Source organism: Paramormyrops kingsleyae, chromosome 18 (genome assembly GCF_048594095.1).
Source record: "Paramormyrops kingsleyae isolate MSU_618 chromosome 18, PKINGS_0.4, whole genome shotgun sequence".
NCBI classification, from domain to species: domain Eukaryota; kingdom Metazoa; phylum Chordata; class Actinopteri; order Osteoglossiformes; family Mormyridae; genus Paramormyrops; species Paramormyrops kingsleyae.
Window position 1 is genome coordinate 27,624,456 of NC_132814.1, and position 144,179 is coordinate 27,768,634.

At 42.8% G+C, this 144,179-nt stretch overlaps 3 protein-coding genes and 1 long non-coding RNA gene across 14 annotated transcripts in view; 3 read left to right on the plus strand and 1 right to left on the minus strand.

Moving 5' to 3' along the window:
* The first annotated feature begins 13,317 nt into the window (after positions 1-13,317).
* Positions 13,318-40,056, plus strand: med12 (mediator complex subunit 12). Of its 4 annotated transcripts, none has more exons than XM_023832301.2 (44): positions 13,319-13,506; positions 14,113-14,217; positions 15,748-15,939; positions 16,355-16,514; positions 16,921-17,096; positions 17,895-18,005; positions 20,014-20,265; positions 20,487-20,633; positions 20,718-20,817; positions 21,065-21,201; positions 21,606-21,737; positions 22,482-22,608; positions 23,381-23,610; positions 23,704-23,763; positions 23,954-24,127; positions 24,240-24,384; positions 24,779-24,897; positions 25,030-25,173; positions 25,503-25,666; positions 25,795-25,926; positions 26,015-26,242; positions 26,371-26,515; positions 26,672-26,792; positions 27,316-27,426; positions 27,795-27,902; positions 28,167-28,330; positions 30,470-30,649; positions 31,156-31,227; positions 31,406-31,575; positions 31,782-31,943; positions 32,588-32,699; positions 32,787-32,876; positions 33,336-33,445; positions 33,900-34,035; positions 34,133-34,282; positions 34,453-34,821; positions 35,041-35,188; positions 36,067-36,296; positions 37,244-37,306; positions 37,391-37,614; positions 38,476-38,725; positions 38,915-39,076; positions 39,354-39,435; positions 39,606-40,056. In XM_023832301.2, the coding sequence occupies exons 1-44, from the start codon at positions 13,408-13,410 to the stop codon at positions 39,641-39,643; spliced, it is 6,531 nt and encodes a 2,176-aa protein (XP_023688069.2). In that variant the 5' UTR covers positions 13,319-13,407; the 3' UTR covers positions 39,644-40,056. The 4 variants fall into 4 exon arrangements, 2 of the variants coding, with proteins under 2 accessions (XP_023688069.2, XP_023688070.2); XM_023832302.2 differs by having other exon boundaries at positions 37,448-37,614; XR_002840667.2 differs by lacking the exons at positions 37,244-37,306; positions 37,391-37,614; positions 38,476-38,725; ... (1 more) ...; positions 39,354-39,435; positions 39,606-40,056 and adding exons at positions 35,282-35,559; positions 35,667-35,833 and having other exon boundaries at positions 13,318-13,506; positions 36,067-36,201.
* A 3,586-nt stretch (positions 40,057-43,642) lies between these two features.
* Positions 43,643-57,523, plus strand: aifm1 (apoptosis inducing factor mitochondrion associated 1). 4 transcript variants are annotated; one of them, XM_023832309.2, is made up of 18 exons: positions 43,643-43,877; positions 44,813-44,943; positions 45,572-45,671; positions 46,731-46,886; positions 47,378-47,443; positions 47,694-47,818; positions 48,193-48,323; positions 48,402-48,492; positions 48,785-48,869; positions 49,598-49,674; positions 49,775-49,883; positions 49,969-50,076; positions 50,195-50,283; positions 53,573-53,713; positions 53,885-54,027; positions 56,323-56,447; positions 56,668-56,858; positions 57,070-57,523. In XM_023832309.2, exons 1-18 carry the CDS (start codon positions 43,790-43,792, stop codon positions 57,139-57,141), a joined length of 2,028 nt encoding a protein of 675 aa, XP_023688077.2. In that variant the 5' UTR covers positions 43,643-43,789; the 3' UTR covers positions 57,142-57,523. The 4 variants fall into 4 exon arrangements, with proteins under 4 accessions (XP_023688077.2, XP_023688079.2, XP_023688078.2 ...); XM_023832310.2 differs by having other exon boundaries at positions 43,804-43,926; XM_023832311.2 differs by lacking the exon at positions 46,731-46,886 and having other exon boundaries at positions 43,644-43,877.
* Positions 57,524-60,712: 3,189 nt separating this feature from the next.
* Positions 60,713-89,560, plus strand: LOC111854397 (ETS-related transcription factor Elf-1-like). Of its 5 annotated transcripts, none has more exons than XM_023832306.2 (9): positions 60,713-60,960; positions 79,403-79,671; positions 81,332-81,503; positions 81,594-81,704; positions 81,988-82,131; positions 83,852-83,935; positions 84,883-85,075; positions 85,173-85,514; positions 86,438-89,560. In XM_023832306.2, the coding sequence occupies exons 2-9, from the start codon at positions 79,600-79,602 to the stop codon at positions 87,255-87,257; spliced, it is 1,938 nt and encodes a 645-aa protein (XP_023688074.2). In that variant the 5' UTR covers positions 60,713-60,960; positions 79,403-79,599; the 3' UTR covers positions 87,258-89,560. The 5 variants fall into 5 exon arrangements, with proteins under 5 accessions (XP_023688074.2, XP_023688072.2, XP_023688075.2 ...); XM_023832304.2 differs by having other exon boundaries at positions 60,713-60,951; XM_023832307.2 differs by lacking the exon at positions 60,713-60,960 and adding an exon at positions 68,081-68,641.
* A 54,162-nt stretch (positions 89,561-143,722) lies between these two features.
* The window catches only part of LOC111854394 (uncharacterized), a 3,722-nt gene continuing 3,265 nt past the window's right edge, over positions 143,723-144,179 (minus strand). Inside the window, exon 3 of the long non-coding RNA XR_002840665.2 lies at positions 143,723-143,906. This is a non-coding gene — a long non-coding RNA (uncharacterized lncRNA). The remainder of the gene's footprint in view (positions 143,907-144,179) is intronic.

Consider the following 144,179-nt stretch of genomic DNA (forward strand, 5'->3'; position numbering starts at 1 on the left):
CTTACTGCTTAGAGTATCTGGCTATGGTTGTATTTCATACTTTGTGGAAGAGGTTCGATGGAGGTGGAGGGCCTGGACCTCGTCTGGAGACAACATCATGATAACGTAATCATCATGCATGTAATCAGTAGCGTAAATAGCACTGTCGCAGTACGCGAGTGTCGTGAATTTCCTGGATTTTGCCAGATTCAGATATTCTTGGGTTTTTTTGTTCTCCATTTTGAATGTGTTTGACAGTTATGACATAACTTTTTTAGTTTTTTTACGTTTATAATAGACAAGACTTGTGGCATATTACAAATAACTGAGGGAATAGCTCATTTTTAAACATTGTCCATCCATAAATAGTATGAGCATAGGAAGGTGTTTGTATATTGAGGAAATGTTTTTCATGGGGAAAGTTCCAAAAGAGTGCTTTGTCTTGATGCTGTCAGCAAGATGAATGTGTCTGTATGACCTACATTGTTTCCCATCAAAATATTAAAACCATTTGTTGTGCAAAGATTATGAGGTATGCAAACTACATGTTTAACTTTATGTAAAGTGTAAGTTTACTTTTTAAGTGCACTAGGGAAAGATGATAGATGGACTAGCAAATTTACAGATCTAATTTATCAACTACTGTATTTTGCTGTGGGTTTTGGAAAAGAAAACATAGGGTAAACACAAAGCATGCTATTATGAGGTACTATTTTAAATAATTATGTGTTAAGAATCAGGTAAGTGCCAGTAATATATTATTTTTTTTGAGAACTTTTAAAAATGTAAGTCTTTTAATGTATAAACCATAATGTATATGGCTTCCACCTGCTTATCTTTGACAGAGTCTGATGGACATTATAATAGGCAGCATGACACACACACACACACAATTACAGCCAATTTTGTGACACCAGTTAGCCTAACCCATGGCGGAGGAGGCAGGAGAGCAGAAGGGCTTCCACCCCCGTGTCACGGCAGGGGGGGCCACCGAAAAATTTACCAAAAAGGATCACCCCCCCTCCCTGACACCAGCTAGAAATTTTTTACAGAGTTCCCTAATGACTGACAGTCATGCAAAAGAGAACCCCCTCCTCCGTGGGTCGGGAAATTTTCCTGAGCCCCCCCTCCAGCCTCTCTTGCTGAGAGACCCCCCCCCTCTGCTCCGGAGCCTGTGTGTCATTGGACTCCAGGACGAAAAGCTCCGGGGCAGAATCGAAGCCCAAGCTCTGGAGGTTTATGGGAAAGCAGCCACTGTGCCGCCCTGATTGCAGTTTAGTGCAGTACAGTATGTATGATGGTCAATAAACAGCAGCAAACACAGGAGAATATGCAAAATGCTAAATACCGACTGTGAAAGGAAATGTTCTGCTACATTAGTTCTGCTAAACTAGCCTTCCTGTGGTAAAGTTATTTAATTAATCATCCTGATTCTTGTGATTCTTGTTACTACCAAAATGTTACCATGCTCTCTCATTGTGACTCATAATACCTGGTTCAAGATAATTAGCATTCAAATTGGAATACTGTCTGCCTCGATTTCATGACGGAAAATCATAATGCACAATTTGATGAAATGCTTCTGGGTATCAGCAGAATTTTTTTATTTCCATTTCCAGAAATTGATTATTTTTTCCCCCAGAAATGTTTCAGAATTGGTGATGCAATAGTTCCATCTGTTGGTTGTACACAAAATCACACCCAATGTATTGAAAACTTGTGAAAAGCAGTATGAATCTCCATTATAGTGACTATTGTGTAATAACTTGTGTCTAGAAGAGATATTTCAAAATGTAATTCAGTTTGAAGTGGCTTATTATTTTTCCCCCTGGAAAGGAAGTCAGGACTCATATTTCAACAAACAACACACAAAGTTAAAATTGCATAAAATGAGTGGTTCTAGTTTTTACCCACAGAAATTTTGAGGCACTTCAGTTCTTGAGTCTGTTTTTATTTAATTGTTCTGGTTATTTGTGCAAAGACATTAGATGGTACAGGCAGTTACACTATATGGACACAATATAGACACCTGGCCATCGCACCTACAGCATCTTTGACATCCGTTCTAAATCCATAGACATCAATACGGAGCTGGTCCCCCCCTTGCAGCTGTAACAGCTGCCCCTCTTCTGGGGAGGCTTTCTGCAAGAGTGTTGTTTTTGGAGTGTGTCTGTGAGAATTCTTGCCCACTCGTCCAGAAGAGCATTTGTGGGGTCAGAAACTGATATTGGACGTGAAGGCCTGGCTTGCAGTCTTCTTTCTAGTTTATCCCAAAGATGTTGGATGGGGATGAGATCAGGGCTCTGTGCCGGCCAGTCAAGTTCTTCCGCACCAAACTCATCTAACCATGTCTTTATGGACCTTGCTTTGTGCATGCTGAAACATGGAAAAAAGGTGGAAGCATAGAATTGTCCAAAATGTCTTGGTATGCGGCAGCATTAAGAGTTCCCTTCACTGGAACTAAGGGGCCTAGCCAACCCCTGAAAACAACCCCATACCATTATCCCTCCTGCACCAAACTCATAGCTGACACAATGCAGTCAGACTGGTAAAGTTCTCTTGGCATCTGCCAAACCCAGACTGATCCATCAGACTGCCAGACAGAGAAGCATCATTCGTCACTCCACAGAACATGGTTCCACTTCTCCTTCCACCACCTGCTGTAGATCACTCTGTCCAGCACTCGGCATTGCGCTTGGTGATGTGAGGCTTGCATGCAGCTGCTCGGCCATGGAAGCCCATTCCATGAAGCTCCCAGCACCCAGTCCTTTGGCTGGTTAATGCCAGAGGGGGTTTGTACCTCTGCAGTTACTGAGTAAACAGAGCGTTGGTGACTTTTACACACTATGTGCCTCAGCATTCAGTGACCCCGCTCTGCTACTTTACATGGTCTGCCACTTCATGGCTGAGTTTCTGTAGTTCCTAAATGCTTTGAGCAGGGAAGAAATTTCATGAACTGATTTATTGTAAAGGTGGCATCCTATGACGGCACCATGCTTGAGTTCACTGAGCTCTTCAGAATGACCCATTCTTTCACACATTTGTAAGCCTGACTGCAAGGCCAGGTCCTTCATTTTATACAGCTGTGACAATGGGTCTGAATGAAACACCTGAATTCAGTGATTAAGAGGTGTGTCCCAATACTTTTGTCCATATAGTGCAGGGGTGGCCAATCTTATCCGCAAAGAGCCGCTATATATGCGGGTTTTCGCTGCAGCTCCCTAATTAGGGGACTGATTGGCAGTCCTCACACCTGGTAATTTCTACCTTATCTTACTGTGTTTTGTTATAATTTACATTACTACCTTCATCATAAAGTGCTCTGTATATATGCAGTTATGTTTTCCAGCATATACCTATTACCAAGTGTGCAATAGATTAAATAAAAAGTGGAATTATGTTGAAATGAAATTAGCTTTATTTGTACAAGCACAAGAAAATTATTTAGTTTTCACTTATCCTGTCTTGCTCTCCATTGAGACATATACAAGTGAACAGTTTGTTCTAGTGCCTGAGAACTATAGTTATCTCAATATCATGTTGGAAAAGAAAACGCAGTTCCTTAAATGAAAAGTAAATACAACACAATATTGTTATACAACCAATCTCATTAATTTGGCATTTACTACAACCTTGCTGTCAATCAAAATCCATTTTTTAAATCTTCAATCACAATTTTTTTCTTTTCTTTTAACAAATTGGTATTAATTTTGCTTATTAATTAGCCTCCTTCATAAGGTTCATTTACTGTTTTATTACACAATATAAGTAACATGAAAGAAAACAACATTAACATCATGGTGAAGAAGGGACATTTTTATTTCAATGGTAAAATCACAGTCATTTTTATGGTGTATGTATAGTGTCCATATCGCTTTGGTAGTGTTCTTCATAGGCTAAACATTCAATCAGCTCGTTTATGTGTGACATTTTCATATTTAAAAAATGTGTCTCTCGTTACAAAGTAATGCATTTAGCTTGTAATGGTCAAACTCCATTATCTTTTATATACATATCCATCCATTTTTTGAAACTACTTGTCTTATTCAGGGCTGTGGGGGGTCCAGAGTCTATCCCAGAGGTTATGGGTACAAGGCAGGGAACACCCCCAGGACAGGGTACCAACCCATCACAGGGCACAAGGCAGGGAACTACCCAGGACGGGGTGCCAACCCATCACAGGGCACAAGGCAGGGAACAACCCAGGACGGGGTGCCAACCCATCACAGGGCACAAGGCAGGGAACAACCCAGGACGGGGTGCCAACCCATCACAGGGCACAAGGCAGGGAACACCCCCAGGACAGGGTACCAACCCATCACAGGGCACAAGGCAGGGAACAACCCAGGACGGGGTGCCAACCCATCACAGGGCACAACCCAGGATGGGGTGCCAACCCATCACAGGGCACAAGGCAGGGAACAACCCAGGACGGGGTGCCAACCCATCACAGGGCACAAGGCAGGGAACAACCCAGGACGGGGTGCCAACCCATCACAGGGCACAAGGCAGGGAACACCCCCAGGACGGGGTGCCAACCCATCACAGGGTACAAGGCAGGGAACACCCCCAGGACGGGGTGCCAACCCATCGCAGGGCACAAGGCAGGGAACAACCCAGGACGGGGTGCCAACCCATCACAGGGTACAAGGCAGGGAACACCCCCAGGACGGGGTGCCAACCCATTGCAGGGCACAAGGCAGGGAACAACCCAGTATGGGGTGCCAACCCATCACAGGGCACACTCACACACCATTTACTCACACTTACGGGCAATTTGATAACTCCAGTTAATCTCAGCATATTTTTGGACTGTACCCAGAGACAACCCCACAATGACGACATGCAAACTCCACACACATGGAGCCATGGCGGAGACTCAAACCCAGGTCCCAGGTCCATGTGTATCCATGGCAGAGACTTGAACCCTGGTCCCGGAGGTGTGAGGGAACAGTGCCACCCCTATTCATATCCTTCCTATGATATAAATGCTTTGAGCAGACATAATAAATGCAAAATGTCTACTTAAATATGTACATATAACATACTAAAAATGTTTATGAATCGTATGAGATATTTTAGTTAATTTTAAAAGCTCCAAAAAAAGTTGTATCCTCTTGCAGTCGTACTGACTGGATGTCAAGAACCCGGAGGGACAATGTGTCACCTTGCTGCAGGTGGAACAGAGCGCCTTGATGGCTGGAGAACAAGGCAAAGTGGTGCCCGCTATGCCAGCACTTAGTCACAGTGGACCTAGACAGTAACACTGGCTTCAGAGAAGATCCCCTTCTCCTGTATAAATGCTGCCCAAACTGCTGGGACTCTCTTTCTTGTTCTGAAGAAAGTATTTGGAAATATACCTGTGAGTAGACAAAGTAAAGACCTTCACGGGGTATAACAATCTCTCCATCGACGTATCCCATCATGCCTTGCTGTATAGCTGGTCCGTTAATATTATCCCAGTTGAGAATTTCTGTTGTCCCCATCATATTCTCTGTCCCACCTATTCAGGAAGAAATAACAATACAATGATCGCTAAGACACTGAACTTAATATATGAATGAGTCAGTTTTCAAAAGCAAAACCGTGTGTATTTTACCGTTTTTTACCCAGCGGGTAGGTTGCCTCAGTTCCTGCTCTGCTCCCATGTGAATGGCAGGTTTGTTGGAATGAAGTAAAGTTACATTGTTGGCTGCAAATGAAGCGTAAATAATTGAATTACAGTATAAGAACATAAGAACATAAGAACATAAGAACTATACAAACGAGAGGAGGCCATTCGGCCCATCGAGCTCGCTTGGGGAGAACTTAACTAATAGCTCAGAGTTGTTAAAATCTTATCTAGCTCTGATTTAAAGGAACCCAAGGATTCAGCTTGCACTACGTTATCAGGAAGACTATTCCATACTCTGACTACACGCTGTGTAAAGAAGTGCTTCCTTAAATCCAGTTTGAAATGTTCTCCCGCTAATTTCCACCTATGGCCACGAGTTCTTGTATTTGAACTAATGCTGAAGTAACTATTCGGTTGAACAGCATCCAAACCTGTTAGAATCTTATAGACCTGGATCATGTCCCCCCTCAGTCTCCTTTGCTTGAGGCTGAACAGATTTAGCTCAAATAACCTTTCCTCGTATGACATTCCTCTAAGACCAGGAATCATTCTTGTGGCCCTACGCTGCACCTTTTCTAAGGCCGCTATGTCCTTTTTAAGATATGGTGACCAAACCTGTACACAATATTCTAGGTGAGGTCTCACCAAGGAATTGTATAATCTTAGCATTACCTCCCTTGACTTAAACTCCACACACCTGGAGATGTACCCCAACATCCTATTGGCCTTTTTTATTGCTTCCCCACACTGGCGAGAATGAGACATGGAAGCATCAACATACACACCAAGGTCTTTCTCATAATCAGCTACCTTTATTTCAGTAGGTCCCATAAAATACCTGTACTTTATATTTCTGCTCCCTACATGGAGTACCTTACATTTGTCTATGTTAAATTTCATCTGCCAGGTGTCAGCCCAGTCACTAATTAAATTAAGATCCCGCTGTAGCTGCTGAGCCGCTAGTTCAGTATCTGCTACACCACCCACCTTGGTGTCATCTGCAAATTTCACCAGTTTACTGTATATATTGGTGTCTATATCATTTATGTAAATTAGGAACAAAAGTGGTCCTAAAATTGAACCCTGCGGTACCCCACTATGAACGCAGGCCCACTGTGACATCGAGCCTCTTATAACTACTCGCTGCTTCCTATCCGTTAACCAGTTATCAATCCAAGTCGCTACAGTTCCTAAAATACCTGTCGCTTTGAGTTTAAGTGAGAGCCTCTTGTGGGGAACAACATCAAAAGCCTTTTGGAAATCTAAATAGATGACATCATAGGCCTTCTTATCATCAACTTCCTGAGTAGCTTCCTCAAAAAACTCCAACAGATTTGTTAAACAGGATCTACCTCTCCTAAATCCATGCTGGCTATCCCTCAAAATGTTATTTGAGTCCAGGTAATCTACCATTTTCTCTTTGATTATAGCCTCCATAACTTTACCAGTTATACAAGTTAGACTGATTGGCCTATAGTTTGACAAATTACTTCTATCCCCTTTTTTGAAAATGGGCGTTATGTTGGCATGCTTCCAATCAGAAGGTACCACACCTTCAGATAAGGATTTTTGAAACAGTAATGTTAAGGGTCGGCAAATAATATCCCTCATCTCTTTTAACACTATAGGTAAGATGCCATCAGGGCCCTGTGATTTATTTAACTGTAAATGCAGCCTTTAGTAAAATAACACTAAATAATAAACATATATGTGCATATGCCTGACTGCATGCATAGGATAACTGTGTTTAAATATAGATAAATTAAATAAAAACGTACCATTTAACTCCAAATACAGGCCATTCCGTATGTCAGATAAAATTTGCTGAAATTGAAGCAGAAGTATATTTTCTAAATCAATATCCTTTCATTGTCGATATCCATCCATCCAACTGTTCCCATTACATAGGGCCATGAGAGGCGGAGCCTATAGCGCCAGGCAGCAGTCACCTGACTCCGCCTCCTTATGTCCAATTCACACCTTGCGCAGCTCCGCCTACTTCAACATTGACTTAGTTTTCTTAATCTCCCATTTTTGTGAAAGATTCAAAGTCAGTGGTTTAATAAAAGGTCGGTTTCGCACTATTTATTTATTATTCATTTCCATTAGTAGCCCTGACCAGGCACACATTTCTCAAGTGGATGAGATATTCCCACAAAATGCTTTGATTTCTGTCCTGTTTCTGTATTTTGACTCACATCCCCCACTTCTCTTACTAGTTAGACTCTGCTTGAAACTTTAATGGGGGGGGGGGGGGCATTACAAATGAATCAGCAAGAAAATTACTTGGTGATAAGCCATTTTGTTGAATTTTTTATGTCATTTACATTTTATGTTCCAATAAAATTCAAGTATGCCTACAATGTAACTACGGAATATGTACAATGCTGACATCTAATAAAAATAACTTTTTTAATCACATTTTTTAGTTTTAGTTTTTAGTTTTAAAGTGGTAAGATAACGTGCAGACAAATGAAGAAACTGCATCTTTCAGACTGTGATCATAAATACCAGGGATGGGATCAAGTCCTGTCTTGGCGAGTCTTAGTCAAGTCTTGAGTCAAAACATTGCAGTCCGAGTTAAATCATTTGCCCTCAAATTCAGGTAGAGTCCAAGTCTTTCCATCATTTTTGCTGTCACGTCATCAAATCTGTGACTCGAGTCCAAGTCGAGTTGTGAGTCATGCAACTTAGAATGACTTTATTGTCTTTGCACATTTTCTTGAACAATGAAATTTGCAGAGCAGCCTCTAGGATATGCATATATCTAGACATTACAACAGGGGTCATCAGGCTTTTTGAAACTGAGAGCTACTTCATGGGTACTGAGCCATACGAAGGGCTACCAGTTTGAAACGGCCTCCTAAACTTATCTAACCTTTTTGTATAATAAACATGTCTGAAATGCTTTTTTTTTAGATATTGTCATTTTCAAATCTATATAAATGCAAATGTGATTAAAGAAGAATAGCAACAGGATAAAATTAAATTTTATATGCTGCTCACTGGTGAGTTGTGCTATTTTTAGAACAGGTCTGCCCGCGACTCATGTGGTCCTTGGGGGCATCCTGGTGCCCACGGGCACCATGTTGGTGACCACTGCATTACAACCTAAAAAGCATAAATTAAGAAAAACATGATATTCATAATGTTGCAGTTATTCCGTATTGCACATTTCATAGTATTACGTAGTTATTGAACTGGGGCATAATGATGCTGGTCCGCGGTGAATTTAATGTGCTTCAGGATCAGTCTTCAGAAGTACTTTGTTATGATGGGAGTGAGTGCCACTGGTCTGCAGTCATTCAGGCTACTGATCTTAGACTGCTTGGGCTCTGCTACGGTGGTGGCCGATTTCAGACAGGTAGGTACCTTAGCCTGTGCCAGGGACAGGCTGAAAATGTCCGTAAACACCTCTGTCAGTTGGTGGGCACAGTCTTCGTGCACTGGGACGTCATCAGGCCCCACATCCTTCTTAATATCCACTGTCCCGAGGAGTCGCCTCACCTCCTTTATCTGTATTTTAAGTGTGTGGTTGTGGAGACTGATGGGAGGGTTAGGGTGCTGTGCGGCTCTTTTATCTCGAAACGACCAAAGTAGCATTTTATCTTCTGTCTAGCCAGGAATGACTGTGGGTCGTTATTGGTCCTGTAATTCATGAGGTGCTGGATGCCCTGTCACACCCGTGCCAGTTCCCCGTTGGTCACGTGATCCTCGATCCCTTTCCTGCGTGCAGCTTTGGCTCTTTTGATACCTCTCTTCAGGTTTCTTCTGACATCGCTGTACTGCTCCTTGTCTCCAGATCTGAAGGCTGTGTTTCGTTCCTTCAGTAGATTTTGGACTTCCTTTGTCATCCATAGTTTTCTACCTATGTCAGTTTTTTTTTTTATCTTTAGTGATTAAAACTCTCTGCAGCAGTTTATATGTCCATGTTTATGCAGGGAATGATGCATCTTTCTAACAAACTATCTATCTCAGGAGACCTTGCATGCAGCCAATTGAAAATGCAGACAGCAGAGAATTAATATACACAGTAATTATAAAATTAACATTGGTAACCAGAGGGGAACTATAACCTCAAGTCTTCTTGAGTCACAGGGTCTAAGTCTGGTCCAGGTCATGAGTATTTGCTATGAAGTCCAAGTCTTTCCATCACTTTTACCAAGTCAAATCACAAGTCATCAAATTTGTGACTTGAGTCTGAGTTAAGTCGCAAGTCAGTGACTTGAGTCCTCACCTCTGATAAATACATATGATAAGTAATAAACTAACATACAGAGCAGCTGATTCCTCTCTGTTTCCTAACTGACAGGGCTCCCCCGCCCCTGCCTGATTCTGATGCAACCACTGGACAGGACGCTAGAACACTAATGTATCACAGGGCACAGACATGCACTATAAACGATTTAGCTGCATGACTTTGGAGTAGTGGGGGAAATGAGTGCGCGTTCCCAGAGAACATGCAGCGTCAGCGCGCACGAACACACGCAGCGGAGGTGCGATTCTAACACCTAAACTGGGAGGTCTGAGGCAGCGATGTCCACCGAGACACCGCGCCGCCTCTATTATCACATTTATTTTAATACATGATTAAATGCTTTACTTTCTAATGCAATTTTCTAATGCTACAAAACAAAACCGAAACCAAAAACAACACAAGGACAATTCTCCATAAACTTTACGATCATTTGTTTATGTATATAACATCTAGTCAATATAAAACTAACTTCTAAGGACGGCTTTTCTGGTCGTTTTACCTTGTGCACGCTATTATCCAGTTCTGCTATCCACACCTCACAGCCTGTATGTTCTCCTGAACTGAGAGATGCATTTTTCTGATATCCAGGATCCACCAGCTGGTGCAAACAATGCAAAGGGTATTCCCCGAGCCTGGCGACTTCTTGAGCCTTTTGGGGGGAAAATAATTAAATTGTAGGCTATTATAGGCAGGTATGTATTGCGCAAAACAACAACAACAAAAGTTGTTACTCTTAATTATCGGATGTTATTCCATGTTTTCAATAAATCTGAATTAGATGTTGGCTAATATATTTGTTTCCATTATGTCTTAAAATTATGATTGTATTTAAAGAATTATAAATAATGTTTATTCTTATATTACAGATTTGAAGCATAAAATCCCATTGGCCTCGCGCTTAATGATACATTCAATAACATACAGGCATCACGTGGAATAATATAGTTTCCCATTAACAGGGAACAAATTCTAAAGATTTTTATATCGTGATTCGAATCCTATGTTCCTAATATTTACCTTACTTATCTCTTTTGACAAGTTGTATACAAGAATTCCAGAAACGATTACTTCCACTCCAAAAACGATACTCAAAAACAAAACAAAAACATAGAGCTTTCCCAACTTTTCGTTTGTCGGCACGGTATTTTCTTTTAACGGACAATAATTATGGATTTCGTTTTCCGAAGTCATACTTTGAGAACTCACTGAAACATTTAAACGTTTAAAAGACAAAGATAATTGTATGTTTTCCGTTGGAAGGTAAACCAGAATTCGTTTCCGTGTCTAGGTCTATCCCTGGAAAGTCCCGACTAACGCCTTCGGGCTTTGACTTCCAGTTTCATGAAGCTGCATGCAATGTCATACGGAGTAATGACGCGTACATGGAGTACAGTATGCAGCATGAGAGAGTACACCTTCTACACAGAAAGATGCATTTGTATACCTAAATAATAATGGTTACAATTCACGGAGAAGTGACATAACAAACAGAACAATAACATAGAAAGATAAGCTGATAATATTTCTAAAACAAGTAAATAGCGTAACACTGCTTAATTAGATCAACTGTTACAAAAATGAGTACAAAAATGTAATATAGCAATACTTAGTATGTCCACCATTATGTTATAGCACTGCACTTTCCCTTCTTGGCGCTGAGTATACTGTACCAGTTCATGAGGGTGTCGCCTCTTCTTGCAGTACCTTAATGTTGAAGGGCCTTTGCTGTCTGCATGACTGCTGTTGCTCCTCTTATTTGCCCATGTCCTTCCCCATACTAGCCTTCTTATTTTTGACCCTTGGCTGTCTTGTTTGTTTCCCTGCTCCAGTTGTCAATGCCAGCCCCTAAGTCCTTTGGTTTTTAAATCACACATCACTTCCATGTGCTTTACTGTGGGAACCATGGTGTTGTCACTGGACTGTTCGCCAGAGTGACAAGATACCTTTCGGACGCCATGAGATTCAAAGTGATTGATTTTGGTCTCTTATTACAGGACACACTCATTCATTCACACATATGGGCAACCTGGTAACTCCAATTAGCCTCAGCATGTTTTTGGACTGTGGGGGAAAACCAGAGAACCCAGAAGAAACCCCATGATGACACAGGGACAGCATGCAAACTCCACACACATGGAGCCATTGCGGAGATTCCTCATCCAAGATGTGTGAAGCAACAGTGCTAACCACTGTGTCACCCCCGTGTCACTCTGTGAGAGAAAAACCACAGAGATAATTTACCATTGTTCTCTTTTGTAGGGTAAAAGTACAGTAGGAAATTTGCAAAACAGTATGACTTGCATCATAAACAGCATATATTTCAGCTCAACCATGCAATTAAGGCATGTGAATGATATTCGTTGTATTTGCTGGCCTCTCCTACTTTTTGCTACAAGAAACAGACAAATTGTTGACTTTGTGGGGTTTATGAAGAAAGTCTGTGTCCAATCTACTCACTTTTTGAATGAAAAAGTGGAATAATAATTAGCCATAATTTTTCTTTATAGCAAACATAATCAGATGTTTATCACAGGCTTATGCTGTATTTCCCATTAATCCTTGTGATATTAGTCCATCTGTTTTCCATGCTAGTCCAGTCTCAGAAGCCCATGCATGGGACAATCTGCTATGCATGTATTACCAGTAGTAGGATTTCTGCAGTCGTTTTAGAATTGATCTTTGCATATATTGTCAAATTTTGTGCTTTACTATTTGCTGTTTACTTATTTATTTCTGTAGAAATAATTTTTCCCAGAACAGTGGCCATGTGCACTACAAACAATTTTTCTTCCTACCTTTGGACTGGAGGAGCAAACTGAAGCAAATCTGCCCCCCCAGAAAAAAAATCAGAAGAAATACCACTGGTTGCATTCCATGACATTTCAGTTATTTACATCAGTTTTGACATTTCACTGCTTTTCTTGTTCAACAGAGGGGAAACATGTTCTGCTGGGGGGGTGGGGGGTGGGACAACACACAGCAGAATCTTGCCTGGGGTGCCAGAGCGCCCAGGGCCTGCAGTACCGAGTAAACCCACAAAATTTGGGGAGGACAGGCAGGGGTAGACCCTGGATCGAATGTCAGTCCATCACAGGATACACACAAACACACACACACACACCTGATGACCTACCATCAGTACATACTATCAGTAGTTTTCCTTCCCCTGCCTTGTGTCCTGCGCTCCCTCAGGCCTTGGTGAGAATCTGATCATTGTACGTGGCAGGAAAATCAATGGGTATAAAGGCGTCATTTCTTTTTTCTTGTTTCTTTTTTATTACTTTTGTATTGTGGACAGGTTGCTGTAAATAATTACAACCCTTTCCCTTTCCCGGACGTCTCCTGCGAACATGATTATCTTGATCCATCAAGTTATTTGAATTCTATCTCGTTGCGAAGCCCTAGTTGGCCTCCAGCGTAATAGGTGGCAGTAGTGAGTCTTTTTTGAAGTAAGCGCAGTGTAATTCAAAACGACAGTAAAACAACGAAGAAGAAGCAGCCGTTTCCTTGATGCTGGATAGTCTGGGGAGCTTTTCGCTGTGATGCCGCTTGAAAGATGGCCGCTTTCGGGATCCTGAGTTACGAGCACCGTCCCCTGAAGCGGCCGCGACTCGGTCCTCCAGACGTTTATCCGCAGGACCCGAAGCAGAAAGAGGTGAAAAAAAGCAGACTGTCAGTTTATCTGAGGCTCGATATTAGACGAGGGTTACAGCAGCAGGATACTGTGGGCATAGTTAGTGGAATAAATTAGTTTCTGTGTCAGGAGAGCCCGAGGATGCATTCCTGGCCTAGCTTTTGATGCTTTCAGCAATTGAGATCGCTAGCTAGCTAACAATAACAATTAACGCAGCTGCTAAAAAAAGCTATTGACGCCGACTGATTAAAAGTAAAACCAGCCCAACCCTCATAGTTGCATTAAATGCGTAGTATAATTTTAATACTGGCTATCTGTCTTTTTTCTTTCTAATATATAACACACTGAATGCCGTTCGTTATATGTATGTGTATAATCTACTTTCTTGGAATAAAAAGCATCGCTCATAAAGTACAATTTATCCGGTTATTAATGTCTTTATAACTGAGATGAAAAACTATATGTGCTAGCAGAAGAGTACTATGCCTTACATAGGTTTTGCCTTGTTTTGCTTTGTGGCAGTCACATATGTATTTACCCTTATTTTAACCAAGTTATTAAAGCTGTCTTCGCGTTTCGGAAATGCGTCTGTAAGAATATGTCGGGAATTTTATGTGTGTTTTGCAGGATGAACTGACGGCACTGAATGTGAAACAGGGATTTAATAATCAGCCGGCAGTGTCAGGGGACGAACATGGCAGTGCTAAAAATGTCAATTTCAATCCTTCCAAGGTAACAAAAAATTGATGAAGTCCAGTTAATAAAATTCTCGGTCTCCTGGAAACTGAGTCACGTTGAGAGGGTGACGGTAATGTTCAGGATCAATTTAGGGTAGCCAGTCTGTATCACGAACTATTAGAAATCAGACCCCACAATTCTCCCGTTGAAATGTAAGCAGCAATGTGTCCTTATCATAGTTTAGCAGATCCACATGTGTGCTGGGTTTGTTTTTATTTCAATTAAATGTAACCCAGAAAAATAATCTACTGGACCCTGTATGCGCATATTGAATACAATGAGCATGAGCTGTCCCAAAAACCAGAGTCAGTTTAACATCAAAAGCTGCACGGATATGTCCTCCCTCATTTCAGCAGCCTATTGTAAGAGGGATTACATGCAAATGTAAGGCTCTCTCTAAGGTAAATGACCTCACCCTTGGGTTTTACACTCATATATTTGATGGCATTCCCATCAGAATCCCTTCAATACATGTGATGAAATTGGGGAAACAAATACAATCAGTTTTTTTTTCTTTTTAGTATTATAAAATGCATTCATTCTGTGTCACTGAAAGCATAATTTAGCATTTTTTGTTAGGCTGTGTGTCTGTGACCTTTTTATTGCCTCATCTTGTATTGTCAAGGAATAATTAGCAGTGAAAATCAATTTGGTTGTTTTTAATATATTGATTTTCAAATATTCTGGCACACAGTCTATGGAGAATTGCATCAAAACTGTTTACTTAAGAAATAGACTGCGGGTTATGACTGTTTCCATGATCACTGTGTCACTGGTTCAGTTCTCATGGCTGGCAGAATGTTTTCACTGTTGGGCTCTTGATCAAGGTCTTTTAACCTCGACTGCTTCAGGGCCTGGATGAACCTGCTTACAGAATGCAGTGCTGCTTTGGATAAAAGTGTCTTCTACATTAATGTAAATGCATTTATAGAGCATTTTAATTGCATTTTGTGTGTCATGATCCAGTTGTTTTGGAAAAGTTTGGTGAGTACACAGATGAGGCTAAAATATTAAAGCCAACTGAAGTATTGTTTCAGGAGTTGTTTTCTTGTAATTCAGATAGAATAGAGGTGTTTGTCCTTGTTTAAAGACTGAGTAACTTTTCATTTTCCCATCACATGCATGTGTAAAGAGGTGAGAGCGTTTTGTGTCAGAGCACAGGGTCAGCCAATGTCCAGCGTTCTTAGAGCAGTCGGGCATAAAGGGCCTATAAATGGCTTATAAAAGGCTTGCCCAGGTGCCCAAATCTGCTGTAATTACTGTTTCGGCTTCTCTTGGGATTTGCAGCTGCAGCCTTTTACAGAGACTCAGATTCCGATTGATCCCAAAAATTTTTTTTCCCCCCCTCAAGATTTTTGGTGATAGTCTTCTAGAACTTTTGAACCAATGTGAAAGATTCCATGTAATGATATGTAAAAATGTGTATTTTATATAATAATGTAGCTTGACTCTTGGAGTTGTTTTTGAAATGATAAATAGTTCCGCTTTGCTCAGAGTGGTTGTTCTTTTTTTCTGGACCTTCAGATTAGCTCCAACTTCAGCAGCATCATCGCAGAGAAGCTGCGATGTAATACATTCCCAGATACCGGAAAGAGGAAGCCACAGGTTAACATGAAGGATAATTTTTGGTTGGTTACTGCAAGATCACAGAGTTCCATCAACAACTGGTTTACTGACCTGGCTGGAACAAAGCCACTTACCCAGCTAGCTAAGAAGGTATCTAAAGTCTCTCTATCATATATCTCTTTTTTTCTTTCTAATTTCATAAGGACAGTTCATGCCAAAATATATTTAAATGTTTCCATCCAGCTCTGAATTAGAATGTTCAGGAAAATATGATCAACCAGGTTTGTTAGCATGGATAAGCTTTATAATAGATTTATTTCCACTGACTTCAGTACAGAAGTGGATAATAATGGTTAAAAACATGGCCTTGTACTCTTAAATCTGTACTTGATTTACAACAGAGAACTTGTACTGAAATTTGCAGTTATATTCATTGGGAACTAATGAAGTACCTCTGAGTGGCAATTCACCAAAGCTAAGCAAAGGAGTTGCTGTTACACTAACTTAAATTTTCAAAGACTTTTCTCTGCACTCATTTGCTGGTATTTTTGTTTGTGGGGTCCAGGTTCCAATTTTCAGTAAGAAGGAGGAAGTTTTCGGCTATCTGGCGAAACACAGTGTGCCGGTGATGCGGGCTGCTTGGATGATCAAGATGACCTGTGCCTATTATGCAGCAATAACAGAGACCAAAGTCAAGAAGCGGCACGTCATCGACCCCTGCATTGGTAAACGCGCCGCTTCCCGTTCGCACTTTGGATAAAGTCAAGTGGCGATTGACCTCAGGCAGGCTTTCTGTTTTAGAGTGACTGAAATTTACCTTAAGGATCTCCTTAAACTCAAATCTAACTTTGTGCATGAGGCAATAATTTATTCATTCTGCTGAAATTGCAGATTGAAATATGCACAGTGTACATCTGGGAAAACATTACTACAGTTAGGGGAAAGGTAAAATTATTTGTAAAACTTAGGGGGGGCGTATGTGAATTGTGCTTCAGATCTGTAACACATTGTTGTACATGTTACTAGTGTATGTAGATTTTTTAAATATTGACTTTTAATGTGGTTTTCTCCAAATTTGGCTGTCAACTTTATTTTTTTTAAATTCTCTTTTTAAATTGTCCCTATGCACAGAATGGACCCAGATCACCACTAAATATCTGTGGGAACAGCTTCAGAAGATTGCAGAGTTCTACCGGTCATCTGGCGGGCAGGGAGGGGCCTCTCCCCTCCCGGCCCCCCCTGCAGAAGTGGAGGCAGCCATGAAGCAGTGGGAGTACAATGAGAAGCTAGCCATGTTCATGTTCCAGGTCAGCGTGGCCAGCGGGATGGGGGGGGGGGCGCTGTCCCTTTGCTGCCGTCTTTATTAAAGCGCCATAGGACGCCTCGCTCTGAAATTAAATGGAGTTTTGCTACTGGGAGTCTTGCCACCACAACAAACTTGAAACATTTATTCCTGATATGACGCCACAACCTGTAATTGGCACGTTTATGTAAGATGTAGGCTTGCCTCCCATTTTGGTTTTCAGCATTAATGTTCTGAGGCGGCAGACAGGACACGGGTAAAGATGGTGGACTTGCTACCCTAAGTTATTGAATTTCTCTCAGGTAAATTGATCTGATTAACCTGTTGTGGGATTGCCCACGTGGCTGTCAGGAATAGCTCCCTGCCACACTGGGAATTCTCAGTGGAGCAGGTTTTTGTTTCCATAGTTGTTCTTTTTCAGAGAGGGATCAGGAAGGGAGGCGGATGTGCTCAGTACAACAAAGGACCATTAGGTTGGAAAGCTGCCATTTTGGTGGGAAGTCAGGGAGAGCAAAGAGGAAGGAAAATAAACACCACTCTGTGCATAAATCGGTTTTGCTACCAAAAGTGCCGACACCAGTATACTAAACTTAGCGAGTATAAGAAAATACCACAAGCGGGGGAGGTTACTCAACCTACTCTCTCCGGACGGGTATTTGCCTTCCCTCCCCTCGCTGCATAAAGGGGCTGCATTTAAAACCAATAATGTCTGTAGTTATAAAAATAGTTTGTTAGGCTGCATCGGAGTGGCTAGTGTACTTACTTGGTATTTCTGTGTGTGTTTGTGTTTGTTTGCTTGTAGGATGGCATGCTGGATAGGCATGAATTCCTGACCTGGGTCTTGGAGTGCTTCGAGAAGATCCGGCCCGGAGAGGACGAGCTCCTGAAGCTTCTGTTGCCACTTATGCTGCAGGTCTGTTGGCGCAGGACGGCTTTGTTTACTACAGTATTAATTCAGTGAATTCCTCAAGGTTGCCATTTGATTTACATTGATCAGCAGATTGGTTAAAATAATGATCTGATGACATTTAAGCTGTAAAGATTTGTTTTTAGTATTAAAGGTTCATTAATTTATAGCAAGGACTATATATATATATTTGAATATTTGCACATGCCACTTGTCAGCGTGCTGTTACAGTCTGCACATTGTTCCTGCGATGTAAATTTCATCATTAGGGTACGGCTGTCCATGTGTGAAACTCGGCTTTTGGATTTAGGGGGCTTTTCGTGCTTCACTGTGCATCGGCTGTGCATGTGCAAGAAATTGATTACTAGGTGCCTGCTGGAATATCCTTGCTGTATGCATGTACCGGCTGTGACTGTCTATACAAGCGTAAATGTAGTATTTATGCAAAAGTCTGTGTGCGTATGCCGTAGCAGTGCAACAAGAGAAGTATGAAGAAGGCTTTACTAGTGAAAATAGTGATATGCCTGAAAAGTCATGGAAGATGTTGCAGTTCAATAGGAAAATAATATAAATTATTTTGTCCTTATTAAATAAGAAAGTTTCACCAAGGCTTCTGCAGCTGAAGCAGTGCTGGTTTTAATGATGAAATTAAAATGGAGTTATGTGTTTGGGGGTGGCATGGTGGTGCAGTGATTAGCACTGTTCCCTCACACTTCTTGGACCTGGGTTTGAGTCTCTGCCATGGCTCCATGTGTGTGAAGTTTGCATGTTCTCCTTGTGTCATTGTGGGGTTTCCTCCTAATGACTGGGGTGTGATTGTGCCCTGTGAGGGGTTGGCACCCCGTCCTGGGTTGTTCCCTGCCTTGTGCCCTGTGATGGGTTGGCACCCCATCCTGGGTTGTTCCCTGCCTTGTGCCCTGTGAGGGGTTGGCACCCCGTCCTGGGTTGTTCCCTGCCTTGTGCCCTGTGAGGGGTTGGCACCCCATCCTGGGTTGTTCCCTGCCTTGTGCCCTGTGAGGGGTTGGCACCCCGTCCTGGGTTGTTCCCTGCCTTGTGCCCTGTGATGGGTTGGCACCCCATCCTGGGTTGTTCCCTGCCTTGTGCCCTGTGAGGGGTTGGCACCCCGTCCTGGGTTGTTCCCTGCCTTGTGCCCTGTGATCGGTTGGCACCCCATCCTGGGTTGTTCCCTGCCTTGTGCCCTGTGATGGGTTGGCACCCCGTCCTGGGTTGTTCCCTGCCTTGTGCCCTGCCTTGTGCCCTGTGATGGGTTGGCACCCCATCCTGGGTTGTTCCCTGCCTTGTACCCTGTGAGGGGTTGGCACCCCGTCCTGGGGGTGTTCCCTGCCTTGTGCCCTGTGAGGGGTTGGCGCCCCATCCTGGGTTGTTCCCTGCCTTGTGCCCTGTGAGGGGTTGGCGCCCCATCCTGGGTTGTTTCCTGCTTTGTTCCTGTATTGTCTGGGATGGGCTCCGGACCCCTCGCAACCCTGAATAGTTCAAGTGGTTTCGGAAGATGAATGGATGGATGTTTGTGGGGGAAAAAATAAAGTTTATTATTCTGGTAAAGGTCTCAACACAAGGATCTTGAGGGCTTCCCATGTGGAAAATATAAGTAATGTAATTTATCGGATTTAAGAATATTTTAGTGTGTGGTATAATACCTGAAGTTTGTACTAAGCTGTGTTCGATTACTGATTTTATATGTGTTCTGTTGAATGGCCAAATGCCATTAGCAGTGATTATGAAATGACACACACACACACACACACACATATAATATATATATAGTTTAATTAGCATATTTAACAAGCATTTTTATAGGAAACCAAAGCCCCCTCAACAGCTTCTTCACCATTAATTTCTCACAGTTAACAGCATCTTGACACCTCTTTAAATGGACAAGAATAGGTAATGCGCTTCCAGTGTAGAAAAACGCCTGCATGTTTTTTTTCCTCCAGAGCCACAGCTGTTTTGATTTGTGTGTGCAATGTCTGACATGGCGTGTTCGTGTTCACAGTACTCAGGGGAATTTGTGCAGTCAGCCTACCTCTCCAGGAGACTGGCTTATTTCTGCACGCGGCGCCTCAACTTGCTGCTCACCGATGGATCCGTGGGGCCTGGCTCGCATTCCACACAGTCGGGGAATGTGATACCTCCAACGCCGGCCTCCCAGCCAGCAGGGGGCAGCCAACCCCAGGCCCCCTTCACTGACTTCTACATCTGCCCCCAGCACCGACCCTTGGTTTTTGGGCTCAGCTGCATGCTTCAGGTAGCGTTGGGCCTTTTTTTCCCCAAGCATGTTTAGCTTATGTAAATTCATTGCAAAACACCTGTATTTTTAAGAATTTTGCTGTCTTGCCAAATTGTAAATTGAATGTGAACATGTGGCTGAAACAGCATTGGATCTTGCTCAAGAGTTGAACCGTGGCCCCTCTTTCGTTTACATGATTGCTTGGTTTCTCTAACCTCTGACTGCTTCTTTGTCTGCAGAGTATTGTGCTGTGTTGTCCGAGTGCTTTGGTGTGGCATTACTCACTCACAGACAGTAGGAACAAGACTGGCTCTCCGCTGGACCTCTTGCCCATCGCGCCCTCCAGCTTACCCATGCCCGGAGGCAGCAACTCCTTCACTCAGCAGGTCGGCCTTAATCTAGATTATCAGAATCGATACATGCTGTAACTGTTTCTTGCTATTGATTTTATTTTTCATTTTATTTTTCAGGTGCGCCTGAAGCTTCGAGAAATTGAGGAGCAGATCAAGGAGCGCGGGCAGGCGGTTGAGTTCCGATGGTCCTTTGACAAATGCCAGGAGACCACTGCCGGTACGAGAGCAGCGCTTCACTCCTGTCGCTGAATAATAATGGAATTCATCTAGATCACAATAAATATGTTTTGCTAAAAGTAAACGTCCATATCTGACACTTCAGTTCAATTAATGAACGGCTATAATATACCTTCTGGTCCTGTGTTGCTTGTCTTTCGACACGTAATTTCACTTTTGAGTGTTTGATGTTACCACTGCATAAGGCTTGTGGCCTTGGTAATGGTATGTCCCTCTTTTGCGACCAGGCTTCACAATTGGTAGGATCCTGCATACCCTGGAGGTGTTGGACAGTCACAGCTTTGAGAAGTCTGACTTCAGCAACTCCCTAGACTCCTTGTATAATCGCATCTTCGGCTCGGGACAAAGCAAGGATGGCCATGAGGTAAGCTCTGCTATCGGTGATGAATGAATGGACTGATTGGTAGGTGGATTCATTAAATTCATTGTAGAAAATGACGCTTGATTCTCGGTTTTGTTAAAATGTCCTTTATCCAAATCCAAATCAGCCGTCCTTATTCAGTCACCAAGGGTATCACCGGTGTACCCTTCAGAGAGGTTAGGTTTAGCTTCAACAAAATGTTCAGGTGGATATTGGTCGTAAAAACGCAAATGTTGGCCAAGTAATAATACCTAGCTTAATTTACTGAACTGATTATTCTTATTGATAATATTATTTGCCCTGTTAATTGGCCAGTTACCAAAAGTAGTCTTCTTGAACCCATCACATGAGACACTGGCAGGCTGAGCAGAATGTAGAGAATGTAAGAGTATTTGCTTGATCCCCAGATGACCCCCGACGATGACGCGGTGGTGACTCTGCTGTGTGAGTGGGCGGTTTGCTGCAAGAGGTCGGGACGGCACCGCGCCATGGTGGTGGCCAAGCTCTTGGAGAAGAGGCAAGCTGAGATTGAGGCAGAGGTGAGCGGGGCTTTGTCTCAGGGTTTGTGAGGCAGAGGTGAGCGGGGCTTTGCCTCGGGGTCTGTGAGGCAGGGGAGAGCGGGGCTTTGCCTCGGGGTCTGTGAGGCAGGGGAGAGCGGGGCTTTTCTTTGGGGTCTGCTCACGGCCTGCTAAGCCTGAGCTGGAAGGTTCCCCTGTGGTACAGATGGGGTAGAAACTCAACGGAGTTGTTGTTAAGGATTTTTCATCATTTATAAATGATGCAGCTGTGTCAGTAGGATGTTATACCTTTTATATGCTTGTCGCTTTGGATGCATCTGCTCAGTGATGGAAACGGCTGCGGGTAGCTGTGAGACCAGCGAGAATGACCTTGAGGTCGCTTAATACTGCATTTTGTGTCATTTGTGAGTGTTACTTTGGGGGGAAAAAGGCAAAGAAATGAGGGAGATGATGTGTTGCGTATGACGGGACCAAGGGGACCAGTGTAGTTTTAATGTAGCATATTGGGCCTAAATAAAGGATGACAAAGGTAATGGCTGCTCCATCACGTAGGAAGGGTCTGATAGGCCGTGGACAGAGGTGGCTCTGGTCTAGAGAGTAAAAATCCAGACCAAGGTGTTGTTTCAGCCAACCAGTTGTGTATAAAGAGTCAGAGTCCTCAGCTGGCTAGCTGAAAGATTGTCTGCTTTGGATTTTTACTCTTCAGACTGAACCACCCACCTCTGGCTTGGGATTAATTTGATTGCCCGCCGCGTGTCTTTGCAGAGGTGCGGGGAGTCGGAGGTGGTGGATGAAAAAGGGTCGGTGTCCTCCGGCTCGCTCTCTGCTGCTACCATGCCTGTCTTCCAGGATGTCCTGCTGCAGTTCCTGGACACTCAGGCACCTATGCTCAGTACGTCGCATCTTCTCTTCTGTCAGTCTCTCTCACCTTAAACAGTTCTGTTTTCTTTTACGATGCATGGTGCTCTTAGGTTTGTGGCTATGATAAATTCTTTAAACCAAAAATTCACTTCTTTATCAATTTCATAAATATTCTGAAGCAGGTGTCTTCAGTCTTTAACTAGGTACTTCCAAATGAAGGTAGTCGAGAGCCAGGGACCCCCTGATCACATGACCCCACAGCTGGGGCGGTGAGCAAGACGGGAGTCCCGTCTGTGGCCTGTGCTGTGAAGCGGGGTTACTGGCTTATCGGGGTAATTTATGGGATTTAAGGTAGTCTGGGCAAAATGTAAGTGAACAGATATGAAGTCTATTTAAACTGTGGTACCTTAAATCAGACAAGTTACCCCAATAAGCCAGTAACCCGCTTCACAGGATAGGCCACTGGTGTGTTTCACATTTAGTGAATGATAACACTGACATTCTCTGATTCTGCACACCCCTATTTCATAACCCCTGCTCTGTGGCACTTTGCTTTACAAAAACTTGTTTGCCTCATCATTAACTTTTAATTGCCTTCCAGCAAATCATCTGTTTCCTAGAAATGCTTTCCTACAAATAATTGTTATTCATCTTCCTATTTACAGCCGTCTCTTTTATCACCTTGTCTCTCTTAAACTATTCATTAGTTTAAATGTTTTGTAATTCTTTTATTTAGATAAGATATTCAGCTTCTAATAAATTAAATAGCATAACATTAAATAGCATGGAACGTCTCTTTACAGCTGAACCTGGCAATGAGAGCGAGCGTGTAGAATTCTCCAACCTGGTCCTCCTGTTCTGTGAGCTGATTCGCCATGACGTCTTCTCCCACAACATCTACATGTGTACCCTCATCTCCCGTGGCGACCTGGCCTCCGACCCCCACTTGCCCCGCCCCCGTTCCCCTGGCGACGAGCCGTCCGACGACATGGAGCGTAAGGAGCAGGAGGCCGGCGGAGTTGTCAAGATGGAGGTGCGCAGTGCTGTTTCGTCACTTTGGTGTCTTACAGCTATATTCCTGTGTGACTATTTTTAAGAATGTTTGACACAATATTTTGCCTTTCAGTATACTAGTCTGTCTGAGTCAATGGAGAATGAACCCAACTCAAGTGCAAATTTTGATGAGGTATGTCCTCTCTTGGTGGAAAAGCATCGATTTTCATATGTGTATATGGTTCTCAGAGTGTAGGAACCTCTGAGCTGGCATAGCAAGACTCATTGTCTGCTTGGTGTTGGTAGTGAACCTCTGATTTGAGGATCACGCTAATAAAATAAAACTTGTGCTAATGCTGCCGTTGGACTCCTGTGGCCCGCAGATGTTTTCCCCACCCATGCACAGTGAGTCAAAGGGTAGCCCTTCCCCGGAGAAGCCTGTCCCCGAGCAGGACGTGAAAGGCGGAGTGAAGGAGAAAGCCGGGGACCCCGCCTTCCCGCTGGTGTACGAGCAGCCGCGCCACATCCAGTATGCCACGCACTTCCCCATCCCTCAGGTGAGCTGCGGCTGCAGCATGCCGTCGGGGAGCTTTCTGTCGGGCAGCGGCCGCTCCCGCCTGTGCCGTGTGCTTTTCCCACCACTCTCTTCCTCGGTGTGTGTCCCGTCAGGAGGAGAGCGCCAGCCACGAGTGCAACCAGCGCCTGGTGGTGCTCTATGGCGTGGGCAAGCAGCGGGACGAGGCCCGGCACACTATCAAGAAAATCACCAAAGACATCCTGAAAGTGCTGAACCGCAAAAGTACCGCGGAGACTGGTAGGAGGCTGGCCCTTGGTGTTCAGCCAGGTTCACATTCCCTGTTCTTCATGACATACTGGCAGAATAGCCTCTATTCTCTCATTGTTTCCTTGATGTCGCCCTGCTCAAACCTGAAAGTGTCTGAAAAAGTGCCTGAGTAGGTCTTTGTAATGATAGTACTTTGAAATGCGCCGCCTCAAGCTTTCACCATTGCCGTTGCCGCTGGGTACCACGCATTTGCTGCGTCACATTTCTGGCTTTTCGTGGAAGGTCTGGCCTTCTTAAATAGCCCGTTCTGAGCTAGTCTGTTCCAGAAAGCAGGATGCCTGTCGGCATTGTGTGGCCATCGACGCTCCCTGGGTCGGTGCAGTAATGCTTATTCTGATGCATGCCATCGTGCTGCTTGCTTCAGGGGGAGAGGAAGGGCAGAAGAGGAAGAGGAGCAAGCCCGAAGCCTTCCCGACGGCAGAAGACATATTCTCTAAATTCCAGCTTCTCTCCCACTTTGACCAGCATCAGGTCACCTCTCAGGTTAGTGTGTTACACGCCAGAGCTACACCAGTGCTGGTGTGATGATGCACCTTTCACTTCTGTTTCACTTCTGTTTCCCTTGTTTTTTGTCATTGGAATTAGCAAAAGGCTTTTGTGTCCTTTAACTGACAGGTGTCTAGGAATGTTCTGGAACAGATCACCAGTTTTGCCTTAGGGATGTCCTACCACCTGCCCCTGGTCCAGCACATCCAATTCATCTTTGACCTCATGGAGTACTCGCTCAACATTAGTGGCCTCATAGACTTTGCCATTCAAGTAAGGAAGCAAACAGATCTGCCCTTAAGTAAATCTGCATGAGCCAAAGGGTTTTTTTCCCCTCTCTCCTTTATTAAGGTACAACAATGTTTGTGTGAATTTAAGAATGTGATTCAGTGCTGGGTTACAGAAGAAAATTTGGTCTTTGGTAGAAACATAATGTAGTACTGAAGTGAGCTGGATTTCCTCAGCTGACCTCAACCCTCCAGCTGTTCATATTGTTTGCACAAACTGTAAAAACACCTGTAAAAGATTGTCTGCAAATAATTCACGTACAATCTGTATATGACATGAAGATCTCCGGAGCTGATGTGCGTTCCTTGTTGCAGCTGTTGAACGAGCTCAGCCTGGTGGAGGCGGAGCTTCTGTTGAAGTCCTCGAGCCTGGCGGGTAGCTACACCACGGGGCTCTGCCTCTGCATCGTCGCCGTGCTCCGGCGCTACCACTCCTGCCTCATCCTCAACCCCGAGCAGACGGCGCAGGTCTTTGACGGGTACGCCCGTCTGCGTTCACCTGTGCATTTAACTGACCTCATGTATGTAGCCAAGTCCTGGGCTGCTGGTGAAGCAGCCGTGATGAATTCCGAAGAGTGTCTGCATGTGACGTGCTGCTGTTCTTCAGATTACGCATCGTGGTGAAGCATGGTGTGAACCCAGCAGACTGCTCCTCGGCTGAACGTTGCATTCTAGCCTACCTGTACGACCTCTACACCTCCTGCAGTCACCTGAAGAGCAAGTTTGGGGAGATATTCAGGTGAGGCACAGAACCCTATCAGTATAAAAGCGTGTGTTACTGATCCTCATGCTTATTTGTGCTATATAAGCTGTTTTGTCCCTCACAGTGATTTTTGCTCAAAAGTGAAGAATTCCATCTACTGCAACATTGACCCTTCTGACTCCAACATGTTGTGGGACCCAGTATTCATGATAGAAACCATAGCCAACCCTTCGGCACCAAACTTTAACCACTCCATGGTGGGAAAAATCCTCAATGACAGCCCTGCCAATCGCTACAGCTTTGTGTGCAATGTGCTCATGGATGTCTGTGTGGACCACCGGGATCCTGAGAGGTACTGCACTCAACTTACAAAACCAAAATGAAAAAGATCTTTCAAAGGCTGACTAGCCTGTTTACCAAGCTAGTATTGGACCTGAAACAGTGATGCTTCTCTCAGTGTAATGTGTGGCTCTCCTGTAGGGTGAATGACATTGGCATTCTGTGTGCTGAGCTGACGGCGTACTGCCGCTCGCTAAGCGCGGAATGGCTGGGAGTCCTCAAAGCACTCTGCTGCTCCTCTAACAATGGCAACTGTGGCTTTAACGACCTCCTGTGCAATGTAGACGTAAGTAACTCCCGCACGACCTGGGCCTTCGGTCTGACCGTCTGAGTATATAACCCGTATTTCAGATAGATCCTGCATATTGAAGGATTTGCTGTAAATATTCTGGGATTCAATTTTGTATCCAGTGATGCTGAAAGTGATACCTTCTTTTTCCAGGTCAGTGACCTGTCCTTCCATGACTCTTTGGCTACGTTCGTTGCCATCCTCATTGCCCGGCAGTGTCTCCTCCTGGAAGATTTGGTACGCTGTGTAGCTATCCCTTCTCTTCTAAATGCTGGTAAGTTTGGCTTCGTCGAAACCTGAAATTCTAGATATGGACATTCCCACTTAAATTTTATACCCGTTTCCTGCTGGGTTTTCATATTGACCTGTATTGTTGCTGACTATGCAGTAAGGTTATTTATTGCCAGACATTAAGTAAATTGTTCACAAAGGAGAAAAACATTGCTTATATCAAAAGGGATTTATTAAGTAGCGGAAGTGTAAAGCATTGTAAGGCCTGTCAGGTCACGCGTCACAAAACCCCGTTTGCTTGGACTCTTTGCATGAGCTATAAGGCATGTGACTGTTTCTATAAGACATGTGAAGCTTTGATTTGACTTCCAAAAGTCTGCGTGACTGTTTCCCATTTGCTAATCATCTCTCAAATCCTTGCAATAAACGCATTGTCATTTTGGTAACTCTGCTTCTTCAGTGTAAATGTATTTTCCCCTGAGTCTGCATTTTAGCCAACACGTCAGCGTGTGACTGCTGAGCGATAAGTGTGCTCCAGTGTGTAGCTCAGAAAGCGCGTCTTTCAGCCTGCAGTGAGCAGGACTCTGAGCCTGGAGCCAGACTGACCTGCAGGATTCTCCTCCATTTATTCAAGACCCCACAACGTAACCCGTGCCCTCAGGACAGTTCCAAGTCAGGTAATATGCTGTCCCCCTTTGTAACTACCCACTTTTGGCTCGGCGTAGGTGTGATCTAAGACGCTTTGCAATGGTATCTCATGAATGACTGTTGGGTTCTAAAGGCAACATAAATGGGGCAGAACCTTTGCACTCTATATTGTTGAGTAGGGTGGTGGCTTCACTGGAAAGACTTTTGCCTTTCACCTCAGTTTGGAATTTCTTGACCACTTAATTTCTGCATCTGGGCTCTGTGACATGCAGTCTTATTTTGTAATGTGTTTCCTAAGAGACTGTTTGCTTGGCATAACTCTGCAGATGTCTAGTAGATATGGAGGATAGGTGGATTTTAAATATTTAAATAGTTTTGTGTGAACTTTTCTTTAAAGCAACCGTTGGGATCCGTTCATCGTGTGATCGCCACCTTTTGGCTGCATCACAGAACAGCATCGTTGTTGGTGCGGTGTTTGCTGTTCTCAAGGCTGTTTTTATGCTGGGTAAGTCGCCATTATCCTTCTGCTGTCCAAGTTTTCAGCCTCAGTTTCTAATTCTGTGAACTTTGTCTAAACCTTGTAATTTTTAGTAATGTAGAATAATACTGGTCCTCTGTTTTGAAATAACATTCCATCGATTGAATTTGTCAGATATAAATCAGTTTTTAGTGGTTTGTAAAGATAAGCTTTTAGTGCATTTATTACAAAGAAGCAATGAAATGTGACAACACAATGACAGCCTGACAGTGACTTTTCTTGTTCTTTCAGGGGACGCCGAGCTCAAAGGCTCTGGCTTCTCCCACCCAGCTGGGCTGGATGATATAAGCGAAGACGACATGGGCTCCAAGAAGGGCTCTGGCCGTGCCGTTTCCATAGAGACTGCCAGCTTGGATGTATATGCAAAGTATGTGTTAAAGAGCATCTGCCAGCAGGTGAGAATTGCAGAATTGGGCATAAAAGTGGGTCTGTGTGTGTGTATATGGGTGTGTGTATGTATACGAGTGTGTGTGTGTGTGTGTGTGTGTGTGTGTGTGTTAGGGTTGGGACAACGCGTCGACGTAATCGATTACGTCGACGCGTAAAATACGTCGACGTAAAAAAATCTGCGTCGATGCGTCGTCATTTTCAAAACAGACATGGCGGCAGCGAGTAGCGGCAACATGAGTGAGGCAGTCGCGGTCGACCCAAACCACTCCACCCGAACACGCAGTTCTACAGCAAAGTGAATGTTACATTTTGTTTAAGGACACAATTGTTGCTATTTATTTTAAATGTTTTGTTAACTTTTCCTTAATTTTATATATGTTTGCACATTTTATTTCTTGTTAAATGCTATCTCTAATATAAGATGGTACGACTACTACAACTTTATTTTGCAATTTTGTTCATTAAAAGGTCTTCAAATTAAGAAATTTGTGTTTTTCATTGATATACATAAATTAGTAAATGTGAAATTGCTATACAAGTCAAATAATGGGGAAATAATCGATAATCGAATCAAATCGAAATCGAATCGGATTGAAAAAATTAATCGTTAGATTCATCGATGCATCGAAAAATTAATCGCTAGATTCATCGATTAGGAAAATAATCGTTTTGCCCAGCCCTAGTGTGTGTGTGTGTGTGTGTGTATGTATACGAGTGTGTATATGGGTGTGTGTATGTATACGAGTGTGTGTATGGGTGTATATGGGTGTGTGTGTATACGAGTGTGTGTATGGGTGTGTGTGTGTATACGAGTGTGTGTATGGTGTGTGTGTGTGTGTGTGTGTGTGTGTGTGTGTGTGTGTGTGTGTGTGTGTGATTTACGGTGACATGAAAGGTACATATAAATAAAATGTACTATTATTACATGTGTGTAAAATAGGGCTGTAATGGTGCACATGTTTGTTGTGTACCATTTGGTACATTATTTTCGGTTTGGTACATACAATGAAACTAAAAGCCTGAATTGTTTGACTGTAGCATACTTTTAAATTCATAAGTGGGTGTTCAGTACAGAAACATGCTAATTGTAGCTATGACTTGGTTATGGCTGATGCTGGTTACTGTTAGTCATAATCTGCCGTTTTGGAATGCTACAGTTTGCCAATAATCACACCAACACTTGCGAGAGAGTTGTGGATAAGATGGAGCCTGTCTTGGTTCAGTGTACGGTCTTGTAAATGCTATTGATGAGCCATTTTAATGCCTCTTAATGCCTTCATCCCAGTGTTTACAGTCTCCAGCCAATATACCATATTTGGCACATCAGTGCCTCACAAAATTAATTAGTGAAATTTAACGAATACATGGACGAGCTGGGTTGCCCCTGAGGATGTTGTGTTCTTATAGCCATCAAACATGATACTAGTAACTCCGGAAGAGAAGAAATTCCTTATTTATTTAATACATTCCTTCACATGGGCAGCTCTAAATATTAGCTAGAATTAAAGATTATAATCACACATTGATTTATTATGTGGGCAGTTATTAAATTAATCAGTATCCTTCAGATTCAACAATTCAGCAGTGTCATGGTATAAATTGTGTGTGTGTGTGTGTGTGTGTGTGTGTGTGTGTGTGTGTGTGTGTGTGTGTGGTATGTGTGTGTGTGTGTGTGTGGTATGTGTGTGTGTGTGTGTGTGTGTGTGTGTGTGTGTATGTATATGTATGTGTATATATATATATATGTATATGTGTATATATATATATATATATATATATATATATATATATATATATATGTATGTATATGTATATGTGTGTGTATATATATGTATATATATATATATATATATATATATATATATATATATATATATATATATATATATTACATTACATTACACAATTACTCAATTGTCAAATTAATTGGTAGATTTCTCAAAGTAATCAATAACATGCACTTACTACCCAGATCAGGCTTTAAGCCGTTCCCTTGCCTGCCTAAGACTTTGGCACGATGCTCTTTCTGTGTGCGTGTTATTGGGGCTGCCACCTTCTCTTTGAGCCATGTGACTCAGCATCCCCACGATGACTCCATTTAAGCTCCGTATCCACGACACACGGTGCTCTCCTCTCCCTCCCAGGAATGGGTGGGGGAGCGCTGCCTGAAGTCTCTCTCGGAGGACAGCAGTGCCCTGCAGGACCCCGTGCTGGTCAACATCCAAGCCCAGCGCCTCCTGCAGCTCATCTGCTACCCCCACAGGCAGCTGGACAGCGAGGAGGGAGACAACCCGCAGCGGCAGCGAATCAAACGCATCCTGCAGGTCGGCTCCGCCCACATTCATCCAGAAGGGGATAGTTCAGGTCTAGAAAGGAAGCCTAGACCAAGGTTTTGGTAAAACCAGCTAGTTGAGTATAAAGAGTCAGTTACAGTACTCAACTGGCCGGCTGGAATAAAACCTTGGTCTGAACTTTTACTCTCTGGACCTGAGCTATGCATCCTGATTCACTCTAGTGCATTCGGTTGTGATGCGTGTTTACGTGCTTTCTGCAAAGATTGCTGTTTGACATGTAACTTACATTACGCTTATGATACTTTGGTTGTCTTGTAATTTTATGGAAATTATATACTGCCATTTATAGATTGCTTATGTTGAGCAGAACATGTGATAACTGAAATAATTTAAATGGTAAAAAGACAAAACAGTCTCTTTGTGAGTTTGTGTGCAAATGTTCTGCAGCTCTCTAAAATAATGACTACTGAAATTGCTCAAATAAATGAAATGCCTGTAATGGGAAAAAGCTTTTGACTCCAGTCTCTGTGTTATAGAACATGGACCAGTGGACCATGAGACAGTCGTCCCTAGAGCTCCAGCTCATGATCAAGCAGAGCACAAATAACGTGAGTGTTGTAAGATCAAAGCATGAACTGATGTTACAGGGTTAGCCTTAAGCCATGTAAAGTGTCGCTTTGGCTCATTTTTTATTTAGTTTCTTTATGCATTTCAGTTATGCACTTAGTACATATTTAATAATAAGTCCTTTGTCAAATGAACTGCACATTCTTCCTGTCCCTGCAGGAATTAAATACTTTATTGGAGAATATCGCCAAGGCCACGATAGAGGTGTTCCAGAAGTCTGCTGAGATGAATACCAGTAACCCCACGGGCAATGGAGCTGCTGTGTCCAATAGCTTGGGGGCCTCTGCTTCGAACAGCAACAGCGGCAGCAAGATGAAGCCGGTGCTCAGGTGTGCATGTTCCTATTGCCAGCCTGCAGTCTGTCTGCGAATTGGGGACTCGGTATTGGCATGAAGGCATTTGTCCAGTACTGTGGACACAAATGCACCTTCACCCTAAAACAGCAATATTATGTTTTATTGGCTTTTGGCTACATGAGACCCACATGTACGCTTTTGATTTTTAGTCCTGCGTGTGGATTTCTGTGTGTCTGCAGCTCGTCTGAGCGATCAGGAGTCTGGCTGGTGGCTCCACTCATAGCGAAGCTGCCCACCTCAGTGCAGGGACACGTGCTGAAGGCCACGGGCGAGGAGCTGGAGAAGGGCCAGCACCTGGGCTCCTCGTCCCGCAAGGAGCGAGACCGGCAGAAACAGAAGAGGTGGGCGCCTCTCTGCACAGTCAGGGCGAAGCAGCTCTGAGTTCCGTGCTGATCAGTAGGTAATCGCAGGGTGGCAGTCTGTCACAAGATGAGCACCGCTTGGTTTTACGTGTTTCAAACTGGTAAGTTTGAACTGGCCTTGCAAAATGACATCAGTGGTCATTTCATCTTCTCATTTTTCAGAAAAGTGTTGGCAAATTCTGAATATTTCTGATCGTTATTATGTAATTCATAATTTATTAACTGACCTTAGCGCAGAATATGTATGTGGTTGAGATGTCAGGAAATGTACTCAACTCCTTTATTTATAGAGCACATTTCCAGCCACAAAGGTGCTTTAAGGGGGGGGGGGACACACACAAAAAAACAAAACAACCATATAAGAATACTTGGGGGGGGGAAAAGCCACAGAGAACAAGCATGTGTTTAGCTTAGCCTTGAGGAGGCTAACAGGAAGCAGGCTAGCATGCAGCGGTAGCCTGTTCCATAGCCGCAGAGCAGCTACTGCAAAGTCTCCCCTAATCTTAAGCCTGAACTGGGGAGAAACTTGTACTGTCAATGCGTTCAGCGCCTGCACCTGCAATTTCTGCAGTCTGCCCACAGCATGTCGCATTCTGTTTCAGTTTGTCCCTCTTCTGTTTCAGTATGTCCCTCCTGAGTCAGCAGCCCTTCCTGTCCTTGGTGCTGACGTGCCTGAAGGGTCAGGATGAGCAGAGGGAGGGGCTCCTGACCTCGCTCTACAGTCAGGTCCAGCAGGTAGTATGACCCTCAGAGAGCTCTGCTCATGACTACGTGGCCTTTTTTCTAAAACCATCTTATTCATGTTTCATGTCTGTCCCTCAGATTGTGACAAACTGGCGTGAAGACCAGTATCAGGATGACTGCAAAGCCAAGCAAATGATGCATGAAGCCCTGAAGTTGCGGCTTAACCTGGTACAGCATTTATTACTGTATCTGTGCCTTAGTCGTGACTCTGTTATCCGTATGGACTCTTCTCTCGGCTGTATCTGTGCCCTGGTAGTGACTCCGTGTTATCCGTATGGACTCTTCTCTCGGCTGTATCTGTGCCCCGGTAGTGACTCCGTGTTATCCGTATGGACTCTTCTCTCGGCTGTATCTGTGTCCCGGTAGTGACTCTGTGTTGACCGTATGGACTCTTCTCTCAGCTGTATCTGTGCCCCGGTAGTGACTCTGTGTTATCCGTATGGACTCTTCTCTCGGCTGTATCTGTGTCCCGGTAGTGACTCTGTGTTATCCGTATGGACTCTTCTCTCGGCTGTATCTGTGCCCCGGTCGTGACTCTGTGTTATCCGTATGGACTCTTCTCTCGGCTGTATCTGTGAGCGTCTGTGGTCGCCCTGGCCCCCTCACTCACGGCCTGCTCCTTTGCAGGTGGGGGGCATGTTCGACACGGTGCAGCGCAGCACCCAGCAGACTACTGAGTGGGCAGTGTTACTCCTGGACATCATCAGCAGCGGCACTGTGGACATGCAGTCCAACAAGTCAGTCCCTGTCATTTGCCGGGTCCTGGGTCTCTGAGCACTTCACCGGTTCTTTGTCCCACATGCACAGGACCGGTCCAGCAGATAGTTAATTTGTATAGATATCATTGTCTCCCTGGGTCTCTCTATGCAGTTCTCACATTCTCCCTGTTAGCGTAGCATTTCTCTGGATATTCCTGTTACCTCATTGCATTCCAAGACTATGTGGTTAGGTCAGTTGATGTCTCAAAAATGTCCTTATTTTGTGTATGAGTGTGTGCCCTGCACTGGCCTGGTATCCCATTTAGGGGTCTTAAACCCAGTGCATCCTGGGATATGTGTCTGCATTACTGTGGCCCTGTACTAAATAATTGGTCATCGAAAATGGATTTTATTACTTGGCTGACTGGCTATTCATTTTATGGTGCTGCTGTTGGTTGTCCCAGTCTCTCATAGCTCTTTGTGCCTCTTTCAGTGAGTTGTTCACCACCGTCCTGGATATGCTGAGTGTGCTTATTAATGGCACACTAGCTGCTGATATGTCCAGCATCTCCCAGGGCAGCATGGAGGAGAACAAGAGGGCCTACATGAATTTGGTGAAGAAGCTCAGGGTAACTGCTAGACTTTTGACATGGCGACCTTTTAGTGATGATAGACTGCCAATGGCCACGTGCTTTGATTGCGTCTCTTTGCTTGGTTTCCATGCAGAAGGAACTAGGAGACCGACAGTCGGAGAGCCTCGAGAAAGTGCGGCAGTTACTGCCTCTCCCGAAGCAGACTCGCGATGTCATTACCTGCGAGCCCCAGGGCTCCTTAATCGACACTAAGGGGAACAAGATAGCCGGCTTCGAGAAAGAGGTCATCCCACTATATATATTTTTCTCTTTCAGTCACAGTGATGAAGTTTCTGATTTAGACTTAAGGTGAACCTTAAATATAAGATGTGCTCTTTTAAAAGAGAATTCAAAGAAGATAACGTAATCTGAAAGCTTAGTATGCAACAAGTCAATGCGCCTTTCTCCAAACAGGGTCTTCAAGTTTCAACGAAGCAGAAGATATCTCCGTGGGATGTGTTTGAGGGGCAGAAACACTCTGCCCCCCTGTCCTGGGGCTGGTTTGGGACTGTCCGGGTGGACCGTAAGGTCACCAAGTACGAGGAGCAGCAGCGCCTCCTGCTGTACCACACGCACCTGAAGCCCAAACCCCGTAGCTACTACCTGGAGCCCTTGCCGCTACCCCCCGAAGAGGAGGAGCCTCCCACGCCTGTGGCCCCCGAGCCAGAGAAGAAGATGGCCGAGGCAGCCAAAACGGAAAAGAGCACGCCTGCCATCACCTCGGACCCCAGCAAGAAGAAGAACAGCAAAAAGAAGAGGAACCAGTCAACAAGCAAAACTGAAGTGAGTCTTCCTGAGCTCTTCATGCTCTCAGAACTCAGGCCTGTTGGAGTATAGAATGCGAAGCACAAAACTCACTTGGTTTATTAATGCTGCTTATTACATTTATTACCAAATATGTATTTTTGCAATGTGGTCGAAATCAGGACGTACTGAAGAATAATGTTGAATTCGCTATAGGTGTATGTGACTGTTTAACATGGTCTGTCGTCGTTTGCTCAGGACTATGTGATGAGCACCGCAAGAGGATCTTACGTGAACACCATGCCTACGGACCTCCTACATAACCAGCCTGGGCACCATTACAACAGGATGGCATATAGCCATCAACCTATGGGCATTTATCCTCAGAATCAGCCTTTGCCTGCAGGTCAGTCTGATGGCAATACCCCATGCCATTCATTCATTAGCCAAGACACTTATGTTGACATGGGTCATTGTTATTTGAATCCCATCTTGGCAGGAAATGGGCCACGGGGCAGGACTAGACTGGATAGACGGCCAGAGGGCACAAATGAGCAGGTGCAGTTTAGACGCCCCTGGTAACTTAGGATGTATGAACTGGATGAGGAGAGGAAGCCAGTTTGGAGAGAGAAAGCGATCAGCCGCTAACCGGGTCAAGAACGATGGCAGGTTTCTGGGAGTGTAGACTGCAGACTACAGCTCTTCCTGCAGACTACAGCTCTTCCTGCAGACTACAGCTCTTCCTGCAGTCTACAGTTTAGTGTCATTGTTCCGTAGGTGATTAAATAATAACTTTCCCCAAGCTTTATAGCCTTTGAGATTTTAATAATAGATACTTTATTGATCCCTGTGGGGAAATTTCCTTTACGCCTTCCCTCTGTTAGTGAGAACAATCTGACCACGGAGGGCAGCCACCCATAGCAGCACCCAGGGAGCTGGGGGTTAAGGGCCTTGCACGAGGACCCGCAGACGTGCTGAGGCCAGGCTCGAACCGGCAACCTTCTAATCACAGGCACAGAGGCTTAGTCCATTGAGCCACAGGCTTAGGCCCGTATGTGTCAGGCTCGTGTGCAACTCAGCTGTGTCCTTGCTGTTTTCTTAGTAAAACCATATTTGTTTTTGGCTGCTTTCTTAAGCTGTATGCCACCTACTATGTCTAGTAAATGTAGTTTCTGCTTATGGTCAAGTATGAGAGTCCTAAGGACGAGCGTAACCAGTACGTGTAACGCTCAGGTTTCTCGGTGCCTGGGCTGACAGTCTTACACTCCTCATTTCATCACCTAGGTGGTCCTCGGCTTGAAACTTCTTACCGGCCTCCTCGCAATATTTCTATGGGCAAACTGGTGCCCACCCGGCCACCTTACCCGAACATGATGCCCACTGTGCCGGGGAGCATGCCAGGCATGATGTCTCTGGAGCAGCAGCAGCAGCAGCAGTATAAGATGACTAACTACAAGCAGCAGCCCCCCATGCCGCAGAGTCAGATGATGCGATTGCACCTGCAGGCAAAACTGGTAAGCCTCACTGGTCTGTCCCCAACGGCCTCGTCAGCCTCACTGGTCTGTCCCCAACGGCCTCATGAGCCTCACTGGTCTGTCCCCAACGGCCTCGTCAGCCTCACTGGTCTGTCCCCAACGGCCTCATGAGCCTCACTGGTCTGTCCCCAACGGCCTCGTCAGCCTCGCTGGTCTGTCCCCAACGGCCTCGACAGCCTCGCTGGTCTGTCCCCAACGGCCTCGTCAGCCTCGCTGGCCTGTCCCCAACGGCCTCGTCAGCCTCGCTGGTCTGTCCCCAACGGCCTCGACAGCCTCGCTGGTCTGTCCCCAACGGCCTCGACAGCCTCGCTGGTCTGTCCCCAACGGCCTCGTCAGCCCCGCTGGTCTGTCCCCAACGGCCTCGACAGCCTCGCTGGTCTGTCCCCAACGGCCTCGTCAGCCTCGCTGGTCTGTCCCCAACGGCCTCGTCAGCCCCGCTGGTCTGTCCCCAACGGCCTCGTCAGCCTCGCTGGTCTGTCCCCAACGGCCTCGACAGCCTCGCTGGTCTGTCCCCAACGGCCTCATGAGCCTCGCTGGTCTGTCCCCAACGGCCTCATGAGCCTCGCTGGTCTGTCCCCAACGGCCTCGTCAGCCTCGCTGGTCTGTCCCCAACGGCCTCGTCAGCCTCGCTGGTCTGTCCCCAACGGCCTCGACAGCCTCGCTGGTCTGTCCCCAACGGCCTCGTCAGCCTCGCTGGTCTGTCCCCAACGGCCTCGTCAGCCTCGCTGGTCTGTCCCCAACGGCCTCGTCAGCCTCGCTGGTCTGTCCCCAACGGCCTCGTCAGCCTCGCTGGTCTGTCCCCAACGGCCTCGACAGCCTCGCTGGCCCGTCCTCATCAATCAAAATGCATGGACTGCGTATCTTGCTTATTTAGAGTTTCTCTTAACTGATGAGAATTTAATTTGAAATATCACTGTACTTTCCAGAACATGCAACAAATGCGACAAATGACACCCAACAACCAGTACTCATCAATGCAACCCTCCCAGGTAAGTCCCGCTATCTTTCTGATGAATGTATGCTGTTACTGACTTTCTGGATGTGCTGCCTAATTATGTTTGCTCTTCTCACAGAATATTGCGCAGGGCTACACGTCCTACGGCTCTCACATACATCCTCACCCCTCCCAGACTGCTGGGATGGTTCACTCCGCCTACTCCAGCCAGGGATTCCCAGGGTCGCAACCTGGCTCCAACCCACCCATGGTGGACCCTTTAAGGCATATCCAGCAGAGGCCCAGTGGCTATGTTCATCAGCAGGCACCCAGCTATGTGCACACTATGCAGACTACACAAAGGTGAGCCAATCAGCAAAAAGCAGATCCGCTAAATAGACTGTTTCTTGTGTGTGTGTGTGTGTGTGTGTGTGTGTGTGTGTGTGTGTGTGTATGTGTGTGTGTGTGTGTGTGGATTTACACACACATTACATGTGTATCTTCTGTAATGGTAAGAAGAATGACCAGATAGAATCAGCTTGGTGAAACATTGGTATGAATGAAAGACTACTTTCGCAAAGCCGCTGATTTAAGTCGACGTTAAATATCCACAGTTGTCTAGCTGATTTTAAAAGCAGTTCCATCGACTCAGAAGCCAGCAGGCCTGCTAGGTAGTTGGTAAACTTGTGATATCACCAATTTGCTAAATGGTGGGGTCACGTACCAGCACTAATAAAACAGTATAACATTAGTGAAATTTGTAGTTTGAACCACATCATTGATGCTAGATCACTTAGTATGACACTGGAAAGCTTTAGTTTAAGGTGCCGTAATATTCACAGAATATTTACACAAAAATTGGCTGCAATTTAATGTGACCTAATGCATGAATTCTAAGGCAACCAACCTCCTGATGTCACGTCCTACGCTTGAAGATGGCACTACAGAAAAATCTAACTTTGATTACTTGTTTTTAATTTAGTTTCCCCGACAGTGTTGAACCTATAAGGATTTTTGGTGTGGGAATCCATCTTGGAAATTATGTTAACTACACCTTGTGTTTCATGTCTACTTTGAATATGGCCATGAGTCCCTCCAATGAGTCTGATGGATGGATAGATGGATGGATAGATGGATGGATGGATGGCTCTGAAGAGGGTTAGGGTTGCATGGAGTCTTTGTGTAATTCATTAAGGAGTTGTCTGTGTTCTGGAACCTCCACAGATTTGCCCACCAGTCAATGCAGCAGGCGCCGATGGTGCAGGGGATGGCTCACATGGGCGGCCAGGTGGTGCACCCCGCCATGAGGGCTAACCCCCTGCTGACCGAGCAGCAGCAGGCGCAGCAGCAGCAGGCGGCGCAGCAGCAAGCGCAGCAGCAGCAGGCTCAGCAGCAAGCGCAGCAGCAGCAGGCGCAGCAGCAGCAGGCGCAGCACCAGCCGCAGTACCTGCGCCCGCTGCCTGCGGCTCTGCGGGTATGCGTCTCGACCCAGATGCCGACGTCGGCCTTCTTTTCTCTACCCTAGTTTTATTCATCCCTCAGCCTTGTTCCCCGAAATACGTGGAGGCCTTATTCCTGTGTAAAACCAGTTTTGGGTAATGACTGTGAAGTGAAGCCAGAATGGCTGCCCGCACCGTACCAGTGAATCTTTCATGTTATGCAGCAGCAGCAGGTCCAGCAGGTCCAGCAGGTCCAACAGCAACAGGTGCAGCAACAGCAAGTGCCGCAGCAGCAAGTGCAGCAGCAGGTGGGGGGGTCGCAGCCCCCTGCCCAGGCACAGCCGCAGGCCCTGGGCATGCAGCCCCTCCCACCACAGCAGCCCATGGTTGGTCCCACTTATGTCTCCTCCTCAAGAATTAGTGTAAAATGCCTTATTTATGCCTCGTTGATACAGAAGCTATATTTTTTTTTTACTAAGCTATAGTTATTGACACTGATTTTAACACAGTGTGTATATATCTAACATTCAGTATTCTATATAGACTCCTTGACCCGCTGTCTTGATCCATACTACCCGTTTTGTTATGGCACTACGAACATGGATACTTGTATGCATATTTGTCTTGTCTCGACCTGCCCTGAGGTGACTGTGGGTGTCTCAGTTTCCTCGGCAGGGTATGCAGCAGACTCAACAGCAACAGCAAACAGCTGCCCTGGTCAGACAGCTGCAGCAGCAGCTTTCAAGTAAGCTTTGGAGAGATGGGTAGAGTGCATAGGGGGCTAGAGATTGTGGAGATCGGGGGTGCAGGGGGAGTAGGGATCAGGTTATGGGTGACCATCCTTAATTTTCTGTATTTTTTTTACTATTAAAGGTATATTAAGTGTTTTTTTTTCACTGAAATTGTCTTTTTCAGATTCACAACCTGGACAGAGCACCAATTCATATTACTGAATAAGGGGCTTCTATGGGTGAGCGACTTGGAAGCCCTCAAAGACATTGTGTGATGTGTGTTGGTCCTTATGGATATTTTTCATCCTTTGTGGGTAAAGATGGAACCTTTGTCCACACCCGTGTTTCCCCATTCCTCATGCTTCTGGGAACAAGGCTAATGGAGCAGGGACTGTTGCTTAATCTCAAGAACAGACATGCAAGCAGCAAACAGACAATGCATTAGTTGCATTAAAAATGATGGATAATCTTGAACTACAAGGAGGAGGGCTCTGTTGTGAAAATAGTGTTTGCCCTGAGCAGAGAATAATGGAAGACATTATGTGTTTAAAAAAAAAGAAGCTATAATTGTTACTTTTATTTCAATTTGTACTATATTGGTTTTTGTTTTTCTCATTAAAAATCAATTAATTTTATCCATTCACTTTTTTGGATTTGCAGTATCTTTTAGGCTGGTGGATTTGCCTCAGGTTGAAAGGAAAATGTACATACTGTCAAGCAAAGACAGCCACTGATAAATGACTAATTGACCGTTTTGCCCTAATTGTTAAATTCTATGTATAGCAGATATTCAAACAAGCTAGGCATTTCTGTGCTTCAGAATTTTGGTAGCCGATTTATAAATATGAATTATCCTTAACTCCATTCCAGATCTCTGTACATAAAGCTTTCCTTTAGTTTTACTCAGTATTTTAAATCCAAGTTAATGTGTGAAGGTAACTGGATTTTAGCTTTTTCCAGTTAAATCATCATTTTCATTTCTGTATATTTATTTTTAGACTGTTGTTTTAGCCATTAATATTTTAGTGCCATTACTGTGTTCCATTTTTTTGCTTCCTTTGACCAAAAAAAGACATCGAACGAGCAAACTGGCCAAGCTCCAGGTTTCATTGTAATGGTGTCTAAAGGGAGTACCACAAAATTTAAGCTTTGGTATTTGCATTTTTAAACTGTCGTAGTCAAAGCATGTCTCCAGGTGGCCACTGAAAAAAATGCAGAGATGAAGTGAAATTTGTATTTTCATTTTCCAGTTCTATGGTTGTTCTAATCTTTTTTTTTTTTTTTCCTGAAAGTGTAAATGTTGGTCATCGAATGGTCTCAGACAAGAGAAATGACAGACAAAGGAAAGTTTCCTTGTCGGTGTATGAAATGCCTGTCTTAGAAGATTCTTGACAGAAAGCCAAGCAGTAAGGAACCGTCTACGTGGAGCAGTTGAAGCTGAGAATTAGAAAGAGGCTGGCATGAGTCAGTGGAGAAAGCTTATAGATCCACTGCTCTGTTTGAGACTCATGCTACAACTAACGGAACTTCAAAGCTGAAGATGGTGAGGGACCAGCATGTGCTGTATGTCGGCAGACCACTTCCCGATACGTTACTGCATTGGTTCCAGTAGTGTACAGCTTCCCATTGCTTGGTAATGCAACTCATGCTGTTGCCAGGTACTGGAGTCTTCTGTTGGTCTACTGAATTGTCTGATTTCTGTGGCACAATGATACCTGAAGCACCATAACTTAATGATGACCTTTGTCATCATTTTTATAGACTGCTCACCAAAGCAAGTGATTCTTTGACATTTAGCATTACAGGAGTGTAGTTTGGGGTCTCATTAATGAAATCTTAGAGATGTTAATACTTCACGAAAACACCATTTTCAACACCAGACCACAAGTACTGCTATGTCCTTGTTTGAATAACGAGATACAGTAGGTCTGAATACGGTTCCCCACCCCCCTCTGCGATTTTGTTTTCCATGGTTTCAGTGAACCAAGGTCTGAAAATATTGAATGAAAAATTACAGAAAATAATTCATAAGTTTTATCTTAAATGGTTTTGAGAGAGAACTCTTGTGGTCACTGACCAAAGGCATAGATGGACAAAAAGCGTAAGAATTTCCTTTATTTTCTGGGGTGAGAAAAAATTGTGTGTGTGTATGATCGTGATCACAATCCTGAATCGGTTGCACAGTTGGATAGATGGATATATATAAAAATGGAACCTTTTCCTAAAATTCTGTCCAATGTTAGCAACACAAATAAATCTTTACAGAGTAAAATGTTCCATTCATCAATGCAAAGGACCCCACTTGGTACACTTAAGAGATTTCAAAAAGTCCTAGACTGCTGTATAACTAATTTATTCAAAATTGGGGTGGTCAATCATCATGCCAAAAATTGAAGAAATTTGTCTGGACCTCAGAAAGAAGGCAGTGGATGCCCATCTTAAATTAGATAGCTATGCCTTAAGTTTCAAGCTGTTCACAGGGTCCAGAACTGCTATGTGTTGTATCATTGCAAAGTACAAGGAGACACGTTCTGATAGGATCAAACCTGGATGAGGCCACAACTGCAAGATTTCAAAGACTTTGGACAGGAAAATCATCAAAGATGTCAACAAGAATCCTCTGGATCTCTATGAAGTTAGTCACTGAACTGGGCTCATCTGGATTTGAGGTCTCAAATAAGACTGTTGTGAGGGCTCTTCATCATGGAGGGAGTCAAGACTCTGAGCACAATATTTCTTCATACATTCTAGAGATATAATTGTACAATTCTTTATTAAAAAATACAAAATACAGGTCATCAAATACTTGGATTTATGAATGGAGTATAATGAATGGAATGGAGTGTAATACCTATTACACATCCTTCCTCCTTACTTTCAATTACAAGTCCAAAATGTATACGAGAGGTCAGTGAGTGGGTCAGCAGGCTACGTCTGTACATGTGGCCATAAGATCGCTACATTGGCTGATCCTGTGCTGTTGAGCTTTAGGATGAATTGGACACTAAAACAAATTGGTGCAGTTTTGAATTGACTTTGTGATCATAAAAAAGGATTAACTTTTGAATATGCCAAATGAAACATCTTAACGTGTTTTTTTTAAGGCAATTAGAAAGTACATAATCATCAAAGGTGCGGGCATCAAACAGATGTGGAAGATAGAGGTAGTGAATTTGAGTTTCAAAACTGTTCTGCTGGAAAATTATCAATGGCTTTGGTAACTGAGCTGTAATTTTTTGAAGCACAGTCACGATATTTTAAACAAAATTCAGAGTGAGATAACCTAAACTCCAAAAACTGCAATTGAAAATACATTCCTCATCCATTCTGCATTGAACAATGCCTTGTTTTTATTTAGTGTCGGTTATCCCATATTGGGGTATTATGAAGTCTATATCGAGTAGAGTAGCATCTGCTGATGAAACGTGGACAGTTACATCATTAATTTATTGATAGACAAAACGTATTTCAATAAGAAATCAATACATCCCCAATGTACTTGCATATGATGCCAAAACTTCCCGCTTTTTTGTCAAACTAACCGATTACTTTTAAGGCTACCATTAAGGCAGATAAGCCTTAAACCCACCCACTTCAAAGTGGTGCACTACCGGTGTATCGCCTTACATGGTGTGGCTTTTTTCCAAATAAAACTGATAAAAATGATTTATGGGTTTTATAACCTTCCTGAGGAGCAATAAAGAATATCTAGAATATATCCGACGTGCCATACTTCCCATTTTAGTTAATAAAATGCCTCCTAAAATAGAAAGACCTCTTTGAACCCAAAGATTAAGTTTGTGTATGAGCATTCGCTAAGGTGCAACCATGAACAGAAAGCATTTCACACAATTTTAAAGATAATGTAGATGCCTTAGAAAACGGTTAACTAACATTAATAAATCAATGGACGTCTATAAACAAATCCATTCCCTGCAAAGACTCCGCACTGTTAACCATATGCATTAACAGTACTAGTTTCCGCACCACGACACAAGCGGTCACACATGTTAGCGCCAATCCCGCGTCAAAAAAGTGATTTGACCTTCCTAACCACCTATCATCTTACTCCGGATCCACCTTTTTGACCTCTGACCTATCAAACGGATATACGTTTAAAGCGTCACCGCATAAACTCCAATAGAAGTCGAGTAAAAACAGCATTTCAAAAATTGACGATTGAAGCAGCCAATGACAAAAATCCGTTCGACTGGCAAGGAAATGCCGAAGGGCGGAGTTAGTTTGAAGGTTCCTCTAGGCCTTGAGGGAGACCTGAGTGTGTAGAGTGGTGCCTTGCACCCAGCTTTAGTTTGGGTCAGTTTTCTTGTGGTTTGTTGCCCATAGCAATAGTCTGGTGGAGGAGTGAGGATGCTGAAGTGCACGGCAATGTGGCAGAAGCTGGCTCCATTGGCTAGAGCCTCTTCAAGTTTATGTCGCCATCATGTTCGAAGAAAGGGTATGTATTTACACTCTCTGTGTGGCCGGTACCTGCTGGTGATAGCCGTGTAAGTACACTGCCTGCAAATTACTGATTGTCATGCTTGTTTTCTTTCTTTTTTTTGTTAACTGACCAACAAATCGTGCGTCCATGTACTGTAAACGAAGCTGACAGGTCACTAAGGCATGACTGTCTAGTAGCGAATTGAGGTAACGTTACTGATTACAAATGTGAAATTCACTTCGGTGTGAATTCGTATGGATCGCTTTATATGTGCAAAGGTAGAGTCCACTCTATCCTTTTGCTTTAGTATTTTATAGCACAACGTCAGTCTGGTAGCAGGTTGTCACAGATTAGCTGGCTGGCTACCGACAGTGGCGGTCGATTAGTTAAGGGTCAGTAATGACTGCGAACTAAGTGAGTACGTATTTGTATTTGGCAGTCATTGCGCAGGTTTTGTGTCATATACATCATAATATACGTTTAATAGTTTAGTTTAGATGGCTATATGGCTAACCCGTGCTCTTAGAAGATTTTCTTCACGTTTACTGAATAATGTTATTTTTGTGTTAATTTGGTGCTCGTATGTAGGCCTTGCACAGTCTTTAAGTTAAATGTCACACCGGAGTGTCAAAGATGAATGAAATAACTACGTCCCTATATATGGTGTCCTGCTGGGGCGGCGTGTCTGCACCCCAAGGCTTTTCGTGTAAAGTTTGTACCAAGGTCGTGCACGGTTAACTATTAAACAGAGGCCTTGTAAGCTAAAGTAATTCGCCTATGGTCGCAAAATATTATTTTTGGTAGAATGACACTTCGGTTTGTGATTGCGCTCTACGTGATACAAATGAATGTAGTTTGCTATTTTATGGTTCTGGATTTAAGTACAGTTATCATTTCAGTCATTGTGTTCTGAGACTGTTATTTGTCTAATCCACCTTTCTTTCTCTTAGTGCTGAAATGTGACAAAATGGTGCCCGTGATTCCAAAGGCCCTGATGTCGTCAGGCGCCCCCGGGGGTGCAGGCGATAATGCCGCTTACTTGATGATTGTGGGTGCTGCTTTTCTTGGAGGAGGAATTTATGTAAGTGTACATATGAGTTTTTGAGTTTTTATACTGGAAGGCAAAATAAAGGGTTTTTGCAACAAAATAAACTGAACTTTGTTTTTTGGCAATAAAACAGTTTGATATTCTTCATTTGTATTTTACTTAGTGTGCTTATCCTGGATATCTATTCTGTTTTGTACAACAAATCTATGTACAAGAACTCAGTATTATTAACAGGTATGCAAGCCCTGTTCCAGAATTTTCCTGTCAGTGTAATTAATACGCAATTTTACTTACACCCAGTAACTCTCCAACACAGAAGAATGAAAATCTAATTTGGATTTTGAAGTTTGCTGTTGTTCTAACTTCTGCAACCAAAGTGTAATAGTTTCTTTTAGGTTATGTATTTTGCAAGTTAGTACACAGCTTAAATTTGAAATGGCCACACTGTGCTTAACAGCTACTCAGTGAGCTCAAAATATTAGTTTTTGTCTAATTTTCATACAGCATGTATGAGTTCTGGGGAATGATGTCAAGGGGCTGCAGGCCAGACTCATATGCTGCATTTGGTGTGATTCAGTTATTCGTTTCTTTTCATTTGCACTTTGAATTGAATATTAGCAATGCTGAGCATGTGACAGTCACTTTCTCAACTTTCTTGAAGATGTATAGCACCTTGTCACAAGATAAGAAGAGGTACCAGGATCGACTTAATGAAATAACATCCAGATCTGTAAAGCTCTCTGAAGAAGCCTCAGCTGCAGGTGGGTTGGTGGGCTTTTGCTCTTCAGTTCCTGTTTTACTTTTGTAATGCAAATGGTTCCTATAACTAATGGTTTCTTAATTAATGGTTACTTTGCTGTTACTGCTTTCTGCGATGGAGACCTGATCCTGTTATTTTAATGCTATGTGTAGATTTTCTAACAGAAGTGTTTTTAATCAATTTCAAAAGCTTTTCCCCAGTTTTTTTGCAATGTCCCAAAACCAGACTACATCTAACAGAAATATATTTCTTGTATAATATTATTTTACTTATATAACTTAATTGCTCCTTGAAGAGTTACACATGTTGATCATAATATCCCTATAATGTATAAGACACTCTGCTCCACTTAAGACTCGAGTTTGGAGTTTAAATATCAGTTTATGTACCTCAATAGGGTCTGCAGTCTTGATGTCCAAAACTTTTTATGTAAAATTTTTTGTCTTGGTTCTGAAAAGTTTTATGATTCTTGTGATTTCTTGTCCTGGTTTGTTTATCATGTTGGATGGGTGTCAGTTTTGCCTATGGTGAAAGATAATACTTTAGACTAGGACATTGTTTTGTTTTTGTTTGTTCATTTGTTTACTTATTTATATTTGTGACGATACTGATTTTTGTTTTCCAAAAGTATCCAATATTCAGTTTTTGTTTTTGCAAGTCTCCTATTAAGTTGCTTAAAATGAATGAAGTTATGAAGCTGTTAAACCTGAACAAATGACAGTACTACCAGAAATCAATCCATCCTACTGACCGCTTATCCTGGTCAAGGTCATCGCCAGAAGTAAAGCTGCTTATTTCACTGAAAATTGTGGTTTTCAAAAGATCTCATATTGCTTAAGAAACTGAACCTAGCATTAAAAAAAATATGAATATTAATAGCAGAGGTTCATGCATAGAGCTGATTGCTGAGTAATTTCTCCCTTATAGAACATATTTGACTTCTTGTAGTCATTGAGTTGCTTAAACTTTGCTTCACAAAGCCTTTTCACCCTTTGCTGTGAGCATCTGAGAAAGCTGTAACATTACTTGCTGACTTTGCATGCAATCTCTCACTATAAAGAGCCTGACATTCATGATGTGGAAGAAGTGGCCACTGTGGAAGAGAATACAGGCTCTGTTTTAGCAGAAAGGGGACCTCCAGGGCAGAATGAGGGAGTTCCCGCTCAGGAGAAGACCGTAACCCCTAGTGATTCCAGCACAATTTCAGAATCTAAAGGTTACCTTGGATAGTTTGAACCACCCTCTTGTCTAGACTTTCTTGTTGTACTTAAGATGCTGCATCGCCCTTCAGTCTTCTGTGTAATGTAGGTTTGGTTGCACTGGGTAGTTTTCCATTTAGCAAATATGAAACTGCATGTGGGAGATTGTCTGTCATATGTTCACAATGACCACAGCATCATGTTCTTGTTCACTCACTGTGAAATTGCCAGACTCGACCATCCATGAATTTTCTTCATTTTCTCCATGCGTCCCATTAACTTCACACATGTTTTCTTTACCATCGTCTACTAATGCATCAATTTGCTTTGCATCCTGACTTTTTGGTGACTGTTTTCCAAACCACTGACTGTTTTAACACTGACATCTGGGGAAATCCTGTTTTAACACATTGTATCTAGTTTTTTTTTTTTTATTATTAAGCGTGAAAATATCCAGCCTGTTTACCAAAACAAAGCAGTTAGATTTCTCTTTCAATTATACTGACAGTATCTGCACCAGTATTGGAAACAACACCTGGAGAACTGAAGACGGATCCTTCCTCTACTGAAAGTGGTAAGAGCTAACAGCACTGGAAGTTTATTATTAGTTTTGAAACATGAATGGAAGGACCAGCCTTAATCCTTGAGATATGCTAACACAACACAACGCCAGTCTTGGTATTTATATCCGAGGAAAGGCTTATATGGAAGCCATGAGCTGCTGTTCTGAGGCGTGAAGACCCACCTCTCTATCCAGCACAACACCCTTTTCAGGGCTTTCAGATCTGTTTTGTCTAAGGCTTTGCCCTTTGCCTCCCATACAGCTGGGGCAGATGCAGCAGTGAGCCCCCCCGAGCTCCCCCCTCACGCCCCCTACCTGCTGATCGGTGGTGGGACCGCCGCCTTTGCCGCAGCCAGGTCCATTCGGGCTCGGGATCCTGGCGCCAGGGTCAGTACCATGCCACACAGTACCATGCCACACAGTACCATGCCACACAGTACCAGATAATTCTCTTGTAGCAGGGTGTGCCTGTAGAATCGAAACAAGTAACCTACACTCACTGCCATGTAGACATCCTACTTTTATTCAAAGTGAATTGGGATTTTTACTCTTTACCTGTAGTTTGTGAAGTTGGGTATTGCTGCTGAAGTATTTTTCTCAAGAGTACAATAAAATGTCCTTTTATGAACCCTGACCCTTAAAAACATAGAGGTCCAAAGCGTAGTTTCAGCTACAATGCCGTTTGCCCTCTTCAGACTAGTCATAAGAAGTACTGCCGAATTCTGATCAGCTCCATTGGGTTTACATTGCTATGTCCTTAGGTGTTAATCGTTACAGATGAATGGGATCTGCCGTACATGCGCCCTCCTCTCTCCAAAGAGCTGTGGTTCTCTGATGATCCCACTGTGATAGAAACACTCCGTTTCAAACAGTGGAATGGCAAAGAGAGAAGGTCTGTCCCGTTCTCTGAAAAGGGCTTTGTGGGTTTCTCCTTGGAATTATTGAATAATCTGCATTTTTCTTTTTACAGCATCTATTTCCAGCCTCCATCTTTTTATGTCAGTCCTCAGGAGTTATCTGAGGTGGAGAACGGTGGGGTGGCAGTTCTTACTGGTAAAAAGGTACCTTCCGTTTCTTTTTGCTTGACTAAAGCAAAGCCTAATATTTTTAAGGTCCCTAATGTTTAGCTAGTGTTTCTGTGCCTGTGTACCTGTGCGTTTGTGTGTGTACCTGTGCGTTTGTGTGTGTACCTGTGCGTTTGTGTGTGTACCTGTGCGTTTGTGTGTGTACGTGTGCGTGGATGTTCCAGAAGTCAAGAAGGTGATATCAAAAGGTTGAGCAGTTAGTTTCAGCTCTGGACTGGCAGGTCAAGTGAAAAGTACCTGCTCTGAATTTCCTGACATGCTTTCATAGGTAGTGCACATGGACGTAAGAGGGAACAAAGTGCGCCTAAACGATGACTCTGAGATTTCTTACGACAAGTGCCTCATTGCCACAGGTAAGTCGAGACAGCACTCTGTGCAGAGGTGGAGATTTCTGGTCCAGAGAGTATAAATCCAGACCAAGATTTAGTTTCAACCAACTAGTTGAATCCTCTGTGACTGACTCTTTATACTGAACTGGTTGGTTGAAACAAAATCTTGGTCTGGATTTGTATTCTCTGGACCAGAAATCTCCACCTCTTCTGCATAGCAGCTGAACTACATAATGATCTGTATATGGGGTGGATTTGGTGTTTACTGTCTTTGCATATTGTGTGTATTTTTGCACACACAATTTGCATGCATTCACAATAGCGCTATGCTGTTTTTTAAAATCCCCATTGAGATTGGAGGTAAAGCGTCAGTCTCGTAAACCGAAGATCGCAGGTTCATACCCCGTCTGCCTTCATACTAACGGTGAGTTTTAGGGGCCAGCGTTTGGCTCAGTGGGCTAAGCCTGTGTGCCTGTAATCACAAGGTCACTGGTTCGAACCCAGCCTCAGTCTGCGGGTCCTTGAGCAAGACCCTTAACCCCCAGCCTCCTGGGCGCCCCTACGGGTGGCTGCCCTTTATGGAAAAGACAATTTCCCCATGGGGATCGATAAAGCATCAATTATTATTATTGTTATTGTTTTTGCACTCCATATATAAGTATCTGTAAGAATCTTTTTCTGACATTGCATTTATATAATGCTGTTTCAGTTTTCCATTTAATGTATGTAATTTAGTTTTCGGGCTGTTTTAGGCGGAGAGCCAAGGAACTTGCAGGTACTGGAGAGGGCTGGAGCAGCCGTGGCACAGCACACCACCCTCTTCAGGAAGGTATGTGCAGTGCAGTCTCCGTCTTCTCTCTTCACAATTTGGAACTGTGTATATTTCCAGATTGTACAAATGTGTGAATGTCTGACTTTTATATTTATAGATTGAAGATTTCAGGTGTCTGGAGAAAATATCTAGAGAAGTCAAGTCCATAACTATTGTTGGAGGTGGATTCTTGGGGAGTGAGCTGGCATGTGCCCTGGGTAGGAAAGGTAAGGCCACTTCCTGAGTGCTTCAGATATCAGCCAATCGTAATAGGACATACACTCACAAGCTTCCAATTCTGTCCCCAATCAGCTAAAGAAACTGGTCTGGAGGTGATACAGATGTTTCCCGAGAAGGGCAATATGGGAAAGGTGTTGCCCGAATATCTAAGCAACTGGACGACTAATAAAGTCAGGAAAGGTGAAAAGCACTTGAACATTTGCGTATTATTAGTGAAGCGGCCCTTCACCGTTCTGTAATTGCCATAGTTCCTCCTAATGCCTTTACTCAGCCACTTCGCTGCCCTTTTTCATTACAGAGGGGGTGAATGTCATGGCTGAGGCTCTGGTGAAGCATGTCAGTTTCCAGGATGGCAAAGTAGAAATCAAACTAAAGGATGGCCGTGTTGTAAGTATAGACTTTCACTTTTCTATATGCTTTTGCTGGGGGCCACAGGGTAAGTCCTTGTCCTGACCAGGGCCCTTAGGTTGCCCCCGTCAGTGTGGTCTTCTGCACGTTTTGGCCTGTGTGCTGGTGGGTGGCTCTTGCTGAGTCCTTTGTTGTTGTTCTTGTTAATTATAATTTGCATTATTAATTTACAAATCGCAGTGGTGATTTTTATATCACCAAGAGAGCTTAAAATTGATACCTCGGTTACTGTAATTATGTAACCAGCAGTTTGTCTGGAGGCTCTCTGTAACATGCTTGTAGAAGCTGACCGGCAGTTTCTGAGGATACAGCCCTGTGCTTTGCCTGTGCTTGGGGTCAGAGAGGAGGAGGAGGACTGTTTTGTTATCGCGGCAGTTTGAGGGTGATTGTTCGGGTAGTTTGTTAGTTTGTGTTTAGGCAACAGCAACCAAGGAGAAGATCAGCTCACTGCTTAGGCCTTTTACAGCTTTGCTTTTTTAGTTTCAGAGTTTTTTCCTTGAGATATGTATTTATGTAAAGTTTACAGACTGAACAGCGACGTTCTCGTGAAATGTTGTGGCATGTTGTATCTTTATTTTTGCTTTTGATACATCCTCTGTTCCACCTTATCTGATATGTATGGGCTGCTTATGTGGTCACAAGTTGGCATCATTTATCCGGGCTCCCCCAAAACGAGGACAGAACGCGCTGGTCTAGGGCTGAAAGCTTGTCGCCCCGGTGCCTGTTTAGCCTTGACTTTTGGTAGTCAGCTTATTGGGCGTGATTGTGTTGAACTTTAGTTGATGAATCACATTCTTGCTTAAGCTTTCTGGTTTCCGGGTGATTTAGAGCAGTGTGCACAGTAATGCAGGTGTAGCAGAAAATACTCTGTGTGTGAAGCCATAACCGCCTCTCTAACTGCACTGTGTCTGTCTGTGTCCGTGTGTTTGAACCATCTATCAGGAATAATAACCTCAAAAGACCGAACAATACCTCACAAATCAAATGAAATGCATGTGACACACGGACGTCCCGATTTTCCCGAGTTGAATGCATTCATGAGTCACCAAGGGAGGGCCTTGTGTTTCGCTTCTTTAACCAGTCACAATCTTCATTGTATGACATCACCATTAATTAAAACCAGTGTTTTCTCTTGTGGCAAAGTACACAGATTTGTAAACTACCTGTTTTATTGTGTACGCCTTTTGTTAAAGTACATAACAAAGGAAGACGCTTGCGAAAGCTGTGTCTTTATTTCATCATGATGATTGTAATGATAGTACTGTAATAAAGCTGGAGGTTAAGGGCTTTGCTTAGTGGCCCAAGGATATGTGGTTGTTCTGCTGATGTCACACATGGAAGACTGTGATTGGTTAAAGAAGTGAAGTGCATGCCCCTCCCTTGTTTATCCAAGGATGCATTGAACTTGGGGAATATCAGGATGTCCGGTGACGCACTTCATACTCAAGGGCCTGTGGTGTGCTACTCTCAAGCATGCCAGCATGCAAGCCATGCCTGGCCTGTTTCAGTGATGTCTCTGCGTCTGGTTCTTGTTGCACGAGTCTGGACCCTTGGGTTCTAGGCCACATTGGGGTGCTCGGACCCAGTATATTTCCCTTGCAAATCTAGTTATTGGGTCGCTCCATTTTAATTCAACAAATGTCTAAAGTTTTGTATCGCATTTTTGATGAAATTTGACCATCCCATGTAAAAGTCCTCTTTTTCGGGCTTTCCAACGGCCTGTACTGAACCATGCAGCTGTAATAGTAAAGTTACAGCTTCTAAGAAAATATACAATTTTTTTTTTGCTACCCATGATTTATAAAAGGTGCTATATCTCAAAGGGATTAAAAATACATAAACAAAAAACATTACTGAGCTCCGCAAGGTATGCATAATTCACATGCTGCATTTCATCAACAATGATATAATGGCTATTTGTTGAATTACAATGGAATGACCCTGTTACCTATATATTTTATACCCGCTTAAGATGAGTCTTGCCGGTCTGGAAGCTACTGTTGCAGGGCTGGGAATAACCCATGTTGGGGTGCAGACTCATCGCAGGGCATGCACACCATTCACTCGCTCACCTACGCAGACTCATCGCAGGGCATGCACACCATTCACTCGCTCACCTACGCAGACTCATCGCAGGGCATGCACACCATTCACTCACTCACCTACGCAGACTCATCGCAGGGCATGCACACCATTCACTCGCTCACCTACGCAGACTCATCGCAGGGCATGCACACCATTCACTCGCTCACCTACGCAGACTCATCGCAGGGCATGCACACCATTCACTCGCTCACCTACGCAGACTCATCGCAGGGCATGCACACCATTCACTCGCTCACCTACGCAGACTCATCGCAGGGCATGCACACCATTCACTCGCTCACCTACGCAGACTCATCGCAGGGCATGCACACCATTCACTCGCTCACCTACGCAGACTCATCGCAGGGCATGCACACCATTCACTCGCTCACCTACGCAGACTCATCGCAGGGCATGCACACCATTCACTCGCTCACCTACTCAGACTCATCGCAGGGCATGCACACCATTCACTCGCTCACCTACTCAGACTCATCGCAGGGCATGCACACCATTCACTCGCTCACCATTTGGTCACTCAGATTAACTTCAGCATGTTTTTGGACTGTGGGAGGAACCTGGAGAACCCAGAGGAAACCTCATGATGATACGGGGAGAACATGCAGAGAGATCATGACACCCAAACCCCACTGTGCCACCCTCCTGTCCCTATTATTGTCTGTCTGTTTGTTTTGTAAATAATAAACAAATGACCCATTCAGTCAGAGGATTAAGATTTTTTGTGAATTGAGTGCAGGAGATTTTGTTTGGGAATACAAATAGACTTGAGTTCACAAAGCGGGGACACCAGTTCCTTCCTTGGCATAGCCTGCTCTGATCAGTCCAAGTGAAAGTTATTAATCTCTTATTGATCTCTACTCTCGGATCCACATCAAGAAGCATAGAACAGACAGGATGAAGGGTTCTTAAGGGTTGATTGTCTGTGGAACAAAGTGGAATGAGTTAGTTGGTAGCGGCCTGGAAAACAAAGTCAACACAACTATGGGAAAGCAACACTGAAGTCTGAATGGGCAGCAGCCCTGGGAGAGACACTGAATCTATGCACGTTGTTTTGAGGGCAAAAGGAGTGCCACACAATATGAGGGTGGTTTTCTTGTTTTTGCACAGCAGTTGTTGCCATGCTGTATGTGTTCATTTGTAAATGTTACCTTTGTTCACTTAGGTAAAAACTGATCACATTGTAGCTGCAGTGGGACTGGAGCCAAGTGTGGAGCTGGCCAAGTCTGCTGGTCTGGAGGTGGACTCTGACTTTGGCGGGTACAGAGTCAATGCGGAACTGCAGGCTCGGTCTAACATATGGGTGGTATGCGCTTTAAATTTAAAGTAGTGCTTAAAAACGGAACATGAATGTTTGTTTTTATTCGGAGAGTTAAGTTTAAAAGCCTGGAATTTTCTAAATATAAAATGAAAACAAAATTTGAGGTAGTATTACAAATGGTATTGGTCAGTGTTCACCGGTGTGTTGTTTCCATAGGCTGGTGATGCCGCCTGCTTTTATGACATCAGACTGGGCCGGCGACGGGTGGAACACCATGACCATGCAGTGGTGAGCGGTAGACTGGCTGGGGAAAACATGACTGGAGCCAGCAAACCCTATTGGCACCAGTCTATGTTCTGGTGAGGCTTGATTTCAAATGTTTGTTCAGAAAGTAAAGTTTTGTTTCATTTAGGGCTGCATGATATCATGTCATGATTATATGGCATATGCACAGTAATTACCCGACATTAGATGGTGGGTGTAAGCATTCATCCAGATGCTGTATATTCGATACTGTTCGGGCATTTACTTAAACCCACAATTTGGTAACCAGATTATAGGGTTGCCCCAATCCCATTTTCTTCAGACCGATTATGAGTATCTACATTTGTGTACATGCCGATACCAAGTACCAATACAAGTACTTAAGGCAGTATTTAAACATTGAAAACAACAATGACCTGACCCACTGCATGGCTGTAAACCTGATGATGATGATGATGATGATGATGATCATCATCATACCAGACTAACAATTACCATCACATGCAATGAACTGGAGGAGTTGATTTTTTTTCTTCAGATTTGCTTAGCTTGCTATAATATTCCGATTGTATCAAATAAAATGCATAACATGAGGCCGTTTCCAACCAAATATAAACATAACTTTGTGTAAACAAAGTCTCTGAGGTTCAAGAGTTCTTCCTGTCAATGGATTATAATGCAAAGAACATTCATTAATGTGTCACTATGGCATGAAAATATATTTAGTCAGTGACTGTTTGTTTTGTATGAGGGTAATGCATTACACTGAAAACTGGACATATGGCTCTATTGGGCCGAGCTACAGAATCCCTACCCACTTAGTCAGAAAAATATTTGACCTCACCTCAGGGTGCAATAGTGATTTTTCCACAGTGCAGGACCAGACATTTCAGCAATTCAGCATTACCATATTAGTGAAGATGAACAGTAAAAATGGAAAGAGAAATTTCACTATTGTAACTATTACAGCAATAATTTACTAATAAATATTAACTATAATGCAACTTGAAGCTATAATTCGATGACGTCACACCTCTAACCCCGATATACCCATCCCCTGCAATGATGAACAGAAACCTGCCCTGCTCTGAGGCATGTCTGTGTGGCAGGACCTACTGCTCTGAGGCATGTCTGTGTGGCAGGACCTACTGCTCTGAGGCATGTCTGTGTGGCAGGACCTACTGCTCTGAGGCATGTCTGTGTGGCAGGACCTACTGCTCTGAGGCATGTCTGTGTGGCAGGACCTACTGCTCTGAGGCATGTCTGTGTGGCAGGACCTACTGCTCTGAGGCATGTCTGTGTGGCAGGACCTACTGCTCTGAGGCATGTCTGTGTGGCAGGACCTACTGCTCTGAGGCATGTCTGTGTGGCAGGACCTACTGGCCAGTGCCGTAAGAGCCTCTGTTATTTTTCCTGCACGTTGGTTGTCTCTCAACATTTTCTCTCTCTTCTCCGGAAATTGCGCTACAGGTTGTTGTCGCGGTCTTTCTCTGCTAGCATTAGCAAACTCTGCACTTTGGTGCGTCTTTAGATGTTTGATCAAATTCCTTGTGCTAAATGACATGTTGTCCCTTCCTTCTCTTGACACTTTAGCAGAACAGAGCTTACAATCTGCTTTACTTCTGTCATCATCCCTTATCTTAAAATACATCCAAACCGCCGACATCCTCTGTGTTTACTCGCCAGTTTGCCAATGCCAGTGTTCTGCGCAGTTAGACTCTAGACTTAAAAACTCTAGACCTAGAGTTTTTAATGTAATGTTGCAATTAAGTGGTATTGGTTCTTGGTATCAGAGAATTTTTACGAGTATGACTATATGAGCGCAGTATCGGCCTCATACCCAATGCCAGTATTGGTGTTGGTGCATCTCTACAGATTAGTAGTATATCTAAAATATTAATGAGGTATATTATGACGTCAAATAGTTAGTAATCTAGTATAAATCCAGCGTATCCTGAGCGTGTCAGACTTTAAACTGCGAAAAGTACCACTACACCAACGACATCTTTACGTTGTTTATTGTTGTTCCCTTTCTTCACATCGACTTCAGGGTTTATCGCTTCCATGATTTACCAGAATGGTAGCATGTGGTGTGCTCCACTAACCGAATTTAATAAACATAAGGATGCACTGAATTTATACAGATTACTAAATTTTGGACATCGCAATATGGGTTTAATATTTTAGACATACTACTAATCTGCATACCAAATCGTGGGTGTAAGTAAACATCCGTGTAGTACTGAAAAACCAGCGCCCAGGCAAATGTTTTATGCACACAATGTAGGTGATTATTGCACGTGTGCCATATAATCGCGATTATATCACAATGCAATGTTGTGCAGCTCTGTTTTCATCCATTTGATCTCGATTTCCGTGTTGTGTGTTAGGAGTGACCTTGGCCCTGATGTAGGCTATGAAGCCATTGGAATTGTGGACAGTAGCCTTCCAACAGTTGGTGTCTTTGCTAAAGCAACACCGAAAGACACCCCAAAAGCTGCTACTGAAGAATCAGGTACAGCCCTCAGCCCAGTCCTCATGTAGCTCCTTAGAGTGAGAAAATCCTTTTACATGTCAAATTGGGTTCCTAGTGTCAACTTCAGTGTTAATATTAATTACTTCACTTGATTAATTCTTTCTTTGTTCAGCTTATAAGATATTAATGGTTTTCGGGTGTCTGTGAGAAATCCAAATGTAATTCATGATGAAATGGCCCTCTTTGCAAATTTTTGTAGGAACTGGTATCCGGTCAGAAAGCGAGACTGAAGCAATAGCCAGCGGTGAAGCAGCTGTTTCCACGAGCAGTCCTCGTATACCCCAGCAGGGAGAGGATTATGGGAAGGGAGTCATCTTTTATCTTCGGGACAAAGTCGTAGTGGGCATCATTCTGTGGAATGTATTCAACAGAATGCCCATAGCCAGGAAGGTAAGTGATTTAACGTACACATTTCAAAACACCTAATCTGTCAGATTTATGGACCGTAACAACTCTGCTTGGCCTGTGGGTACACTGTATCAACGGAAAAGTGTCACTCGGGCTTTTAAGTAACACGTCTACCTACAAATGAACATTTGTTGCAAAGACATAAAGTAACTGTGATCCTGGTAATGAGTGGCCTTTTGTTTGTTTGTTTAAGATTATTAAGGATGGGGAGGAACATGCAGACCTAAATGAAGTAGCTAAGCTCTTCAACATTCATGAAGACTGAAGGTGGATCAGGGATTGAAAATGAAGTGTATGATGAAGGCCTTGAATGTTTATAGTCATCACCGTGCTTCAATGGTCAGAAAGCTGACTTGCCTGAGAGAGACACACACTTTGGGCACATGCATTTTTTTGGTATTCATTTCACTGTATAAATTTGGTCAATTTATGTATTGGATGCATCGGAGTTCTGGGTTTTCTTTTTATAATCTCCATTTATGTGAAAATAAACATTGTTTGAATGCAATGTCTCTCACGTAATTGTAAATGTGATTTCAAAAGAATCTGTAAGAAAACCTAATTTTTTATAAAATGAATGGAACTTGATGTTTCCCTTTAAGACTGAAGTAGTTGTATGAAAGTTAAATAAAATTTTTAAATTTGAATTGTCGCAATATTGTTTTTGGCTTCCTTTGTGCAACTTGACACCACTATTTGAATTGAAATTCACTTTTTTATATATAGTGTTTTTAGCATTGGTTTTAAACACTTCAGAGTCCCGGGGCCAAGTTCCAGCAACCACAAGATAGGATTCATATGATGAAATTTACTGGTTTTCTTAAGGGCAGCTGATGTGTGTTTAAGGATCCAGAGGCACATCCACCATGTTAAGCATTACCATAATTTAGGACTGGGTGAAATGGACCAAAAATCATATCTCGATATTTTTAGCTGAACAGCAATATACGATATATGGATCAATATTTTTTCCTTAAAGCAATAACAAATGAACAGTTCCAAGTCAGAGCCAAATGTCCCCAATGTCACACAGGTACTTTAACACCGCTGTACATATGCATGAAAAAATGGCTCAAAAAAAAACTACCAGTATATATTTTACCAACAGACCTCCTGTCTGTGTCTGTCCCCATGATGTTGCTGCATGTAGGACTTGTGACTGAGGGGGGAGGGGGGCACTGGAGAAATATGCAAATAGGTAGTGTTCTAACATTTCATCCTACCTATTGAAACTTCCCACCTTTGGGTAATGCGCATGCATACAATGAAATCACGTCCATTTTCTCATGCTTGATATATAATGAGTCGGTAATGCTCACATATTTGACAGCACATCCTCCCTTATAAAGTGTTTTAGTCTATCGAAAATTGGTTACACAAGTGTTTTATGAAGAATGATCTGATAAAAGTATTTCAGTCTATCAAGATGTGCTACCTGTAGTTCTAACACTGGTAATACGATCTGATATTTGTCTATCAAGATGTTACCTGTAGTTCTAACACTGGTAATACGATCCGATAATGTATTTCAGTCTTTCGAGATGTGCTACCTGTAGTTCTAACACTGGTAGTACAATCTGATAATGAATTTGTCTATCAAGATGTGTTACCTGTAGTTCTAACACTGGTAATACGATCCGATAATGTATTTCAGACTGCCGCAGTGCCTGTTTACATTACATTATTCATGTTTTTTTTTTTTTTTGGGCCACCCACTTTAAAGATGATGGTAGCATTTTTCGGTAGCATAGCGCTGATCGATAGATACAGTATATCTGTTCAAACATGCTACGGTAGGACAACTCTGCAAGGTAGGACAAATCGACAGAACAGGGGACCTACATTTTTAAAGCAACATAAACTATATCAATATAACCTATATTGTCTCATCCTATATCTCATAGGACAATATATCAATATATATGAAAAACTCGATACATCGCCCAGTCCTACCATAGTTCATTCTTAAAGTTGCAATGGCATAAATTAGATCTCCCTAAGCTTGGCTAGATGGTTAGAATGCTGTTCTAGTAACATTTTTAATATGAGCATCAAATTCTCAGTCTGCTGTGTCACCAAGATCTTTACCCACAGTACTTGGTTTTTTTTGTATGGAGAAACATCAAGTTTTATGGGACCAAACACGCTTCAAACTGCCTTAGGGCGGAGTAACAATAGTTTTATTAGGTTTTACTAAGAGGAAATTACATTCTATCCAGGGTCTCCCTCAGTCTAATTTATGCTACCTATGATAGGATGCCTGGCCAGGACAAACTGTTATGAGATGAATGGGTGGGCGTTACTGGTCATGCTGCTCCTCACATCTACAGAAGTCTTCAGCCTTTGACAACTCGCTAGGTTTGACTGATACGTACAGCTGCATATCATCAGTGTGAACAGATGAAGACAAGACCTTGCTTCTGATATCTCTGCCTGGTAGCGTACACAAAGTAAGCGGTAATGGGCCCAGCGCTAATTCCTGTGGGATGCCATACTTTACTCTGGTCGATTCAGAGTATTCATTATTCAAATGAACAGTATTGTAAAAATGCTCCTGGTTTCCCCTGTTTGATGGATGCCTACTCCTATCTGCTCTGTACAGCTCTCGCCACAGCTGTTCTATGGGAAATAACATCAAGGCTCATTGCTGGCCACTTCAAAATAGTGCAGCACTTGGTTTGAAACCATTTCTAGGTGCTTCCTGGAGTGTGCTTTGGGCCTCTGTCCTGCTAAAATGCTCACGAAACAGACCAATGGGTTCTGCATTACACTCCAAAATGCCTCGGTAATGTTCTTGATAATCATTTCATACAGTGCACACAGGAATGTAAATATATCTGGAGATGGATTTGTAGCCTTACAATTGCCAATTTTATTCATTGCCTCCACAGACCATTCTCTACTTTTCTGTCTTGTCTCCATGCTTGGTGTGGTTCGCACAGACTCATAAAACACGAGATCGACTTTTGTCTATTTGATCTGGTTGAATGCATGACTTTCAAATTACCGGCACCTGTAACTTTTCACAGTTGTTTCAGGACTTTTTTTCGAAGGATCAAACTGCTTGAAATACAATCATCACATACAACTTACAAAAGGTGCAAATAATTTTTATTTGGCTTTTTTGTCTTGTTTATGTGCTTTTACACTCGGCTGGACTGGCGATCTGGCATGCCACGTAAATAACAGCTAGGACTAAAAATGAAATTTAGATTAGGGATGAGCACACTGCAAACGAGCACTAGGTGGAGCTATTTAGAAAATATAGAATATGCAAAGCATACGAATATACGTGTCTTGGCTGGTTCGTATTCGATAGTTTCAACAGTTTGTCTTTAGTTACATTTTATTATTTTATTTTAGCAAAACATCATTTTGTTTAAAATATACGTTTTCGATTTATTAAAAACTACATAGAAGATTACAAAGCGTTATTGAATTTCTCCCATCTCGTTTGTGCTTATAGTAATGTAAACATATGAACAGTTATTTCATTTTCAAAATAAATTTAAAGTTCATCCTTTTTATTTTATTCTGCATAAGACAAGTGTGTATGAAAAATGGATGGTTGGATTTTTATTTTATTATTTTAGATATTATATCATTATGTATGAAATTCCTAGAACTGGATGATTTTTTATGTTCAGAATGAAAAGCGCACAGAGGACCTCCTGCCTGTTACTAGTTTACAAGCATCGCAATCAGTACGCTTTGTACATTCATTCGGGATGTCCTTGTTGCTCTTTCGCCCGTTTAAACTAATTGAAAATGCAGTCAATTTTAAGACGATCCCTTAAACTAGATGATGGGAAAATATGCTAGTTGCTCGCCCACGGTCTGAAAACAGAAGGCAGTTCCTGCAAGGAAATCCCCGTCGGTTCGCTGGAACGGAGGCGTGCCAGGCGGGGGTCTGCTCCTAACCTGACACAACTCGCCCATGCTAGTATTTGTTATCTCACAGAAACAGGATTTAAACGTTTTAAGTGCTCACGTAGTATAACTACTGTGTGACTGAGACTTTTGGAGCTTTGCGTGTTTAGGGAGCGAAGACGTTGCCTTTTGAACGCTATCGCTGGTAAGAGAGGTGCGCATTGTCACTGACCCGAGCTCGTCCGTGTCTTTATGTATTTATAGTATAATTGCATTTATGTGTCGTCAGTACTTTGTTACTTTATTTGCCTGATTTTCTTGGGAATACGTAAGAAAGAACAATGCATTGTTGTTACTCGATGATGTAATTTCAGAAAGAAAAGGTTTGGTAATGTGGGCTCTTAGGCACCTTTTTTGAACCTTGGAAATAACACCAGCTTCATGAATCCATGTTTATAAATTTTTCTCCCTCACAATGATTGTTACCGATCTTCTCGTTTGTTCACCTCGTTTTAGATACATCCACAGTGTTCTGTGCAGTGTTTGAGATAGAAGAGAAAAACACACTCGCCTGTATTTAGTTATTTTTACTGGAAGTTGGCGTTACCTTCCGCCCTCCATAGTCGGCGGCCTTTATCAGAGATTCTCTGATGCTCATCATCTTGCAGATATTAACAACTTTCTTGAAAACCCCTTTCGTGACCTTGTACAATCTTAACTTTTTCTAATTTCTATTTTAGATTATGACAATGATGATGAAAACTTGAAATCAGAGACATTTTTTTTTTCCACTAATGGTCGCCTATTCCTGTTGGTTAATGATAGTGTTGATGTCGCTTGCAGTAAGGGAAGTTTTGGCTACAAGATGCGGCTACTGGTTGTCTGTTGGAAACCTTCTATGAAAGCCTAATGTTTGTGGAATGAATTCTTCATCGAGGAGTACCATACTTAATATGTGATGCATTCAGTAACATAAGTTTTTGGTTTTTGACATCTGTAACACTTTACAATAACTCATTTACTTCTCAAGTACAAACCATGAACAAATATAGTAGGTACTCGAGATAAAAAAAATGCGTTGCTATTAATATCGGATCATTTGAGGGTGACATGATGGCCCGTTTGGTAGATCTCTTGCCTGACACCCCCAGCATTGGGGCTTTCAGTCCCCCTGATGTGTGGATTCCTTGGTTTAGTCCAAAGAGATTCAGTTGGTATCTCAAAATTGCCTGTTTCCTGCCTGGGTGTCCCCTGCCATGGGGGGGGGCTGTTTGGGACTGCCAGGAAAGCGGAGTGCCTACAGGAGACTCATATAGGTATGGAGAGTATGTGTCAGTAATCCAAAAACCCATAACCTATGTTTGTTACCACAGAATGGGAATTTTTGGGCCTGCAGCCATTTGCCATTGTATGTGCTGTACAGATTCCTGGTGAGATGAATATCCATGGAAATTAATCAGCATCATGAATGATGGAAAGTAGTTGATGCTTAATGGAAATATTTTGCAGACACAAGAAACGGTAAATGTTCCATAATTTTAATACCTATGAAGCTGAGAATTCTCTAATCCTGCTAGTACCACTAATAATAATAATAATAATAATAATAATCATAGTCTAATTTCACATGCATTTCTGGTAGACTGTTGTGGTGGTGACCTATTTATCTCAAAGCCATTTTGGGATCCATCATTTCCATTATAATTTTGTTAGCTGTTTAGAATAAATATTCTCTTCAGTGCTGCCTAATCTGTGGTTTTCATCTCCTATGGCCATTGATCCTGTCCAGCATCACGGTGCCCCTAGAGCCTGTTCCAGGCAGCACAAGGCTGGAGAACACCCTGGGCGGGATGCCAGTCCACTGCAGTGCTCACATTCACCCCCTCTGGGCAATTTAAAATCACCAGTTTAGCTAACCGCATGTTTTTGGATTGCAGGAAGAAACAGGAGTACTCAGAGGAAAATCACACAAACGTAGTGAATGTGCGATATTGACACAGACACAGCCTGATTATGAACCCTAGCTCTGGAGGTGTATTTGTGCTGCGCGCACGCCCGGCCGCATGGCGCCCCTCCGCATACCGTAATCCCTTGTATTTGCGCTGCGCGCACGCCCGGCCGCATGGCGCCCCTCCGCATACCGTAATCCCTTGTATTTGCGCTGCGCGCACGCCCGGCCGCATGGCGCCCCTCCGCATACCGTAATCCCTTGTATTTGTGCTGCGCGCACGCCCGGCCGCATGGCGCCCCTCCGCATACCGTAATCCCTTGTATTTGTGCTGCGCGCGCCCGGCCGCATGGCGCCCCTCCGCATACCGTAATCCCTTGTATTAGTGCTGCGCGCACGCCCGGCCGCATGGCGCCCCTCCGCATACCGTAATCCCTTGTATTAGTGCTGCGCGCACGCCCGGCCGCATGGCGCCCCTCCGCATACCGTAATCCCTTGTATTAGTGCTGCGCGCACGCCCGGCCGCATGGCGACCCTCCGCATACCGTAATCCCTTGTATTAGTGCTGCGCGCACGCCCGGCCGCATGGCGACCCTCCGCATACCGTAATCCCTTGTATTAGTGCTGCGCGCACGCCCGGCCGCATGGCGCCCCTCCTCATACCGTAATCCCTTGTATTTGTGCTGCGCGCACGCCCGGCCGCATGGCGACCCTCCGCATACCGTAATCCCTTGTATTAGTGCTGCGCGCACGCCCGGCCGCATGGCGCCCCTCCGCATACCGTAATCCCTTGTATTTGTGCTGCGCGCACGCCCGGCCGCATGGCGTCCCTCCGCATACCGTAATCCCTTGTATTAGTGCTGTGCGCACGCCCGGCCGCATGGCGCCCCTCCGCATACCGTAATCCCTTGTATTAGTGCTGTGCGCACGCCCGGCCGAATGGCGCCCCTCCGCATACCGTAAGTTTAAGTTTTGTTTCTTGTGACAGAGTGAAAATTTTTACAGTAAGTTATTGATGGTGTCAATCCAGCTGGTACTTTTGATGTGGCAGTTGCATGGGTAAACATTGGCACATAGTGCAGCTCTAGTCAAGATCTGAGACAGAAAAATACAACATGTTCTTCACTAAGTAATTCAGATGTTTACCACACATCTGCAGCATAACCATCTATACTTACTGGGACTTAATGGGAGGTTGTAGTAGCACTAAATTAGCCTGATAACCTGAAACCCTGACAAAGTTTAATAATTGCATTTAAACTGCAAGCTTCCAAAACCTGAACATTGTCCCATGATTCTTAACCATGAATAATGGTAAATGGGGTTTTACAAGAGGAAGCTTGTTTTTGAATAGTTTAAGAAATCAGTTACAGATTCTTATTTTTATATTTGCCCAAAGCTATATTAATATGAAATAAACTACATTAATGGAATTGCTGTGTCTGTTAGTAAGTAGGACAGAATAGACTAATGGTCTAAACCCCACCTCTGCTCTGGGTGTGTCTGCTACTAAATAGGACAGGATAGGCTAAGGGTCTAAACCCCACCTCTGCTCTGGGTGTGTCTGCTACTAAATAGGACAGGATAGGCTAAGGGTCTAAACCCCACCTCTGCTCTGGGTGTGTCTGCTACTAAATAGGACGGGATAGGCTAAGGGTCTAAACCCCACCTCTGCTCTGGGTGTGTCTGCTACTAAATAGGACGGGATAGGCTAAGGGTCTAAACCCCACCTCTGCTCTGGGTGTGTCTGCTACTAAATAGGACGGGATAGGCTAAGGGTCTAAACCCCACCTCTGCTCTGGGTGTGTCTGCTACTAAATAGGACAGAATAGACTAATGGTCTAAACCCACCTCTGCTCTGGGTGTGTCTGCTACTAAATAGGACGGGATAGGCTAAGGGTCTAAACCCCACCTCTGCTCTGGGTGTGTCTGCTACTAAATAGGACGTGATAGGCTAAGGGTCTAAACCCCACCTCTGCTCTGGGTGTGTCTGCTACTAAATAGGACGGGATAGGCTAAGGGTCTAAACCCCACCTCTGCTCTGGGTGTGTCTGCTACTAAATAGGACGGGATAGGCTACGGGTCTAAACCCCACCTCTGCTCTGGGTGTGTCTGCTACTAAATAGGACGGGATAGGCTACGGGTCTAATCCCCACCTCTGGTCTGGGTGTGTCTGCTACTAAATAGGACGGGATAGGCTAAGGGTCTAAACCCCACCTCTGCTCTGGGTGTGTCTGCTACTAAATAGGACGGGATAGGCTAAGGGTCTAAACCCCACCTCTGCTCTGGGTGTGTCTGCTACTAAATAGGACGGGATAGGGTAAGGGTCTAAACCCCACCTCTGCTCTGGGTGTGTCTGCTACTAAATAGGACGGGATAGGGTAAGGGTCTAAACCCCACCTCTGCTCTGGGTGTGTCTGCTACTAAATAGGACGGGATAGGCTACGGGTCTAAACCCCACCTCTGCTCTGGGTGTGTCTGCTACTAAATAGGACGGGATAGGCTACGGGTCTAAACCCCACCTCTGCTCTGGGTGTGTCTGCTACTAAATAGGACGGGATAGGCTACGGGTCTAATCCCCACCTCTGGTCTGGGTGTGTCTGCTACTAAATAGGACGGGATAGGCTAAGGGTCTAAACCCCACCTCTGCTCTGGGTGTGTCTGCTACTAAATAGGACGGGATAGGCTAAGGGTCTAAACCCCACCTCTGCTCTGGGTGTGTCTGCTACTAAATAGGACGGGATAGGGTAAGGGTCTAAACCCCACCTCTGCTCTGGGTGTGTCTGCTACTAAATAGGACGGGATAGGCTAAGGGTCTAAACCCCACCTCTGCTCTGGGTGTGTCTGCTACTAAATAGGACGGGATAGGCTACGGGTCTAAACCCCACCTCTGCTCTGGGTGTGTCTGCTACTAAATAGGACGGGATAGGTTAAGGGTCTAAACCCCACCTCTGCTCTGGGTGTGGACTTTTCATGGTCTCCTTCTGTTATGCTGGTTTCCTCTGGGTACAACATTGTTCTTTGGAGCTGCATTTTACCAGTTTCCATAACCAAAATATGACTGAGAGGCTCTGAATTATCGCTGTCAGGTTTTTACTTCCTTCTGCAGCTCTGTTAGATACTTATTTTTTTAAGTAAGTCTGCATCTTAAGCACCATCATTAGTATACACTCATCTGATGTGACAGCTGAGTTAAACACATTAAACACTCCACTCTGTTAATAAGCCCCATTCCCAAAAGGCTAAGGAGGGACAGAATTGTGATTTAAAACCTAAATTCAAGAAAACAATTTGATAATTAAGTAACAGAAGTAATTGGTGTAATGTGATGCTTAAAGAATCGAATACAGTAGAACTCCGCATTGGCAAGTCTTTCAGAACAGGATTGGGTATACTAATCGGGTATGACCTACAGTATATTTTAAAACTGAAGTTTGCACCTTGTCTACCAAAGAACTTGGCCTACTAATGAATTAAAACGATATTAAAGACAACCTGTTAGGTAAAATATGTAACTAATGAAACCACTGTTAATTTGTTTGCTTTGGAAGGAAATGGGATAAAGTCTGGTGTTATGTGTAGGAACCAAACAGCAAGAGTATTTATATATATATACATTTTTTCGTATTCAAACCAGGTGCCCTGTTCTTCACCGTTCTGACAGTTCCCTTGATGGCGTAAGTGTTGGTGTCTTGCACAGACCTGGCCTGTGACTTACACCCTCTCTTTGGATGCTCAGCAGTCCATTGAGTGACCAAGGACACCCAGTGTTGGGGATGCTGAAATGCTGGATGGTTCTGATGTTGTCTGTGTACTCCCACGGCTCAGCGTGCCCATTTCTGCGGAGCAGCATTTCTTTGCCCTCAAACAGCTTGATACAAAAACGCATCCTACACCACAACAGACTCGCGAGAATCTTTCATTGTGGGAAACAAAAACTCCAGACTGTAGATGTAGGTTGAAGAATGACTCATCTGACCATATTGCTTTTTTTTTACTGTTTGTTAGACCACTGCGTGTTTTCTTTGCGCTCACAAAAGGGGTTTTTTTATGTGTAATGAGATGTTGTACTCCAACCTGATCAGAATATGCTCTCCATGCAGTTTTCAACAGACTCTGCTTGATAAAACTGCCTGCTCAATTCTTTATTTGATGCATGCAATCAGCTCTTTCAGTTTCTTGTCTTGTATCTCAAAACCTAAGCTGATGTCCGAAGGTTGTATTAACGGTTGTACCCAGTGGCAGTTTCCTCCAACCCCCATGCCAGTAACACCTTAGACACAGTTTCTGGTGAAATATGAGCGAGCTCTGCGGTCTTCATCTGTGAAGCTCCAGCAAATTGCGTCGCCAAACAATCATCCTTCTGTCTCTTCTGGCCACGGCAGCTGGGCCTGCCTGTAATTTGTATGCATGACCCTTAGCGTGATGGAATGTTAACCGTTTCATTTCCTCAGCAACATCACCTTTGTTGTTTTGTTTCTCTCATTTACTCAGTTGTTTCCTTTCAAGCTACATGTACATTGCCGCTTAATAGCTATTTGTTCCGAAACAAAATTTTTTTTTTTTGAAATCTACATAACTATGAAACTTAAAATTGCATCAGATAAAACAGCCACAGTTGCCAGAAATTAAAATTTAATTTACTTTTACTTTTTTACTACTCCAAAAACTACAAACTACGAAACTAAAATGTTAACTTTCTTTCATTCTGAATGTGAAAGAGATTGATTCATTTTAATCATTATGAAATTATTGTAGTTAATTATGATGCCCAATATAAAAGATTAATATACACCCATAACACCACAACCAATTATTTTATAACTTATTCTTTGTCAATGGCATCCTGCAGCCAATCACGGGCAGCAATAGGCTGAATACCTTCGACCAGTTATTCCCTTAAAGGGCTTATATGCAGTCATACACTAAGGGCATGTATAGGAAGAGGACATGCAAAGATGGGGAGAAACCCTACCCTGGAGTTGTGAAGCGACAGTGCTACCCACAGAAAAACCATGCCGACTTTACACATTGTTTACTACACAAATAGCCTGCACTCCACTGTAGCTCCCCCATGAAACTTACATCCAAGCTTAATCGCAAAAGCTTTTCACATGAAACCAAGTCAAAAACCAATAGCACAGCTTGTGACATTGTCGCTCTTTTAACAAATGAACCAAGCCTTTGTAAAAAACCATGTGCTCTCAAAAGAAATTATTTTATATTTACACTTGCATAACAGTTTTCACTTTTGTTTGATATCTTGCCTTTTGGCATACATACAGTTTTACAAGGCTGGCCTTTCATATGAGAAAGCCAAATACACTGTATTTCCAGCTCAAAGTCCAAACTTCACCTACAGACCCAATATGATAATGATACTTTTAAGTATAATGAAATAGCTTCAAATACATTAGTATCTTGTCTTTGCAGATTTCTAATGCTTGCTCAAGTCTGATGTTGCATCATGGAAGTTTGTCTTGTTGTCGTCTTAGTTGCAAAAATTAGGCACCAATCCATAGTTTTCCAGGCTCTCACCTGAAGACATTTGCATGCGGGACAAACTGATTGCTTCTGATTGGCTCTGACAGCTCTGCTCTCGGCGCTCGTAAGTGGCTGACTGTGACTCAGTGTGAGACAAGCCAGTTACTGCACCATACTTCTGCTTTACTCTCAGTGTTCCATTGCTACTTTAATTTTGTTTTGTTTTCTTTAATTTTATTTTTAAAATATGCCAAAACAAAAGGAAGAACACTCGTTCCAGTTTCCTTCTTGTACTACATTGAAGGATTATATAATCTTCTCCGGCCTGCTTATTTAGTTTGTAGTCTATTCTGGATTTAGTTTGTTTGCTTGGAAACAGGTTCCACACCTTTTTACAGAGTTTTGACATGAAGCCTGCGACAAGAGCTATAATTTTTTGAGGTCAGTACTTAACCTTTACTCGGTAAGCAAATTGAAGGACAGGCTGGAATTCTGGATGCTAGTACTTTTGATTCATGTGCTCATTTCCAATGATATACCTTTGCGTTAATAAATTTAATTTAATATGGAAATTTGAATTATATGCCACCCATGCTGGCTTTTAGAGTAAAACAAGTATAATAACAGAATTTGTTTATGACATTTAGAGAGGTATATGTAGTTTTCTAATAATAACATACACAATTAATGATCTTTTGCTTAAAACAACATCATACAGTGTAATATGTATAGGCTAGAGAAGATTTTTTTTCACTTAATTTTATTTTTCTGAGAAGCTTTATTTCAAGGCTCTATTTTTACCTTTGCAGACTGTTTTCACAGTTCAAAGCTTGTTTGTATAATCTGTGATAATTTCATTATAACTTTTATTGTACCTTTGTAAATCATGGCTGTTCATGGGTTTGTAGCATTTAGTTTTTTGTTTTTGTAATAGAGTACAGAGAGTTTCAGTTCTTTTTGTTGATCTCAAAGTAAAATCTTTCAGTAATAATGCCGGATAATTTTGCTGCAGAAAAATGGTCTGAGCTTTTATCCTTTATCTGTGAAGCAATGACACATTTCCTGTTTCACAAATCCTTTTTTAAACCACAATTTGGTTCTTGACTGAGTGCATTTATGTTCACTGAAAATAATCACAAAATGTTCCTTTTGATGTCTGAATTTGTAAACTTTTAATAAATCTCTAGTATTTTCCAGCTCTCCTTCAGCCATTTTATCAAAGCGTTGTTTTTAAAGTAGAGCTGAAGTGAATGTTGAATTCATTTATCTGAACTTAAGCTACTTTGTTGTGACAACAATTGTCATGTTAAAACATTGCAAAGCGAAGCAAACCTTGTAAAGCATTTTGCAGAGGGCAGACTTCAATGGCAGCTTTCCATTTGTATACATTGTGTAGTATGAAAAATATACATTGAATATTAATAAGTATCCACAATTTCATAAAAATAAAGAGCACTGTATCTTAGACTTTATGTGTTCAGACCTGTTCCACAGCAATGTGACCTGTAGTTCTGGGTGTGTATCTGTGACCTGCTGGTCTTAATCCAACCCCAGGTTTGCCTGGAACAGGAGAAGGGTGTGTCTATAGATTCTACAATACGTAGAACCAAGACGCCAATATCCATACAAATGGTATATATCCATTACAATATTACTATTATAATACATAATGCTTCATGTCGGCCAACAAGCACAAAGACCGATTCCACAAAAAAACCTTTTAGTATTTATTTGTAGATATTAGTAAAGTATTATTTGATCCTTTTCCTATATAAATATAAGCATAGAACACAATTACATATTAAAAACAAACAAGTCCATGATATTTGAAGAAGCAATATATCAAAAGTACAGGTAAAAGCAGGAGTTTGTGATACTGGTAGCAGAGAGAATCTGTGGCCTTTATGAACAAGGAGCTTCTAAGCAGCATTATGATATTATGTCCTGCTTTTTCCCTTTTTCCAGACCAGGGCTCATTGTGTCTGTTGCTTTACACTTGATGAATGGAGACACAAAGCCTCCTGTGAGCCCTACTTAAGCAGCTGCTCAGTCGTTGTTAGTTAATTGAGCTCTGGCCTGAAGACATGTCCTCTTCACCATCACTGTAAGTCACTGCCCCCAGCTGGGCAGAGGGGCTTTGTAAATGTTCCATTCAGCTGTCAAACAGTGTCACTGTTTGCTTTTACAATGCTTAAGCACCACAAGCTCTCTCTCTGTTTCACATGTCCCCACTTTGTCTGCGAAGACTGAATTATTGATATCCCAAGTGAAAAGGAGTGCTTCTGGCTGCAGGCAATGCTGCTCTTCAGGGGGAAGGTCTGCTTTGTGTATCACAAAGCCCCCCAGTGTAGCTTCCACTCAGGACAAGCAAAAATGGGTGACAAGGCCACTGGCTGGGCCCCAGTGACACTACGGAGAAGCACTGCATCGAGGAAATAAACTGGAACAAGGGCCAGTGATGCTTTACATCACCTGCACCATCATAATGCATTCATAGAACATTCATTAGTAGCACATAAGCACTGTATGCCTTAACATCCTAACATGACTTAACAGCTTTAATATACATTAATAACAAGCATTGTGTGACATTAACAAACATAATCACATGATGTTTGTTAGTAATGTTACTTATGTATATTACGGCAGTGAGAGTATGTTAGGATGTTAAGGTATACTACATGTTACTCTTAAATGTTCTCTGAATGCATTATAAAGGCATTCTGCAGGTACAGCTAATTTAAAGCGTTACCGTAAAATTGCGAGAGTAGATAAACATAAAATTTAGCATATTTGAAAAGAATGGAAAGCGAGCATCTGGATTTGGCTGTTATGCAGGACGTGTTTCTGATGGAGCAGCACTGAAACGGGAGATGTTTTTGTACCTTAATGCAAATATATTTGTCTCAGGCAGACTGTCAGTTAAAGTAAAATCCATGTATGCACTGTGCATGGTCACATTCACTAAGAAGATTTGCATCACATTTTCATACAGGTCACTATTTCCATGAAACAACACACTACGGCCTGTAGTCTCAACTGTCCCTCCTTTGTGAACAAGCTTAAACTGGTGGATCATTGTCCTAATATATAAAGAGACTCAGAAACTGAAGAGAACAATGACGTGATTTTGGTTTCCCAACCTGGAAAAATGTGATACTAAGAAAATCAGTGTGTGATAGATTTGCAGCAGAATGTGAAGAGTCTCCATTTTTAATAATGTGGTGAAAAATCAGTATTGCTGAATATTACATGGAATAGGATCAGCTGTAACATTAAAACCATTGAGAGTTGAAGTGAATAAGATTGATTATCTTGTTACACTTGCACCTGTCAAGGGTGCCATTAAATATTAGGCAGTTCTTGAAGTTGATGTGTTAGAAGCAGGAAAAATGGGCAAGTGTGAGGATCTGAGCTAGTTTGACTATAGCCAAACTGTGATGGCTAGACGACTGGGTCAGATTATCTCTAAAACAGCAGGTCTCGTGTAGTGTTCTCAGTATGCAGTGGTCAGTACCTACCAGCAGTGGTCCAAGGGAGGTCAACCAGTGAACCAGCAATGGGGTCATGGGTGCCCAAGACTCAGTGATGCGCGTGGGGAGCAAAGGCTAACCTGTCTGGTCCGATATCTCTAACCCGTCTGGTCCGATCTCTCTAGGCCGCCTGATCCGATCTCTCTAGCCCGCCTGGTCCGATCTCGCTAGCCCGCCTTGTCCAATCTCTCTAGCCCGTCTGGTCCGATCTCTCTAGCCCGCCTGGTCCGATATCTCTAACCCGTCTGGTCCGATCTCTCTAGGCCGCCTGGTCCGATCTCTGTAGCCCGCCTGGTCCGATCTCTCTAGCCCGCCTGGTCCGATCTCGCTAGCCCGCCTTGTCCGATCTCTCTAGCCCGTCTGGTCCGATCTCTCTAGCCCGCCTGGTCCGATATCTCTAACCCGTCTGGTCCGATCTCTCTAGCCCGCCTGGTCCGATCTCTCTAGCCCGCCTGGTCCGATCTCGCTAGCCCGCCTTGTCCAATCTCGCTAGCCCGCCTTGTCCGATCTTGCTAGCCTGTCTGGTCCGATCTCTCTAGCCCGCCTGGTCCGATCTTGCTAGCCCGTCTGTCTCCGACCCCACAGGAGACCTACTGTAGCAGAAATTGCTGAAAAGAATAATGCTGGCTATGATAGAAATGTGTCTGAACACACAGTGCATCGCAGCTTGCTGCGTATGGGGCTTTGTAGCTGCAGACTGGTCTATTCGGAGTCTATATAAGGAGAGGATAGTTCTTCCTATGAAGACTTTTGATATCATCCCCTTGAATAACTGAATAACTTAATCAGGTTTATAATTCCGATTAGGGATGAAAGAATTTAAAAATTGCATTATACGTTATTATACTGCAGCAGTGTTCGAAAAACAATTCAGATATACAGATAATGAACTACATGAATAGACTAATTAAGCCATGGAAGATAGCTTGAATGAGTACTGGGACAGGGAATGATGCTTCTGGTGGAAGTAATTTTCCAAAACAGTCATACTTAAATATAACCTCATGTATTATGCTGAAAGGCAATGTCTGGCATCTTGGCTTTTTGTGGATGTGTGCAGACAGAGAAGCATTGCACACTCTCCAATACACTTATACAGCTGTCACACCTATGTTATCACTCCCTTGATGAAACACCAGGCTCCTGGTTATAAACACCTAGGAATCATGTATGTTAGCTATCTGTGACTTTTCATGCTTTCAGCTTGGCATCCGTAGGTCCCCTGCAGTAGAACAACCCCAGCAGAATCACCGTATGCTGTCATAAATCAGTCAGCATGTCTTTGTTCATTTGGACGTTAGTGCTGTAAATGTCTTGTTTGACGAACGGCAGCATAGCCACACCTTCTTGTGATAGCACTTTATATTGTTGGCGACAGCATCTGATTGGCTACTTTCAGGCAATGGGAAGACCGGTCTAGGAAAAGGGTTTGTTTGTGCGAAGGATGACGTAGCAGCATCGTTGGAGATCATTTTTTTCTATTATTTTACTCTGCAGGGACTATGGCACCATGACTACAGCCATAATAAAACACCATATAAGTACACTAGCACAGGTACAGCTGTTTTTATTGTCATAGATATTGACTATATTACTGATCAGTAGGCCTATGCATAAAATGCATTAAAAATGCATAGAATGACTAAAAATAATTTGCCTTTGTGACTTCGGCACGTTTTTCTTGATGACACTCGACAGCCTGTTTCACAATCATCTATATTGACTCCTTTCACCAGAGTAGGATTTGTTCTATGCTTGGTAGGTTTTTGCAGAAGTATATCCGTAATCAAGTTTTGCTGAATGCTAAATGTGAGGGTTTTTTTGTCTGTATGATATTTTTTCAGTGTGAAACACAACTAATTAAGTAGGAGAAAAAAATAGCAAGAGCACAGCATTGTTGCCGTGCCCATAGACGCCGGGTCACGGAGCTTCATTGGAGCTCCCGCAACGGCGGATTATCTCCCGTCGCACTGGTACAGCCCTTGATGATGCAACATGCTGTCATTATAAATAAAAGGCAGATTTTCTTTGCAGTTTATTGGGGCTCATTCTTTTTGCATGTTTACCTAGTTTTGACTGTAATTAACAGTGATTGTCTCACAGTTGATGCCCAGCTGTCTCCTGCGACCTCCTCACTGCACTCTTCCCAGGCTGGGCAGGTGATGTGGCCTGGACCCCCTACTGCATTCCTCAATCCAGTGTCTAGACATGACTGCAGTGTTGTGCTTTGATATCCATCAGCCGTTTGGCCACACTGCGAATTAATACGTGAAAACAACAGCCGAGGAATGTATGTTTCACTTCGAAAAGTCGTGGTTTGCGTGGCAGCCTCAATGTGCAGACCACCTGCTTGATTTAACACCTGCCATGTATTTTGGAGTTTGGAACTTTTGTTGCAGTAGTCAGCGTAATACAAGTAATATAATGTAATCAAATTCCATAACAAATACAAGACAGAATTACAATATTTTGCATGCTCCTAAAATCCAGTGTTAAGTTCACATGAAGGGTGAGGAGAATAAAGGAGAATGTCTCTGAATTTGCCTCTGACTTGTATGACAGGTGATGCTTTTATAAGAGCTAAATAAATGAATCAAGAATAGTCACCAAAAGAGGACTTTGCTGTATATTTCTGGCCTCGTGCTGCAGCATGACAGTGCTGCCTTATCTTAATCAGAAATAGATAAGAAACCTGTGCCGCTACCTGACACTTAACTCGGGGGATCTAATCTGTTATTTACGTATCGGAAATGTTTAATTTCCATCTTGATTCAGTTCAGTTCGATTAGTTGCTTATTTTGGTAACGGAAGTTCAAACATTTCGTAACTTCGCATGCATTCACATGGGAACTTAACTGCACACTATTAATGCAATACAAAGAGAGTAGAATCTTGGAGCATGATTTTTTATTGTTATTAATAAACAGGGAGAGCAGACCAGTGTAAACTGGTAAAGGCCAACGACTGAATTGTACAGAAAAACACAAACGGAGAGGAGGGTTTGGGAGGAGGGAGGGCTGCCAGCACAGAAAGGTGGCATGACATCATTGGACTGATGCAGATATCACACTGCATCGATGTATCTTTACACCCCTACTTAACAGGCTTATTTAAAAATGCCATATCATGTCTATGAGGTCTATATGTATTTGATACACAATTAAAGTAAAATGCAGTTCCATTTTTCCATATCAAATGTATGTAAAGTATGGATATGTAAAGTATGGATATCACCCTGGATGGGAAGGATATCTTCCTGTATGGGAGGGATATCAGCCTGTAAAGTATGGATATCACCCTGGATGGGAAGGATATCTTCCCGTATGGGAGGGATATCAACCTGTAAAGTATGGATGTCACCCTGGATGGGAGGGATATCAACCTGTAAAGTATGGATATCACCCTGGATGGGAAGGATATCTTCCTGTATGGGAGGGATATCAGCCTGTAAAGTATGGATGTCACCCTGGATGGGAGGGAAATCAACCTGTAAAGTATGGATATCACCCTGGATGGGAGGGATATCAACCTGTAAAGTATGGATATCACCCTGGATGGGAAGGATATCTTCCCGTATGGGAGGGATATCAACCTGTAAAGTATGGATGTCACCCTGGATGGGAGGGAAATCAACCTGTAAAGTATGGATATCACCCTGGATGGGAGGGAAATCAACCTGTAAAGTATGGATATCACCCTGGATGGGAGGGAAATCAACCTGTAAAGTATGGATATCGCCCTTGATGGGAGGGATATCACCCTGTAAGGGAGGGATATCGCCCTGGGTGGGAGGGATATCACCTGTATGGCTGGAAGGGTAATATTCTCTAATAAGTGATAATTACTGGTTTTACTTTTGCTTAATTGTATTATTGTTTGTATCAGACAATGATGAGAAAGAAATTAAATCAAGGAAAATATTAGGAAAAAGCCTGTACAATGTAGCAAGGTTTGTTTTTTTTATTGAGATGGGGTTCTTTTACTGGGAAAAGTAAAGTTTATTTGAAATCTTTCAAATAAAGTCTGCTAACTCTGCTTTTATGTGCAGGGCCAGTCACTTCCTGTGGTCGAAAAGTTTATTAGTATTTATCTACAGCGCCTGAGTCTTTTCTCGCTCTGTTTATCAGCATAAGCTAGAGTGACCTTATGGCACGTATAAAAAGTGTGAATTCACTTTAAAATGCTATTGGCCTTTTCAGCACGCTAAATGATTATAAACATGATACTTTTCTTTTCCTTGGCTCAGTGCTTTGTATAAGATACTAAAACATCGCTAGAAAAGTATTTAGAGCAAAATGTTTCTGTTGTCTAGTCTGGCCTTGTGGCGGCTATTTTCACGGAAGGAAATATAACAAAAAAATCCTTCAAAGCCAAGTTTCTGAAATATTTCAGAAAAAACACATTTTTAAACAGGATTGGATTCTGTACTGAGACTTTATTGTCTGTTTTGTCAACTCCATGTCTGTATTTTGCAGTATTTCCATAATCATATATTTTTTAACATATTATAAAGATGATGCATACTGCAAAGACTTTTCACTTATAAATAACATTTTGCGTTTTGGACTCGATTTTATGTACCGAAAATGGATAATGAGGCAAAATCTCTCAGAAAAATATATTTTGTATGACATTTCAATATGAGCTTTTTGTAAATACATTATGGTTAGAGTTTCAGAATTAATGAACACCATTTCTCTAGTTAAAGCAAGTTCACACTAATAAAATTATTATAATCAATGATGAGCATCATCTTTAGGTAAAATGCAGAATATTACTGGTCATTGGAATGGGTAAAGCAGGAGTTAAATATTTGAATGAAACTAAGAGAGGGCAGAGTATGTGCCCTTACTCTAAAAGAAAGGAGCAATTCTGACTGTGGTCTAACAGTCAGGAAGTAGCTCAGCCTCAGTGATGCGTTTCCTGTACTTGCAAGACTCACAGGTCAGTTTCCCGCCGCATTTCTGGCATCTTTCCAGGGCCTCCTTTCATGTTTCTGTTCCTCTTTTTAGCGAGTATGGCAAAGGGCGCCTGCTTTGTGTTGTTTACAAAGAATTATTTTACAAACGTAGATGTAGCTCAGGTTCCTTTAAGCAGTTAAGATCTACTAAGGTCTACTGCCTCAGTGGACTTATTTTTGCCGAAGGATGAGCTGTGGAAGAGCTTGGTTTCTGCTGAATGAATAAGATTTCTTCTGACATGCTGGACTGTAGTATGATAGCTGGTATGTTTCTTTAGCTGGCACTGGAACGCACAAGTCCAGATTATCTACTAACAAAGTGTGCAACTGTCAGGCAGGCCTCAGTGTAGCAGCAGGTCACTGTGGGTAATGCGATTGGGCTGTTCCTCATTGTGCTGTTTCTGCTGTTTTTCTCCAGCACATTATACCACAGGGCAGCTGTCTGTGTTTCCGTTGACCCCTGCTAGTTGTATTTGGTTGTCATGTGTTTACAGGGATTGCCACCAAAAATGTCACTAAAGCCGTTCATGTTCCACACCTTCTTTGCAAATTGGTGACCTATAACACTCATTTCATCCATGTAGTCAGTACTGATGATTCATGCAACACCTTGAAAGAGAGGACAGTTACCACATCCATTCATAGGGGTGGCTGTAATGTCAAATTATTTGTTTGTTTGCTTTCGGTGCTAAAAAAAGGGGGGGGGGGGGGCAAACATCAGCCATGTAAATGTAGCTCAGCAACAGACTCATCTGATACCAGTAGATGGCCACAACTCCACTGTCCTGCGTGGTTCTGAGCGGTGCATGGTTAGCATGCCTGGGGAGGGAATTCTGGGGGTGTGGGGCCAGACGCTTTCTACTCTTTGTGTAAAGTGAGACTTTTTCCTTCTGTTTTGTTTGGACATCTTTCATAACTTCTCATGCTCCATATTAAAAGTGTGTGTGTGTGTGTGTGTGTGTGTATATATATATATATATATACACACATATACAAGAATACCTGATGATCAATGGACCCATCTAGGGGGGTCCAGGAGCATGCATTGGCTGGTCTCGATTATTGGGGTGGGTTATGACCACCCCAAAGGTATAAGGAACTTAAGTGGAGGTATAAGGAAAGTAAAACCTGAAGCAGGAATACTTCAATGTATTTCTCTTCACCTTCTGTTTAGAGTTGATTGGATGGTTATGGAATAACGCATTTTAACCCCCCCACCCCCCACCCCCAGGGAAGCATGATTTACCAAGTCATTCCGGTTAGGCTCTTGTGTGTTCTTGACACAAAGATGATTGATACATATTTAATTCTTCAGAGTAGAGTTCAGCCATCAACATAAACTCAAGCAACATAAACACAGTTGTTCAGTAGGATTCCATCTTGCTTTGTGGACAAGGCATTGATATACTCTAAGTGAATGAGCGAAAATATTCTTTTTTCTTTTATCGTGGAAAAGGAACATTGCAGTGCAGTTGAACGATGAAGTCTTTTAAGAAATGTGAGAATTACCATTACCACCCATTCACCCAAAATGTTTCCGTAATTAATATTAAAATGTTATGGCCCCTTTTGAACCAATATTGGATGCAATCCACCCCCCCTTCAGATTGAAAATAGCAAACCTTGTGAGGATTAATAGTTTATTTCACAAAGGCACATTGTTATAACATTTCATATGTGAATGCAATTAAAAAACTAAAATAGACTAAATGCATTTTTTGGTTAATAATGGTTAAAAAATATTGCATCATAACTGTTAATTATGCAAGAAATCGTGTTTAGGCAATATCACGATACTCAAGAAATAAAAAATTATGAAATTATGAATATTCATATTCAAAATATGACATTTTAATGTAGAATTTAGAATTAGAATTTAGAATTTGGTGATCAGTGGTTATTGTCAACACACCACAGCGCACAATGCGCAACAATGAAATGTGTCCTCTGCATTTAACCCATATGTCACTTTTCGTGACATAGCAGGGGGCAGCTAATTCAGTGCCCGGGGAGCAGTGCTTGGGGGCGGTACCTTGTTCAGGGCACCTCAGTGGTGCCTTGCTGGTCGGGGATTCAAACCTGCAATCTTTCAATTACAAGTGTGCTTCCTATGTATGTATCGCCCAGCCCTAACAGTTATGATTAGGGTTATGCCCATCGAAATGAATGGAGAGTGCTCATGCTAATAGAGTGTATGGACTGTGTTTTTTTATTTATTTGATGTTGTGGGGACATTTTTCAGGTCCCCAAAAAGATCTGTGAACGGTTAGTCCTGGGTAGGGGTTATGGTTGTCATGTTGGAATTAGAGATTTTCCCATAGAAATGAATGGAGAGTCCACACAAAGATATAATTATAAACCTGTGTGTGCGTGTGCGCGTGCATGTGTGTGTATGTGTGCGCGTGCATGTGTGTGTGCACTCCGTCTGGGCTTTTCCCTTATCCTGTGCTTCTTGGTGAGGCATCAGGGCTCTACAGAACCCTGTACTGGGCTAACAGTTAGATGCTGGATAGATAATGTTTTTCGTGCACTCTATTAATTACAAACTTTTTACAGTAACATTTATGGAGGGATGATATTTAATCTTATGTCATTTTCAATTACTTTTTCTTTTTAAAAAATTTAACAGAGCAATATTATTTTTATCAAGCTATATATAACAGAAGTTATACAGAAGTATTGCCTTTAATTTTGACAGTTCCTAATACATTGTCTCTCTCTTTTCTGACAGGTTCGCATGAGTCCCTGTCTTCAGAGGAGAAAGAAGTTTGGCGCCATTGAATTCTCTAGCATTGCCATAAAATACTTTGCTCTTTCCGGCCTCAACTGGTTTTGTGAAACTGCAAAGTTACCGCAGAATTTTATTTTTGACAGTTCCTGTGCTGTGGCGGGTTAGTGAAGGGAGGAACTCTCCCTGACCTAGTCGTCATGAAAATTATGCCCCAACAAAATGAACTGGTCTTCCAGTTTGTCACCAGTGGGATAGACGACATGAACGAGGTACCAGATGCATAAGCTTATTTTTTTTTCAAATTGTAGTAAGATTTCTTTTGATAGTGTGAGCATAACCCAGCCATTAGAAAAGCTTGGGTGTACTACCACGTCTTGGGTGTACTGCCACGGCTTGGGTGTACTGCCACGGCTTTGGTATACTGCCATGGCTTGGGTGTACTGCCACGGCTTGGGTGTACTGCCACGGCTTTGGTATACTGCCACGGCTTGGGTATACTGCCACATCTTGGGTGTACTGCCACGGCTTGGGTGTACTACCACAGCTTGGGTATACTGCCACATCTTGGGTGTACTACCACGGCTTGGGTGTACTGCCACGGCTTTGGTATACTGCCACGGCTTGGGTGTACTGCCACGGCTTTGGTGTACTACCACGTCTTGGGTGTACTGCCACGGCTTGGGTGTACTACCACGTCTTGGGTGTACTGCCACGGCTTAGATAGATACATATTCCGTTTTGTAAGACACAGAGAGGTAGGGGATATTCCAAGGGCGCAACTTTGGATTGAACATTGAGGTCCCACCCATTCAGTATGACAATAGGCCGATTCTGAATATTGATTACCCCACCCCACCCGCATAATTTCTGCCCATGGGATAGTTATCATAAGAAGGTTAATGGTTATGGTGTCCTCTGCTCATTTTCTGTGGCTTTATGTGGTTAAGAACAGCAATGACTTTGAATGTATCGTTCATACTGTAAAGACAGTTGACTGGACTTCTTGTGGTATCTTGTGAAGCTAATTCAGGCTGGACAAGTTAATTTTCTAAATGCATTCTCTCCGGTTACCTCAGTAACGTTATTACGGGTCTGACCTGACTAACCTGTTGAGACATAAAAGGTCGGGGGAATTAGTAATACCTACCAAAACTTCTTGTGTTGTGATGAAATCGCTCACCTTGTTCTGCTCATGTTTGATATTCGAGGGGGTGTCCAGCAGTCCTGTTCATTGTAGTTTTTTTTTTTTTTAATAGTCACAATGCAAAGTAAGTGATAAATCTAGCAACCGGAAAAGATCCTATGAATATTTTTGAGTATAAATTTTTGAACATCGTTTTATAAAAAACAGACTACAGATGGAAAAATAGTAACTCAACACATTTCCGGCTTGATGGCAAATGGATGTGTTTAGTAAACAGTTTTAATGGTGTTACTTAGAGTACACACACGCAGACTAGATTTTTTTAAGCACACAGACCAAATTTTTGTTCTGACTATTTGTGTCATTATATTGAACCATTACAGATTCTGAAAATTATAAATACCTCTTGCGGTTAGTGTCTTAAAAGAATCCAGTCAGCAATCATGATTTTTAAGCATTAACCTTAAGCCTATGGGAGTTGTCACATCTTAGAGTCTGCTCCCATCTTCTGGCCATTACAAGAATTACCACCATTATTTTGTGGAGAATTTAAAACGACGAAAAATGTATATTTTAGGTTGGCACTTTCTGCTTACATACTTGTTGTTCTTGATTATTCATTCTGATCTTCTGTGATTTATTTCATTGTTTTGTTTACGTATAAGCTATACGTAAGCCTGTATTTGCCTTCATTTACTGTCATTTTCGTTCTATGATGTAGTGTCAATTTTGAACAGCACATCATCCTTATGAGTATAGCTCTATGTTTGTTCCCTTGTTTTCAGCTGGATGACCCATCCATATTCCCAGCAGTCATTGTGGAGCCAGTGCCGACAGCCGACCCAATGCAGGTCTACTCAGGCCTGGAATCAGACGAGGTGCCCAGTAACATCATGGCTGAAAGTTCTCTGGGTGCCGCAGAGGAGCAGATGGTGAAAGGTGACCTCGGACTGTCAGGTAAAGGGCCGATTACAGATCATTTCCAAAGAATGTGGTCTTTCTGTTTTGAAAGCTTCTAAGTAACTTCTCCATGGTTTTATGATGCAGAAGATGCATGTGCTGACACTGGAGGGAACATGGAGGCTGCAGAAACTCTACTAAATATGGAGCCACCTAACAACATTTTGGATGAAAAGCGTCTAAGTACGTTTTTTAATGGTAATCTTATTCTCTTTTGATGTTTGCAATGGTGTGTGCCTCGACAAGCTGACCAGGGCCCTCAGTTCAAATTGTTCAGGGACTGCATCCTGACGCTGATTATACCAGTGTCTGTATATCTACAAGAGAGATGCAATGGCATTCCTCCATGAGAAAATGATTTGGTGTTTTGTTAATGATAGTGGACAACACAACATTCCCGATGCTTACCAGTTCTAGATTGTTCTAGATGTTTTAAGCTTCACCTTACCTGTTGATGACGTCACTTTTGTTTGTCTCCTAGTTCATTCTTTCGTCTCTGGGATGGATTCTGAACTTGGTTACATCACATTGCAATCAGAACATCTATGCACTAAGGGTGTAGATGAAGAGTTCTTGGATGAAGTACCACAGAAGAATATTTCCAAACAACAACGGAAAAGCAAAGGTATTAATTGGCTCTTCCCCTGCCTCTGCTTTTGTTCATATTCACAGATTTTTGGCTAATTTCTTTAGTTTAGCTGACTTCAATGACAACCAGGTCTGTTGGCAATATTTAATGTATATTTTTATATGTATTGTGTTTTGACCATCTGTTCAATGATTTCAGGCAACAATTTATAACCAGGGTATCAATCAATCAATGAAATATTATTTGCAGTATAATACAATGTAGGTTTGTCATAAATCAAAGTATCAAAGTAATTTATAGTAGTAGTTTTGTAGATGGAATTATAAAATTATAAAAACCTATTCAAGTTTAGTAAAAGGTCTATAATTAATAAACTCAATTTTAATGATGTAATTTGTGGTTTATCACCAACTTATACAACAGCACTGTTGAAGTATTATAGCCTGTCAGGAATTTCTGGATTTTAATATATTTAGGATCTCCTTTATCAAGCGAATACCACTGTAGGTCAAGCCCATTTGGGCCAAAATTTGTACTACAGCAAGTGCTAGTACTGGGTGCACATTGCCTACACCGTAGTCAAAAGTCAATAGTCAATAGTCAGGCACAATTTAAAATCCATCCAGTCCCATCTTTATAGTCCCACAGAGACTGGTCCATTCCACCCAAACATCCACTCCGAACAGACGCCCTGCAGTCTGGCAGAAACTTATACAAGTGAATGTAGAGAAGGAACAACAGTGTTTGGTGGCAAGAACTTATGAATAGTCATCGTAGTGCTGGCAGGCGACAGTGTATAGAAGGTGGTGAAGTAGACATTTTGGGTTGGTGACGAAGTGGACTACCTTACATGACCTTCCCGCTGACCGCAGCTCCTGTAGGCCAGCTGTCCTAAGCCTAACCCTAACCCTAACATGACCTTCCCGCTGACCGCAGCTCCTGTAGGCCAGCTGTCCTAAGCCTAACCCTAACCCTTACATGACCTTCCCGCTGACCGCAGCTCCTGTAGGCCAGCTGTCCTAAGCCTAACCCTAAGCCTAACATGACCTTCCCGCTGACCGCAGCTCCTGTAGGCCAGCCGTCCTAAGCCTAACCCTAACCCTAACATGACCTTCCCGCTGACCGCAGCTCCTGTAGGCCAGCCGTCCTAAGCCTAACCCTAACCCTAACATGACCTTCCCGCTGACCGCAGCTCCTGTAGGCCAGCCGTCCTAAGCCTAACCCTAAGCCTAACATGACCTTCCCGCTGACCGCAGCTCCTGTAGGCCAGCCGCCCTAAGCCTAACCCTAACCCTAACCCTAACTCAGTAAGAAATCTCACGTAACATTCTCCAAATATGCCTGAGTTGGACCTGCTTTGAGATATTTAAATGTGTTGTCAGGAATAATCGCTTCTCTTACAGTATGGAATCATTTGGTATACTTGGATTTATTTTATAGCTTGGAACTTTGATGAAGACTCGGCATTGTTGTTAAAATCTTTTTCTATCTCTGGTGAAGACCTAAGTAGTAATTAAATTTGAGAGTCACATTATTGAAATAATTCACATCATTTCATTTAATTTCCCTTCAGGCTATAAGAATTAAAATCGCTGGTGCAGCTACATCGTAACAGGCCTCCTTGCACTACAGTGTACAGCTCATTGGTCACACACCGCACTCCTTAATCATTTCATCGCCTGGTGCCCTAATTTTGCTGTCCTTTGTGTCCTTTGTGTGACTCCAAGCAGACTCTGTGCTCTCGCCTCCTTTACAGCGCGTAAAGCCAGAGTGCTGCGGCCATGCTCTCCCATCATAAACCCCAGCCTGCCGCTCAAGAAGAGAAACAGAGAGGGCAAAGGTGAGCACTCCATTGGCTCTTTATATATAAACACTTCACAGACAGGAGACCTGTACGAGCACTGGGAGGAAATGCACAGAATGAGAGGCAGGCTGGAGCTGAGCGCGTCCTTGGAGGTGTGAGGTTACAGTGCTACCAGCTGAGCCATTGTGTCACCCACAGTCTCCAATTATTATTATTAATTGTTTTCTATTCCGGATTGTACTGTTACCAGATTTGTTCTTGTAAGCTGAATTTATGAATCTGTATCTTTGGTAATACAATGCATAATTGTGAGTTGACCTTAACCCCTGCCCAGCCATGACCTTAGCCATAAGTAACCAAACAAAATATGAGACTTTTAGCATTTTTAGATTTTTGATTGCATTCACAAGTCTTTGTGGGGACCTGAAAAATGGTCCCCACAACGTCAAAATAACAGGTATTTATCACATTGTGGGGGGACATTTCATCCCCACAATGCAATATAAACCTAATCCACACACACAGACACACACATACATATGTTGGTGTACCTATCTAAATGGGGACCATCCATTCATTTCTATGGGAAAAATCCTAATCCCAATCACGACACCCTTAACCCCTACCCATCCCTAACCTTAACCATAAGTAACCAACCCAAATACAAGACTTTTGGCATTTTTACATTTTTGATTGCAGTCACAGATTTTTATAAAACTGAGGTTATCCAGATAGCCCCCCCCCCACACACACACACACAGATACACACACTATGGTCAATTTAGAGACACCAGTTCACCATGCATCACCATGTCATTAGATCTTTATATTACTCTTACATATTTCGGTAGTAGAGGGATGGATGAGTAGTAACATGCTGGAATGTTGGTAATTTTAGTGCTTTTTATAATGAAAGTATAAATTTAACACGACATTTTTTGAGGGTATAATTCTTAATGAATGCAGAAATTTGATTACCCCAGGAAACACTGTCTACCTGTGGGAATTCCTCCTGGCCCTGCTGCAAGACAAAAATACCTGTCCCAGGTACATCAAGTGGACACAGAGGGAGAAGGGCATCTTCAAGTTAGTGGACTCCAGAGCGGTGTCGCGGCTGTGGGGCAAACACAAAAACAAACCTGATATGAACTATGAGACTATGGGGAGGGCACTCAGGTGAGAGGGACACAGCATGGTGAAATCCAGTTAAAACGATTCATTGACGTGCCCTGGCTACTTTCATAGCACTTACTCATCCTTCTCTTTCTCCAAGGTACTACTACCAGCGAGGGATCCTCGCCAAGGTCGAGGGCCAGAGACTGGTGTACCAGTTCAAGGAGATGCCGACAGACCTGGTTGTCATTGAAGATGATGAAAATCTTGAAGCAGAATATGTCCCAGGCCATAGAGGGAATAGTGTGACATCTCATGGAAGGGCCATCAACCATGGGGCCTCCCGGCCTGATCCAGGAAAAGCTGGAGAGAAGCTGCTGAGGTCTGCAAGGAGGAAACGGAGTCCCAACCAGAGGCACCTGGATGAGGAAGACTGCCGAGCAGAACGTGGGCTGCAGCCAAACCAGGATGCTTCTGCTCCAGCCACTGTGCAAATGCCGAAGTAAGGAGAACGAGTGCTTGCTAAGCTTCTGGGTGACAAAATATCATGGCTGGCTTGGTTGTTTTCCAGCAAGTTCTGTACCTGTTCTGTTGTGTTTTTTCCATTTTTTATAGTGTAGGAATCTACATCAGATTGTGCTCATTTTGCTGTAATCAGCACATAGTGCAGCTGGTGAGAGCACTTACAGGTAACCTCAAACTTAGAGGAGGTTTGTTGGTTTTAGTTGCAGAAGGGACCTTGCTGTAGTATCACAGAGTAATGGTTGTACTGGTGACAATATGTAAGGAATTCTAGGGCTAATAAGCAATGAAACTTGCAGAAGAAAAAACTGTACAAACAGTATGTCACCTTTTCACACACCCATTAATTCACAGGGAATTACAAGTCATGGGGGCTCTTCAGGTTTCCTTCTAATATAAATATTGTCATACAGCTTGTATACATAATATATTTTTGTTCTCCTATTGATTATGTGAATACAGCACAGAATTTCCTGATAGGGAATAATATTTAATGTATATTTTTATATGTATTGTGTTTTGAATGAAGTTAAAATATAAATACATTATTCTTAGGAGATATTGCACACATCTATATCAGAGTATGCACTGTTTGCCTTTCAGGTGCTGGCCTTGTTCTATTGGCTACAGAGCCAGTTACAGCTTATTGCTTTCCTATTTCAGGCTGAATTTCATTTCCAGCATGCTGCCCAGAGCGTATAATAATTTACATGATGCTAGACTTTCATTTTGCAGTGGTCTGTTGGGATGTTGCGCAATGGGCAAGCTGGGATCCTAGCCAAGTGACTAAATGAGGGGCTCTCAGTTATTCGCAAATGGGATGTCATGAAGGCCAGTATTAGACATGGTTGCCGGGCATTTTCCTGAAACACAATTGCGGAAACGTATTTTCTGTCTTTGCAGGACAATCAGTGTACCCGGCTCTGTTCAGGCCACAGTGCCCATGGTGCTTACATCGCGCTCCCAGGACGATGGCATGGTCACCCTGCAAACTGTACCCATCTCTGCTGTTTTGGCCAATGGGGGTGCGAGCCTTGCATCCACACAGAGGCTCATACTGCGCCCGATGCCTTCCCACATGCCCACAGCCAAGGATGTGCTGGCTTTCCCAGCATCCACAGTGGATGTTCTCTCTGATGACCCTCACTCCCAACAGCTACTGTTCACCACCCTGTGCTCTTCTAGCGAGGAACTGGTTGGCCCTGTGGCCCAGTCAGCCTCTCTAAGCAGCCTCAGCCGCCTGGTTAGCCTCAACGCCAGTGGGCAGGTAGCAGAGGCCAGTGGACAATCTGAACTGGTGATTGCAGCAGTGCTGAAAGATGGTGAGATGCAGGACCTGCAGATCAAAGAGGACATTTTGGACCCAAAGTACTTTCAGACACCGGGCCGTCGCACAAACTCCTCGGAGAATGAGACCAGGGATGGTGCAGGGGTCTCCCACGAGGATGTCATGGCTGGTCACGCTCTGAAGGCAGAGCCAGAGGCCTTGGCGACTGGGGCCCCGAGGGAATTAGCAGGCGCTGAGAAGCGGAGCATCATGCTGCTCAGCAGCTTGACGGAGGGCCTGACTCCTGTGAAGGTGCTGGAGGTCCAAGGAGAAGCCACACGTCGGCCCGAGCGCCAGAGGAAGGAGACTGAAGCCTTGCAGCAGAGCCTCCCGGTCATTCCTGCTTCTGTTCACATGGCTGCATCTCATTTCAGTCTGGATCAGGTCCAGACGTAGAACAAACCCCGGTACCGTGCGCCAAATGCACAACATGTACAGGAAACAATCCAAAAACATAATTTCTCTAGCAATCTGCCCTTTCTTTCCTACAGAAGGGAATAAATAACTTATTGCTTTTAAAAAGGCATACAATCCAGCCTTAAAATGTATTTGCTCATATAGTGCCTACATTTGAAATTAAGAATTGATTTCTCTTTTACTTTTTAATGTTAATTATTACCTTCAGGGAGGGTAGCAGGATATACTCTGACTGATTGCTCCCATATTACACTGAATAAGAAATTTTTTTTTAAACCAGGTTGTATCTATGAGTGCTAGTTAAATGCACCGTCTCCTAGGCGGCACATTTCATTAAACTCTCTGCTTGAGCACTTTCTGAGTGGATTGTGCTATATGGTGCAGTGATGGAGAAAAAGAAAACGAAAGTGACAGACTGGGTAAAGTGACACAAGGTGTCATGAAATGCCTGGAATAAAATATAAATGTGTCACCTATAGCATGCCCAAAAGAACCTTCCACACGGAAATGTTTGTTTCTAGTATGATGTCAGCGCCAGACAGCCCAAGTAGTCAGAACTAATTTCTGGCTTTTAGAGAAAAGAAATGGTGCAACCATAATTTGTCTGGAAGGTAGTTAGAAATTCTGAGGAGGAGGAAGCTGTACTCCTGACAGTCATGCACTGTAATCTGTTTTTCCTGAAAGCACTTGCTTTATATGTCTTGTGAATTTTGTGAAATTGATCACTAATGTCTCTGTGATTCCGAACATCTGGAGATCTGTGCCAATTCCTAGGACATTCCAGGATTGTTTGGCATACTTAGGCTGTCTGGTGAGGAATATTATCTCAAAGAGATATAAAAATTCACACTGTGTTAGGGCCCCTGATCCACTGCTCACCTAATTGCTTGTGTCAGTGAGGTAAATTCCCATGAGAATGGCCTGGTCTGTCCATGAAGATATGAATTTAAAGCTGAAGACTTCCAGCTTAAATTACTGGTTGAAGTCACAGTGAGAGCTTTAAATATTTTTTATAAAAAAAGACAAATATATGGGGGGGGGGGTTCATTTTTGTCAGGTTGCAAATATATTTATTTGGGTATTGAATGATATAAAGTATATTTTAATAGTACATTTTATTTTTTCAAAATATATAGAGGAAATGAATGTAAGGACATGTGCATGAATAACATTCCACATTATGAAAATATTTTTAAATATTCATCACAATTACGTGCAAATGAAGCATAAATTCAGGGATTTTTATGTGGCGGATTCTTATTTGCTAAATATCTCTTGACATTTGTATTGCAGGTGTCTTTTCCAGCTTTATACGACAGGAATAACTTTACAGTTTTATGTGACAGTGATGATATGAACTGTAAAAATGGCCTCGTAATTCGGTAGGACGAAAAAAGAATTCCAGTTGATAAGTATCCATATCCTTCACTGGTTTAAGTTTCTGAAGTGTAGGTCGGGTTATATGGCTTGAGTTGGACTGTTCAGCATGTCGGTTGAAAGACAGGGTACTAGGCTCTCGGTGGGGGCTGCAAATCCAATGAGAGCTTCAGTGTACGTCGACTGCTAAATTTGTTGCAAGAAAGTGTGGGCTGGCAATTTATTTTATTTTTTGGAGAGAACCAGTTAAACTTACATGCTTCAACATACCAAAATATATGTCATTTCAAACATACATTATATTCAAAGTAGTGGCAATGGTTGAAATACCTTGCATGCAGACATGCCATCTGCTAATGTCTCCTAACACTCAGGTAGAATGGGTACGACATGAGCTTTTTTATCAAAGCCTTAGTACAGCACTGCTCTTCAATCAAAACTCATGACTGAGAGCTTTGTAATCTTCAGGGTAGCATGTTTGTGGCACCATGGCGATGTCATGGTAACAAGCGTCAGCTCTGATTGAAGTGTGCTCCTAACACAAAGGCATTTCCTGCACACTCAGACTATAGCGTCTAGGCTGCTGCAGAGCTCTCACGTCTGTCTTCTCTGTCATCGCTCAAAGATGTAATGCTGTTTTCTTTAATGTGCTCACCAGAATTTGCAATCAAGTATCGGAAGTAACGATTTTTAAAAGAGAAATTAAATAAAAGATGTCTCTTTAAGAAGTACACGAAAAGTGTGAATATGCTGAAATTGCTGTGAAATATATTGCTGATTGTGTGTCACGGAGAAATGCCAGGATACTTTTCCATTATGTTTGTCATTATTACTGTCATTTTCAGATTTCTGTATCCTCCTCAAAAATGTTGTTTACAGCAAGAAAATAAATCATTCAAACCATGTGTTCTGAGCCGAATATTATTTTTTTAATTGAAATTTTCCAAAAATCGACCATATAGTTAAATGGAAGGCAGCAGTGATGTAATGCTGTCCTGGTAGGTGAGTAGACCGTAATACCATATAATTGTACAGACACACTTTTCCTCTACCTCTGATTTGAATTACAATAATTTGCCTGAAAGATAGCTGGAAGGCTGGAAAAAATATAAAATATTATTTAATATTAAATGCACAGTCCTGGTATCAACCTGGTTTCAAGTGGACTGTAATTAGAAAGATTTAATTGTGAATAATAATGAAATGTTATTTAAAACATTGCGGGAAGGAGCTTTTGCTCAAGAATTTGTCAACATAAATATTTTATTGTGGAAAATCTAAATATATTTGGCTTATCCTTGAATATCTGGCATATTTATACATAATTTCAATGATATTTTGTGTAGTTATTTTCCCGTCTTCAGGTAATAACGACATGATATTTCATGACATATTTTTTAATTTCTCATTTTTGCTTGTTTAGATTCACTACACCAATAATATTAAGATGTAAACCAAATTATTTACAAGACAAATTAGACTGAAATCTCAATGTTACTATTCCACATTGTCAATACTATGACTCATTTTGTAGAATAAAATAAATGGTTTACTATGTAAAATGCTTATTTCTTCTGGTCTATCAGAGTTTCAATTGAGGTATTGATAAGTTTAAACTATTCCTATGTTGTGAATGCTCATATTATTAAGGAGACATACTTAACTCTCTTATTTCCTGGATATCATTAGATAGATGTAATTAATTAACACATTGTCAGTGACTAGCAAAGGATGATGGATATTTGAATGTCATCCTATGTAGAAAGATGAATTTGATCCAGGGGCCAAATGTCATTCAGAAATCGCCACACACACACAAATACACACATACAGACACACACACAACAGAGCATAAGATGGACTTGGTGAAGAAAAACATTCCAGTGTTGCTGTGCACATAAGGCATCTTTATTTGTTAAATGTGGCTCAGACTCATGTTTTCCAGACAGACTTCTGCCCCAGGGTCCTGCCTTCACGTATGTGGGTAGTGAGTGGATCAGTGGGTTAAGTCTCTGTTCTCATGAGCTGGAGGTCCCTGCTTTGAGCCCCAGCCCTGGTGAAATGGTTATGTGTCTGTGAGCCCTTGAGCAAGGTGTTTAACCCCCAGCTCTGGGGCTGTTGGCTGACCCTGTGCTCTGATATTCAAGGTATGCTGAGTAGGTGAATAGATGTATAGCAGTGCTTATGCAAATAAAAGTGTTTATTAAAGTCTGTGTGCTAAGTTAGGATGCTGGAGCAGAACTTCAGCACAGCCATACTGTAACATTCCCCTTTACCTTGCTCTCCACAGCTGGTAGAGCTGACAGACAACATGCAAATTTGTTTAAGTACATTAGAATTGCTTTTCTTCAACAGCCCTGTCATCTCTCCATGGCTCCATAGACTGTTCTGCTGAAGCTGGGGCTTGAACCAGCAACTTTCTAATCACAGACATGGAAACATGGCCCACTGAGCCACTCACTGTCCCCATTCAAGTTGAATCTGATTTTAACTTTTGACTCTGGGCCACATTGGGTAACATTCAAAGTAAATCTGGCCCATATATGGTCCTTATCTGTTTCAAATCAAGAAAGCAGATTCGGACCAGTATTGGTCTGTTGTGCAAAAAGACACCAGGCCAGATTCGGTTTACAGATCTGTGGTGATTTCTGAATGACATTTGGCCTGGATCCAGCTCAGACTCTTCTTGCTATGTGGGCCGATCGCCCCTCAGACTCTCAGCGCATCAGCTGCACATTTGGTAACTGACTGATCGCACGTATATGGTCAGGCGAATGCGTGCCGGACCTCAGAATGTATACAGACCAACTGTAATCATTCAGAACTCTGGACAGATTCTGCTGCAGACTCTCCTGCCCCAATGTCACTGGCGCCTGCAAGTAGATGCAGGCGGATCTGGCCCAGAATCTGTTGCTATGCAGGATATTTACTTGATATGTAAGATGTGAATTGATGCTGCTGAAGTAATGCAAAAAGCATATTGGGAATACATGCAAATTCGTATTTTATTGAGATGCCATTTAGCTTTTTTGAAATATAAAATACATTTTGCATTCTGTTGTCAAGCAATTGTGTCTTGAAGTGAATACTGGCAGCCACAAGGTGGCACCAGGGCTACACGTCTAAATGGGACATATGGAAATTAGTCAGAGCATGGCGTGTGGGACGCATTCAACAGCCCTACTAACCCTCCGGAGTATTATCTTCAAAAATAATTTAAATTCTTAATCTTTAATAAATAAATGAAAACAAGAAAAAGAAGCCCAGTTGTAGCTTTAAAATGGTTAATACAGCAATTAATATCCAGCTATTGAAGTTCCCTGGGCTATGCAATTTGTGTGTAATGGCTGCAGACGTTTTAGTTAATTTCAGGTTGGGCATGGAACTGCCACCTGGCAAATGAAATGGAGACTGGCATCCAGTCTTTCTTAATAGGGCCTGACAAACTCAGCACTGCAATTAGCTCCTTTGTTTAAGCTCCCAGTGCTCCTCAGATGTTTACTGTTAAGCAGCCAATAAATTAAGTGCTTAACAGTTGATAAACACTGGAAACACTTCTAGCTGAATCCAGATAGCAGCAAAAACACTTCGGTGAAATGCATACAATACATTCACCGTAAATTATATCCCCAGAGAGTTCCCAATATACAGCTTATCCTCACGCTTGGGAACTGTCACTTATTCTGATACTTCTGTATTTCTGTCTCACCAACGTGACTTCAATGTTTTTTTTTTTAATCATTTAGCAAACTTATCCTTATTCTGTTAAAACACTCAGCTGGATGTAAGGCAGCCAATATGCACCAACATTCAAATATAGCATATTTAGCTCTGACCTAAAGGCTTCAGTGATGCTGCTTTGCATATTGCCGCCATAAAACATAACAACAAACAGAGGATAAAACACATACAGGTGGAAGATAAATTCGAGTACAAATAATCACTGTGAACTAAGAAATGTTTGTCAGGAAACACATTTCAGAAAAACATTAAATGTTGCACAGAAATTTAGTTTCCATTGATGCCAAAGTATTGTTATAATTCTCACCAATCACCCTTGATGTGGAAGACTGAGGTCTATAACCTACCCCCTCAGCATTCCAAACTGGAGTTACTGTACTGGTTTCAGAGTTGGATCCTAGAAGCCTTAGCCATTTTGTCCTGTGGTTAATATTGCTGCCTTTGGGAGTTTTACAGTTGACAAAATATTTACAACCATGACATGAAATTTAGGGATACCTAAATTTATAAGGGAACACTGTTGGATGGGTTCCACCAAGGAATACATAAATTTATAAGGGAACACTGTTGGATGGGTTCTACCAAAGGAATACATACATTTATAAGGGAACACTGTTGGACGGGTTCCACCAAAGGAATACCTAAATTTATAAGGGAACACTGTTGGCTGGGTTCTACCAAAGGAATACATACATTTATAAGGGAACACTGTTGGACGGGTTGCACCAAAGGAATTACCACACCAGTAAGGAAACATTGTTGGATGGGTTCCACCAAAGGAATACTTACATTTATATGGGAACACTGTTGGACAGGTTCCACCAAAGGAATACCTGCATCAGGAAGGGAACATTACTGTATGGGTTGCACCAAAGGAATTACCACACCAGTAAGGAAACATTGTTTGTCTAGTGCAAAAAATACCTGCCACTTAAAAAACTCAAATTTTTCGCAGAACAATTAATTGTGCCCAACATGTACCCAGACTCCACCCAAGCAAGAGATTTAAAAAGAGTGCACCAAAAATATGTATTTCCATGATATTACCATTAATAATATTTTGGTGCCATATCCTATCATTTGCCAGGTTCCATTGTGAGGGGGTCCTACTTCTTCTAAATCTTTTTTTTTTTTTGTACAAATGCAGTCGCTTGACATAATTCAGCTGTAGAATCTCTCTTTTGCCCTACTTATTCATACTTACACTTTAGATTGCTTCAGAAAAAAGGACGACTAATGCAAAATAGATGGGATAAAATCTCTATAATGTTTATGCTTTCAGGCACCTTAAATGATGGAAGCAGTAATTTCACTATGCAGTGATTTTTTCAGTTACATCCAACTTAACTAAAGAACATGTTTAAAGTTGAAGTTTTTATTGGGTGCTGGGTTTGTATCTGCCAAAAGCAACTTTTCTGTCTCCCAAGTTTGCAAGTCTCTCAACAACTTTAGGTTCTCTTTTCTCTCACTTGCTTTTTGTGAGAATCTCTATAACACAATCAAATCCACTCATGAATGAAGTTGAGATGCATTAGAACAAGGTGTCATTTTTAAAAAAACGTTTTGACAGATCGAGATTGAAGTGAATAGTATTCATTTATCATTTCTGTTACATCCCGGAGTAGGGTCGGGTGAGATTGGGAGGAGCGGCTAAGAGTGCAGAGAATAATGAAATGGAATGACACAATGGGCTACAATTAAGGTAGGATGCATTTTGTAAATATGGGGGTAGGGGACGTGAACTTCGGGAGTGACAAAGGCCAAAACAATAAACAAAACCCAATGAACTTCCTACACGCGTATCAACGAACACTTCCCTGACCCAAAGACGGGTCGTAAGAGTAAGTCAGAAATGCAGTGAGCAAAAGCAAAGCAAAGACAGAGAGCACGAGCCAAAGGCTATCAGATGGGGGGGGGGGGGGGTGAGGCGTCTTTTATAGTCCATGACTGGGGAGTCGGGAAACGGGAACGAGGTGATGACAACCAGTTCATCCAGTTTTGGCACTGCTTTCATGGTGAGAAGTGGAAAACGTGGAACTGGATCGGCAGACTTGCGGAACTGGATCTGAAAGGGAAAATGAATACATGCACATACTCACGCGGACGTAACAAAAAGTGAAAATACAAGTAAAAATACTTGCTTATTTGACTCCACCACTACTACTAACTTCAATCATATTCCATAACTGTGAATGCAGTACAGGATAGTGGTTATATGCCCTGTTTGAGATTCCATTCAGTTATGTCATACCTTTTGAACATAATTCTGTTTTAAATAGTTGACATATTTTGCGAAAAACAACTGAAATGAAATGTGCGGCAAAGAGTGCAGCCCCACACAATTACATCACCAGCCTGCACTTTTCAGACTGAATGCCTGATTTTCTCAATACAATAATCTTCCCTTCAATGTATAACATTCTCATTTCCATTCTCCAGACATGGCAACCACAGTTACTTGGTATTTTGTTGGTTTTTGTTTTTGTTTTTGACTGAAAATTGTTAAATTTTTATGAGTCTTTTGCTGTTGCTGCTATACTGGACTGGCAGTTGACATAATTTGAGACTGTTGATCTGCATGTTGATGTTCACTCATTTTTTGCCTCTTTCATCAATGAACAATTTTCAGCCACTGCACTGGATGCTTTTGGGGGATAAATAATGCAAGGTACATGATCAAGCTTGAAATACCCAGAAGTGTTACAGTTTCTTGCTCAGTTTCTTTTGTACACAATCCACAAGTCATCTGTCTTAAAAGACTTTAAAAAACATTTTAAATCTCCCTTTTCTCCTTCATTTGTACAGATTTAAGTGGATTTAACAGGTTAGGTAAATTAGGCCAGGATCTGTTCTGTCTTGTAGAAAAAGCTGCCATCCCTGGTATTTGTACACATAGACATGAATGGATGGTGTTTTATCAGTCGATATTGCTCAGGGGTGGTAGCATGTTGGTCTTGGTCGATAGGTGGCTTGTTGCTTAGCACTGCAGCCTTATGTTCCTGCTAGCATCTCTGCCTGTGGAGCGTCACCTTCCCCCTGTATTTGCATGAGGTTCCTCCCACGGTCCCACAGTCCAAAGGCGAATCGAATCGCTGTTTTTAATATGCTGGCGGAGTGTGATGGTGTGTAAGCGAGTGTGTGTGTCCGGGGGCCCGTCCCGGTCTCTGGGTACCACCTCCACCCGGTGCTGAATAAGTGGTTATGAAACGTATGTGGACGGAAGGGGCCATAGAGTGGTGCATATATTACATAGATGGAATAGTACAGAGAACATTTTCTAGTTGACACATCAATCATATTTAAAACTTTGCTTTAAAAACCTGCCCTACATGCTTTGCTGCCACAGTACAGCTGCTGGCTATCGGTCCATCTTAGGAACCGTAACCGATGAACCACACAAAAATATAAAGGCTTAAAGGTATATTAAGATACTGACATAAGCAGGGGAGTTTCTAGCTATTGAACCTAAGGACGCCCTTGGACCTGACGACGCCCATGGAGCTAAGGACCTCAGGTCCATTTGTACTACATGAAAATTATGTGTCAAGTTTTATTTTCTGACATAAGGACATTTGTAATATTACTGGAGTGGCCTAATATATCATTGTTGGCACACTAGCCTTTACTGATTTTTAATTTACATATTACATTCTATATTCCATATTTTATTATCTGCACAAGACTTTGCAAGTACAGATTATATGCTTGCATTGGAACTCTTTATTGCCCCTTATTTGCACTGGAAAATAAATTAGCAATGAAGTTTAAATGGAGCCAGGTCCCTTCGTTTCTCTTGGCTGCATCTGTACCTTGTCACACATCCCCTGGCCCCACCTGTACCTTGTCACACGTCCCCTGGCCCCACCTGTACCTTGTCACACGTCCCCTGGCCCCACCTGTACCTTGTCACACGTCCCCTGGCCCCACCTGTACCTTGTCACACGTCCCCTGGCCCCACCTGTACCTTGTCACACGTCCCCTGGCCCCACCTGTACCTTGTCACACGTCCCCTGGCCCCACCTGTACCTTGTTACACATCCCCTGGCCCCACATGTACCTTGTTACACATCCCCTGGCACCATCTGCATTGTGTCACACATCCCCTGGCCCCACCTGTACCTTGTCACACATCCTCTGGTGCGATCTGCATCATGTCACACAACCCTTGGTCCCATCTATACCTATACCCATACCAATAACAGAATTAGCAGCAGACCTACTGGTCATGCAACTAATTAAAATTAACGCATTCATAAAGGTACTTTTTTCTATTCTACAGTAAGGTATACATTGCTTCAAATAATTTGTGTTATATTCTGCTGAGTGCAGGTGATATGTGCAGATCTGATTCAGCGTCCTGTAAATCCACTTTCTTATCCATTTTGCAAAGCTTATGGGACATTCTCCATAACTGTTCACCGATTGGATGAACCGTATAACCCAACCCCTGGGAAATTCACAGTAATTCTTACAGAGAAGTGGAAGCATTTTGTAATGCCTACTTGATTTAATTTTTCTGTCCTTCAGTAAAATTATGTCAGTTTAATTTATACAACTGCTATAACATGTCTGCCCATGATTGGCAAGCAGCTTCTCCAGAGTCATATTGCTTTTAGATGAGATGATACTTTAATGGTCTCTGGGGGGAATTAGACGCTTAAAATCATGTTTCACTTTCATGTTGCAGAATTCTTCTCATGCCACCTAAAATACTCTGAATCTTGATTACAGGTTTGGATTAAAGTGGTTAAAGAGTCAATACCAAGGCTGTCATGAAACACTGAACACAAATCAAAAAGTCCAGGAGCTGGATGGATGGATTAAGACCCACTATTGGTATGACTTACAGAATCTAGGTCAAGTAGCATGATTCTGTTTCTCCTTTCTGCCTAGAATTATTTAGTTAGAAAGATGTCCATGGCCTTTTCCCTTAAGCACCTGGGAGCCCACAAAAGGTAAGGCCCATATCTATTGTGTTAAAGATTCATGAAAAATGCAGAGGAGGGATGTTATTCCAGAGGAACCCCATTAAAGAGGGGTAGTAGGCACAGCTTACTGGAAAGGTGGAGGAGAAGTGACCTCAGTCTAACTCGAAACTCCAACTCCAATGGCAACATGCCCATCATTCTGCACAAATATGAATCTTTAACTTGCCCGAGACTCGCCATTCAGAAACACAGCATCACCAGGAGCGATGCCTCAAAGGGTCGATGTTTGTATTTTTACAGGTGGGCTTTATTTATGCACAGGGCTATTGTGAGAATATCGTTGTGCCAGAACTGTCACAAAAGTGCTGGAAGGTTTAACAAGGGATACTTGCTGTTGTTCAGCAGGAATCTTCTGCCCACTTCCATGCATTGATCTGGCAGATGCCTTTTCTCTGAACCCAGTGGTGCAGTCAGGCTGCCCTTTAAGGTGCATTTTCAGTGCTGGAAACAGCAGTGGATTAACAAGCTCAGTGGCCCCAGGCTACACTTTCAGCCCCACTTCTGCCCTCACTTCCCAAAATGGCACAAGAATTAACTATAAAACTACAAAACTATTAAATATCAGTAAGTCCATCCATCCATCCATCCATTCTATGCAGGGTCGCAGGGGGTCAGGAATTTACCATAGACCTACCATTGGGTCAAGAAAGCCTGTGAAAGCTCCCACAAACCAAAGCGCTCGTCTGGGTTCTGTTTACACTGACTGAGGAGCTTCAACCTTTATTTTGTGATGTGAGAGAGTTTTTACTGAGGAGATACGATAAAAATACATCTCCACAGTTCATGGATAACTGTGAATTTGGATAAATAGTAACTTTGTAATTTACAAAATGTTACTTGTTTTCTAATTTTGATCACTACAGTAAAAGCCTGTCTTTATAAATACATGCAAACTAGGTTGATCTTTTAGCGTTTTTCACTACCTTTATGAGGCTTTTTTTTTTTTTTACAAGTATAAGGTTACAAAGCAGTTGTTTAATTTAACTTATACTACGGGACCATTGAATGCTTCAATCTGATTGGCTGACGAACGTTCTGAGGTGTGCAATTATTTTCAGGGAAACGCACGGTGAACGTAGTTCCAGGCAGCTCTCTTGACCGCATTACAGTTCCATATCACTTCGCATAGTTAACTGTAATAACTCCGCTTCGCGTCGTGGCCGCATCACCACCTCGGGTGTGCATTATTTTTCTAATAATTCAACGGCCCGTCGTCAATTATTCCTTACTTATTGTGTTTCTCAAAATACATGTCATAAATTGGTTTAAAATAGTATGGATTGTATTTGCTGGAAAAAAAGATATTTTATGCAAAATATTAACTTTTGCCCTAAAAACACTTGTATAATTCACATAAATGATGCAACTTACTTGTTCTTTGTTGATTAAAAAATGCGTTCAAAAACAAAATTAAAAAATAAAAGCAGGGTTATGCTTCCCAAAAGCATAGTTGCTAATTATGTTGCTGACTTCCACCTTTGGAGGAATGCAACTGAATGGTTACAACTATGAAAACCAACATGATATATTAAAAAACAAAACACATGATTCCTCTGACCAGTTTTTCAAGCATTTCTTTATTCCAAAACCACACATAAATTTCTTCCATCTTCCAAAAAATACAAGCAAATCAACTACTACCATTTTAAACTTAAACTTAAAATCACAGCCTATTATTGTGATTAACTAGATAGATTTTTTAAATTGATTGACACCACTAGTTCTTAGTATTAGAATATTTACCTCCATGCTTTCCTGGCAGAAAACTCATCGATGAGGCTCAAAAAATTCATTTTACGCGGGAAACAGACTGCGCATACGAATGCTGGAAAATACGCAATGGTACAAAAAGAGCATCAAAAAGAGATACATTTATAATTGGTCTTCTTATAGTTTTAAGCAATTATCAACACGCAAATAAATAAATGACCAATAAATGATCACCTTAAAAAAAGGTGCCCCCTGATCACTCTGGGCCCCTAGGCTGCAACCTAGGCATGCCTGCTCATTAATCTGCCCGTGGCTGGAAAATCCATCCATCCATCCATTTCCTGTAACAAATTATCCTACTCAGGATCGCGGGGGGTCCAGAGTCTGTCCAGGAGACTACAGGCGCAAAGCAGGGAACAGCCCAGGATGAGGCGCCAACCCATCACAGGGCACGTTCACACACCAGTCACTCACACACCAGTCACTCACACACCAGACACTCACACACCAGTCACTCACACACCAGACACTCACACACCAGACACTCACCCAGGCACACCTACGGGCAATTTGCTAACTCCAATCAGACTCAGCATTTTTTTGGACTGAGGGGGAAACCGGAGTGTGTTTAAAAATTAATAAAAGTGCTTCAAATAAATTTTGAATTCAAAAATGATCACATCTGTGGTGAAGCCAAGTATTGTGTCTTTAACCCCTAGCTGGACATATGCTTATTATTTGACTCACTTAGATAGACATTGACTGGAAATTAATGGAGTATGTCCCCAGCCTGACAGACACCCCTGACCTTCATGCCAATGCACTCAATGTCTGCTCTCCATCTTCAATTTCATGGACCTTTGCATCTGTGACAGCTTGGGGGTGGAGGGGAGGGGCATGTCGACGGTGAGCTGATGCATCATTTGATTTATCCACTAAACATCTGTTTGTTCTTGCTTTAAGTGCATTTATTAGCAGATGCGATGCTTTTCTGGGGCTTTTACTGCTTATAAATCTATTTTAAGCTGTTATGACTGTGGGGCTCAAATTAATTTTAAAGAATAAATTATCTTTCTAAGATAAGACACCATATTAAAATATCAAAGCATTTCTATTAAATACATAATTACCCTCTCTAACATAAGACCAGCAGGAGACAAACATTTACCCCAGTTACATTGTAACTAACGTGAGACACGTCACCCTACATCACATACAACAGTTGCAGTTGGTAGAAACTATATTGCTTGACAGCTGTATTACACATTAACAGCAAAAAAATCCCTTGCTTTAGATCTGACACAATACTTGGAGATTTCAAATAATATAAATAATGCTGTAGAATCAATGAGCTGATAATACAGTTGATCTAATATACATTTCTGCCCATAAGGTTACTGCAAACTCCTTGTTTCCTTATGCATTTGATTTGAAATCATGTTTACGGGATATGGATGCTTGATCAGCGCTTTGTAGATTCTGGGTAATTGGAATGAATACTTATCAGGACATACAACAGCACCTATTGTAACGGAAATGTATAGAAGTCTGCATTTCAACAGCTCATCCTGAAGCATGCATAAATTTAGCTGGAACAGGGATGTCACCTAAGATCTGATGGGTCGCGTACCCTCACTGACATTTATGTCTGCAGAATATTAGAAAATTGTTTTAGACTTCAGAAATCTTGTACTTACACGGGGCTTGTCAGTGTCATGACAACAAGAAACTCACAAGTTAGGGCCTACTTGCTGAATTTAACTCAAAAAGCTGAATCGCTATTCCCAGATCAGAGTTTGGTGCCAGACAAAGGTAGATCAGATGTAAACAGAGTATTGAGGAAAAACCACAGAAATGTAACATGAGAAATCAAGCCAAGGGTCATATACTAGACAATCCAAAACCAAACCAGCACTGATACTACACTTGGGAACCTAAACAGTTAATGTAGTATTCTGGCAGGAGGGGCTGCTGGTGGCTGATGGGGGATTTGTGGCCTGAGATGGTGTGACAAACAGGGCATCAGCTGTCACTCTCAGACTAACCCACTCCCATTCGCCAGGGCAGGACAACCCAAATTAGCCATGTCAGGAAATTCAGGCACCATCAGTCTATCTTTATTCAGTTTTTATTGATTAAAATATATATGTTACAACTGTCAGCTGTACAGCTTTGCAGTGGCAGCTTTCATTCAACTACAGCTGCAAACATCTGGTCAGTCATATGGTAGAGAAATGTTGGCTGAATGGTTTTATAAATGAAAAAGAAGCAAGTCTGAGTTTTATTATGCTTATTCCATGGAGCACCAGTGAAGTGTATCACAGTCAAGGTCCAAATTATGTACAGCATGTTGATGGTTATGATAAACCAAAGCCATTTGGAATTGGAATGTTTTTCTATGAGCATCGTATAGCTTGAAGCAAAACAATGCAAAGCAAACAGTGACCCACTGGTTATTGCTGAATATTTAATGGATGCAGTGATTAAAGTTGAGGGTTGCCCTGTAAGGCTGAGAATCGATCTAGGAACATAAAAAGTCCATGTGGCAGAGATGCAAAAATGGTTGCATTTTTCAGAGTTTAGTCCAGAGACAGACATCATAACATTTTGTACAAGTACTGCAAATCAGCGCATTGGAAGGTGGTGGCACATATCAATTTTGGATAGATCTCTTTGGCAAACTGTGAGGGAAGATCGCAAGCACCACCTTGGACAAGTCACTGATCCATCCACCCATTCATCCATCCAACCACCCATCCATCAATCCACCCATCCATCCGGGGGCAGCAGTCTAAGCAGGGATGCCCAGACCTCCCTCTCACCAGCCACCTCCTCCAGCTCCTCCGGGGGAATCCCAAGGTGTTCCCAGGTCAGCTAAGAAATATAATGTCTCCAGTGTGTCCTGGGTCTGCCCGGGGCCTCCTCCCAGTTGGACATGCATGAAGCACCTCCCCAGGGAGCCATGCAGGAGGCATCCTGCATAGGTGCTCTAACCATCTCAATTGGCTCCTTTCTACTTCGAGCCCCTTCCGATTGTCCGAGCTCCTCCCCCTCACGCCCAGACACCCTGCGGAGGAAACTCATTTCTGCTGCTTGTATCTGTGATCTCATTTTTTCGGTCACTACCCAGAGCTCATGATCATAGGTAAGGGTAGGAACTTAGACCCACAGGTAAGTCAAAACTTTGCCTTCTGTCTTAGCTCCTTCTTTACCACAACAGAATGGTACAAAGTCCGCATCACTGCTGATGCTGCACCGATCGTCTGTCAATATCCCATTTGCTCATTAACAAGAGCCTAAGATACTGTACATTAAACTCCTCTTCTTGAGGCAGCAACCCATCCCCCACTAGAAGAGGGCAATCCACCCTTTTCTGGTCGAGATCCATGGCCTCAGACTTGATTTTACTCATACAACCAGTCTCACAAAACTAGTTATACTAAGCCTGTTTGTTCAATGTGTGTTCCAGGTCAGCTTTGGTCGCTGCGTCTCTTACTTATAATTTTTGATCTGGCAATGGATAAAATACAAATGAAGCACTGTAGCTGTATGACATTTGAATCAATCTACAAATGAGTAAGAAGAAAAAACAATGATTAAATGATATTTTATGTCTCAATGTCCATCAATACTCACGATGTGTCCTCATCACAGTTTGATTGATTGTACCACAGGTAGCAATGATTATACAGGCATTTCTGCATAATTTATTCTGCAGAAAGTTTCAGAATGTCTATTGCTTTTTAAATATTGCAAAAACATGTTCTGCCGACTGGGGCATGAAAAGCATGTAATTTAACACACTTGCCTGGTGCAAACTAAAAACCAGTAAGGTTTCGTCTAGGCAAACTGAAAGTAAAACAGGAGATAGAACACAACCCTGCGCAGTGTTAAAAGCAAAACCTAAATCAATAGACAAAATCCATGCATAAGCCTTAGCTGGCTGAAGGTGACCAGTGTCAGTGTTAATTAGCCTAAGAGTAGCATCCTCTGTCCCTCTATGTCCCTCATAAGCAAACTGCATCCAGATCGTGTGTAACAGCTGAGATTTGGCTAGGATGGAAGTCACAGTCACAGGACAAAAGTCATTTAACTCTTCCTTCCTTTTTGGGCTGTGGTCTAATTAATGTTAATCTCCGTGTATTTGGCCCTGGATGGGTGTTCAGTAATAACTGGAACAATCTTGTTAGGAGACTCTTCAGAGGAGAAGAGCTTTAAAAGATCATCAGGTCCCAGTGGTTTGTTGGGTTAGATCCGGGTGAGGTGGCCCACGACCTCCTTCAGTCAGCTAGACAGGAGTGCTCCTAGGAACACTGGCACCAATAACACTAATCTCCTTCCTAAAATCTCCCATAAAAGGTATTAAGGTCATTAATAAGTGACGGACTGGCTAAAGCAGAGTTGCCCAGACCCTCAGCTGCTCTACCCGTAATCTTGTTAAGTCCCTCTCATTCTGCTTTTGGGTTCCCATTACAAAACTATTGTTCTGCCTTATTCCTGTAATCAATCTTAGCACTCGGTATGTTAGCTCTGAGCTCATCCCTTTTAACTATGAAGCTTTTCAAAGCTGATTCCTTTTTACCTTCATGGTCATTACCTATAAAGTCTGCCTTTTTGTCATTAAGACGTATTCAAAGTCTTCTAAGAAGGAGGGGCTTATTGTTTTGGGTCATCTCTCCTCTCAGAACTGCATGCAAGATGTAATGCAGTCGCTCAGATCACGGGATCCTTTCAAGCTTCGAAAAACATAATCCAGTGTGTCATTTCAAAACAAATTTTGACTTCTATGGTGTGTGAGAAGCAGGTTGGACAGTCAGTATATTACTGTAAGGTAGAGAGATTCACTGCCGTGTACAAATAGGCCGATCAGCTGATGATGCCAGCATGTGATTATAACACTTAGCGATATTATTTGCTGCCTCGATATTCCTCAGTCCCGGTACATACAGTACATCTGTCACACCCACCTCACGTGAAACTGAGGGGAACCACCGTATTTATACCTCGCACTGACATTAGTCTGGTGCGAGGTGTTGTAGTAATGTACGTACTAAGCGCTTTGATTATTCGTTGTCTCCCTAGTTCTGTTCCGTCTTCCTGGCCCTGCCCACTCCTTCCTCGACTCCTGCCTGCCCTCCTGCCCGTCCACCCTCCCTGTGACGCCCCTCGTGGATTTCCCCGTGTTCGTCCCCCGTGTCACCGGCTTGATCTACTGGCTCCTCGACCCTCGGCTTCCCCTTACTCGGCGACGACATCGGACCACGTTCTGGACTTTGGCTTCTGTTCCCTGGCAACGACTTGGATACGGCTCGCGACCTCCCTTCTCATAATCCCTAATAAACTTGGTTGCCTGAATCTGTCTCCGCGGATCTTTCTGGGCAGAACAACATCAAACTAATGGTAAGGAATGTAAACAGGAGGCAGACAGAAGCATCTTAATTACCAGCTTAGGGATACATAGGCCTTTATTTTTTATTAAGTTTTTTCATCTATCCATTCTCCACTGCTCATCCAGTCACAGGGACAGCAGTCTAAGCAGAGATGCCCAGACCTCCCTCTCCCCAGCCACCTCCTCCAGCTCCTCCGGAGAGATACCAAGGCGTTCCCAGGACAGAAAGAAAAAAGCGCATTTCTGCCACCAGTATCTGTGATCTTGTAATTTCGGTCACTACCCAAAGCTCGTGACCATAATTGTAGGAACGTAGATTGAGCAATAAATCAAAATCTTCACCTTCTGACTGAACTCTTCACCATGATAGACCATTACAACACCCCCAAAACTGCTGACGCTGCACCGATCCGCCTGTCAATCTGCCGCTCCATTCTTCCGTCACTCGTAAACAAGGTTCCAAGATACTTAAACTCCTCCACATGAGGCAGTAACTCATCCCAACCCAGATGAGGCAGTCAACCCTTTTCTGGGTGAGAAGCATGGCCTCTGACTTAGATGTGCCAATCCTCATCCCGGCCGTTTCACTCTCAGCTGCAAACTGCCCCAGTGTGTGCTGCAGGTCACAGCTGAATGAAGCCAAAAGGACCACATCATGTGCAGAAAAGCAGAGATGTTATCCTCAGGTGATTGAATCAACTGAGATTGCACCAATCTTTTTGTTTGGATAACGTACTTCAGAGCTGCAACTAGCATAAAAGAGAAGACTTCTTTTGACCTTTGCTTGTGCCTGGTGTTAAACAGATGTACACATTTCAGTCATATTAAACATGCGTCTATACAAACTATGAAGAGACCTACCCCTCGATGGTAAATGGCTCAGGGTGCTAAACCCCGGTCGACCTGCCGCATGTCTATGGGCCCTTGAGTGCGGCCCTTGAGCGCGGCCCTTCACCGCCGTCTCCTCCACCTTCTGTCGGCTGACCCTGTGCTGCAACACCCCCAAGCCAACGAGAGCAACATGGCGTAGGTGAAGAGAAGAATTCCAAAGTACTTATACTCATGTTTGTACAAATAAAAGATTTATTGTTCATTCATCATTTTATCTTATAATAAATTAACCAGGTCTGCCAGGCTCGATATATACTCAGCAATACTTTCATTTATGTCAGATTCTTTCACTGAATCTGTTTTCTATACATTAGACTCTCACCTCTGATTTTATGGTTTTGATTCCAAACTATAGTTCCCTTCTATTGAACTCGAGTCATTTCACATTTCCTTCCAGAGTCACCAGTCCAGTCAGCAGTCCCATCAGTTCCTGTTTCTTGTAGTTCTTCTGATGTGAACAGGATCCTTGCTCTAGAAATACATTAGCTTGACTGAAAGTTGAGTCAGTTGAAACATTGTGACATGAACACAATTTTTAGGTATTTATGCAATCTGAATATCACACATGGCCATTAAAAGAAACAATTACGGAGAAAATAGCTGATGTAATCTGTTCTCTTTTCAGCATCCTGAATGCAGTATACAGTATCAAGAAATACAGGGGAAATAACCAATGCACTGTTATCAATTTTTGCTACCGTCATTTTCGGCCAATCCTTGGTCTTTGGATCTTTGACATGTTGAAAAATAAATCCCCGTAATTCTCTGTAAATCAAAATCTGAACTTGCAACCACAAAGATATATGATGGTCAAAAAATTAAAAATGTTTTAGGTTAGTTTTTCAATAAAGTACTTCTATATTGTAAGGGCTGTATTATTACCACAATACAACAGCAGTTTCACTCAGGCCTGGTCAAACCAACTGAATTCCATGGCTTTTATTCTCCTTGCTTCTCTGTTAAATCTTTTTGTGTATTGAGGAGCAAAGGCCATGAAAGATGCTCAGTGCTGGCAAATGGAATTCCGACTCTTTCAAAATAAAAATGAGAAAAATCTCCAACTCAACAGCACTTTTTTCTTCCCTGATAGCACAATAATGTTTTAAACGCAAGATACAGCACTTCTCCTGCAAAATAATTAGCTTTAATAAGCCTGTGCTATACATTAAATGGTAAAAGAGAAGTGATTTAATTTCTGCTTGTAGGTAGAATCTGCACTTACTGCTGCCATAACTACACTGACTCAGGACAGAAGCGGCATGAACTTAGATGTAAATTCATTGAGGGCTTCTACTGTATATATTGAAAGCATAATTGCATATATGTAATGGTACATGAAAGAAAATGAAATGGAAAACACTCATGCATTTTATACTTCACTAATAAAAATGGCTTTGAACAAGAAAATGCAATTCGCAAATAATTCAGTTAGAGAAAGCAGTGTTTATGCCTAGACTTATTAATGTGAGCTCCTGTCTAATCTGCTGGAATATTGATTGCCTGCAGGAAGGACAGGATGTTCTTGTGTCGTCAAGAGACAATGATTAGGAGTTCCTGAACCGGAACATGAAGTAGAGACACTTCATTACAGGCAAAAGAAATTTAAAATGAGCTGCGACTAAAAACAATGACTAGATGAACCTCTGCAATTTCTTAATTAAATACACGTAATGGCAAAAACAGCTTTCATAATGAACAATTATCTGCTTACGATTGTTAAGAATTTCAATTGCTAAGGGCTTTAAGAGATATTGAAGAATGTCGATAATATCTGCACTGGATAATTTTTAATATTTGCACTGCATTGCTTCTTTCCTTCCAAAAAAGCATTTTTATGTCACATAGACAAATCTGATACACGACGAGTAAAGTCTTTTCCAGTACAAAATGTGTGCATTTGGGTAAAAAAAATTTTTTTCCAGTGTTTATATGAAAACTTACTGGAATTACAACATTTTAAAATAATAGTGTAAACAATTATAATAATATAATAGTCAAATCCTCGCTGTCACTTGCTGAAGAAGGTTAACACTGGAGCCTTTCTGGCCTGTTTGTTACCCACTTCTTTAAGTTGTCTGATAGGGTTACTGCCGTTTTAGACACTGAGTGCTATCAGCCACAGCAGCTAAGGCCTGGAATGTGGTTTGTTCTGACTCAATATTCAATATAAGGTATGAACTGTCTTGCACAAAAGCCTCACCCAAACATTTCTGATAACCCTGACCGCTCGTCTGGGATGATCTTTGTGACTGCACGCCCTGCCATCGAGCGGCATCCCACTAAGGATATTCCCTGCATGGTACTTTGTACTTCATACACTCTCTTAACTGTGCATAAAATTTTCAAAATTACATGGACAGGTAGTGCAATTAACCACCCATCTGGTTAAATGTGGGTAGTGGAATAAGTAACTTTCATGATAACCATCATGAGCATGACTGAGAGCATCGTCACAAATTTCACCGTGGCCTGGTTTGGATCCTGCACCACCTCAGACCACCAGCTCCTCCAGTGAGTCATACGAACCCTAGAGAAGACTGGTTCTATTACTCTGCCTTCCCTGCAGGACGTCTGCAGTGCCCAGTGGATCCAGGTGGCCACAGGAACATCAGTGATCATTCCTACTTCTCTCACAACTTATTTACCCGTGTGCATTCTGGCAGAATGTTTGGTAACAATTTATTTCAGGGGGTAAAAGTAACTTAGTAACTCAGTTACTATTCAAGTACAAATCATGAACAAATACAGTAACTTCATTAAATACATGAACCATTATGACTGATTCATGATAAACCAATATGGGGTTACAATGCAACTGACACTTAGGTTCTGGTTAATTAATACATTAAGTAAGAGTGTACTGCTGTGTTTGTGACCCCTGAGGTATCAAGTGTGACTGAAAGTTCTCTGGCCATCTGAGGCAGAAATCTGAGGCGTAAAACAACTATTTTCCACCAGCTGCTGAACAGTCTGCCCACTCCCAGTCAACAATTGGGTTTACTCTCTGGACTGGACTCACAACACTGAAACGAAATTCTGTTATCCATTTATTCAAAATTCCTGCCCATTCAATTCCATCAATTGCACCATTTTCCCCCACCTAATACTATTTAACTGTAAGTCTGAAATCTATGTCATAATTTGTCATCATATTCTATTTATAACTGTTTCGCACTATGACCAATGAGAACACAATTTAATCTCAACGTGTGACTTGTGCCTTATATAGCTGTAGATAACAATACTTTGATTTGAGCTTCCATGGAGAGAGAGAAATGGATAAATGCTGAATTTGGTTTAGTTCCCTTGTTATTGTGCCAATTGCAAGCTGCAGACAGAACAGGAATTGAGGTTGAAGTGACATAAACAGGAAGTTCTGTTCATTGACAGTCCTGAGAGGAACATAACAAGCAGGGCAAGCAAAGGAAGCACTGCCTTCACTCTACACGTCGAATGAGGAAGTGGCTCCACATGGGGCAGTGGGGAGGCTCATCTTCAGCGTCTGCTCAGCAGGGGAGGCTCATCTTCAGCATCTGCTCAGCAGGGGAGGCTCATCTTCAGCGTCTGCTCAGCAGGGGAGGCTCATCTTCAGCATCTGCTCAGCAGGGGAGGCTCATCTTCAGCGTCTGCTCAGCAGGGGAGGCTCATCTTCAGCGTCTGCTCAGCAGGGGAGGCTCATCTTCAGCGTCTGCTCAGCAGGGGAGGCTCATCTTCAGCGTCTGCTCAGCAGGGGAGGCTCATCTTCAGCGTCTGCTCAGCAGGGGAGGCTCATCTTCAGCGTCTGCTCAGCAGGGGAGGCTCATCTTCAGCGTCTGCTCAGCAGGGGAGGCTCATCTTCAGCGTCTGCTCAGCAGGGGAGGCTCATCTTCAGCGTCTGCTCAGCAGGGGAGGCTCATCTTCAGCGTCTGCTCAGCAGGGGAGGCTCATCTTCAGCGTCTGCTCAGCAGGGGAGGCTCATCTTCAGCGTCTGCTCAGCAGGGGAGGCTCATCTTCAGCGTCTGCTCAGCAGGGGAGGCTCATCTTCAGCATCTGCTCAGCAGGGGAGGCTCATCTTCAGTGTCTGCTCAGCAGGCTCCTGCTTCTGGACTCCAGTGTCCCTCGGGGCTGCTGCTCCTGCACTGGCTCCAATTCCCTGGGAAGGGTGGACCACGTTTTCTAGCTGCCCCACTGGTCCAGAAAAAAAACGTTTAATCTGTGTGATTAAAAAAAAAAAGTTACATGGTGATGACAAAAGTAAACTGGCGTCTGGATCGCTAAACTCAATGGGAGCAGCACGTTAGGGGAACTGAGCTCAGACCGAGCAGAGCTGGGGGAGACATGGGGAAGCAGAAGATGGGGTGGAGACGCAATGGAGGACAGAACCTCTAAAAAGGCCTGGCTGTGCAGCACCGGGAAGGAGGGTATGCGGAACCCAGGGAGAGAGTAAACATACTCAGTGGTAAGCACAGGGGAATTAAGACACAGGCTAAATAGGCGGCAACACAGGTGAATGACATAAGGATAATGACATGAGGAGTGCAATACCATAGGTGAGGTACCAATACAGCAAGCAGGGTCATTAACCAATTAGCTAAATAGGGAGTGGTCAGCAAGGAGATATTACCACGGACACATGGTAGGTAAACACGAAGGCCCGGGTAGTACTCTGAAGCGCTGGAGCGAGAGCACGGCCGTGTCACCAAGGGGTTTGCATGTGTGTTACTGCTCATAATCATCCCAGTTGAACAGGATGCCTTGCAACGCCGCTTAAGTTTGTTTAATAAACTGATGTGCCGACTAAATGGCAGGAATCTGTTGTCAGTCTGTTGTCATTAATCAAAGCTTGATACCACGGGGTCCATCCAATATTTGTACAAGACATGTGTGGCAGAGATGTACCTTTTGGGGGGTAAAGCAAGAGCATTTATATGACACCCTAGTAGGACGCTAATTTTTATTGGACGTTTTGGTGGCGTAAAGTTTATAAATTTCAATATTGTAATTATTACTAGAAGATGTTGCACCATTAATATATGCATAATACAATACCTATAAGACATTTTCAATAAATCCACCCATCCATAAAATTGTTTTTTGAGAATATTTCAAGTAATCATTTGCCACTGTTCAATCACAGTCTTTGCAGTAATTTCATTATACCCTGGCTTGCACGCTACTTTCGCCGCATACAGATCTTCTGCACTTTGCGGGGTGCCCAGTCTGCCCACCATTACCTTGTTAAGTGCTTGTAACGGCGGCTTTGTGTGAGACAACATTCTTTGCTGTAAAGTGCCCCAGCACAGCTAATATAATAACTGTGGAAGGAACCGTCTCTGTAAAATACATCAGCTTATGCATTTCTGGGCAAAGAAAGCACACCTATATAAAACCCATAATGTAAAAATAAAAGAATAAAATGCATATATTGGCTTCCTTTGTCCTACTGCCCTCAGTGTTTGTATGCCAGATCCAAATTGTGCACAAATACAACCCTCAACATTCAGTGAAACATTTATATTTATGTAAATGAAAGCAGCAGGAAAACCACACGGTACATAAATAGCAGAGAAAAGCCAACAATACGATATAAACACATATTTTAGCACACATGACATGAAAAAGCTGTCGGCCAGGGATGGTCTACTAAAATACTCATAACTGTTCTTCAGGCAAAACGTGAAAAATGGACATGGTACCAGCAGAGACGCATAAGAGTGGGCAGGAAGGGAGACAATCCTGAAGAGCAGCCAGCTGAAGCCGGCATCTGCTTATGTAAAGGAGACCACAGCCTGCTGCAGTACCTCAGGTGGCCTGTCAGTCACAGCAAAAACGGCGGAAAATTAAAACTGAGGCAAGGCGAAATCGTCATGGAGACACTGTAGCACTTACAGTCAAAGTCAAGTTTATTTATATACGGCAAGTCATTCAAAGTGCTTTACAGAAAATAAGGTGCATAATCAAAACAGACATGAGTAAAAGCATACAAATAAATATGAAAATTAAAATTAAGAGTACATAAAAAATTAAGAACCGATATTAAAAGTAAAACAGTGCCGACCACATGAATTCTATGAAAGCAGCAGAGGATAAAACTTAAGGACTTAAAAGTAATAACATTTTGGGCATTTTTTATGTTCACTGCAAGGAGATTCCAGTGTCTGATTGCGTAATGACTAAATGCCATCTCACCCAACTTTGTTTCAGCTGTGGACACCACTAGCTGACCTGTCCCTAAGATCTAAGAGACCTTCCAGGTTTTATTCTTCAAACATATCAGCAATATAATCTGGAGCTAAACCATTCAGCCGTTTGTAGACCGATTTGTGACTTTGAAATGGATTCTGCCGGAGACAGGGAGCCAGTGTAAGGAGCAATGTGGTCTCTTGTCTTCCTGGTTTGTTTCGAGCAGCAGCATTTTGAATGAGTTTGAAGTTGTTCGATGCTCTTTTGGGGAAGACCAGGCTGAAGACCATTAGAATAATCCAGTCTACTGGAGTTAAATGCATTTGTTTGTTTCTCAAGGTCTTGTTAAGCATCACAGGCCCTGATTTTTACTGTATTTTTAAGATGATAAAATGATGCCTTACTTAAGAGATCATTATGAGCCTAGATGATCTCCAGTCTGTCATTTAACGTAGCCTAGTTCATACTGCACTGTCCCCGATGCGCGGACAGGCTGCGGGCAGTAATGCACGTGGAAACTTCATACTACGTTTGTCGATCGGACACAAACGGTTACGGCTGGTGCATGCATACAGCAGTGATATTCCAACAGAGCAGGAGAAGGTAGATGTACTACTGGAATGATTTTTGAGATGCAAAGGTATTATTGTTAACAAATACTGAAAGATTTAAAATGCCAGAATAGTGCTTCTTTTGAAACTACCTTATACCATGGTATAATTTCTGGACAGTACAAAATATATGCACAGTAAATATTACATATATGGATACCTCCGTATCTCCTACTTCAAATCCACTTCTTCTGCTCTTTCTTGGTTGACCTTGGCTCTGTGAAAGTCACTGCTGCCACCAACAGCAAACACCTAGTCAATTTCCATGCATATGCGCAGTCGACACACACTGATGAACATGCTTTGCGCTGGACAAAAAAATCTGGGCTACACGTGCATCAATTGGCCTGTATGTGTCTGATGTGAGAGTCGACGCATTAGTTTGGTGATAATTTGCATTAACGTAATCATTTTCATTTCAGTATTCGTTAACAATAATACCTTTGCATCTCAAAAAATCATACTCCTTTTTCTGTGCTTGTGCATAGTCCTATTTTCATGGTTAAACTTAAGAAAAATAAATGAGGTCCCATGTTTCTGGAGTGAGCAGTGCAGGGTAACAGCGGTAAACAAAAGTCCAAACAAACAGCACTAGAAGTAAAGGCATAGCCAGGTGTCAGGAAGAAGAAGCAGGATGAGGGATTAAAATAAAAATAAGAACAGAAAAACAGAGATCAGTCGAGAAAGTGTCTAAATGAAGTAGCTGGGTTAGCGGATAACATAAAAAAATAGAAACATAACATAGAAAAGTGAAACAGAGAAACAGACAGCGGGAGTCAATCAGCAAGGTGCCAACTGTGCGCTTCTGGGAGTGACGTCGAGAACGGTGAGCAGTATATCATTCGTGACTCACGTTAGGCGTGTTACGGAAAGAGAGACCTGCGAAGCCGAATGGCAGAAAGACTTCAGGCTGACTTAGACTCAACCTTCTGTGTAACTTTGCTTTTATTTGCTTTCCAGGTGCCATTTGGGGAGTGTCCCGAAAAAGACCAAGACGATAAAACACCAGTCGCTGCTGATATCCTCATGTCATGTGGTGCTGCTCACGGAGCCTCTGGGCTTTTCACAGTTATGAAGCAGAGCGTCAGCAAGGGGAAGACAATAATAACTCTGCACTATCAACAAAGTACATCTCATCAAGAACACAAAGACCCAAAGACTAAAGATCTGACCGGAAGTCTGCCTTCAAACCACGGGCGGGTTAACTAATGTGAGGGCCCTAGGAGGACAAGTGCATGAACACTCAGGTGCTGCTGATTGTATTTCTCCACAGGTGGGGCCTAGGATAGCCTACGTGTTACTCCTGATGTTTGTCTGGACCCCAGGCTATGGCCTAGGATAGCCTACGCGTTACTCCTGATGTTTGTCTGGACCCCAGGCTATGGCCTAGGATAGCCTACGTGTTACTCCTGATGTTTGTCTGGACCCCAGGCTATGGCCTAGGATAGCCTACGTGTTACTCCTGATGTTTGTCTGGACCCCAGGCTATGGCCTAGGATAGCCTACGTGTTACTCCTGATGTTTGTCTGGACCCCAGGCTATGGCCTAGGATAGCCTACGTGTTACTCCTGATGTTTGTCTGGACCCCAGGCTATGGCCTATGATAGCCTACGTGTTACTCCTGATGTTTGTCTGGACCCCAGGCTATGGCCTAGGATAGCCTATGCGTTACTCCTGATGTTTGTCTGGACCCCAGGCTATGGCCTAGGATAGCCTACGTGTTACTCCTGATGTTTGTCTGGACCCCAGGCTATGGCCTAGGACAGGGGTTCCCAAACTTTTCAGCTCACGACCCCCAAAATAACCGTGCCAGTGACTCGTGACCCCCACTATCCTCGGAAATGGTTAAAATATACAAATGTTGCGCGCAACGGTGCACATGCGCCAATAGGCCTATCCAAACATGAGCATGACAACACAACAGAACACAATGGTCTAACAACAATATAACTTTTTTTAATAGTAATTTACTCATTTGTTTAATTTCAATAAAATATCCTATCCAAACAAGAGCATGACAACACAAAATATATAACTTTAAAAACAATTGTTATTTACGCATTCGTTTCATTTCAACAAAAATAATATCCTAAACATAAAGCGATGAAAATTACCTACACGTTACGTGCACATGTCGGAATGTTTAACATGGTGCTGTAAATTCTGCTGCAACTGACGCTATTGATGTGTCGTTAATCTGTCGTAATCACCTCAGGGGTCGCGATCAAACGGAAAGAAATTTGAAAGGCTGATGGCTTTTTAATTTGCATGTTTTTTTTAAAAATGTAACTATTAACTACTAGTTATTATCTTTTGTTAGTTATGGATAAAATGTTAATATAAAATGTTAAAATGTTGATAAAATGTTATTTCTAATAGTTAAAAAAAAACTATTTGATTTCTTGGAAATCATCTCGCGACCCCCCCTCAATGTCTCACGACCCCCCAGAGGGTTGCGACCCCTACTTTGGGAACCACTGGCCTAGGATAGCCTATGTGTTACTCCTGATGTTTGTTAGGACTCGAGGCTATAGCCTAGGATAGCTTACGTGTTACTCCTGATGTTTGTTAGGACTCGAGGCTATAGCCTAGGATAGCTTACGTGTTACTCCTGATGTTTGTTAGGACTCGAGGCTATGGCCTAGGATAGCCTACGTGTTACTCCTGATGTTTGTTAGGACTCGAGGCTATGGCCTAGGATAGCCTATGTGTTACTCCTGATGTTTGTTAGGACTCGAGGCTATGGCCTAGGATAGCCTACGTGTTACTCCTGATGTTTGTTAGGACTCGAGGCTATGGCCTAGGATAGCCTATGTGTTACTCCTGATGTTTGTTAGGACTCGAGGCTATGGCCTAGGATAGCCTATGTGTTACTCCTGATGTTTGTTAGGACTCGAGGCTATAGCCTAGGATAGCTTACGTGTTACTCCTGATGTTTGTTAGGACTCGAGGCTATGGCCTAGGATAGCCTATGTGTTACTCCTGATTGGATTGTTTCTTCATTGCTTTTTAGTTTATGAATTTGGCCCTTACAAGTATATTCTCTTTCCTGGGATGCAAGTGTAAATATATTAAACTGTGAGATATGGTTAGATCTTAAACTTTAAATATTGATCTGTATTTTCTGTTATTTTAAGATGGTGTAATATATAAAGTTTTCACTGCAAATACTGCTTGTTGAATGCCTAATAACTTTTATTTTTATATTATGCAATTACAGTGACATATAGTAACACTTAACATGGTTGTAATCCTATTTTCATAAACATGCCACAACACCTAGTCATATCACCTCTGGTGTAAGCATTGCAATAGAATTTTTTTTATTTTAGTTTTGATAATGACAAATGGCTCCTCAAAAGTATTTAAAACCACCAAGATTCAAATAGAAGGAAACAATCCAGAAAATGTATATTCTATTATTTACAAAAAAGCTTGGATGACAAAATATCTTTTTGAATTTGAAATATATTTACAATGGGTAATCATCTAATGGTTTGTTTTTCTGATGATGTCTTAATTAACTAGATTTTTATGTTATAAAATGCACGGTATAATGTTGCAGTATCCTTTCATGACTGTCTGTGCCATTATAAAAGCTGTACTTTCTAAAAAGGTTTAAACATCTTTTCGCTGCTTTTAGTTTAATCTATTCTTGTTTTTTGTCTGATTATACACACTGCAGTTTAAAGACATTGTTCTTGGATTTGCTACTTGACTAATTGCAGTGATTCCTTTTGTCTTGAGGCGTTGGTTCAATCCAGTAAACACTATTACTGATTGTGATTTGAAGACTTCCTGAGATTGCCTTCCCATCATAAATAGAATTATCTCTGCTCCATCAGTGCAGTTAATGGATGGTACAACTTGCTTCGAAATCCTTTATCTTGCAATACCTCAGGCTGTAAAGGGTAATTCAGTTAAATCACACAAAGGAGTTAATGTGCTCTCAGCTCAATCTAAGAGAGCAGTCATTATGCCCAATAGCTACGCAGCATTAGATGTGTGGGGGTTTTTCGATCATAGTTGTTTCACAGGTCGCCAAGATTTCCAATCGTTAACTCTATTTGTAAAGCCCAGAGGATCTACAATTAAGCTCCCGGTCTCTGAAGCGTGGTGGAAGCCAGTTCCATTGCTCCTGTGCCATGGTGCCTTTGGATTGATTAGGTTACGAGTGCCGTTACTGATGACACCCTTGTGTGTCGTTGTCCTTCGGTTGTTTACAAGTAAAAGCACGTTGAATGCAAAGCCTCATGCTAACACGGTTCCTCCTGATGACACAGCTCCCCCACACAACCACAGGCAATGAAAACAGATTAGTAAAATAACTCTGGCACTCCTGTTGCAGCGTTCCAGAGGGCCTCTCTCTACAATCGCTTCCCTTATTGCTTTGCTTCTATTGGCAGTCTGATGTAAACAGCACTCAAGACACAGAGTCTGTTAATTTCATTCATGACTCCACAGCGGTGGATCCCTTCCTTTCCTTATTTTGATCCATATAGCATGAACTATTCCTCATTTTCAGTATTTTTTGCATAAATCAATATTATGACATTAATCTTATGAACTCTACCAAGATTAGATGACTGAGTATATAAAATTGTTCTATAGCTGCTCATTTGTTTAGTTTATAAAAAAGGGATAAATAAGCTCAAGTGTGTGCTTAGGAAGTTATATTAATGTTGTTTCGTTCCATTTTAAATTCTTAAATTTGTTTAAAATTGATACAGTCAAACAAATTTAGGGGGAAACAATAGCAAATGAAAAACGATGGCGAAATGGGCCCTGTAACAATGTAATAACAGCGCATTATGTAATAATTTGACAAAGTGTGAATGAGGACATCCAAATGAGAGGACATCCAAATGAGAGGGCATCCAAATGAGAGGACATCCAAATGAGAGGGCATCCAAATGAGAGGACATCCAAATGAGAGGGCATCCAAATGAGAGGACATCCAAATGAGAGGGCATCCAAATGAGAGGACATCCAAATGAGAGGACATCCAAATGAGAGGGCATCCAAATGAGAGGGCATCCAAATGAGAGGACATCCAAATGAGAGGACATCCAAATGAGAGGGCATCCAAATGAGAGGACATCCAAATGAGAGGACATCCAAATGAGAGGGCATCCAAATGAGAGGACATCCAAATGAGAGGGCATCCAAATGAGAGGACATCCAAATGAGAGGACATCCAAATGAGAGGGCATCCAAATGAGAGGGCATCCAAATGAGAGGACATCCAAATGAGAGGAAATGTATTACATATTGCATTGAAGCTATTACAGAACACAGAAGATTTTTACAAAATGCAAGGAGTAACGCATTACATGATGGAATGAAAATTTGTTGCATTTTTGTCGAGTTATTACATAATGTGGTGTTACTAGGTAAAGCATTATTACGGACCCTCATTTTCCAGGCATCTACCTTAGCTGCCTTCAGAAAAGAAACTTTTTTTCTATATTAATGTCCTAACCATTGTTAATATCAGACAAATAGTTTATAATTGATCTCAATACATTGCAGTTTTTTTGGGGGAAAAAACCCTATATTTGACAAGTATGTGTGAAACCTTTAAAGTTATCCTCTACCCACCGACACAAAAAAAACAGGTAAAGGGCACACATGGGATTTTTAGGTCTTGTTGCCAGATCTGGGCATAAATGTTCCAAAGGAGCCCCACATGTATAATGTGGCGCGAAATTTGCAACCTGGCAACCTAACTGAGAAGAACCGCCAACATGACGTCAACACATTCTTGATATCTGTAGTTGAGAAGATTCCATTTCCCTTTGAATCCTTGGGTGATCCCCCTCCAATCATCAGCCTGGCAAAAATCCATCCACCAGGCTCTCCGGTAACTGGAAGCAATGATGATGGAAGAGTCTCCAGTTACTAAGGATCTGGAGTAAACATAACGTTACAAATCACTGTAGGAAAATTCCAACAGGTTGTGTTACATAGTTTCCATTTATCGATCTATCTGTCCCCTATGAAAGAACAATAATATACACGCAACAGACTATCAGCTGTAGTGAGATGCTGTCCCTCAGTACTTTAGCAGATGTCATTGCTACCTGGCTATCAGCATATCAAATGAACAAATGACATCGCTTTATATGTGTATTATTTTTTAATTATTTTCCCACCTCAGACAAATTGCCGGGTGCTACCGGGGGGAAATTGTTTTCCAGTCTTTGGTTGTCATCCTTCTGATCTTTGGTCTAGCAGACAGTCAAATTGCTCACTGCTGAGCCGAAAGCAGACCTGAATGGTCGGAGTGAAAAAATAGCTCTTTGATTAATTTAAACTCTCCAAGCTGCTCTCTGGACCTGAGAGTCTCCTGTACCCACATTTGTTTTGTTTTGTTTTTTTGCCCTGGGTCTTAAAAATATCACAGCTAGTGCTACCTTTTTTGGAACAGGGGTCATCCCTCATCCCTCACTTCCACCACGGAATGACAAACAAAATGACAAATGTATTTCCGTTGCATGCCTTTCCGTTCCGTTTTGTTTGTGTTTTTGTTTTTTATATAGAAAGCAAAATCTGATTATTAAATAACCTGCAAAGGTTGAACATATTTTGGTATTTAAAAGCTCATTGCCATTAATTATATTTCCTCAGATGCCAAAGTAAATTTGTGGTTTAAATATAATTTCTTAATTACTGCTGTGCAAAAAACGTACAGTATGTCTCGTAGGATGCAAGCATGATAATCAATCAATGTAAACATAAAATGTATATTTTGGCAGTCATGACAGTGTAACCTTAACTAAACGAAAGGTTTACAGGGATTTTAATGATAGATTGTTCCAGAACAGTACATTTTTACTGCATTGAAAAAAACTGTCTTATTGTGACTAAGAGAAAAAAAGCTGTGAAAATACAGCCTCAAAATGTATTGGTCTAGTGGAAAACTCACTGAAAGTATTTTATGAAGGTAAAAAATGTTTATTGAAAAACGGAAATATGATTCTCCCTGAAAGTCGAATATGATATGATATGATATGACACTCTCGGCCATTTAGCAGACATAATGGGAAAATTTGGTTAAATATAGAAAAAAACACTGCATGTTGTTAAACACTATACACTTGTGATCTGTGAATGATACAGACGCTGGAAGCATGGCTGTGTGGATGTTTCCATCACCTGGCATCAGCAGAAAGCACCGTGAGGCATATTGCCCAGCAACAGACTGAAATTCTAAGTTTGATGACTAGAGAAATATCACAAGTCGAACCATCGCAACACCAGAAGCATCTGTACTCAGTCTGCTTTCATTATACAGCTAGCACACATGCAGTTCATTATTAACCTTCAGCTTGTTTATTAGACTTGCTTGAGAGACTGAATACACATCTCTCTTCATATACAGTACTGTACAATGAATACACATCTCTCTTCATATACAGTACTGTACAATGAATACACATCTCTCTTCATATACAGTACTGTACAATGAATACACATCTCTCTTCATATACAGTACTGTACAATGAATACACATCTCTCTTCATACAGTATACAGTACTTTACAAAAGTTTTAGGCAGTTTAAAAAAATGATCTTCATGTTGGTGTAAAACTATGACATTTTTTCAGAGTGTGTCAGCTTATCCACTTCAAAACCTACCCTAAAATCACCCCAGTTTTTGCAGCAGCTGTCCAACACACCCACGTATATGACTCTACCCCACCCTGTATGACCAAATCAATACCTCATTGACTTATTAAAACTAATTACTTGTGAAATAAACACATGGAATGGCTGAGGTGTCCCTGAGGAGAGCTTTGGGAACTGAAGCGGTGTTCATCTAGACATACTAGGTATCAGTAACTTTTTTGCAGAAGAGATGAAATAATTCTTAGTTTTTGTTTGTTACTATTAATTTGAATATGTTCTAATAGCTTTAAATGTTTCTTTTGACTGCATAGTACTGTACTTCCTTGTTTTAGCTGCCAGATTATAATTCCTGGTTAGATATTTCAACAACCAGCAAATGATCTTACATTTTTTAATATTAGAATGACTATTTTATCAGAAAGCCTGTGGAAAAGGCGGCTAGAGCTTTGGCCATTTTGCAATTGCATTACACCAGCGCTGGTGCTGTGGTGCTGCAGAGATCAGCACAGTCACCTCACAGCTCTTGGCCAGGGTTCAGGTCTCCCCCATGCGCTGTGTGTGTGGAGTCTGCATGTTCTCCTCATGTTATCCTGAGGTTTCCCCCCACAGTCCAAAAACATGCTGAGTCTAATTGGAAATGTAAATGCTGAATGTCCCCCCTCATGGGTTGTCCCCTCCCCCCCGGTTATTCCCAGATTTGTGCCTGTAGCTTGTAGAATAGGCTGCAGACCCCCATGACCCTGCATAAGACAATAATATATGAAATGGATGGATTACATCATTAGTTATTACTACACAGTAAATCTTATTCAATAGACCAATAACTGCATCTATAAAATGTTACATATTCGAGCTAGGAATGCTGAAATTGTGTATTGTGCTTCGTGTATCCATTCCGAATATCTACAGTACAAGCAGTGCTTCCCTTGTGAGTACACAATGTTCACATGCTTGCCTCTGGGAGAATGTAACATCTCATACATCACAGAGAACGGGCTCTTTGTATTATTCAAATTATTTTTTTTTATCTCTGGTTTGTTTCATTCAGTGGTTTCACTACTTGTTTTAATGTACAAAAATATCCTCAGGAGTGAAGCTGTGGAAGAGATTATTTCTGCATAACTAAATCTCTGGGGGTGGAAATAAATAGCCTTTTAAACATTTACAGTATTTTATTTGGCAGTACATTATTTTTCTATACTGTATTTTCTAGCAAAACATCAATGGAATATGGCTGTCATATTCATTTAATGATTTGAGATTCTCTTTCTGATGCTTGATTATTTCATAAATAATAATAGCTGAAATGTTTTATTTAATAATGCTGGGATATAAAGGGAAATTGCCTCATGACAGATACATCCATGTACAATATACAGACCAAAACAAGCACAATGATGCAGAGGTCGACACAAAAGGGTGAAAGAAAACATAGATTTGTCATGCAAAAACACATCAATAAGCAATTATAACTTCTGTTATGATAAAGCAATCAGATATTTAAGCAATTTATTTTTTTCTACAGATACATACTATAAAAAGGAGCTCAGTTCAGTCTGAATTATCTTATTAACCTTGTTATGTAAAGTTTGTATTAAATTTGAATCTTGAAGAGCGGCATTCAAGGCAATAGAAATTTCCAAGAATGTGGAGAAATTCTTCATGAAAAAAACTATAAAGTTGTTTTATAGCAAATCAGGAGCTACCAAAGTTGGACCCTTTATTTGTTTTAAAACCTTTCTTGAAAACAAGGGATGATAAAGGAAAGTAATACAGAACATAGAAATTCAGCTTTTGGTGCAGAAGTTTCTTTTTTATTTTACGGATCTCTGTACGTTTATACGGATCTCTGTACGTTTATACGGATCTCTGTACGTTTATACGGATCTCTGTTTATACTATGAAGGCACTCTCATGTGCTCTCGTCTATGTACTTAGACACAAGTGAGCATGCAGGTTCTGTATTTCATTTTGGTATGCCGCCTTCTTCTTTAGTCAAAGTGAAATTGTAAAAGACTAGCAAATTCCAAGTACATTCTAAACCTAAGAATGTTTTGGAGTTATTACAGTATGTAATAACGTTCTAAGATAAAGTAAATGTTGTATTCATTCATTCATCCATCCAATCATTCATTCAGCTATATAGAAAGGTCAGCTTTTTAGATCATGTTGTATAGTTACAGTTTAACATGATACATGAATTTGATCCAGAATTTGAGCCCTGCTCATTGGCCACTCTGTCCCTTTAAAAGCCTGATCCGTGCTCTGCCTCCAATAGACTGCATGTGAAGAACATGCATAGCATAACCGCCCGAGTCTGCAGAAGGAGAGGGTCGCCAATCAGACCCAAACAGCCACCCGGCATGGATTAAAAGACCCCGGCCTAGATCACAGCACCCAGCCACTCCGCCTCTCTGACAGATTACTCCAGGACCCCTTTATTTTACTCAGTCCCAATAAATAATAAACCCAGAGCATTTCTGGTTACTTACCTGTTACTTACCTGTTGCTTCTGAGTATTTGTGCTTACACCTTGCCACTACATGTATGTTTAAGTACTTGGAAACGACTAAGCAGGCAAAATAATATCCTTATAGATAAATGATGTGGTGAGCAATCAACCACAGAGTATGTGTCTGAACGTTTACATTTAATATGTAACAAAGACATCCAAATAGACCACTATCTGCAAAACAATATTTTATGATGCAATGTTGCCAGGTATCGTAACAAGATTACCAGAGCCCTCGGAAAAAACACAGTCCTACAACAGTCATAGATTGCATGCCGCTGTTTACATGTCATTTTTTCCAAGGGTGCCAATAATTCTGGCTGCCGCTCCATGCATCTCTGGCTTCAGCTGGGCCCAGTCGTGTGTTCTGTGCTCTCCCCAGTTTGCGTGGGTTTCTCTAGGGATTCATGTCACCTTCTACATTCCAAAGACATGAAAGGCATATCATTGCTAAGGCACAGTTTTTCTGTATTGGCTCTGGTGTACCTGCATGTGCGATGGTGCCCTGTGATGGATGCCAATCCAGCAGCAGTACTGAGAATTGGAACTGACATGAATTGTTAATATTATATGCAGGGTGCTATGAATAGGATTTATGGATTTCATACTTAACTATTCAAATGGCATTTTTTTCTCCTTCATTTGCCTTTTCAATGATACATGCAGCAGAATAAAATATGGCATGGTAAGGATTCCCAATATGTCACATGCCTTTTTATGACTTTCTTCAACATCTTAAGTCTCAGGATCAGGCTGCAGTCCACTGCCCAGCAATATCACTGTAGCAGGCCTACATTCTATGTGTTTCAGTTCTTCCTTCCTTAATGACACTGCGACATGATGGCCCGCTGTTAATCCACATTGCATCAGTAGTGGGCTGCAAGCTGAGGGTATCTTACAAGGCATAAAGCCCAAGATGGCGAGAAGCTATAGATATATAGGCAAACCGAGAGATTATCTGCTCTCCGTCAATACGAATACGGTAGGAATTGTTATGTTTTTACTGTAGTAAACCAAGCCAAAAAAGCAGCAGGATGGATTAAATCTTTCCCAAATAGCTAAAAAAAACATGCATAAAGTATAAAGTACGGCTGGGAAATCAAATGCTGTAATCATTGTGCTGAAAAACAGAAAATGAAGTGATGCTTCGCTGAGACAGATTGCTTCATTTTTATATTATATATGTTTTTGTTTTCATGTATCACTGTATATAATGATCTCAGTCTTGCAACAGTATAGCATAATATAGGCAATCCCAACCTATGCGGTGGTCAGGACCCTCTACTCTGACATGTTGGTCCCACCTCCTCTAGTTGCTTAGACCCACCTCTTCTACAATCTGATTAGTTATCTCTCTGAACCAATAATTTTTCATTCTGCCCTCATAACATTTTTGTGTAAGTAAAACTCCCATAAGCGATAATTTTAGGCAGTTGTAATTTACAACTGTTGTAAAGTACAAGTGCCAATAGATGGCAGTAGCTGCATTTGAAGTAACATTCCTTCAGTGCAAGTGACTGAATTTTTCGTACCCGAGCAGTACGACTCAGATGGAAATTTCATTTCAAATTCAAAGAGAGAATTTGCAGTTTGCGGAGGAAGGTTCTGGAGAGAGCGCTGCAAGACACTTTGACATTGACTTGAAAATAGGCAAATACTGCAAAAAACAAGAGTGAGCTGCTGTTAGCTAACAAGAGCAGAACCCGGCTAGCTGGAGGTGGAAGGAGGAAGGTTAGTTTGGAGGTAGACTTAAGGTTTTCAGAGTTGATTTATTCAGTGTGTGACAAACACAACAAAGTATCAAGAAAAAATATACAAAATAAAGCACTGGAGATCTACTCTACAGTGAGTGATGGAAGCAAGAGGTTTGTCGGGTTGGCTACAAAGATTTCTACGGTGCAATGGCCACTAACTTTAACATCATGCGACCATGGCTCAGAAAGACTCAGATCTACTCACCGAGAAACTTGTTTCATTTGTTGACTGTGTTGGCAAGGCTGTCAGCTCTATAAGGATTTTAGAGAAGTACATCATTGCAAGGGATGAGACTGCAGTTTGGTTTTATATGGTGTCTCCCACTACTATTGATAAATGAGGTGTGAAAAGCGTTACTCTGAAAACCACGAGACGAAAAAAAGTCATCTCACCGTTACCCTAACTGCCAAGGCCGATGGCGGCAAACACAAGCCTTATGTAGCCCCTATACTCCTAATGTATTTAGGGTAGGGCTATGGGTTTGTTTTAACTAAATATTTTAAGGGTTATGCTTAATTCCAGATCAGTTCAACTAATGTTCAATAAACACAAATATTAAATAGTGAAAATGTTTACTAAAGATAATTCTAAATATAAAAAACATCTTAAATTAGTTAAATTCACTCAATTAGTACAAGTCCTTCAAGTTCAAATTTTAACACAAAGCATTTACAATACATCCACAAACAATAAAGCCGGCATAATCAAAATAAAAACCCAACCCGCATTGCAGGGCTGATAATGAATATGCCGCTCCACAGAGTCACAGTCACTTACGGGTGTGCACTAGGGCGAAGAATAGGCGATGAGTAGGCGAAGACGCAGTCTGCAGTGGCGTCGAACTCCAGCTCTGCCAGAGGAGGTCTTCAACGGGCTCAGCTATAGTCGTCTCCTGAGTTGGATGATGCGGCGAATCCCGATAACAATCAGGTAACTTTAATAGCTAGCACATACTAATCGTCAGAACTGTACACAACCACACTTCTGTCCACAGTATAATTTTAGTACAAGCTCTATTGATTGATTGCAACCTCAGTATTTCACTGGGCTAATAGACGTTTCTCTTTCTACCGTGCACATGCTCTCTCCCGTCCTTCTCGCCCCTTCCTTTTCCCAGCACCCCCTCTCCCATGACCCATGAGGTGTGGCTCATCAGAAGCTGGGTATGATAGAAAACCTACTGGACGGTAGCTCTCATGGACCGAAGTTGGAGACCTCTGACTTACAGTACAGTATATCGTTTTCAAGGGGGCTGTTTATGAAGTGAAGGCAATGCAACAGCAGATATACAGTACAGTGATCGCTACTTCTGCAAACGGCTTGATTATGAAAGATGCTTTCACGGCAGATTGGAAGGAAAATTCAACTTCACCCTTTAGATCCTGGTGTTGGACTACCACATCAGTGCTGTCACCACAGCTGAACTGAAATGTGCCTATATTATCACAACAGCTGTGATCCTGGGAGGCTGAACTAAATACATCCAAGCCCTCAATGTGATGTAGAAGCCCTCTAATTATACCGCTGGCTCCTGTTTCTCATTCTCTCCTGATTTCATGTGTATTTTTGGGAGCTTAACTCACGGATCTGATGAAACATCTTTATGATGTCCCCAGAGATTGAGCATTTCTTCCTGTGTCTTTCCTGTGTTCCACCCCCCGCTTTGCTTCCTAAACCCTGAGCATTGCCTGTCTCACTCATGCCCGAAGCCAATCACCTGATGTTATGTCTGGTTGTCGGCAGGCGAGCAAACAGGTGAGTCGAGCGGTGAATACGGGTAAAGACAGGGTTTATTCGGACTAACAGGATCACAAGGGAACACACGGCTAGACACCATCACAATACGACTGATCTGGGGAATACTGACTCAGACGCGGACTAAATACACAGGACAGTCTGAACATAACAGGCAACAGGTGATTACAATCGGGAATTAACATAAGGTAACGGAGGGGGCGTGGCACACAGGAGGATCGGACGAGCAGGTCATGACAGAACCCCCCCCAAAGGCGCGCACTCTGGGTGCGCCTTTGGGTAGGCAGCAGACGAGACGAGACCAGGGACACGGGACCTGGAAAGCAAGAGCAAAACACATCAACGAGGGACCGGGAATAGAACAGACACATAAAACAAGCAGAGAGGCAAAAGCCAGGACAACACCTGACAAAAGACGGGCAACGCAGACAGGCACACAAGAAAGGGCGAGACAGAGGGCACAGAGAGTGGAGGAACACAAGGACCAGGAGAGAATGGAGGCACGACAGGGGGACAAGGAGCAGAGACAGGCGGGACACAGGGATGAGGAGCAAACGGAGGAGGCCAAACAGGAACGGACGGGGGACAAAGGGGAGCCCGAGGGAACCAAGGTGGGCGACGGGCAGCGGAAGGAGCAAGAGGGGACCACGAAAAGGGCAAGGAGACAAGCCGAGGGACAGACGAAGGGGACAAGGAGGGAGTCGGAGGGGGCACCGGCGAAGGCAAGAACATAAGAACTATACAAACGAGAGGAGGCCATTCGGCCCATCGAGCTCGCTTGGGGAGAACTTAACTAAAAGCTCAGAGTTGTTAAAATCTTATCTAGCTCTGATTTAAAGGAACCCAAGGATTCAGCTTGCACTACATTATCAGGAAGACTATTCCATACTCTGACTACATGCTGTGTAAAGAAGTGCTTCCTTAAATCCAGTTTGAAATGTTCTCCCGCTAATTTCCACCTATGGCCACGAGTTCTTGTATTTGAACTAATTCTGAAGTAACTATTCGGTTGAACAGCATCCAAACCTGTTAGAATCTTATAGACCTGGATCATTTCCCCCCTCAGTCTCCTTTGCTTGAGGCTGAACAGATTTAGCTCAACTAACCTTTCCTCGTATGACATTCCTCTGAGACCAGGAATCATTCTTGTGGCCCTACGCTGCACCTTTTCTAAGGCCGCAATGTCCTTTTTAAGATATGGCGACCAAACCTGCACACAATATTCTAGGTGAGGTCTCACCAAGGAATTGTATAATCTTAGCATTACCTCCCTTGACTTAAACTCCACACACCTGGAGATATACCCCAACATCCTATTGGCCTTTTTTATTGCTTCCCCGCACTGGCGAGAATGAGACATGGAAGCATCAACATACATACCAAGGTCTTTCTCATAATCAGCTACCATTATTTCAGTAGGTCCTATAAAATACCTGTACTTTATATTTCTGCTCCCTATATGGAGTACCTTACATTTATCTATGTTAAATTTCATCTATTTTTCGTCACTAATTAAATCAAGATCCCGCTGTAGCTGCTGAGCCGCTAGTTCAGTATCTGCTACACCACCCACCTTGGTGTCATCTGCAAATTTTACCAGTTTACTGTATATATTCATGTCTATATCATTTATGTTAAATTAGGAACAATAGTGGTCCTAAAATTGAACCCTGCGGTACCCCACTATGAACGCAGACCCATTGTGACATTGTGCCTCTTATAATTACTCGCTGCTTCCTATCTGTTAACCAGTTATCAATCCAGGTCCTACAGTTCCTAAAATACCTGTCGCTTTGAGTTTAAGTAAGAGCCTCTTGTGGGGGACAACATCAAAAACCTTTTGGAAATCTAAGTAGATGACATCATAGGCCTTCTTATCATCAACTTCCTGAGTAGCTTCCTCAAAAAACTCCAACAGATTTGTTAAACAGGATCTACCTCTCCTAAATCCATGCTGGCTATCCCTCAAAATGTTATTTGAGTCCAGGTAATCTACCATTTTGTCTTTGATTATAGCCTCCATAACTTTACCAGGAGGGGGGGGGGAAGCCGCAGCAAGCGACAGCGGAGCCATAGCTGGCAAAGGCGCCGTCCATCGATGCGCCGGAGCAGGGGGACCCGCAGGTGACCGACGACGAGTCGGAGGCGGGACCGAGGCCAGGTGACGAGGCGTCGGAGGAGGACCCGCAGGTGACCGCCGACCTGGAGCCGCAGGACCTGCAGGCACCCCCCGAGCCCCAGCCAAGGCAAGCGAGGGCGAGCCAGGGGGCAGGGCGGGCGGGAACCTGGCCCTCCGTCTGTGACCTCTCCCTTTTCTGGATACTGACAGGTGGGGCTCATGAAGAGATCGCCCTCGCTCGGGCGTAGGAGACAACAAGGAGGTCCCCGAGGGGTCCCACTCGAGTTCCTCCTCCAAGGAGAATGGAGTGGTGGTCAGGAGGTCCAGGACCTCCTCGGGGACATGGACAGGGGTTACGGGCAACAGGGCAGGAGTCACTCGTGCAAGAGTCACAGGGGCAGGCGGAGCCGCAGGCACTGGTGGAGCTGTAGCAGGGACAGCCGGTGAGGGTGAAGCAGGAGCCGCATTGGGCGTTGCTGCGGGCAGTGCCGGGACAGCTGGCGTGGTTGCGGGTGCTGCAGGAGGCGGGGTTGCAGCAGAAGCCTCCTCGGGTGCTGAGGGAGGCGGGGCCACCGGGACAGGCAGGTCCGGAACGTCAGTCACCAGCAGGACGGGTGAGACAGGCAGAACGGGCGGCAGACGAGGCCGCAGCAGGCAGGCGGGCGGCGGGCGAAGCCACAGCAGGAGCCACCTCGGTCGGAGCAGGAGGCGAGGCTGCAGCAGGAGCCGCCTCGGGCGGAGCGGGTGCCCCGGGCGGAGCGGGTGCAAAGTGTCGACCGCCGGGACAGGCAGGACAGGCAGAGCCGGTGCCTCGGGAGTGGCTGCGGGCGTAGCGGCAGCAGCAGGCTGGTGGGCTATGGGCATGGGTGGATTTGCAGGCGTTGCTAAGACTTTGGGCGCGGGTGGAGGCAGGGCTGTAGCAGACACCTCGGGCGCAGCAGGAGTTGGAGCCGTTACAGGCACCACCGACACGTGGCCAGCAGGGGGCACCGCAGGGGCTGCCGCAGCGACCGTCGACTTGTGGCCAGCAGGGGGCGGTGCAGCCAGAGTCTTGCTGGGTGTTGTGGTGGCCGCCGTGACAGGCACGCCAGGCTGGACAGGTCGGACAGGCACGTCAGGAATGGGAGCCAGGGTTAATGTCTCACGTGCAGGCATTGCCCATTTAAGAGCCCACAGGATTCTGGTTGAGGCGGGGTTGCCTCGGAGAGGGCGAGCGGCTGGAGCCACTTCTCCATTACCCTGTCGATGAGCTGCCAGAGGTTTTCGCACACTTCCGCTATTATGTGCGCTTCCGTGAGCGGGGTTACCTCCTGATGGCGGGTCCCGCTCCGGCTGGCCAAATCCATTTTTCCGGGGTCCTCTTGAACCTCCGGTTGGTGAAGCCAGTAGATAACTTATTGCAGCAGATGGATACCCTGGTCCTCCATCTGCTGCGGCGATTCTTCACAGAGATCAGTCATTCTGTTATGTCCGGTTGTCGGCAGGCGAGCAAGCTGGCGAGTTGTAAGGGGCGGGTCATTACAATATGACAATGACTGATCTGGGGAATACTGACTCAGACACGGACTAAATACACAGGACACGTTGAACATAACAGGCAACAGGTGATTACAATCGGGAATTAACATGACGTAACGAGGGGGGCATGGCACACAGGAGGATTGGACGAGCAGGTCATGACACCTGACCCTCGCTGGTACAGCTAATGACGACGTCTTCCTGTGCCCTCCGGTTACCGACGCTGATTGCCCAACCTTCACCTGTGCTACGGACCTCATTCTTCACCCTGTTACCTTTGCCGCCCTCCAATTTTCCTTCCACCCATTTCCAGCCTGCAATAACTGTGATAGTCCCATGCTGCCTTGGATCCTGTTCCTCATTGCCTTTTTTCCTGCAATAAAACCATTTTCCCCGCTACTGATCAGTGTCAGTGTCCATCTAGTGGGTTCTATCACAGAAGATCTCACCACAGCAGATCAGAGCAGCCTCCAGCATGTTTCCGAAGCCCTGGGAAACCAGGGAGTCTTCCTAGGGCAAGATCAGACAGAGCTGACAGTGATCAGTGCATCACTGGAGTCATTTCACCAGGGTTTGTTGGAGTTTCCCTCCCAGGTTCTACACCAATGTTCAAGCCGTGTCAGTCAGTAAACCGCAGCTGGCGCTGAATAGTCAATACGACAAGGATCCTGGATCTTGTCCTTCCATCTTATCCCAGTGCTCCTCAATATTCGAGGTACAGCCTTCCGCATTCTCAATCAAGTACTCTAGAGTTACATATACTATAATCACTACACTCACTGGCCTGGCCAGGGAGTGGAGAACAGCAGCCTGGGATTCTGGAGCCCCATTCTGCAGTCATTTCGCCTGATTTGCAGAGAAAATAAAGCTTGTCTTAGATCTCTCCAAGTCAAGAAGAGAGGCAGCATGGGGGTTACTGCAGCTTCGTCAGGGCAACCGATCAATCTATGCAATTCAGTTTAGAATTTTAGCAATGTCTTGTGGATGAGGTGGCACTGCACAGTTCGATGCTTTTTATCAAGGATTGTCAGATTCAATTAAACATGAGCTGACTACATCCAAGCTCTCCAACGCGCTGGAGGTTTTAACTGATTTAGCCTTGTACGTTGACAGCCGGATCCACCAGGGCAAGAGGGAGCAACAGGAGAGGGACAGATTTCCATCTTCTATCGATTCAACAATTTCTCCTGGGGAATCAGCTCCTGATTCCTTGCAGGTTGATCAGGCTCATCCTGGGCTGAGTGGCAGCAACGATTGTCTACCAGGGCGTATCTATATTGTGGGAAGTTGGGACATGCCTCATCATATGATTGCGCCATTGACCTGCTCCCGGGAACAACTTCTCCCAGGGGGTGCCTTTATTCACTCTCCGGAGAGGGCTGACAAGGAGGAGTATATAGGGTTAGCATTGGCCACAGGCATTATATGACCATCTTCTTTTACTGAGGAGGCAGGTTTCTTTTTTGTAAAACGTAACTGACAATCCCTCACAATGCAGGTAATATGCCTCATTCTGGACTCCTCTAGCAACTGCTTATTCGACACAAAGTCAAAGCAGCGTTACCCATGGATCCTCCATATCATCCATGTCTCACAGCCATACAGCGGGACAGAGAGCACCAGAACTCTAAAGACTTGGACCTTTTTCCTCCATCCATCCATTTACTTCCGCTTATCGGAGGTCAGGTCGCGGGGGCAGCAGTCTCAACAGGGAAACCCAGACTTCCCTCTCCCCGGCCACTTCCTCCAGCTCCTCTGGGGGAATCCCGAGGTGTTCCCAGGCCAGCCGAGAGACATATTCCCTCCAGCATGTCCTGGGTCTTCCCCAGGGCCTTCTCCCAGTGGGACATGCCCGGAACACCTGACCAGGGAGGCGTCCAGGAGGCATCCTAAGCAGATGCCCAAGCCACCTCATCTGGCTCCTCTCAATGCAGAGGAGCAGCGGATCTACTCTGAGTCTCTCCCGAATGACTGAGCTCCTCACCTTATCTCTAAGGGAGAGCCCAGCCACTCTGCGGAGAAAACCCATTTCAGCCGCTTGGACTCGCGATCTCGTTCTTTCAGTCACTACCCACAGCTCGTGACCATAGGTGAGGGTAGGAACGTAGATCGACTGGTAAATCGTGTCTACCTTTTTCCTCTTAAAGATATCAGGAGTGCCACACATCCCTTTACAGCGACCTCATGACCCCTCATGATCTCCCAATCCATCTACTGACTTCATAGGAAGAGTCACCAGAGACATGAATGTCTCTGCCAAGGTAAGTGAATCTCTTGACGAGGTCGACATTCTCCCCAGAGACAGACACACTACTGATGACAGTGCCTAAGAAGTCATTAAAGGCCTGGATCTGGGTTTTTAACCAGGACACTCTCAATCCCAGACACTCAGACTCCATGCAAGCACTGAACAGAGTAGGAGCAAGAACACACCCCTGGTGAACCCCAGAATCAACTGGGAAGAATGCAGAGGTTCTTCCTCCACTCTGCACACCACTCACAATACCAATGTACAGGCTGGCTATTATGTCCAGCAACTTCAGGGGGATCCCACGAAGTCTCAAGTTGTCCCACAGGACAATTTGATCAACTGAAACGCTTTACGCAAGTTGACAAAGGCTATAAAGAACCTCTGCCGATATTTGTACTTCTTAGGCATAAACCAGACTGCTCTATTTGCTGATAGGCGAGCAAGTGATTATGGATCCTGTTAAGGATGACCCTAGCAAGGACCTTACCTGGCACTGAAAGCAGTATTATCCCCCTGTAGTTGCTGCAATCCAGGCAATCACCCTTCCTTTTCCAGATAAGGACTACAAGTCTCATTTTCGAGTCAGTTGGGATGACGCCTGACTCCCAAATGGAAGCAAAGATTGCCTGCAATGCCAGGAGGACAGACTTACCACCAGCCTGGAGAAGTTCACCCTGGATACCACAGATCCCTGCAGCCTTCCCTATTCTCAGCTGATTCACCACCCATGTAATCTCATTATTCTCATTATATCTCATTGTAATCTCATCCAGGATCCAGAAACCTGCAGCCCCTGACCTTTAGCAAAGTAAAATAACATGGAGCCACTCTCACCATGGTCTCCAGACCCATGGGAACTGACACAATCCTCATAGCCAGCCCTGTCAGTGCCAGTGGTTGCAATGAAGTCACCCATGACAGAGGAGTGTCAACTCGTAGGTACCCATCAACCACCGAGTGAAGCTGTGCGTAAAATGTCTCCCTCAATGAGACATCACTCATAGCGGTCAGAGCATACACTGAGACAACAGACAAGACACCCAAAGAGTGCCTTAGCCTGAGTCTCATAATATGCTATTTGAAAGGAGTGACATCAGACACCATCAGGAGGAGCTGATGCGCCACAGCAATAGCTACTCCCTGAGTATGGCAGCCATCAGACCAGCCAGCCCAAAAGTAGGTATAACCACCTACAGAAATCTGGCCACTTCCCGGTCTTCATATCTCAGAGAGTGCAGCTACTGAAATCCAGAGTTTATGAAGCTACCCCAACAGCAGAGGAAGAGGGTCTTCTTGCGGGAGAGACCAGATGTTCCATGTGCCTACCTGGTTGGGCCACCTCAAGCTGGGGCCCAAGTGCCACCCTGCAGTGGGCTATGCCTCAGCACCACACCAGCACTAATCCCCAAAAGACCTGACCCTATTAGTTCTCCAATGGTTTAGACTGCTGCAGATATGAAACTCCTGAAAGCTTTCCCCCATCCCCTTCAAGATGCGTGGAGGCTTCCTGTGGGCGGCGGCAGCAAAGCCATTCTGACAGAGAGCAGAAAGGTGTCATGCCTGTTCAGATTGAGCTGTTGTGAGTTGTTTTACAGTGGCTGGAGTGCCAATCTCGCTATCAACCCCTAAAATATTTCACTGCAAGTTGAAGGACTGCTTGCAGAGCCAAATGCAGTTTAACCTCATACCCAGGGCAGAATTACGTGACAAAATTAGATAAGGATAGTATATAAATGATGAGTAAGCAAGTGATTCTTTCTATTTCAGTGTGTATAATCACATCTGATGACATCCTTTTCTCTTTGCATCTTTTGCTTGCATCTGGTACCTAAAGATGGACCTTTGGATTAACTACAGTTACGACTGTTAGCCGATTGACAGGCTGCCTGTCTAATCAGTAACAAGCACATAACATTTAGTAGGCACTTATCCTTCCCATTTTCAGTGCCGCTAATGTTGTAGTGTTTGTGCGTTTGTTGGTGTATTTTTGGATTTGCTGGCGTGTTTTCGTATTTGCTGTTGTGTTTCTGTATTTGCTGCCATGTTTTCATATTTGCTATTGTGATTTTGTATTTGCTGCCATGTTGCAAACTAACCCCAACACTTCTGAGATAACTAATTTTAGGTCTATAATAGAAGAATATAAATTTGCCGTAAGATTTCTTGCTTGAGCGTGAGAGTCCCTCGATGCATCATTTCCTGCAATGTTGCTATCGCACCTGGAGCCATACTCATTCCTCACTGCTGTGGACCCGGGCCCGGATGGAATTTTATGCGTCACTCCCATATTCCTGTTTACTGATTAGGCCAGAAGGTGTGGTTTATCAGCTAGTATTTGCCACTGCATGTCCCTTCATGCAAATTAACCCTCATTTTGTGGGGCCTCTTCCTGTGTCCAAGGTTATTAATCCCTCTGTGGTGTGCCTACAGTTATCATCATCCATGCAGCGGGTGCACCTGGCTTTTCATGTGTCCCTCCTCAGACCTCCTGCGACCAACGTTCTGGCCTCCCCTGAGCTGCTTCCACCCCCCCCCCTTCTGGCTGGTGGATGGTGACGAGGTGTTTGCGGTTCATCGGCTGTTGGATGTCCATTGCTGGGGACTGTGTTTCTAGTACCTTGTAAATAGGAGGGATATAGTCTAAAGGAGTGTTCCTGGGTCCTGGCTTGTTTTGTCCTCAACCCATCCTTCATCTCAGATCTCCATCGTTGCTGCCTTGACCTCCTTCAGTCAGATGTCAGAGTTGGGGGGTTACTGTCATGGACCGCTCTGGGTAAGCCCAGTCTTCATCCCGACAACCATGCCCCTCCGGGGATTCTGGCCGACAGGACACCCCTCCTCAGGGAAGTCCTATTGTTCTGGCCCTTTAATTACACAAGGTGTCTATTTCTGGGAGCTTGACTCATGGATTTTATACAAGATCTCCATGGTGTGCCCAGAGTTTGAACATTTCTTCCTGTGTCTTTCCTGTGTTCCGACCCTCACTTTGCTTCCTTGACCCAAAATTCTGCCTGTTCCACTCGTGCCAGACGCTGATTACCCGACCCTGGCTGGTACTGCCAATGATGACTTCCGCCACTGCCCTCCAGTTACTAACACCAATCACTCGACCTTCGCCTGGACTACGGACCTCGTTCTTCAAATAAGAGGTAAATAAACCCCGCCTGCCACCTAACAATGGAAAGGGAAAGTCTTTCAAAGTTTGAGAACTGACGGGAGTGAAGACAAACTCATGCTCTTCTTTAGGAAAGAAGCCATGCACTTCCAGACGAAAGCCTCTCCTCCCAGCTCTGACAGGGGAACAGGTGCCAGGGAGCCCAGGACGTGAACTTTTTATTCTTGACCGTGAGGACAATCATATTAACGAGGATAGCGATTTTGAGAAGGAGGATAGTGACCACTGGTAATTGCACTGTTAAATTTATTAAGGTAAGCTGTGATGTTTATATTTAGGTAAAATCCTAGTTCTTCAGTTAAGATTTTGCTTGCAGCTACCGTAACATACGAGTACTTACAATCTGTGTGTTTGTTTTAAGAAAAGTTCCAGTAAATGTACCCAGTATGTTTTACAGGGTTCAAACAGAAAGATGGTGGCATTTGATTCACTCATATACAGCCATGTATTGTATGATGGTGCACGTGGCTCAATAGGCTGAGCATGCAGCTTAAAAGCAGATATTCTATCCATCATGCATTCAAAACTTGCCTGAGATCAACCTCAGTTTTGTTTGATATATTTTTTTTTTTTCCTGGCTTCTTGTATTGATAACACATGTCTTTGCTTTTGTGTCCTTGTTAAGTTTAACCTGCCCGTGCCTTGTTTATATATGTTCTATTTATTTATTAACCTGCCCGTGCCTTGTTTATATATGTTCTATTTATTTATTAACCTGCCCGTGCCTTGTTTATATATGTTCTATTTATATTAACCTGCCCGTGCCTTGTTTATATACTTTCTATTTATTTATTAACCTGCCCGTGCCTTGTTTATATACTTTCTATTTATTTATTAACCTGCCCGTGCCTTGTTTATATACGTTCTATTTATTTATTAACCTGCCCGTGCCTTGTTTATATACGTTCTATTTATTTATTAACCTGCCCGTGCCTTGTTTATATACGTTCTATTTATTTATTAACCTGCCCGTGCCTTGTTTATATATGTTCTATTTATTTATTAACCTGCCCGTGCCTTGTTTATATATGTTCTATTTATTTGCCTTCCAAGTCTCTCCTAGTTTCAATAACCCTCAGTATTTGTTAACGTTTTCTAGACTATTGTGCCTATTGATTGTAATTGTCCCCCACCTGATCCTTGTTGCCTCAAGTCCTTAGTGATTGGTTGATCAGGATATGGTTCTCACCTGTCTTGTGTCATGTCTTGTTAGTAGTGTATTTAAGTGCCTGCTTTTGGCCTGTTTCTTAGTGGTTCATTGTGGTTGTTCTGCTGTGTTACTGTTAGTTATACTAACACTATCTTAGTTTTTGTAGCTTCCTTCCTTTGGTATTGTTGTTCCTGTGTGCGCCCTGCCTTAGTTTAGTTTTGATCCCTTGTGGTCACTTTATTTTCTGTTTTGTTAAGCCCTGGTTTGCTGGAGTCACTATGTGGATAGTCTCTCCTTCGCCATGCCCCAACAAAACACATTAGGTGATTTCATCAATATGTGAACATCAGTGTCCCTAGACAGTATAGCCTACTACAGGCTAGAGTACACTCTAAAATAATGATAAAAAAGTAAAAAGATAACTAGTAAGAGTTGTTTAATATCATTATCAAATATTATGAATTTTGAAAGTATATGTACAGGACTGTGCAAAGGTCTTGGGCAGTGAAGAACGTGATCTTCATGTTGGTGTAGAGCTATGATGTCTCAGTGTGTCCAGCTTAGCCGTCCCCAAACCTCTCCTCCTCCGAAGTCTCCCCAGTATTTACACTAACCGTCTGATATAGCAGTGTTTTTTTTTCTTTTTTCTTAATTTGCCCACCAGCACACCTTATATGGCTAATCTATATCTCATTGACTATTAAAAACTAACTAAATTTACTACCTACGTGAGCTGGTGGTGAGACGTAACAAACACATGGAACGGCTGAAGTGTCCCTGAGCAGAGCTTCGGGAACTGAAGCGGTGTCCATCTAGCCGTCCAGCAAGATTTTCAAGACATTAACCTTGTGTTACTCTTCATTTGTATATGCTATTGTTGCTTTTTTTCCTGAGAAAATCTGTACTTACTACCCAGATAAAACATTTTCTATGACTATTTAAAATTTGCACAGTAATGTACTATGTTGTGGCGTGGCCTGTGCTGGCGTGACGCTCCACTCTGCAGCTCCAAGACAAAGGGGTTTATTAAAACAAAATAGATCACATTATCAAAACCAAAAGGATCACAAATAGGCAAGGGGACAGAACTTCCAACATGTCGTAACAGCACACAATGATTCACTAAGGAACTGAATATACATAGGCACATGAATACACAGGAACACCAGTGCAAACAAGGAACAGGTGCAATTAATAATCAATTAATCAATCAAGAGAGACATGGGAACAATAAGAAACAGGTGGAAGTGGAAACATTAAATGGGGACAAGATCTAGGGGGTTATAACAATCACCGAGACAGGGAAGCACAATAGACTAGGGGAAGTAACAGGGAAGCACTATAGACTAGGCAAAGTAACAGGGAAGCACTATAGACTAGGCAAAGTAACAGGGAAGCACAATAGACTAGGGGAAGTAACAGGGAAGCACTATAGACTAGGGGAAGTAACAGGGAAGCACTATAGACTAGGGGAAGTAACAGGGAAGCACTATAGACTAGGGGAAGTAACAGGGAAGCACTATAGACTAGGGGAAGTAACAGGGAAGCACTATAGACTAGGGGAAGTAACAGGGAAGCACTATAGACTAGGGGAAGTAACAGGGAAGCACTATAGACTAGGGGAAGTAACAGGGAAGCACTATAGACTAGGGGAAGTAACAGGGAAGCACTATAGACTAGGGGAAGTAACAGGGAAGCACTATAGACTAGGGGAAGTAACAGGGAAGCACTATAGACTATGGGAAGTAACAGGGAAGCACTATAGACTATGGAAAGTAACAGGGAAGCGCTATAGACTAGGGGAAGTAACAGGGAAGCACTATAGACTAGGGGAAGTAACAGGGAAGCACTATAGACTAGGGGAAGTAACAGGGAAGCACTATAGACTAGGGGAAGTAACAGGGAAGCACTATAGACTATGGAAAGTAACAGGGAAGCGCTATAGACTAGGGGAAGTAACAGAGGGCTGACTACACTAGGAAAGTCTAAGAGAATTTTTTTTTTTTAATTAAACAGGACGAGCAGGGAAAACCAAAACAGGGAAGCAAAGAACCAATAACACACTAGGGAAATCTGGAAACAAACAAACAAAATATGAGAGACTGGCCAGTCTCACACCTACAACTAGAGAATTAACAGATCAGAGTCACACGCTCAGCCCATTGAGCCATGCAGCAGTCCAGAGAGAGGGAGTAGCACACTGGGGCTGAAAGACCAGAGGCAAGGAGGAGAACGGGACGGCCAGCGACACCTGCTGGCCAAGTGGGGAGGAGACGGGCGCCACCTGCTGGCCAAAGTGGGAGGAGACGGGCGCCACCTGCTGGCCAAGGTGGGAGGAGACGGGCGCTGACCTGGACAGTACTGCATATACTAAGAGTGGATTAAAAAATGAACCTGACGCAAAAGTAATTCAATCCTGATAAATATACAAGTCTAAAATATCAACAGATTGTTACGTTGTATTGATAATTACAATGCTTAAATTTCCAGTTTCCAATTGCAATTAAATTGACATCTAACACTGAACAAACACTTATACAGAGCTGTAATAAATGCAAAATATGATCATTATAATTTATCTACTTTAGTTTTGTATAACTCTGCATAGACTATATTTTATACAAAAAGACACATACTATTTCATCAATCAATCAAAATGCTTTATTAATCCCTAAGGAAATTATATGGTTACAGTTGCTCCAGGACAGTAAGAAAATAGTCAACAAGTTAAAATACCAATACAAGATATTACAAATTACAAATATTACAATATTTCTAATAATATGTGTGTGTGTGTGTGTGTGTGTGTAATATATATATATATATATATATATATATATATATATATATATATATATATATAATTAACTAAAGGTAAAATTGAATTGAGGTTCCCCTCATCATACTGCCTTGTTATGTTAATGGTGTAAATACAGTTGCTGCAGTACAGTGTATATACCTGTGCTTAGATGGAGGAGTTGTACAGATAGGCAGGAATTTATTTCCTGTGTCATTCAGTGGTGCATTTGGGTAATCGTAGCCTCTCACCGAACGTGCTCCTGTGACTAGCCAGCACATCATGGAGTGGGTGGGAGGTATTGTCCAGCATTGTCCTGAACTTGGACAAAATCTGTTTCTCCGACACCACCTTTAGAGAGTCCAGCCACTCCATCCCCACAACATTACTGGCTTTCCGGATCAGTTTGTTGAGGCTGTTGCCATCCGCTACTCCCAGCCTACTGCCACAGCATGCAACAGCATAGAGAAGGGCTCTTCAAATCTGGACCTCGATTCCAAATCCAGGCCTTGTTTTCAGTTCTCCCAGGTAGTTGTTTAATAATTACTGATTCTGATTGGTCAGAGGCTTCACACCTGACTGACAAGCAAAGGAAGGCTGGAAAACCAGCAGTGCTCGGACCTCGAGGACCGTGATTTGAATAATAGGGGCATAGAGTATGGCACTGGCCACATCAGACTGATCCTGAGCATTGTCTGACAGATGTTAAAAGACCTCAACTGCCTCAGAAAATAGAGACGGCTCTGGCCCTTCTTACACAGTGCAGTTGTGTTTTCAACCCAGTTCAGTTTGTTGTCAATGTATACAAGGTATTTATAGTTCTCCACTTTGTCCACATCGACCCCTTGGATTTTTATTTAATATGGAAAAGGAATAAATAGCACGCTAGAGTGTAAACCAAGTTTCTGGTAGCAAAGCAACACCCAGAGAATCAATCTATCATGTATTATCATACAAAGGGAAAAAGAAACAGCGATCAGCCATGACGAAGGAAAGAAACTGCAACATTGTTCTCTTTCTCTTATGCCTGGCCTCATATATTTCAGCGTATGGCAGCTAATTCCTGGAGCAAGACAGAGGGTAAAAAAAAATCTGCTGCCATAGTGCATTGAACCCAGCCATGCCTGAGCGCCGTTTTCTGACAGCCTGCCTAGTGACATGTCAGTTTCTGGAGAGGGCTGCCATTAAAACCCTTCCAGCACTGTGCTCTGAAAATCTCCTCGATTGGATTGAGGATGGAAGAATAGGGTGGAAATAGAATACCTGGAAACTGTGGATGATTGCTGAATTAGTTTTGGGTGACTGTGGCATGGTGGAAACTGACAACAGTGGAAATACACTGTTCTGAACTGTGTCCAGGCGATGAAACAGCTGAACTGTGAGCTGCGTGTGGCGGGTGGTGCGGGGGGTGTAGCGGGGGGTGTGGCGGGTGGTGGTGCGGGTGGCGGGTGGGGCGTGGTGGTGTGGGGGGTGGGAGACCTCTTGCTAAACAGTTCAATTCTAGTATTCTCTAAAGACAACATCAACTTGTTTAAAATGTAAAAATTATCCTTTAATTATTAAACGTGTATAAAATCAGCACGAACTTCAAACACACACATACACATATACACTCACCTAAAGGATTATTAGGAACACCTGTTCAATTTCCCATTAATGCAATTATCTAATCAACCAATCACATGGCAGTTGCTTCAATGCATTTAGGGGTGTGGTCCTGGTCAAGACAATCTCCTGAACTCCAAACTGAATGTCAGAATGGGAAAGAAAGGTGATTTAAGCAATTTTGAGCGTGGCATGGTTGTTGGTGCCAGACGGGCCGGTCTGAGTATTTCACAATCTGCTCAGTTACTGGGATTTTCACGCACAACCATTTCTAGGGTTTACAAAGAATGGTGTGCAAAGGGAAAAACATCCAGTATGTGGCAGTCCTGTGGGCGAAAATACCTTGTTGATGCTAGAGGTCAGAGAAGAATGGGCCGACTGATTCAAGCTGATAGAAGAGCAACTTTGACTGAAATAACCACTCGTTACAACCGAGGTATGCAGCAAAGCATTTGTGAAGCCACAAAACGCACAACCTTGAGGCGGATGGGCTACAACAGCAGAAGACCCCACCGGGTACCACTCATCTCCTCTACAAATAGGAAAAAGAGGCTACAATTTGCACGAGCTCACCAAAATTGGACAGTTGAAGACTGGAAAAATGTTGCCTGGTCTGATGTGTCTCGATTTCTGTTGAGACATTCAAATGGTAGAGTCAGAATTTGGCGTAAACAGAATGAGAACATGGATCCATCATGCCTTGATACCACTGTGCAGGCTGGTGGTGGTGGTGTAATGGTGTGGGGGATGTTTTCTTGGCACACTTTAGGCCCCTTAGTGCCAATTGGGCATCCTTTAAATGCCACGGCCTACCTGAGCATTGTTTCTGACCATGTCCATCCCTTTATGACCACCATGTACCCATCCTCTGATGGCTACTTCCAGCAGGATAATGCACCATGTCACAAAGCTCGAATCATTTCAAATTGGTTTCTTGAACATGACAATGAGTTCACTGTACTACAATGGCCCCCACAGTCACCAGATCTCAACCCAATAGAGCATCTTTGGGATGTGGTGGAATGGGAGCTTCGTGCCCTAAATGTGCATCCCACAAATCTCCATCAACTGCAAGATGCTATCCTATCAATATGGGCCAACATTTCTAAAGAATGCTTTCAGCACCTTGTTGAATCAATGCCACATAGAATTAAGGCAGTTCTGAAGGCGAAAGGGGGTCAAACACCGTATTAGTATGGTGTTCCTAATAATCCTTTAGGTGTGTGTGTGTGTGTGTGTGTGTGTGTGTGTGTGTGTGTGTGTATATATATGTATATATATGTATATATGTATATATGTATATATATATATGTGTATATATATATATATATATATATATATATATATATATATATATATATATATATATATATATATATATATATATATATATAATTTCTATTTTGAATGTCCTTCACATAGTACTTGTTCAACTGCAAGAGAATGACGCAGGTTGATTTCATGGTTACTGTAGGCCCCTGAAGTGGCTTAGGTTAGTATGGAGAACAGAATCACATAACAGGCGGCTGGGTGGTAATTAGGAATGATGCTACACAACAAATATTAAGCTGTCTGACATGGTAAAGAGAACCAAACATGGCCAAAATCTACACATCACTGAAAACAAGTTGGTACCTAGTCGGGGTTATTAATAGTCACGCTCTATAAATAGGTATGGCGTAACAGCAGGCAACACTGATTGGTCAGTGCGGCTGTCCATCATCAGACACGTGGTGCGTCGGAAGACGACGCTCATAGCTGGAGGGATGCAGTAAGCAGTGAGGTCAAGGTTATTGCTGTACCATACACGTATAACCACTTACAGGCCATATATACTTCCAACAGTCATGAAAAGTTGGATTACTACAGGTACAATATAATAATCTATACCACAAGTGCGTCTGCTGCTTTACCATGAGTAAATGTCCTGTAGTTGTGTTCTGGGCATATCAGTATTAAAACTGACATCTAATTTAACAAAGTAAGTAAACTGTAGTCATGCCGTGGGCTTGGAAGTTGGAAATAAAATTGTCAGAGAACACTGGGTAAAAGATAACTTTATAAGTTCATCATATTTTATAATGGTCACTACGATATTTGCTGTGTGATATTGAATGTTGTGATGAGATGGGTATGTTTCAGAATATCACAGACTGAAATTATTGTTATTATTTTTCTTAATATTTCCTGATTCAGGAATCATTTGTAAGCTAAATAAGCAGCATGATTATTAAAGTATGGCCTGGAAATCTAAATTCTGCTGATTCAATAAAGAATTAAAGATTGAACACATTTTTATTATTCAATTTAACTTCTCTAAATCATAACACTTACATTCTGACATTTTCATTCATCCCTTTTTTATGTGGTACAACAAAAAGCCGTCCCAAGTCCTGTCTTTCACTTTATCTGAACTACTTTCCAGTTAGTGAGCATGAAGAAATCCATAAAGTGATGGGCAAAGTTTCCCACATGGAGAGCATTACATTAAAAAATGGCTTAATTTACAATTCTTAACATCTAAATTAAATACATGAAATGTCACATCAAATAAAGGAAAGCATTTTCCCCGGTAATGGATACAGCCCACATCAATAGCAAATGCATCAACCAACCAGCCATCCGATCTGTATGCAGCACAGAACCATACCAAATGACACTCCATAATAGGTGATTATTATTAAGCAACTCCTTCTGAGGCAAGATCTTGCCCACAGACACCCCAGTAATGAACAGATTGCATAGATGATGAGTGAAAAGACAGCTAAACAATTAAAATTAATATAAAAATTGCAACAAAAAAATAAGAAGAACTTGTAAAAAAAAGTATTCATTTTAACCTCTCTGTTCATCTGGGTTTGGCACAGTGGTTGGCACTGTGGGACCTGGTCTCTGCCATGGCTCCATGTGTGTGGAGTTTGCGTGTTCTCCCCGTGTCATTGTGGAGTTTGCGTGTTCTCCCCGTGTCATTGTGGAGTTTGCGTGTTCTCCCCGTGTCATTGTGGAGTTTGCGTGTCCTCCCCGTGTCATTGTGGAGTTTGCGTGTCCTCCCCGAGTCATTGTGGAGTTTGCGTGTCCTCTCCGAGTCATTGTGGAGTTTGCGTGTCCTCCCCGTGTCATTGTGGAGTTTGCGTGTCCTCCCCGTGTCATTGTGGAGTTTGCGTGTCCTCCCCGTGTCATTGTGGAGTTTGGGTGTTCTCCCCGTGTCATTGTGGAGTTTGGGTGTTCTCCCCGTGTCATTGTGGAGTTTGCGTGTCCTCCCCGTGTCATTGTGAAGTTTGCGTGTTCTCCCCGTGTCGTCGTCGTAGGGTTTCCTCCCGGTACTCTGGTTTCTCCCCATATTCCAGTAACATGCCGAGGTTAATTAAAGTTACCAAATTCCCAGTAGGTGTGAGTGTGCCATGCCAAGTGTTGTCACCCCCTCCCCCCCCCTGGGTTGTTCCCTGCCTTGCGCTCATAGCTTCTGGGATGTGCTCTGGTCCCCTGTGACCCTGCATAGAAACAGAAAATGGATGGATGGATATTTTTGTTACATATTTTCCAGATGCTTTTCCTAGTCAGGATTACCTGGGACCTGGAGGCTGAGGCAGAACAGAGAACTAGGCTGGGGTTCACCCTGGGTATGATTCCAATTCATCACAGGGCACAAACGCACAAACATACACTAGGCAACATACTGCACACTGGGCATTTAGACACGCCAATAAGCCTACCTATATGTCACTGAAATTCAGGAAACCCACAAGAACCTGAATGTGGGTTGC

Excerpts from the sequence above, each read along its gene's own strand:
- med12 (XM_023832301.2), top strand. The coding sequence starts at position 13,408 with ATGGCCGCTTTCGGGATCCTGAGTTACGAGCACCGTCCCCTGAAGCGG. Across the intron at positions 14,218-15,747 it reads TCAATTTCAATCCTTCCAAG|ATTAGCTCCAACTTCAGCAG; the intron begins GTAACAAAAAAT and ends CTGGACCTTCAG. Across the intron at positions 21,738-22,481 it reads AAGCTGAGATTGAGGCAGAG|AGGTGCGGGGAGTCGGAGGT; the intron begins GTGAGCGGGGCT and ends GTGTCTTTGCAG.
- aifm1 (XM_023832309.2), top strand. The coding sequence starts at position 43,790 with ATGCTGAAGTGCACGGCAATGTGGCAGAAGCTGGCTCCATTGGCTAGA. Across the intron at positions 43,878-44,812 it reads CCATCATGTTCGAAGAAAGG|TGCTGAAATGTGACAAAATG; the intron begins GTATGTATTTAC and ends TCTTTCTCTTAG. Across the intron at positions 56,859-57,069 it reads GAATGCCCATAGCCAGGAAG|ATTATTAAGGATGGGGAGGA; the intron begins GTAAGTGATTTA and ends TGTTTGTTTAAG.
- LOC111854397 (XM_023832306.2), top strand. The coding sequence starts at position 79,600 with ATGAAAATTATGCCCCAACAAAATGAACTGGTCTTCCAGTTTGTCACC. Across the intron at positions 79,672-81,331 it reads GGATAGACGACATGAACGAG|CTGGATGACCCATCCATATT; the intron begins GTACCAGATGCA and ends CCTTGTTTTCAG. Across the intron at positions 82,132-83,851 it reads ACAACAACGGAAAAGCAAAG|CGCGTAAAGCCAGAGTGCTG; the intron begins GTATTAATTGGC and ends CCTCCTTTACAG.